The sequence below is a fragment of the Stenella coeruleoalba genome, assembly GCF_951394435.1.
Source record: "Stenella coeruleoalba genome assembly, chromosome: 19".
Classification (NCBI taxonomy): domain Eukaryota; kingdom Metazoa; phylum Chordata; class Mammalia; order Artiodactyla; family Delphinidae; genus Stenella; species Stenella coeruleoalba.
Window position 1 is genome coordinate 34,442,877 of NC_137165.1, and position 143,714 is coordinate 34,586,590.

The window sequence follows — 143,714 nt, forward strand, 5'->3', positions numbered from 1 at the left end:
TGAGAGCCCAAGGGGGTCCCCTAATGCCTCCATATCTGCATGAGACGCCCTGGCTCTCTCTCATCACCCTGTATGTTTCCTTCATGGAACTTATCACAACGTGACATTTTCTTGAAGATTTGTTCACGTACTCATTTTCTTGTTTATTACCTATCTCTCCGCATTAGAGTACAAGTGCCCTGTGTGTGGGTGAGTGGCAAAGATGTGCCTGTACATATCTGCTTTCCTGGGGCCTGCACAGAGCCGGAATGAGCAAACGTTAATGACTAAATGTGTCGAACCTGATCTTCAGTTTCCTTTCATTTTTTTGGCTGTACCGTGCAGCTTGCGGATCTTAGTTCCCCGACCAGGGATCAAACCCGTACCCTCGGCAGTGAAAGCACGGAGTCCTAACCACTGGACCGCCAGGGAATTCCCATGATCTTCAGGTTCCTGATCTCTAAAACGGGGGTACAAGTATCTCCTCTACAGAGTGCTGAAGTGCCTGGTACACAGCAGGAGATCCACGAATGTCGTGCCCTCACTCCACCCTCCATCCCCTTCGGGTAAGCACTGCAGTGCCCAGGGCAGTTCTGCTACTTAAAAAAACCCTTTGATAACGCCTCTTTTTTATAGTGCAAAGAATTTTTCTGTAAAGCAAATGAGACCTCCTAGATTTACCTACTTTGGAAACTGGGTGTTTTTGTTTGTATTGGGCTTTCTTAAAGTGGGCTGAGTGTGTGGAACTGTAGAAATGTATACATTAGTGCCTTGTTACAAGAGTTCATGATTATGCAGCTTCTGAGAATGTAGGTTCAAATTATGCCTTCTTGAAGCATAACCACGACTGCAGAGATATAAAAGCCAGAGGCAGGGCTGCTGCTCTTAGCAGGGCTGGCAGAGAGCTTGCCCCGGTGACCGAGCTGGGTTTGCATTGAGGACCCTCCATTCGCTAGTTGCATGACCAGTGGGCAAGTTATTGAATCTCTCCAAGACTGAGTTTTCTCTTCTATAAAATGGGAGTGGGTGGGTAATATTTATATCTATCTTATAGCGTAACAACCCTGTTAACTGAGACCATGAGCTCAATCATTCATTCAATGAAAGCTTTTAGAACACCTGTGTGCCATGCAATGTTCTGAGCTCTAGGGATGTAGCAGTGAGTGAGACATTCCATGCCCCATGGGGCTTACATTCTAGTGGGAGATAGTGCACGTGAAGCACTAAGAACAGTGCTCAGCAAGCGCTGGCCCGGAGGGCGACCATGCACAGAGAGGCTCTACAGTGACATGGCTTATGGACCTAGGTTTGCACCTCCGTAGCTTCTTCTCTGGAAGAAGGTGCACACACGGCTGGACACGACTCCATGACATCAATCTCCGGTAGGAGTTGGACCGGCTCCTCTCTTTCATGATGCTGGGATGCTTTGTGTGTGTGTTTTGGGAATCCATGGGCGTGGGGGAGCATGTGGCATTCAGTGGATGGGTCTCAATCTCATCGTTCCTTGCCCCTCTTCATGCACAGCTATTGCCTCTCTCATATGCACACTTCACCTTCACGCTCTGCTTTGGTTCACCCCATTCCCTGCTCCTGGACTGCTTTCTTGCTGTCCTTGCAAACTCCATCCACCCTCCAAGGTCTTCCTTCATAAAGCTGTCCCTGCACGTTCAGCTGGGAGTAACCCCTCCCTTGACTCTCCATCCTCCTTCTCTCTCAAAGCCTGTGTCCCTCCCCTCCCCAGGGAGGAGACTGTTTCAGTTCCCCTGTTGGACCGTGAGCTCCTTCAGGACTAGACCCTGTGCTGCTCACCTCTGTGTCCTCTGTACCACATTGCTGTACCTGAAAGATTCTCAACAAACATTTCGTAGGCAATTAAACAAATGTGTGGCCCAGCAGATTTATTTGGAATCATTAGATGTTACTTTTTCTGGGGTGGGAGATCCGAGGCAGGGGCCTTGTGTGGAGTGATAATGGCCTTTTCGGCATGGGTTGCCCTGTTTGTGTGCAGAAGCTCCCGCGTGTATGCTGCAACCCCCTCTCTATGTACTTTCACATGCATCCACGGGCCCGGGCAGTTGTCTTGGGTGTGTACGTGGTGGTGGGGTATGGTGGCAGCCCAGTGCCCAGTGATGGATGAGGGGGGTGGAGGTGACTTTCCCAGGGGAAGATTAGCGCCTGGCAGCTATGATTTGTCTCGTGCCCTCCTGTCCTTTTGCTGGGCCCCACTGCAGAGTCATTCATTACAAAGGCTGCTGTCACAGGCCTGGGGGCAGGGGCTGAGCAATGTGTGTGTGTGTGTGTGTGTGTGTGTGTGTGTGTGTGTGTGTGTGTGTGTGGCAGGCTGGACCCCTCCCCCAGAGAGACTCTCATGCCAGAGACCAGAGCCCTCTGGAGTTGTGAAGAAGAGGACCAAGTTGTAATTCACCTTCTGAGACATAACACTGCACCCAGGGGTAACACTATGTGATGGGGGGGGATTCATGCATTCATTCAGCAAACAATTTCACTAAGTGCCCACCAGACCTGTTCTATCCTTTCATGGAACTCACCATTGCTGGAGGTGAGTAAAAATGTAAACAGACAGTGCAAGGAGGGTAACAGGCTGGTGAGACAGGTGCCCTCTAGCCTGGGGGACCTGAGGGCAAGTGAGAAGACACAGGAGTTGGTGGAAAGGGCAATGAACTTGGAGGCTGAAAATTTAGGCTTGAGTCTTGGCTTTATTACTTTCTAGTGTTATGGCCTTGAACAAGGCACTTCAAACCTGCTTAAGCCTTAGTGTCCACATCTATAAAATGGGGCCAATGATATGTCCTCCATCCCTAAGGCTGTTTTAAAAGTGAAAAAGCTGGGCTTCCCTGGTGGCGCAGTGGTTGAGAGTCCGCCTGCCGATGCAGGGGATACGGGTTCGTGCCCTGGTCCGGGAAGATCCCACATGCCGCGGAGCGGCTGGGCCCGTGAGCCATGACCGCTGAGCCTGTGCGTCTGGAGCCTGTGCTCGGCAACGGGAGAGGCCACAACAGTGAGAGGCCCGCGTACCACCAAAAAAAAAAAAAGTGAAAAAGGTGTTAAAGTGCTTTTAAAATTGGAAGGTGCTATACAGGTGTGTGGGATCATTGCTTCCTCCACCCAGCTGCAGAGGTGGAAGCAGGGTAGCTAGATGATACTCCAAGAAAAAAACCCACAACCCCCGCTTGTATTTATACAGCCCTCTACAGTTTACAACACAGTTTTATACTCTTTATATTTCTTGATCCTTACAACAACCTTGCAAGCCAGGTCAAGGCAGACGTTATTAACTCCTGTTTTGCAGGGTAGGAAGAAGCCCAAAGAGGATAAATGGCTTGCCCAAGGTCACTCAGTAGGTGGATGAGCTAGGACTGGAATTTGGTTTTTTCTGATATTCAAGGCTTTGTGCTTTTTTCCTGTTTCTACACACCAGAGTTCCTCCCCTTTGTTAAGACTCTCCCTTCATTTCTTCTCTAGTCTGGGTGACCTTACCCCACCCCCTGAGACCCCCCCCCAATCTCATGAATGGACACAGCACCTTCCCCATTCCCCACACCTTCATTGCCAACTCATGACCACTATTGGACATAATGATGTCTGGGATGAGTGGCGGGTGAGCAGAGAGGGATCTGTAGGTTTGAGATTGTTAGATGGAGAGAAGAGGGCAAGCTGAGATTTTCCAAGAGTGCTTACCCAGATCTGGCATTGCCACTGCTGAATTAGTATGGTAAGGGGAGAAAGAAAAAAACAAGGAGGGAGGGAGGAAGGAAGGAGAAGAAAAGGCAAAAAAGAAAGAGAGAATGGAAGTTGGGGTGGAGAGCTTGAAAAGGAAATACAGGGAGGGGGAAAATATAAGAAAATGGGAGTGAGGCAGGAAGGAATCTGGGAGAGGTGAGGAAGAAAGGTGAGAAAGGGGGAAGGAGGGAGGCCTAAGCAGCTGGGGAGGGCGTTGGGGGAGGGCCAGCTATGCTCCGGCAAAGGGCTGGGAGATTGAAGACTGAATCACAGCAGGCTGTGGAGGAGAGGAATAAGTCATAAACGCTGCAGGAGCAAAGGTCAAATATAGACTGATGGCTCCATTGTTTCCCAGCCTGTGAGGAGGACCCTGTTGGGGGTTGCTGAGATGCTTAACCCTTCCCTGCCCAGCTTTTTGATGGTGAGATGCAGAGTGAGAAAAGCACCTGTGTGTCAGGGATGAGGATTGGAGAGTTGGAATTAGGGTTGGGCAGGGGCCCCACAGGGTTGGGACTGGGTCTCGGGAGAAGGGACTCAAGGGTCCTCTCCACTTCAACTCATAGGAGGGGAGTAAATAAAAACATAACCACCTCTCTTTTCCACTGGTGGGAGCCCTCTTTTGCATCCCTGTGGGGAGAGATTTCCTAGGGCAGAAGGAAGTTCCTGGGAAATGGTTCTTGAGTAACACCTATCCACAAGGACAATAATAAATAGTAGTAACAGTATAAAATAAATATTTACTAGATGATAAAAACAAAATTAATATCAATATTTATCATGAACACATTAATATATACTATTATATATGCGATGTTCGTGGTTTGCAAATAACTATAACAAATACAAATCGTCTAAATCTAACAGTCCTGTGTGATCAGCACTATCACTGTTTACCGCTGAAGAAACTGATACTTAGACTTGTCTAAATGTGCAGGTTAGCCTGTTTTCGACTCCTAATCCACAGATCTTTCTGTCACTCCACAACTTTCCCTGGGCAGTATCATACCCACTATAGAGGACAAAAATAGGGATTTGGGGCATATATTTGGCTATAAGATGACTTGCCAGTTGAGAAAGCCAAATGTAGTTGGTTGGAGAAGGGGAGAGAGGATAACGTCTGTCAGTAGAACAGGACAGGACTTCAGCACCACAGACAGTCCCCAGACTCCTGTGCTCTTGCACCTTTTGCCAGTCAGACCTGCATTACCTGCCTTCTCTCAAGGAGGGGGTCCATCACCAGACCCCTTGGGCCCTCCCAAGGGGAGAGCTGGGGGCCAGAGCGACTCCTCAAGCGCTGTTACCACCTCCCACCCACCCCCCGCCCCCCACACCAATGATGTATAGACTGACAAAGGACTTAATGCTGTGAATACATAAAGCGCGAGGCCTGGGCGGTGGAGGGTGACAGCTGCCCTTTAATGCTTGGCTTTTTAAAGATCATGGTAGAGTTCAGAAAGTATAGTCATGAGGTTTAATGATTTAATGGGGACGACTGGGGAGCAAAAATAGTTACTGCCCCCTGGGGAAAAGTGACTCCTCATACATATTACTTTAGCTTAATGGCCTATAACGCCCTCCCCCCGCGCCCACGGGGGGAGTCACGCTACATAGCCACTGTAATACTGAATGGCCTGATTAAATGCATATTAAACAATACTAAATTGGGGGGAAAAAAAGGCAGAGGCCGTGTTAAATGTATTTATTCAGTATGGTGGGGGGAAGATGTGGCTTCTCCTCTGGGGTTGGGTGGAGGAGGTCCTCCTCCCTCCTGCTTCCCCAAAAGATGTGGTGCCCCAGTGGGATCTGGAGGAAGGTGGGCACTCCAGTTATCTGGAAGGAACTTAAGGAGGGAGACAACTCAAAAGGGTGGGGGGAGATGTTAGCCATTAAGGGTCTGGAATGCCAGGAGAAAGAAGGATGGACCAGACCCAGTGTCCTGAGATCTTATGTGGTTCCCAGTTTGGAGACTTGCCCACAGAAACATGGTGTGTTTCTAATCAGTCATTTCTGAGAGGCTCCTTTTCTGTAGGTTCTGAAGCTACTCTGGGACTCTTGGGTCCACTGTGATGGTCTTTTTACCTGTTAAGCCCCACGACCTTCCAACTATGGCCCTGGTCACCAGTTTCTAAGATCTCTGACTAGGCTTGAATGAGAGTGCAGCCTTAGTTCTTCAATTTACCTGGGTTCTTTTTTTTTTTGGCCACATAATGCAGCATGTGGGATCTTTAGTTCCCCAACCAGGGACTGAACCTGTGCCCCCTGCAGTGGAAACGTGAAGTCTTAACAACTGGACCACCAGGGAAGTTCCAATGCACCTGGGGTCTATAAACCTTGAATGCACATTAAAACCACCAAGGGAGGTTTATAAAATGCCAGTGTCTTGGGGTTATATCTCAAGAGATTCCGATTCAGTTAGCCCGAGGTGTGACCCAAGTGCCGGTGTTCTTTAAAAAGCTACCTGGTGATTCCAACGTGCATCCAAAGTTGAGAATCACTTTAGAAGCATGCTAGAGCTGGGAGATGAACACCTGGTTAAGTTCTTCATTTCGCACATGAGGAGTTGAGTCTCAGAGTGGCCACGGCTTCTCCAAGATCCACAGGGGTAGACCAGGCTCTTGACTCCCCACCCAATGCTCTTCACATTACACTCCTCCCTTTTTCGTGGTAGCATGAACAGGGCCAGTACCAGAAGCAGAGACTAAGAAGAGTTAGCATCCTGGCCCTGTAACTCTGTGCTCCAGACAGGCCAAGGCCAAACATGGGCCAGGAAGGCTTAAGGCAGCATCTCCTCCCCTGGACTTGGGGAAGAGGGATTCTGTGTATGGTTACACAGCCATGTCTGAGATGCTAACACATGTGGGTTTTCTGATCCCAAGAACCTTCTGGACTACCTCCCTGGACCTGGATCCCCTAGGCCCTGGCTGGCATTAAGAACACGGGCTCTGGAACCAAGCTGCTTGGATGTAAATCCTGGACCTGCCACTTTCTACTGTTGTAACTTTGGGCAAGTTAACCCCTATGTGCTTCAGTTTTCTCATCTACAAAATGAGGGTAACAGTACTGACCTCATAAGGTTGATGTAAAGATTAAATGAGTTAATATATGTAAAAGTACTTAGAACCGTGTCTGACATATACTGATTGCTATGTAAGTGATAGCTATTGTGGATTTAACATTTTAAATGTGCACTGCAATGCATTAATTTGTTTGTGTATTTATAGCTGTTCTTCAAGTTCCTTAAGGATAGATTCTAGGGTCTCTACCTCAGGGATTTTGTTCCTTAGGTCCTGAATGGCCTCAGGTCCTAGTCAGGATCCAGGTCAGTTCATATATTGCCTTGCTCAAAGGGGAGGAGCAAAAAGCCTTCTGCAACTTGGATGAAGATGGGGTAAGGAGGACAGGAACTAGTTATGTAGAAATCCAGTCAGGAGTTATGTAGAAACCCAGTCAGGCATGAGGCCAGAGCGAAGGCTCTGCCTGTCCTCTTGGGATGTTTGAAACACTTGCGAGTACTTAGGTAGTGATGGGTGCTGGACTAAAAAAAACCCACTGGTAAATGAATATTAAATAGAAAAAAGTCCTGCTTCTGCCTTCCTCGTGGGAATAGTAGGGTCGTATGAGTGGACATTTATCTTTTTACTTGCCTACAGCCTAGCTTTTCTGAGGAGCCATCTTATTTCCAACCAGGCTGGTTTGCTTAGCCACTGACTGGGATGCAGCAGTCTGGGCCCAGAAACCATTCAAGGCATGAGCTGCAGTCCACAGTGCTGTTCCCCTGCTCCCACCAAGCACCTGCCCTTGTGTCTTGGGGAGAATGAGGCAGGAGTACAGACTTCAGAAAAGACACCATCTTCTCAGACTAACATCTGTACTTTCAGCTGCCTGACATATAGGATTCTCTGCGAGTGGCCTTCCCAGTGTCATCACTAATGAGGACCCTTTCCAAGCGTCCTGTCCTGGACAATGGCCCACTGTCCCTCATTCACACTGCTCCCTCAGATACCTTCAGTCTTGGTTCATCCCACTCCCTTCATCTGAATTGGCTTTCTCCGTTATTTTATGTCCAAATTCTGCTCACCCTTCAAAGTCCAGGTTACATGGCATCACCCCTAGCAAGCACCCTCTAGTGGAATGGGCTCTTTCTACCTTGAGCACTCTACAGCCTTTACATTTCCTTCCCTCATTGCCCTTATCACAAACTACATTGTACCACAGTTACCTGGGCTCCTCCTGGCTCAGTCAACCACTGGACTCTAAGCTTCTAGGGTACGGTGCCTTGCCTAACCAATTTGTGTGTGACCCACTCTCTAAAGTATAAAACAGGATTTGGACTTCCCTGGTGGTGCAGTGGTTAAGAATCCGCCTGCCAATGCAGGGGACACGGGTTTGAGCCCTGGTCCAGGAAGATCCCACGTGCCGCGGAGCAACTAAGCCCGTGCGCCACAACTACTGAGCCCGTGCACCACAACTACTGAGCCTGCACGCCTAGAGCCCATGCTCTGCAACAAGAGAAGCCACCGCAATGAGAAGCCTGCGCACCGCAACAAAGAGTAGCCCCCACTCGCCACAACTAGAGAAAGCCCGCGTGTAGCAACGAAGACCCAATGCAGCCAAAAATAGATATAAATAAACAAATACATAAATTTAAATAAATAAATAAACAAAATAGGATTTGCCACAGAATTGGCATGTATTGTTGTACAAATGGATGGAGAGTTGAGTGTTCTTACTCAACCTTTCTTATCAAACCTCACGTAAGTAAGAATGCATGAGTTAGCCATCCCTAAACCTGGTCAGAAAGCCTTGAAGGGGTGAAAAACCTCCCACTTAGGGAGTAAGTGGAAGAAAGCCCTCAGCTCCAATCCTAAACCCTTCCCTTGGGGGAGGAGAGGGGGAAGGAAAACTGTGATTGATTCCTCCTTCCTATTCCACAAGACACTCCACACACTCACACACTGTCACACACACAGACCTCGCTACCTGCCCCCCTACCTTCCTCCTCCCTCACCTGCATTTAAAATAAATGCCTATTAAAAAAAAATCCTCCTCTTTCTGTCACTACATGGGCCAGACCCTCCCACCCCCAGGTCCCCAACGCTCTTAGATTTTCCTGCTGCCACGTTCCACCCTGAGCCATGTCTTCTAGTATTTTGCTTTCAAATTGTGTCTCCTGCCATTTGTGCCACATTTAAAATGCTAACAGTACAGAATGTCATTTACAGAACCGGGGCGTTTGCTCCGGAAAATTAATTTGACTTATTCCTTCTGCCTGTTCCTATCTCCAGGCCAATATTATGCTACTCATTCTACAAGAGTAATACTTAATGAATAGGACTATTAATAATGTCAAGGTCCGCGGGGGCCTGGCGGCTAACGGATAGGCGTAGACGGAAGGAACCCATCACCTGACTCCTGGTTTAATGTCCCATGAAAATATCAGGCACTGCAGTGTAATTATGGAGCAGGGAGAGGCGAGTGGATGACGACCCAGAGTTTCTTAAATATTTTTCAAATTAGTTGATGCTTTTCCTTTTGGGGAAGAGGATGCTTATCCCCCACCCCCCTCTATTTTTAATTCTGGTCTAGAAGAGGAGGTGGATCTGTTTTTACTGCATACACACACACACACACACACACACACACACACACACACACACACACAAAATATATAATACAGAGACGCTAATAGCTGCTCTCACTCCAGCATGTTGAGACACTATGTTGGAAATGAGAAGGAGGAGGGCTTAGGTTTTCATTTAGCAAAAAAAAAGGAAAGGTGGAATCATAAAATCTGATTTACAAAGAGTACCCCTGTGGCCCTCCTTTCCTCCATTCATCTCCCCCTCTCCCAGTGCACACAGAATCACAGAGCTAACAGGGGCTTCTAGAGAGAATGTGAGTCCCCTGGTTACCTCCAGGCCCAGCCCCCCTGTTGCCCACAGTCCTGAATATTCACGAAGATGGAAGAATGTACCTTGGTGTACAATTTCTTCTTTGCTTGAAGACTGATTTCTCTCAAGCCCTGAGATTTTGGTCCTGAGTTTGCCCACATGGCTGCTTTTACAGGAATGGCCAGCAGGCTTGGGCAGGAGCATGGGGGAGGTGAGGGACAGAGAGAGGCCAGGACTGGGGGTGAGGGAGTTGGAGCAGGACCCCTGGGTGTCAGTCTCATCTCATAGGTGGAAAGGGGATAACAGTATCTTCCATGCAAGATGGTGGAGAGGGTGTGAAAGGCCTGGGGCCATGGCTGGCACATGGAGGGGACTGATAATGTTAATCTCTTTTGTCCAGTTCACAGATGGTGTGGTCAGACTCAACTACAGCAGGAATCAAGCACCTCTCCTTGGTGCGGGGTTGAACAAAGGATGCACACCTCTTGCCCTAGGGAAGCCTGATGTGTGTGAGCTTCTAGTGTAGTGGGGAACCTCTGTTCTCGAGGAGCCCTCAGACTCCTACGAAGAAGTCATAATCCCTACTCTGGGGGCCCCTGGTCTTACGAGAGAGACTCAGCCTCTGATCTGAGAGGCTTCTGGTTTGTTGGTGGAACCCCTGTCCTTGGGGGCTCTGAGTCTTAGGGAGGAATCACAGTGCCTACAGTGGGGGCCCCAGTCTTATGAGATGGTTCCAGCCCCCAGTCTGGGAGACATTCTAATCCAATGGGAGAAAGCTTCTGATCTGGTTGGCGAAACTGAGCCCCTACCTACCCTTGAGGAAACTCTAGTCGGATAGAGGAGACACACAGCCTCTGTTGTAGGGGTGGGTGGGAGGCTCCCAGTCTGTTGGTAGAGACAATTCTTGCTTCAGGGGAGCTCTAAATCTGGTGAGAGATATATAACCCTGGCATAGTAAAATCCCAATCGGATAGGGAGACAAAGTATGTCTCAGAGAGATTTCAGTCTGATGAGAGTAATAGCCTAAAGAAGGACTCTCTGATGGGAGATAACAGAGCTCCTAGGCTGCTAAGGGAGATAGACCCCCTTGGCCTCAGGGAGTGCCAATATGATGGGGGGTGTGGCTTTTCTGCAGTGACATTCCCCAGTCTTATTGAAGAGACATAGTGCCCACTCCCAGGCAGCTTGGACCCTGACAGGGACAGCAGGGGGAATAAAGGCAGGCAAACTGCAGAAACCCCAAGAAAGGGAGGCACACACCGTTCAGTTTAGCTGGGAAGAAATCAGCCCAAGCCCACCAAAGTGGCAGATACTCAGGGAGGATGAGCGTGCCAACCTGGACCTGTAAGGTCAAACGGGAATCCTGCGGGAAAACTCAGTGCCTGAAAGAAAAAACAAAAAAAACAAAAAACTCCTTTTTCAGCACCACGGCCAGCGACCACATAGCCTTGCGTACCGCAGTCCCGTCGGGCCCTTCTTCACTCCTCTCCAACTACAGGGACCCCGGACTTAAGGGGATGTGTGTCAGGCAGTGGGGCGCCTCCCTCGCGCGTCTCTCCGCGAGTATCTGTCTCCCCCATGCGACCGCAGCTCCTCACAGAGGCATCGGGAATGCGCATCTGCGTCTCTCTCCTGCACAGCTGCTGGGCCAGAGCCTGACCCCGCAAAGAGGGGAAACACTTCCCGGACCTGCTCTCCCACTCCAGGGTTAGGAAGAGGGTCAAGGGTTCCTCTTGGGGCCAGCGAGATTGGGAGTGTGACAGGTCTCTCTGAAGGCCTCGGGGTGTGTTTGCATGTGTGTGTTTGGGGGTGTTGCTGTAAAGGGGTCATCTTGCTATCCACGTCTTCTTGGGACAGTGCAGGGCTGACTATGACAGGAACAGCCTCCTTCTGGGCTCTGACTGCTGTGCTCACAGGGTGGGGTTCAGGCCTGTGTCTGTATCTGATCTCAAATGCTCCCTGCCGCCACTCTGGAACTGTCTGCAAGAGAGTCCTGTGCAGGAACACCTGGCTTCTGCAAGGAACCCTGAGGGGCTTATCCTGGGTCAGTTTAAGGTCAGAAGACCAGGGACACTACGGGTTCCTCTGAGCCAGCCCTTCCTCTTCCTTCTCTATCACCTGGTTTGGGGCCCTTACCATCTCCCGCAAAAGAATTGTTCACGGCCTCCTGCTCCTTTCTGCACCTGAACCTTAACATACCCAGGTGGTCCAGCCAGACCCCAATCATTTCTCTCCTCATACCCTAACCTCTTAGAAGAAAGATGAATGGGTTGAAGGACCTGGACACAGAGAGATACCCCATCTCCACCACCATCTCCATCCTCACAAAAAGGCAAATATCGAATCAGCAAAAAGAAAAAAACAGGGCCAAATAAAAAGTAATAAAGTCATCCAATTAATAATTGTTCTGATGGACTCATCACAGTTCACAGCCAGGCCAAGAAAAGGGTGGAAAAGGGGGATCAGAGAGGACAAACGTGGGGGGCACCTTCTTGTCCCTCGCCCTCAGGTAAGAGTAAAGAACCTCCTGCCAAGTTCTCGTTTTCTCGCTTGCTCCCTTTTTTTTTTTTTTTTTTTTTTTTATGGGGCATCCTGAGTGTAAAAAATATGACTTCCCTTTATGGTGCTCCAACAGGAATGAAGCTATAAAATTATGAACAGTTTTTATGATGGCTATTTGGGGGATGTTTTTATATCGATGGTATACAGCCTGAATCTGTATCTTTTTTGCATCTCACCCCCCCTTCCCTGGGTGGGGAGGGGAAGTCTGTGTAACTATTTTTCATGCATTTAATATATTAATTATCTGGTAAATGCTCCCCAGGCTGTGCTCGGGACATTGGAGAGTGACAGGTTCTCAGCGAGCCTCCAAAGGCAGCGCATCAGCCTGCAGTGTATTATGTCGGTGAGGTCAGGGTGGGGTTAATGTAACTTTTTATTTGCTGATTTTTCATAGGCGGGAGCAAAGCTGGGATAGAGAAGGGAGGGAGGGAGGAGGGGAGGGAGGAGAAGGTGGCACAAGAGCAGAGATAATGGTGAGGCAGATCTCTCCACCCCCAATTCCCCTCTGTCAATGCCAGGAGGTTTGATTAGGTAGGAAAGGAGCAGTGGCCTCTCCAGGCTGGTTCTGTCACCCAACAACACATAACACTGCTGAGCTCTCCCTGGCTGCGTCTTGCACACTGGAATGCAGGCATGGTTTTACCATTTGATTCCTTCTTACTCTCTGAAACCGAAACCCAGGATCTCGGGACTGGAAAAAACCTGTCAGGTTACATGGGACCGTCTGGCGACCTTCCCTTTGCAACTCTCAGATGGGCGCTTGTACATACACACTTGCACACTGCCATGTGGACTTGTGCAACACACGGCTGGCTTTGTCACTCGGTTCCACATTTTCCCTCCTGCTCTCATGCGTCAGATTCTCACCTCGACTTCTTGCTCATTCACAAAGCACAACTCCTGGGGATTAAATAAGAGGATGTAGGAATGGGTCCCACTGGCTACGGTTTCTCGTCTCTATCATGACGCCAACTGCCCTCATGTCTAGAGCTGAGGCCTTGTCCACCCCGCAAGAAAGAAAAACTGTCAGACAACCAGACAGCCCGTCAGTGCGGGGGGTGCAGATGCTCCCTGGGCCTGTGTGTGTTCCAGGTCTTGGGAGGGTGAAGGTTGTTGCTTAGACCAAACTGGGACCTCTCTGTTCCTGGCCTCCTGCCCCTGCCCCGCCATCTGCCGGCCCCAAGAGGGCAGCACAGCTGGGTCTTCTCTGCTTTTTACTAGTCTGTGATCCTGAACACCTGCCTCCTGGCTCCCCAACCTTCTGGAACCTTTATTTTTGTTTTTGTACGTATATTTTTACTGTAAATATGTTCACTCATTCAGAAAAGTATAAACTTTAAAAAGAAATTGGTGAAGACACTTTTGTGTGTCAAGGTAGGACAAGGGCTGCTCCTGTTGAAACTGGGAGCCCAGACGCTGGGGCTCAGAGTCTCGGTTCTGCCTGGATGGGCTGTGTGATGCCCCTTTTCCTCCACCAGAGAAGACAAAGCGAGGGTATTTCTGAGGCCCTGCAGACGTATCCATCCTTGCCCAGGGGTGGCACTGAAGCATAGGGGTGTGTGTGTGTGTGTGTGTGTGTGTGCCTTATCTCCCTCAAAGGGGACAAGTTCAGAGTCTGAATCTTAGAAACAGAGAGGCCGGGGTTCAGGCTCTTGCTCTGCTGCTTCCTGCTCTCTGATCTTGGGAGAGTTTCTTCACTGCTTTCAGACTCATTTCTCCATCTGTAAGATGGGGTTTATTATATTGGGAATGAAACCTTATAGGAATGTTGTAAAGAGCAAAGAAGCTAATAGATGTGAGGTGCTAGCTCAGTGCCTGGCACAGACACTATTGTTTGTTTTTTTTGTTTTTGTTTGTGTGGAACACGGGCCTCTCACTGTTGTGGCTTCTCCCGTTGCGGAGCACAGGCTCCGGACGCGCAGGCTCAGCGGCCATGGCTCACGGGCCCAGCCGCTCCGCGCCATGTGGGATCTTCCCAGACTGGGGCACGAACCCGTGTCCCCTGCATCAGCAGACAGACTCGCAACCACTGCGCCACCAGGGAAGCCTGACACTATTGCTATTGTTGTCATTATTATTATTTAGATTCCACCCGCTCCCATCCACCCATGTTTTCTACAACCCAACCTCTATGAAGTTACTACCCCTCCACAACTTTGCAGATTCTGCATTTTAAGTGGCCATTTCCTGTTAGTCACTTGGTCTGAGTTGTGACACACTGTGAATAGATGAGTGGTGCTACCTAGTTATGATCCAAACATCCAAGCAGGCTTAGTATACACACTTGCCTTTCTCATCCCTGTGGAGCCAGCAGAGAATAGCATTAAGAAGCCAGCATTATTGGGCATCTACTGAGGGCTGGGGAGGGGGTCACATGCATAACCTCCTTTATTTTTCTCAATGGCTTTACGAGGTATATGATATTATTAAGCCATCTCACTGGTGAAGAGCCCGAGAATCAGGGAGCCTCAGTCAATGACATGCCAGCCTGAGGTCACCCAGGTGCTCTAAGACCCAGGACTGGGATTCAAGGCCACCCTACTCCGAAGCTTGTGTTCTTCCCGTTCCCTCAGGCTGCCTCTTGCTCTGTTTTTGAAACGACACATCAAACTAAAGCAGTGATAGCAATCTTGCAAATAAATATATAACTGCCTACTATCTGTCAGGCACTGGCGAGGCGCTCACAAGAATGAGATGTTGTTGCTGCCCTGGAGGAGTCTGGAGGCCACTTGGGGGAGATAAGACATTTAGCAAGAGCAGTGGTGTGGTACAGTCTACTATTACTGTGCTGCTAACAATACTGTCAGCAGCAACAACGACAATAGTTAACGCTTACTCTGTGTCAGGCACTTTTCCAAGAACCTTAGCCTATGTAAACTCATTTTATCCTCATAACCTCATAAGATTGGTACTGTTGTTACCCACTGGTCTGTAGATGAGGAAACTGAGATGCTGAGAAATTAAGGTGCAGAGAAGTTGCACAACCAGCATGCAGAAGATTCTGGAAGATTCCGAAACTGACTCCGGAGGTGGCGCTGTTAAGCTTGTAACCTGCTCTGTGCCAGGTACCTACCTTTTCATGGCTCCCTCCCCAGTTTGGGATCCTCACTCTTATTTAGGTATATATAAATTTGTTGGCCCTTTTAACATTTCTATCTTTGCGCAGGTATTCAGAGAAAGTATTTTAAGTGCCATGTGTCTGATCATAATGGTTCTAAGGATGGTGGTTAACAGTGAAGGGGCTACTAGGTGCCAGGCTCCGTGTTAAGGGCTTTATCTACATTGCCCCATTTCATTTCCTCCACACCTTCATGAGGTGGGTTCTGTATTATCCCTATTTTGTAGATGAGGAAACTGAGTAATCAACTTGCCCAAAGTCATACAATAAGTGGTGGAGCCAGGATTTCAGCCCAGGCAGTCCATCCCCAGAGCGTGAGTTATTGACACAAAGCTCTTAATGAGAGAAGCTTATGGAATCAAAGGGAGAAGCCCCCTGTTGCCTCCCTGTACCCCAATCACACTCTACCTCCCCATCTCCCTCCCCTTCAAAGGGCTATCAGGTAGAGTTTTCATAAATATTTCATGTAAAAATATATACAAATGGATTTTTCCCATGAATGTGATCATTCTGTTGTATCGTTCTGTAGTTTGCTTTTCTTTTTTCTCATTTGATCTTGGTATATGTAGGTCTATTTCATTCTTTTAACTTCTACCTAATATTCCACGGAACGGGTTCACCATAATTCTCCCACTGACGGACAGGTGGGCTGTTTCCAAGTTTTTGATATTGCATGCAACGAGCAATGCTTCCCTGAACATTCTAATACAGGCCTTTTGCGCACATGTGCTCAATCTTAGAAGTAGAATTGCGTAATGGGACAGAGTGTGCCTTTAACATTTTGATAGCTGTTGCCAAACTGTCTTCCAAAAAGGCTGTATGCTTCTCCCCAAAGTATATGAGAGGACCCTCATCACCTTGTATCCTTGCCATCAATACTATGATATATCTTTTTCCCATTTTTGCTAAGTTGATGTATGAGAAGAACCCTTTGTTGTTTTAATTTCACATTACTACTGAGATTGGGGAACTTTATATTTATTCGCTATTTCTTCTATCTTCTTTGCCCTTTTTACATCTCATGTAGGTATATGCTTTGCCCATTTTTTGATTGAGTTGAGGACTTAAGGTGTTTATAATATTAATTTTCTGAGTATAAAAGTAATACATTCTAAATGAAGAACATTAGAAAACACAGACAATTAACAGAGAAAGAAAATAGATTCCACACATAGTCCCTTCACCCTGAGATAACACTTGGCAGCATATCTGTGCATTTTTGCACTTTTTTTCTGTGCAAATATATGTGCTTCCTACCTCCACTCTTAGAACACCATGGTATATACAATCTTGTACCTCTTTTCCCACGTGGTGCTATAAAGGACACATTTTCCTGTGCTAATAAATATCTTTCTTCTTTTAAATTAAATTAAATTAAATTAATTAATTAATTTTTGTCTGCCTTGGATCTTCGTTGCTGTGCGCGGGCTTTCTCTAGTTGCCGCGAGCCGGGGCTACTCTTCCTTGCGGTGCGCAGGCTTCTCATTGCGGTGGCTTCTCTTGTTGCAGAGCACAGGTTCTAGAGCACAGGCTCAGTAGCTGTGGAGCACGGGCTTAGCTGTTCTGTGGCATGTGGGATCCTCCCGGACCAGGGCTCAAACCCGTGTCCCCTGCATTGGCAGGTGGATTCTTAACCACTGTGCCACCAGGGAAGTCCCTTATTAAATATCTTGAACACAATTTTTAATATTTGCTCAATATTGATCAAATTGATATATCAACATTTATCTAACCATTATTCTAATTGCTGGATGTATAGGTTACTTCCAGCTTTTTCACTGTTATAAATTACACTATAGTGCATATCTTTGTACATAAATCTTTGTCTACATCTCTGATTATTTCCTTAGGATAGATTCCTTGACACGGAATTACAGAGTCAAAGTGTATAAATTTTTAAAGATTTTTTATCCGTATCGCCAAATTGTTTTCCCAAAGGGTTATATCAATTTACATCCCCACTAACCATGTAGGAGACATACATTTAAGTGCACACTTTATAATTTTTTTAAAAAACTTTTCACTTGGGAGGTAAATATATCTCATTACTGTCTTAATCTTCATTGTCTCTTGCAGTGAGGTTAAACATATTTTCTACACCTCTCAGCCATTTGTTTTCTATGAATTGTTCGTCCATATTCTTTGCCCACTTTCTATTGGAGTAGTTATCCCCATTTTTTGGACAAAGAAACTGAGGCTCAGAGTAGTTAAGTAACCCACCCACAAGTACACAGCTGGCAACAGGCAGAGCCAGAATCCAAACCTATCTTATTCCCAATCCTGAGCTCTTGCACTGTGTTGCTTCTTTTTGCTCTAGAGTAAGAATCAGCAAATTACTGCTCAGTCTGCTGACTTGTTTTGTGAATATAATTATTGGAGCCCAGCCACTCCCACTTACTGACTATCATCTCTGGCTGCTTTTGCACTACAATGGCAGAGTAGTTGCGACAGAGACCATATGGCCCACAAACTGTAAAGTATTTACTGTCTGGTTTTACTGCAATGTTTTACAGAAAATGTCGCATGACCCCTATCCAGAGCAGCACCGTATGTTTAAGTCTGAATTTCCTAGTAGCCACATTTTAAAAGTAAAAGAAACAGGCAAAATTAATTTAGAGTATATTTTATTTAATTCAATATAACCAAAATATTATCATTTCAACATGTAACCAACATAAAAATTATTAATGAGATACTTTACATTTTTTGGTCCTATCTTTGGAATCTGTTGCGTATTTTGCACTGAGAGCACATCTCAATTCAGACAAGCCAAATTTCAAGTGTTTAGTAGCTACAGATGGTTAGTGGCTAACCCTAGGGGACAACACATCTCTAGAGCCCCAATTATTTTCATCTGTGAAATATAGACAATGCTAATACCATGCACTTCACAGGGTTGTTGGAAGAAGCAATATGTGAAGAAATATGTGCATGCAGTTTGTAAGATACTACATACGTGCAATGGACTGGGATCTCCAGGGATGACTTGCCTTACACATTGAAAGATGGGTAGGAATTTAACAGGCAGAGGGGAGTTTTTGCCAAGTGTAGGTAGCTTAGAGGATCAAACACACACACACGCGCGCACACACCCACACTCATACCACATTTTTGTTTCTTCCCTTCACTGGCTCAGTGTCTCCTGAATAGTATTTACTCTCCGAGGGGGGCAAAAGTCATGCTAACTCAGTCCAGAAGAGACTGTTCCATTAATTCTTATTAACTCCTTAAATGCCCCATCATTTCCTGTGGGCTGTGCCCATGGCCACGAGAGGTGTCTGTCTTTGAATCACCCTGCTTGGCTGCCAAGCAGACTTAAAATTTGACTTTAAAATTTACTCCTTTATTCATTCATCAAACACTTACTGCACACCTATTGTCCACTAGCCTCTGAGGTGGGAGTTCTTATTTCGCAAAAGATTTTCTCAAAAAATACATTTGCACCAATGTTATCAAAATTAAAATGGAAAAGCAATGAAGAGGTAAAAGTGTCTAGGCATAGAGCTGATGCAACATGAAATTAGGCTCTGAGCTTCTTGGCAACCAGGGCAAAAAGGGAAATATATTGGATTACAACATTTTCACTACCTAGGAGGAAAAAAAATGCTACTCTTTTTCAAGAGAAACAAACCGTTCCCTGGTACTACCTTCAAATAGGCAGTCATCACCTGAGGTGTTGCTCAGGGACTCGGGTAGTGTATGGACAAAGGGCTTCTATTGCAGATTTATAGCCTGTGCAGCCCTGACCTTCATGTGGCTGTTTCTGGTATCTGCCCTCAATAAAAGCTGAGGGCACAGTGTGAAAGCTCAGACGCAGTGAAGGCGATCCTGCAGGAGGCTAGCCCAATGTGGTCCAGCTCTGTGTCTTTCTAGGGCCTTAGCTGGAAGCAAGGAAAGGGTTTAGAATGCCCCTTGGAGCTTGTGCCCCAGGTGCCCATCCAAATACAGTCCCTCCTCTTCTTTCCCACTACCACCACTTTAGGGTGGGTCCTCATCATTTCCTACCTCTTCCCTAGTCTACCTCCTGACTCTCCTCCACCCAGCAGCCTGTGATCTTTCTGATACACAGACCCCATCATCACCCCCACGCTCCACGGCCTGAAAAGCCATCAATGACCCAAGTGGTGGGATTTGAGGTGAATTTGTTTGCTCTCAGCTTGGAATTTTTAGTCATTGTTTGAATTTTTATAACAGGTATGGGTAATGCTTGCAAAAACAATAGGCTGATTTTCTTTAGGAAAAAAAAAATCTGGATTAACATGCCCAGATGTGCTAAGATTCTCACAGTGTTAATTCTGGGTGTTGGGAATATGGTTGATTGTTCTTTTTTTTCCTCTATACTTAAGTATATTTTTAAGTAAAAAGAGACAATCATTAAATGCTCCCTTGTTGCTTTCCTGTCAGCTGGCACCCACCTACTTCTCCACTGAGCTCTCACAGCTTCCTTTGCATAATGACCACATTTATTAGGCACCTACTCTGTGCCAAGCACTGTGCTAGGCAGTTTAAAAATATATAAATATTGCTGCATTTAAACCACATGTTGAGTCCATTTTATGGATGAGGAAAGTGAAGGTAGAGAGGTTACAGAACTTGCACGAAGTCACAGGGCTGGCATGACAGAGCCATGATTACAAAGAACCCAGGCAGTGTGAAGCCAGAGCGTGGATTTGCTTTTATACCACAGTCTTCTACTTAGCACGTAGGGTCTTTTATTTTTTTTTTAACCCCAGCATAGTGCTTGGCATGTTCTTGGTGTGCAATAAATGTTTATTGTTGAATAAAGGTACTCACAAATATCACTTCTGTGGTGGGACATTTTTGAAACACTTATTGCTTTTTTCTCCCCCCTCATAAATTCCCCTCCCTCCACCCCTCAGTACCATTGCCTCAAGGGAGGTAGGGGCAGGTGAAAAGTGGAAATCGTGAAGGCTTTCGGGCTTAGGTGCTCGAAACCTCAGGCCCTTGGGGGAAAGGACACTGTTTCCAGGTTGAGAATTTAGGCTTTGCTGGACCTCAGAGGATGGGGCCCCAAGATCTCCCAGGGCATGGCTGAGAGGTGGGTCTAGGCAGCCGGCATCTGTGGCTTCACGGGGAATCCCATTCCCAGGATAAGAGCAGCAGAATCACTAATATGCCTTCCATCATGGCCCAAACCGTACAGAACTGAAGGTGTAAGTTGGGCAAGAAAGAAGGTCCTCTGGGAGGGTGAACAGATAACATGGTGGATCGTATGATACCCCCTTGGTCTCCGTACTCTATAAGCCCCTGTAACTTGCAAGTAAGTCTAGAGAAAGGGAAAGAGCTGGAGAAAATCCAGAAATGCCTGAGACTGAATTTTTTTTCCCACTGCCAGTGGAATGAAGACTCCAAATGGAAATTAAATTGCATTAAAGAAAAATAAAAGTTTTATCTTCCATTTTGAGTCTTTGGACTGAGGCTTTTATTCATCATCCTAAGCTGGGCATTTTCTCTGGGCTGGAGAAATACATTCCAAGGCTGACCTATCCCCTGAGCATGCAGAAGGAAGCCTAGAATTTTGAATCACCCGCTGAGGGCGGGGAGATCCTCAGGCTTTGGAACCCAGAGGAGTAGACAACATCCTAAGACTAAAGGAGATTGATAAGTGTTCTTTCCACCTGGAAGGTCTCCCCACTGTGTGTGCAGGTGGACTGGAGGGTCCTCTTGTAGGCAAACCCAGGGTTTCCCCTCAAGATGGGTCTTTTGGTACCCATCATGCTCACAGACAGGAACTTGATTTAGATCCACAATTCCACACCATCGACCGTGACAAGAATGATCTTGGCCTGAAAAACTTTCAGAGCAAATATGACTGGTTGCTATGTCCACATCATTAGTGCCCTGGTGGACTCTCTCCTTCTGAGTAGCACTGCTCCCTGGGGAACCTTCAAGATGAGTGAGCCATGAAATGGCCCCTCCAGGGATCTAAAAGAAGGGGGTCTACTGAATGAGGTTACTTACCAGTGACCCTCTACATTTGAGTCTATGCCTGTCAAAGACAGTGAATCTGGCTTTGCCATGGTCGATGCTTTCAGGACTTGGGCTGTGGGGAAGGAGGGAAACACTAGTGGACCACCGGGGCAGTGGACCAGAGCTAGAAGATCTGGACCACATTTCAGCTCTGCTCCTGCCACCTTGGGCTGGGCAAACCCCTTCCCCTTTTTGAGCTTTAATGTCCTCATCTTTTGGAAATGGCTACCGCACACGGCTGTGGGGAGGGCACTTGGGAAGCTCTCTGTGGCTTCCCCTAAGGAGCCCTCATCCTATTTCACTAGCAGCAGCCTCATCTGGTCTTAGCTGCAACCCCATGTCACCCGTGGAAATCCCGTTATCGCATGAAAATGGTGTGATTCAATGCAATTAGGATAAGGAGGGACCTGGGGGCAGCCGCTAGTGGTTACACTGCAGCTAGAAAGCAAGTGGCCTCTTTACTACCAGGAAGCCCTGCATGTCTCCCAGCCTAGTCGGTTCCAGGCTGGTGCTGTCTTCTGGTGGAACCTATACTTTCTGTAAAGCCAGAAATCCCATATTTCAGGCAAACACTTTCATTATGCTCTTCCTCTGGGGTGTGGGGAGGTGGGTGTTCTGGGACCATTCAGAACAAATTAGTCCTGAGCCTGGAATTCTTTTAGTTTTAGTTGGAATTTTCACAGCAAGAAAGCCACCGGTGACAAGATTTCCTGTACATGATCTCATTCAAGCCTCAGGATGCTCTGGCAAGGCAAGCTAGGTAGGTATTATTTTACCTTTTAAATATCTCTCTATTCTGTCCCCATCTCTTTATCGCCTCTGCCACCTTCTTAGTCCAAGCCATTGTCAATTCTTTTCGTTAAGCTTTTTTCGAGGTGCAACATTTAGTAAATTGTGTAAACCCGAAATACACAGTTTGATGAGTTTTTATACCACCACAACCACCAATCAGACGGAGATATAGAACGTTCCCAGCTTTACAGCAGGTCATGGTCATTACCCTCCCAAAGACAGCAATTATTCTGACCGCTGTCATACATTCCTTTTGCCTGTTTTTGAACTTCATATAAATAGAAACATGCAGTATATCTTCTCTTCTGTTGTGGGATTCACCCATGTGGTGTGTCTTAGTAAACTTCTTTTTCATTGCTGTATAATGTTCCACTGTGTGGATATACCATGGTTTATTTGCCCATTCTTCAGTTCTTGGACATTTGGGTTGTTTCCAGCTTTTTGCTATTACAAATAAAGCTCATGTCTTTTGGTGGGCCTTATTCTGGGTCATAGTGTATACTTATATTTAACTTTAATAGATATTACCAAATATTTTTTTCAGAGTGATTTTGCTAATTTACACTCTCACCAGCAGTGGATGAGAGTTCCAGTTGCTTCATATCCTCACTAACCCTTGGTTGTGTCTGTCTTTTTTTTCCTTTTTTAACATCTTTATTGGAGTATAATTGCTTTACAATGGTGTGTTAGTTTCTCCTGTATAACAAAGTGAATCAGCTATATGCATACATATATCCCCATATTCCCTCCCTCTTGCATCTCTCTCCCACCCTCCCTATCCCACCCCTCTAGGTGGTCACAAAGCACCGAGCTGATCCCCCTGTGCCATACAGCTGCTTCCCACTAGCTATCTATTTTACATTTGGTAGTGTATATATGTCCATGCCACTCTCTCACTTCGTCCCAACTTAACCCTCCCCCTCCCTGTGTCCTCAAGTCCATTCTCTACGTCTGAGTCTTTATTCCTGTCCTGACCCTAGGTTCATCAGAACCTTCTTTATTTTTTAGGTTCCATATATATGTGTTAGCATATGGTATTTGTTTTTCTCTTTCTGACTTACTTCACTCTGTATGACAGACTCTAGGTTCACCCACTTCACTACAAATAACTCAATTTCGTTTCTTTTTATGGCTGAGTAATATTCCATTGTATATATGTGCCACATCTTTATTGGTTCGTCTGTCGATGGACACTTAGGTTGCTTCCATGTCCTGGCTATTGTAAATAGAGCTGCAGTGAACATTGTGATACATGACTCTTTTGGAATTATGGTTTTCTCAGGGTATATATATGCCCAGTAGTGGGATTACTGGGTCGTATGGTAGTTCTATTTTTAGTTCTTTAAGGAACCTCCACACTGTTCTCCAAATTGGCTGTATCAATTTACATTCCCACCAACAGTGCAAGAGGTTTCCCTTTTCTCCACACCCTCTCCAGCATTTATTGCTTGTAGATTTTTTTTTTTTTTTTTTTTTTTTTTGCAGTACGCGGGCCTCTCACTGTTGTGGCCTCTCCCGTTGCGGAGCACAGGCTCCGGATGCGCAGGCTCAGAGGCCATGGCTCACGGGCCTAGCTGCTCCACGGCATGTGGGATCTACCCGGACTGGGGCACGAACCCGTGTCCCCTGCATCGGCAGGCGGACTCTCAACCACTGCGCCACCAAGGAAGACCTGTTTATAGATTTTTTGATGATGGCCATTCTGACTGGTGTGAGGTGATACCTCGTTGTAGTTTTGATTTGTATTTCTCTAATGATTAGTGATGTTGAGCATCCTTTCATGTGTTTGTTGGCAATCTGTATATCTTCTTTGCAAAAATGTCTATTTAGGTCTTCTGCCCATTTTTGGATTGGGTTTTTTTTTTTTTTTTTTGATATTGAGCTGCATGAGCTGCTTGTAAATTTTGGAGATTAATCCTTTGTCACTTGCTTCATTTGCAAATATTTTCTACCATTCTGAAGGTTGCCTTTTCGTCTTGTTTATGGTTTCCTTTGCTGTGCAAAAACTTTTAAGTTTCATTAGGTCCCATTTTTTAATTTTTGTTTTTACTTCCATTTCTCTAGGAGGTGGGTCAAAAAGGAACCTGCTGTGATTTATGTCATAGAGAGTTCTGCCTATGTTTTCCTCTAAGAGTTCTATAGTGTCTGGCCTTACATTTAGGTCTTTAATCCATTTTGAGTTTATTTTTGTGTATGGTGTTAGGGAGTGTTCTAATTTCATTCTTTTACATGAGCCGTCCAATTTTCCCAGAACCACTTATTAAAGAGGCTGTCTTTTCTCCACTGTATATTCTTGCATCCTTTATCAAAAATAAGGTGACCATATGTGTGTGGGTTTATCTCTGGGCTTTCTATCCTGTGACATTGATCTATATTTCTGTTTTTGTGCCAGTGCCATACTGTCTTGATTACTCTAGCTTTGTAGTATAGTCTGATGTCTGGGAGCCTGATTCCTCCAGCTCCGTTTTTCTTTCTCAAGATTGCTTTGGCTATTCGGGGTCTTTTGTGTTTCCATACAAATTGTGAAATTTTTGGTTCTAGTTCTGTGAAAAATGCCAGTGGTAGTTTGATAGGGATTGCATTGAATCTGTAGATTGCTTTGGGTAGTATAGTCATCTTCACAATGTTGATTCTTCCAATCCAAGAACATGGTATATCTCTCCATCTGTTGGTATCATCTTTAATTTCTTTCATCAGTGTCTTATAGTTTTCTGCATGCAGGTCTTTTGTCTCCTTAGGTAGGTTTATTCCTAGGTATTTTATCCTTTTTGTTGCAATGATAAATGGGAGTGTTTCCTTAATTTCTCTTTCAGATCTTTTATCATTAGTGTATAGGAATGCAAGAGATTTCTGTGCATTAATTTTGTATCCTGCTACTTTACCAAATTCATTCATTCGCTCTAGTAGTTTTCTGGTGGCATCTTTAGGATTCTCTATGTATAGTATCATGTCATCTGCAAACAGTGACAGCTTTACTTCTTCTTTTCTGATTTGGATTCCTTTTATTTCTTTTTCTTCTCTGATTGTTGTGGCTAATATTTCCAAAACTATGTTGAATAATAGTGGTGAGAGTGGACAACCTTGTCTTGTTCCTGATCTTAGTGGAAATGGTTTCAGTTTTTCACCATTGAGGATGATTTTGGCTGTGGGTTTGTCATATATGGCCTTTATTGTGTTGAGGTAAGTTCCCTCTATGCCTACTTTCTGGAGGGTTTTTATCACAAATCGGTGTTGAATTTTGTCAAAAGCTTTTTCTGCATCTATTGAGATGATCATATGGTTTTTCTCCTTCAGTTTGTTAATATGGTGTATCACGTTGATTGATTTGCATATATTGAACAATCCCTGCATTCCTGGGATAAACCCCACTTGATCATGGTGTATGATCCTTTTAATGTGCTGTTGGATTCTGTTTACTAGTAGTTTGTTGAGGATTTTTGCATCTACGTTCATCAGTGATATTGTCCTGTAGTTTTCTTTCTTTGTGACATCTTTGTCTGGTTTTGGTATCAGGGTGATAGTGGCCTCGTAGAATGAGTTTGGGAGTGTTCCTCCCTCTGCTATATTTTGGAATAGTTTGAGAAGGATAGATGTTAGCTCTTGTCTAAATGTTTGATAAAATTCACCTGTGAAGCCATCTGGTCCTGGACTTCTGTTTGTTGGAAGATCTTTAATCACAGTCTCAATTTCAGTGCTTGTGATTGGTCTGTTTTTATTTTCTGTTTGTTCCTGGTTCAGTCTTGGAAGATTGTGGTTTTCTAAGAATTTGTCCATTTCTTCCAGGTTGTCCATTTTATTGGCATATAGTTGCTTGTAGTAACCTCTCATGATCCTGTGTATTTCTGCAGTGTCAGTTGTTACTTCTCCTTTTTCATTTCTAATTCTATTGATTTGAGTCTTCTCCCTTTTTTTCTTGATGAGTCTGGCTAATGGTTTATCAATTTTGTTTATCTTCTCAGAGAACAAGCTTTTAGTTTTATTGATCTTTGCTATTGTTTCCTTTATTTTTTTTCATTTATTTCTGATCTGATCTTTATGATTTCTTTCCTTCTGCTAACTTTGGGGTTTTTTTGTTCTTCTTTCTCTAATTGCTTTAGGTGTAAGGTTAGGTTGTTTATTTGAGATGTTGCTTGTTTCTTGAGGTAGGATTGTATTGCTATAAACTTCCCTCTTAGAACTGCTTTTGCTGCATCCCATAGGTTTGGGGTCGTCGTGTTTTCATTGTCATTTGTTTCTAGGTATTTTTTGATTTCCTCTTTGATTTCTTCAGTGGTCTCTTGGTTATTTAGTAGCGTATTGTTTAGCATCCATGTGTTTGTATATTTTACATATTTTTTCCTGTAATTGATATCTAGTCTCATAGAGTTGTGGTTGCAAAAGATACTTGATATGATTTCAATTTTCTTAAATTTACCAAGGCTTGATTTGTGACCCAAGATATGATCTATCCTGGAGAATATTCCATAAGCACTTGAGAAGAAAGTGTATCCTTGTTTTTGGATGGAATGTCCTATAAATATCAATTAAGTTCATCTTGTTTAATGTGTCATTTGAAGCTTGTGTTTCCTTATTTATTTTCATTTTGGATGATCTGTCCATTGGTGAAAGTGGGGTGTTAAAGTCCCTTACTATGATTGTGTTACTATCTATTTCCCTTTTATGGCTGTTAGCATTTGCCTTATGTATTGAGGTACTCCCATGTTGGGTGCATAAATATTTACAATTGTTATATCTTCTTCTTGGACTGATCATTATGTAGTGTCCTTCTTTGTCTCTTGTAATAGTCTTTATTTTAAAGTCTATTTTGTCTGATATGAGAATTGCTACTCCAGCTTTCTTTTGATTTCCATTTGCATGGAATATCTTTTTCCATCCCCTCACTTTCAGTCTGTATGTGTCCCTAGGTCTGAAGTGGGTCTCTTGTAGACAGCATATATACGGGTCTTGTTTTTGTATCCATTCAGCCAGTCTACGTCTTTTGGTTGGTGCATTTAATCCATTTACATTTAAGGTAATTATCAATAGGTATGTTCCTATTACCATTTTTAAAATTGTTTTGGGTTTGTTATTGTAGGTCTTTCCCTTCTTTTGTGTGTCCTGCCAGGAGAAGTTCCTTTAGCATTTGTTGTAAAGCTGGTTTGGTGGTGCTGAATTCTCTTAGCTTTTGCTTGTCTGTAAAGGTTTTAACTTCTCCGTTGAATCTGAATGAGATCCTTGTTGGGCAGAGTAATCTTGTTTGTAGGTTTTTCCCTTTCATCAGTTTAAATATGTCCTGCCACTCCCTTCTGGCTTGCAGAGTTTCTGCTGAAAGATCAGCTGTTACCTTATGGGGATTCCCTTGTATGTTGTTTTTCCCTTGCTGCTTTTAATATTTTTTCTTTGTATTTAATTTTTGATAGCTTGATTAATATGTGTCTTGGCGTGTTTCTCCTTGGATTTATCCTGTATGGGACTCTCTGCACTTCCTGGACTTGACCGACTATTTCCTTTCCCATATTAGGGAAGTGTTCAACTATAATCTCTTCAAATATTTTCTCAGTCCCTTTCTTTTTCTCTTCTTCTTCTAGGACCCCTATAATTTGAATGTTGGTGCATTTAATGTTGTCCCAGAACTCTCTCAGAACCTGTCCTCAATTCTTTTCTTTCTTTTTTCTTTATTCTGCTCTGCAGTAGTTATTTCCACTATTTTCTCTTCCAGGTCATTTATCCGTTCTTCTGCCTCAGTTATTCTGCTATTGATTCCTTCTAGAGAATTTTTAATTTCATTTATTGTGTTGTTCATCATTGTTTGCTCTTTAGTTCTTCTAGGTCCTTGTTAAACATTTCTTGTATTTTCTCCATTCTATTTCCAAGTTTTTGGATCATCTTTACTATCATTAACCTGAATTGTGTTTCAGGTAGGCTGCCTATTTCCTCTTCATTTGTTTGGTCTGGTGGGTTTTTACCTTGCTCCTTCATCTGCTGCATATTTCTCTGTCTTCTCATTTTGCTTAACTCACTGTGTTTGGGGCCCCCTTTTCACAGGCTGCAGGTTCATAGTTCCCGTTGTTTTTGGTGTCTGCCCCCAGTGGGTAAGGTGGGGTCTGTGGGTTTTGTAGACTTCCTGGTCGAGGGGACTAGTGCCTTGTTCTGGTGGATGAGGCTGGATCTTGTCTTTCTGGTGGGAAGGTCCACGTCTGGTGGTGTGTTTTGGGGTGTCTGTGGCCTTACTATGATTTTAGGCAGCCTCTCTGCTAATGGGTGGGGTTGTGTTCCTGTCTTGCTAGCTGTTTGGCATAGGGTGTCCAGCACTGGAGCTTGCTGGTCTTTGAGTGGAGCTGGGTCTTAGCGTTGAGACGAGATCTCTGGGAGAGCTTTCGCTGTTTGATATTACATGGAGCCGGGAGGTCTCTGGTGGACCAATGTCCTGAACTCGGCTCTCCCACCTCAGAGGCACAGGCCTGACACCCGGCCGGAGCACCAAGACCCTGTCGGCCACACGGCGTTCAGAGGTCTGAACAGTGGGAGCTGCAGCCCTGACTCCAGCAGAGGCCTGAGGCCCAGTCGGTCCTCAGCAGCTAGAGCAGGATGGGCACTGGGAGCTCCTGAGTACCTTCAGCACCGTCTGCAGCCTCAGTTGAGGAGCAGTAACCTCAGGAACTAGAGCAGTCCATTCACTGTGAAATTCCTCCTCATGTGTGGCCTTTTCTGCAGCCCCTGCCCTTCCTCTCCAATCTCTTCAAGATCTGTGGAGATCAGGAACGACCTCCCTCGTGTCTGTCTTTTAAATGTTCACCTTTCTGATGGGGATATAGTAGAATCTCATGGTGGTGGTACTGCGTGTTTCTCTGATGATTAATGATATTGAGTATCCTTTCATTTGTTTATTGCAAGCCACTGTTAATGTTATCACAGACCACTGGGAAGGACTCCTAGCCTGTCTTCCTGTTCCTGCTTTGGGCCTCTTCAATCCCATCTGCCCAGTACATCTGTAGCAAGTGGTATTCTTAATATGTAAATTGGATCATGTTACTCTCCTGCTTAAAACCCATCTGTGGCTTTCTCTTGCCCTTTGGATCAAAGACCCATCTTTGATGTGTCCCCCCCTGCCCAGGATCCCTGCCCACCTCTTCAGCTTCATCTAGACAGCTCTACCCCTTGTACTCCAGCCACTCTGGCCTCCTGTGGGCATTTGGGTTGTTTCCAGTTTGTGGCTAGTAGAGATAAACTCATGCCTTTCTCCTTTCCGGCATTCATCACAATTCTGTAATTACATACTGATGTGACGATTTGATTGACGTCTGTCTCTGCTACTAGAATGTAAGCTTCATAGGAGCAAGCCTTACACCTGCCTTGCTCATTATTGTATTTCCAGTGCCCTCCTGGAGGGCAGTGATGGTGTCTGTTTTGTTCCCCAATGGATCCCAAACACTCATTACAGTGCCTGGAATATCAGAGACCATTAACATTGGTTGGGTTGATAGTTAACTCTTGGTTGAATTGAAGCATTGTTAGCACAGACCATTATAAAGAAGAATATCACCTTCCTGCTAAAAGCAGATGCTATGGGACTGTCCACATGTTTTCATTTTGCTGGGATTTTATGGGACTGATTATTGCTCAAATTAGGAAGGTTGGTGACAGGTACCTGGAGATCTGTCCCAGGCTAAATGGTGTTCACTCAAACCTTTATAATCTAAAACTTCTTCTGGTTGCACCTAGGCAAGTTGACTTTCATTGGCCCTCTTGGGATAAAAAGTTAGCCTGAACCATGAAGGATGGAAACAAGAGGACACTCCAAAGGCCATAAGGCACCTACCATAGAGAATTAGGACTTTGTTCATTGTTGGCAAGCAAATTGATGCTGCTCATTGCAAATGGGTCTTATTTGCTCACTATCAAGTCTTATCCGCTCATCCGAGCAGGTCTTGCTGCCGTGCTACTTGGCAGCAAGTGGGTCCCAGGGATGGCAGCTCCGTGGAAGTAATAAAGTGGTGTTTCGTTTTCAATTGCCTCTCATTGAGACCTCTCAGTAATTCCGATTGATTGTCCTGTAGCCCAACGCAGGGACTGACTGAGTGAGGTTTATCTGGGCTAGGATTTTTATCACTGTCTCAGGAACTGAATGATACACACAGCAAGCTTGGTCCACAGCTGCCCAGGGACGCTGTCCTTTCCAGCCGGGGGCCAAGATCTGTGTGTGGGTGAGGGGAGAGGAGGCACTCTCAGGCCTGGAACTTGGCTTCTGGTGTCCTGGTACATCCCCAGGAACAGGCCTGTGATGGTCTCCATTCCCATGGTGCCTTAGAATTCCCTGCAGCTTCAGGCTTTGTCTGCAATGGGAATGGCTCGTCGATCCTCTAAGACTCATCCATGCTGGGGTTCCAAGATGTTCCTAGGGGTGCAGCCTCTCCACTCCTCCTGTGGCCTGGCCTAAGCTCCGGGTGCCTGCGTCCGCCCAGGCAGAGAAGGTGGGTGGGGGGTAGGGAGAAACAATAGCTCCTTAGTCCTGAGCTGTTTATTGGTTTTACTTTTAGGAGCAGGGAGAGGCGGGGGTTCTGGGGTGCTGAGGGTGAAGCTGGGGTCTGGCAGGGCTCTGCACACCCCTTCACACAAATAGCTAAGCCACTAGTCAGAGTCTCTGCTCAGCTCAGAAGCCCCTGGCAAGTCCTGTGTTTAAAGGGCCAGGCCCCCGCTCCTGGGAACCAGGTCAGCCTCGTACCCCCCATCCCCTTTCCTTTCCATTTCTGTGAATTTTTAGTTCTCCTCCTGGCCCTGTCTCCTCTCTCCCGGCCTTCCGACAGCCCCATCCCCTCAGACCCCTCTACCCCAGCCAATTGCCAATTGCAAAGGCCTGAAAATAATGTGAAATAATATAGTTTATCACCCAGAGGCTGCTGACAGGCAGCGCAGCCACCTCTGAAAACAGGCAGGGAGGGCAAGAAAATTACAGGCTGCACAAAGGAGAAAAAGTTAAAGGGAGAGCTCCATAAAAGAAAGTGGAACTATTATGCTGCCAAGTACCAACTCATTACAAGGCGGCCAAATAAGAGAGAAATACAGCGCTGCCTGTAATAGCAGTTTACAAGGGAACATTGTACAGCAACAGAAGAGACGCTGCTATAATTTGCTCCGACAACTGCAATTATCCCTTTTATTGATTTGGCAACACATTTAATAGGAGTAGCCACACCTCTTCTGTTACAAATCATTAAAGGTGTTGAACGGTGTAATTTTAAAATTGTCCTCCTCCGGTTGTCAGTATGACAGCATAATTCCCCCTGATTTCGGCTACGTAAACACCGAGGCACGGTCATTTCCCCCTTACAAGGCCAGAGATGTTGTCAGCCTGGGGTTTTTGTGCAGAAACATCTATTTAATACCTATCTTTTCTTCCCCAGCCGGCTCTCCTAATGGCAGTGAGGTTTGGTTTAGTTTCCCCCCCACCCCTTTCTCTCTCACTCTTTCCCTCTTTTCTTCCAACGAGGAGGTGTGTGTAATGGGGATACTGGAGGGAGGGAAATAAAACAGGCTGTTTGCCCTTCTCTTGCTTCTCCGCAGCCTTAATTGCTACTTAAGTCTGGGCCCTGCACTTAGCATGCGGGGGGCGGGGGCAGGCCCAGGGCCGGGCAGAGCCCCTGGAGGCGCAGCGCACGTCCCCAGGAGCGCGGGCGCGCAGGAGGCAGCTGGGTCGAGCGGCCCGCGGGGTGGAGGGAGGACGGGCAGTGTCAGGCGGTGCAGGCGCGGGGTCAGGGTCAGGGTCAGGGTCAGGGTCCTGGTCAGGTGGGAGAGGCCCTCGAGGCCGGCGCGGAATCAGAGGCAGTAAGGGCTGGGCACACGGGGTCGGGGGATGCCCAAGCCGGGCAGCGTCGGGTAGGAGAGGCCAGCGTCAACAGGTCGAGGGACCGGTGGGGTGGAGAGGCCCAGGGCGGGGGGTTGGGAGGTGGCACTGGGACGGCGAGCCCCTGCACCGGGGGCGTCCGCTCTGATTCAACCTTCTGTGCGGTTATTGGCCCTACGGTGTCGGGCCTCCCTCGCCGCTTCCTTCCCGTTCATCAGCCCCTTAAAGGGAGTTTTGTCGTTTTCGTCACCTCGGCATCCCAGTGCTTAGCCCAGTGAGGAGACTCTCAACAACAGACATTTGTTGAATGGACGGATATATGGCGTGAGAAAGGATGCTGAGGAAAGCAGGTGACCAGGGGCTCAGGTGGTGGGAGGGCGCTTGCGGAGGTGGCATGACTTGCTGGGTATGTGACCCTGTGCTGTTAGAAGCCTGTAGGGCTTGGGTGGGTGTGAGGGTTGCCTGGGTCAGGCTCATGTCCTCCAAGACCACACCCAAACCCTCTCCAGTCCCCTGTGTGTGGACTGTGTCCTCTTGGGTTCAAGTCTGCCAGGGGCCCACGGCTTCTACTAGGAACCAGTGGCCAGCTGCTGTGGGGTAAAGGGCTGTGCTTTGAGGACTCAGGCCCCCTTTCCAGATCCACCGCTGTGAAATCTTGGGCAAGTTCCCCCTCACCCCCTCCCTGACTCTTTTCCTCTGTATGATGGAGTAGGTCCAGAGCCTTTCTGAGGGAGTGCTATCTTAGGTGACTTCCAGTGGGCCAGGTTCCTGAGCAGGTGATCAGAATGAAGTGGGCATCCTGGGAACACGTGCTCTGTGGCCTTGAGCTCCTGCCCTCTACCACTGGAACTGGACCTAAGCTGCAGTTGGAGGGATTTAAGTTAGACTGAAAGAATGTTAGCTTTCAGGACTGCATGGTTCCAGTTCGGTGACTGGGGGCTTCCTTAAGTTCCGGAGAGCCCCTTACTCTGCACTGGGTCAGCTGAAGTGCTCTTGGTTTGCGGCAGAGGGATGCTGACCCAAACATAGTCATCATCGAGAATCTGCAGGGGCTGGACCCCTGGCCTTGGCTCTCTGCACAGTTGGGGGATGGGAAGCAGCCCCAGCACCTACCATCTCCCTGTCATCTGCCCGCACATCTGCAGACCTTGTTTCCCTTCATCAGGGCCTGGCTCTTCCCCCACCTGAGGCTGCTGTGCCCCTGCAGGAGAACGCTTAGCTATCCCTAAGCCCCACCCCCACATCCCCACAGGAGGAAGCGTTGGGTCTGCTGGGAGGGACCTCTTCTGTACTCGTGCACAGCAGAGGTGCTGGTGTAGGCATGCGTGCCTGCGGCACGTCTGTGATGCCTCTCTCTCGCTCTCTCTCTAAGCGCTTCTGTGTGTCTTCACTTCCGCCTTCCTCTTTCCCAGCACCTCCGGGTTTCTCTTTGTGCCTTTTTCTCTCTGGCTCTCTTTTTGTGCTTCTCTGGGATGCTTTTCGTCTTTGTGTTTCTTGCTCACTGCACTGTAATTGCTGCTTCCATGCTGCTCTCTTCCACCAGACCGTGAGCTCTGTGAGGACAAAGAGCTCCTCGCGCCTGCACGTAGTAGGTGCCTCCTACATTCCAGTGGAATAAATCAGTGGATACCTGAATCTGCCCAAGAATCCCTCTGTGTCTGCCCGCGCCTTTCTGGATCTCTGTGACTCTCTCAGAAGCTAGTACACCAGGCTTATTCTCACGTATATGGGTATTTCTTGTGGTACTGTTCTCCTTGTCTGTGACTGTCTTCAGCTCTGCTGGTCTGCCTCAATGTCTCTACATGTAGCCCCCACATCTCTCCCCATGCCTGCCGGTCTTCAACATATCGAGGAAAGGGTGCTGTGGACATTCATGTTGGGGGCACTGGGCATCCAAGGTCCGCCACGTGCGTGAGCTTCTCTCAGCCTCTTCATCACGAGAGGCTGTGAGCACCTGAAACCGATCACCTCCTTCTCAGCCTTGGATAGGGGGTGAGCTGTGGTCCTCTCCATCTCTTCTTCTCTCCGTGACCCCAATCACAGCACCTGCCCTTCTCTAATTGGCCGATGGCAGTGGAAGGGGGGAGGGAAGCTTGGTCCAAGGAGGAAATCCCATGAGGGGAGCCGGAGCCAAGTTATTAGCGGTTAAGATGTAATTGGAGTTAGTGAATAATCTCGTTCGATTCATCATGTATTTATGGCACACCCAGCTGTGTGACCTTGGGTGAGGTGCTTCACCTCTCTGATGAAATAAGACCTCAAGGTTTGCCAAGCACCTCTGGATTTCTGACATTCTGAGTCCCAGAAGCTGGAAGGAATTTCCCTCCACTGATTCTGATAACTTGCTACTGTCCCTCTCTTGGAAGGCACTCATACTTCGCCTCTGAATTATTTGCTCAATTGCCCAAGTTCACCTTCTAAACCTGTACTCTTTGAGGACAGGGTCTTATTTATCCCCCACAGTTAAGTGCCTTGCACACAGTGGGTGGTTTATCAGTGTTTTGAATGAATGACCGATTAAGTGCTATGCACTGTGATTAATAATAAAGAAATAGAATTCCAATATCCTGCACTTAAGCAGCACGCAGGTTCGGGGGAGAGGTACGACCCTGCCCTTTGTTCTCTTTGTGAACTTCTGTGAGTTCTTCAGCCTCTTTGTGCCTCTATTTCCTCATTAATAACATGAGGTAATAATAACTACCACACAAGTTATGGATTAAATGCGATCATAGGTATAGCTAAATACTGAATGAAGTGCTTGGCACTTAACTAGGTCCTTACTTAACATTCCTGCTCTGTTCTTAAGTAGAGAAGAGGCAGTAAGCCCTACGGATATCAGAAGGGGAGAAATCAGTATTGGGTGTTTTTCTTTTCTTTTTTTTTAAGATGTTGGGGGTAGGAGTTTATTAATTAATTAATTTATTTTTGGCTGTGTTTTGTCTTCGTTTCTGTGCGAGGGCTTTCTCTAGTTGCGGCAAGCGGGGGCCACTCTTCATCGCGGTGCACAGGCCTCTTACTATCGCGGCCTCTCTTGTTGCGGAGCACAGGCTCCAGACGCGCAGGCTCAGTAGTTGTGGCTCACGGGCCCAGTTGCTCCGCGGCATGTGGGATCTTCCTGGACCAGGGCTTGAACCCGCGTCCCCTGCATTAGCAGGCAGATTCTCAACCAGTGCGCCACCAGGGAAGCCCTGGGTGGGTTTTTTGATTGAGGCCGGGGAGTGGGGAATCTACATGGGTGGTTAGACACTGCTTTTTTGTGCCCTGTGGGCTTTCTGGCTTCTTTAGGTCCTGCCCCCTGCCCCCAACACACACAAGGATAGATAGCAGGGGTTCCGAAAGTAGTTGTTGAATTAATGAATAAAATGAAGGCTATTTCTTTGCTGCTAAAGACAGCAGGTCCCAAATTAGGCTTCTCAACGGAATCACCTGGGATCTTTGAAAAAAATCTACTTTCTCACCCCCCAAATCCAAAATTCACCCTCATACATATACATATTGATTCAGAATCTCTAAGCTTGGGCTCAGAATCTAGTATTTTTGTAAAGCTACCCAAGTGATCCTGACGTGTGGACAATTTGGGATACCCTGGTTTAGGACATGACCAAGATTATATATATTTAATATATGTTTGAAAATAACTGTTGTCTGGTTTTAAAATAAAAACACTAAACATTATTATTTGAACATTGTTTATATAAACCTATGTTCGTACCCTACGTTCCACTCCCATGTCTCCTCAGCTAGACTGGGGGGTTATTTTCAGGGTAACATTGGGGTCAGGGTGAGGAAGGACGAATAACATTTCAGTGGGGCTTGAAGTTGGGACCAGAGGGAGAGCTTAGCCCAGGTCACAGATGTGAAGGGATCGAAAGGGAAGGCCAGCAGGCTGGAGCTTATTGGCAAAGCTGTAGACCCTGGAGCAAGTGACCAGCCCCACCCACCTCCTGGAGTCTCCTGAGAGCTCCTCCTGAACTGTCCCCTCCCCAGCCCTGGGAGGGACACAGGAACTGGGAAAGCAGCTTTACTCCCCACATCGTGGCTTAGCCCAGTTTCTCAAGGAGTAGAGGGCAGAGGTAGGATGAATGACATAAATACACACAGATGTGGAGGAACCGCAGATACAGGGGGCCAGCTCTAAGTTAGACGTGGATTAACCCCCAGGTTGTTCAAGGGTCAGCTGTAAGTGGAAGCTTCTCTGTGGGGCTTTGAGATGTGTCTATGTTTTCAGCATATTTGGTTTATTGTGTCTGCTATGCTTGTCATTACAAGGCATTCTTTCTTCTACTTCGACATGACCAAGGTCTGCTGGGTCCCTACTATGTGCTAACCCAACTCCGTAAGGTAGAAGTCATTATTATTTCCATTTTACAGATAGGGGACGGAGGCTCAGAGAGATTGACCAACTGGAGTTCACACAGCCAACAAGAGGTAGAGCTGGGAGGTGACCCCAGTTCCCCTGACCCCAAGGCCCACGATTTCCCCCCATGCCTTCCTGGGAGGGGCCTCAAGCCAAGGGGTTGGGGATTTCACTCTGAATGTGGCTGAGCCCCGGCCGGGCTGCACCTGGCTGACTCCTGGTCACTGCTTTGGTTCCCTCCATTTGATGAAGGGCTCTGGCTGGTGGAGCCTGGGGAGAAAGGACCAGCTGCCTGGACCACACCCCTGTTCTTCTTCTTCTGGGCCCTCATCCTCCCATCCTTTGCCTGTGTAGCCCCTCCTCAAGTGTGTGTCTGGTGCCTGAAGAAGCTCCCCGCTCTCTCCCGGTTTTCCTTGACGTCACTCCTCTCTTCATCCGTCAGATCACTCAGCAAGCGTTCACCCAGCTTGGCCGGGCACTGTGCTGGGCTTGGGCATCCAGGGGTGGGGAGGAAATTCCTGGCCCTTTAGGAGCTTCCAAGTAAGAGAGGGCAGTAAATTCAATGCCAATATGCTGGGATTAGTACTCTGCGGGAGAGGCAAGAGCAGAGAAGGAAGAACCAGCCTCCCACTTGGCCCTATGAAAACTGGGCTTTCCACATTGTGTGGGACAAGGGCCCACCTGGAATGGCTCCAAGTGGCCACAGCATGGGGTTACGGTGAGCACTCGGGGACACCGGCTGTTTGGATTACCTTGAGGATGCCCAGCTGGTCAGTCACATGAGCTGCTGCCCCCCCTGGGTTGGAGGGGCCCCGCCTCCTCTAACCTTATCTCTAGGAGACTTGAGAAGGCTTCTTTTTTTCTGGCTTATTTTCAGGTCCCTCAAAATGATCTCTCCTTTCACAAGGGCTTCTGCTCTTTCTAGGCTGTGTTCTTTCCTGGGTTCTGTTCTCCCACTGCGTGCGTGTGAAAGAGCAGGAGAAAAGGGAGAAGGAATGTGTCCTTCCATCCCGTCTTGGCCTTGCTCCATCACTGGTCTCAGGCAGTAGGCGGAGAGCTTGGAGCCCCCCTTTGAGGCAGAGAGCCCCATTCCTGCCCTGTGCAGGGAGCACAATGGCGCAGTGGCTACCGTAGCCCCTACCCTCAGGGAGCTTGCCGCCTGGCAAGCAAGTCATTTTGCAAGACTTGGGAGCTCTCACCAGAGCCTAGAAGGAGCCAGGGGAGGAGAGGCAGGAAGTGGAGGAGGAATAAGGAAAGGCCTTGACTGTGGGAAGACCAAGGGAAAAAGCAAGGGATGAATGGCCACAGCTGTCACCTCCCTGGAAGACAGGGACCAGGGACCCTTCAAAGGAGCAAGACTGCCTCCCCCTCCCCGCCGCCGCATCCCCCTCTCCCCCCCAGCCCCATCCCCCTCTTCACCCCCGCCCTATCCCCCTCCTCCAGTGGCTAGACCAAACCAAGTCTAGGCTGTGTCCCCAGTGGGGACAGCACGGGTCGGGGGGGGGGGGGGCAGTTCTTGAGGTCTCAAGGCCAAGGGGTTAAGCCGGCAGCAGAAAAGTTTGTGGCGTCAGCCCTTTCCTATCTGCCTCGCCCTCATCCTGTGCCCCCCACCGGCCAACCCTCCTCCTCCTGTCCTGCACCTCCTCCCTTTTCCATTTGGAAGAAGGAGCCTTGCTGCCTTTGTATTTTAACTGTAGCAAAAAGATTAAATTGTTTACGAGCCGGGAGCCTCGGCTGGCTGGATGAGCCCGGAAGAGACAAAGATAGACATTCTAATTCTCCCCTGTTCTCCGGGCCTCCGTCCCCCTGGCTGCTGCTAATTCTTTTATCTGCCCCCAACACTCCAGGCATTATGTGCATTCATAAAAAAGGGGGGGTGGGAGCGGAGAGAGCCCTCGCCGAAGCCAGCAAAATTACTGTTCTCTGCGCGGATTCTCTGATAGCAATCTCCTGAATGCTGATTACTTTTTTTTCCCTCTCCCGTGCCCCCTCCCCCCTTCCCCAGCACCCAACATAAGTTGGTCTTTAACCCTTTATCTTTAGCAAGCAGAAAGACACGGAAAACATCTCACTCAGTGGGTGGAAAAAAAAAAAAAGCAAGGAGGGGGGAGAGAGAGGGAAAAAAAAAAAAAAAAAAGCCAGCACGGAGAAGAATTACTGTTATCTCCCCACCAGAAGAGGAACAGCAGAGATAAGGGAGGCCTGAAGAATTAAAAGAAACGTAGCGTTGGGGGCTCTAAATTCATGCCGGAGCTGGTTGTATTTGTCTGTCACGGGGGTTCATAATTTTCCGAGGTTGTTTTGATAGACTTATTGTGCGGACTGCATAGAAAACTCATCAGCATTTGTTGCCTCTGAGCATTATTGTCAGAGGTAACTGCGTGTCTATAGACTGGGGGAGATAATGGCTGAAGTAGAAAGCAGATAAAGCCTGGGCCCTTCTCATTAAGGACTATCTCTGCCTCCACAGACCGGCTGGGATTGAGTGACTGGGGCGGCGGCGGTGCGGGGCACATGTTATGCCAGCGGAAGGTGGCATCCTGACCGCGGGCAGCCGGGCGGACCCCGTGGCCGCGGTGAATGGTCCAGGGGGGCTCAGTGCATTGCATCAGCAGGGGCGTGGGCAGGGGTGCCCCGGGGGGCTTGCTGAGCTGCAGGGGGCTGGGGGGAGGGATTGCAGCAAAGCAGAGTGGGGGGTGGAGGCGGTCCTGTGGTTCAAGGCCACATCTGGCACGGATGAGGACCCGGGAAGGGAAGGGGTGTGCCCGAGGCCTCTGGTGAGGGATGGGCAGAGAAGGTGCTTCTGCTTCCGGCGACTTGCACCTCGGTCCATGTCTCCCGTGTGGAGCGGTTGAGAGAGGTCTACTGTCCAGGTGGAGATGTGGAGGGCTGACGTTCCCTGAACATCGAGGACCTATGGGTCTCTCCCTTCCCCCTCCCTTTCTCCAGCACGAGTGCCCACAAGGAGCCAGGCGCTGTGGGGCACTGCGAGCGCGTTTTGCGCGTAAACCCACTGGCAGTCCTCCTCGCTCCATCTACCATGGACCACCCTCCTTCAAAGCCAGCAGAGGGGAGTGGGCACATCTGGGCAGAGAATCTCACAAACGGCCCCAAGCCAAGCCCTGAAGCCAGGTGGGGTCCAAGCCGTCAGCCATATGTATGGAGGCTGAGGTCAGCAGAACCGGGCTCTGTGCAGCCTGGGGTGAGGGCCCTTCTTTGGCCCTCTTCCCACTGGTGAAATGGGGATAATAATGTAGGCCGCCCCATAGGGTGGTTCTAAGGACTGATGAGATCATTTATTTAAGAAGGTCTGTTAGCACAATGCCTGGACACGCTAAGCGCTTCCTCCTTCATCCGGGCCAGCGTGGTGGGATCTCGGGAGAAGTGTCTGAGCTGTAAGGGAATGCCTTATCCTCAGGTCCTACTCCCATAAAGCTGAGGCCTTGGCGTTTCCTGAGTCCATCCCTCTCAGTTGGCTGATGGGAAACTGAGGCCCAGAGAAGGAAGGGACCGGCCCGGGGCACACGTCAGGTCCTAGGCAGAGCTGGACAAAGGCCCCAGTCTCACAGCTCTTGGGAAGTCGCTTTCCTTTGCAGCATCCTGCCTTCTGGGCTGGCCGGGCAGGAGAGAGCACTGGTGCCTGCAGCCATAGGGGCAGAGGGGACCCAAGGCCCTGCCGGCGGCTGCAGGGACCCTGAGGCCGTATCTGATGCTGTTCAGGTCCGCAGCTTGCTCAGAATGACCCGGGCCAGGCGCTTCTAGCAGTGGATTGACCTCCTGCACTCGGTTTGGCTCAAGCCAGTTGAGAATGGGCAGCATCCGAGCAGGGGTTTAGCGATGGGATGGGGGATGCAGTCAGGGCAGGAGGAGGGGCCCCAGACAGAGATGGGGAGCACAGAAGGTCTCTGGTCACAGTGTCTGCAGTGTAGAGAATGGGGAGCCACCAGACACAGCCTCTCCTGGTGTATGACTGAACCCCAGCATTGTGCACTCACCCTTCTGGGCACTTGGCAAGAGCCCAGCACTGGGCAGGGGGTAGGTTAAGGGACTCAGCATCTGTTGAGCACTTCTTACGTGTCATGAGTTTTATATTTATCTTCTGTTATCCTCACAACCACCTAAGAGGAAGACATTACCATCCCCAGTTTACAGGGGAGATAGCTGAGACCCAGAGAGATGAAGTAACAGGCTTCAGATCACACAGCTAGGACATCGGTGAAACTCAAGACTCAGGAGTCTCTGACTCCAAAGTCTAGGGTTTATTCACCCTGCATCTGCCTCATATTTTCCTTCTAGGGCCAACTGGTTCCCAGTTCCTTCCTTTCCTCTCCTTTCCTCCCCTCCCCTCCCCTCCCTCCCTCCCTCCCTCCCTCCAATGCAGTACTTATCATGCCCCTACCATGCCCTAGGCATGTGTTGGGAGGTGATACATGCCTCTGACCCTCTAGGACTAGTTCGGGAGACGGACACGATATAAATTCCTACAAACAAGCAGGGTAATAGGTGTGAGTGCGAGAATTACAGGAGCACAGAGGAGGGAGAAGCCACGCTGGCCAGGGTGGGGAAAGGAGGGTCATGGGAACAACGGAATCAAGCCTTGAAGGTCAGAAGGTGGACAAAGCGGGGAAGGGCATTCCAAGCAGAGGCAACAGCCTGTACAAAGACCTGGAGGCAAGGAGGAGCATGGAATGAAGGCTGAGGAACAGCCAGGAGTTGGGAGTGTGTACGGGGTGGGGTGCAGGTTGGAAAGGGCTTTCGGTGACAGGGAAGAAGACAGGGCTTTATCCAGTGCATCACTGGAGCCCCTGAGTCTTCCAAATGGTTTGAAACTCTCCCCTTCTGGAAAGTTGGGCTCTGCCGATAACCACTTCTCTTATCAACCCCACCCTCCTCAGATGTCAGCAGTTCCATGAGGGACTGATTCCCAATAGCCCAGTTTGGCAGGAGTGGCAGAATGTGGAGTGGCAAGAACACCGCCTCTGGAATGCCTGAATCTTGTGGACCATGATTCAGATCTCCACTTTAAGTTGTGTGGCCTTGAGGGCCAGGCAGGTCATCTCCCTGGACTCAGTTTTCTAATCTGTGAAGTGGGACAACATCTATCTCAGAGAGTTACTGCAAGAATGAGCCCAGGATGGGGTAAAGTGGCTGGAGTGTTGCAGCCTTGAGCCAAGTGCCTGTTCTCCCGTCCTCGCCTCCCTCCCTGTGCGCTGCCAGCATTGCAGCTGGGACAGGGCAGCCTGGAACCTCTGTCCTTGCCCTCCTCGGGCAGAGCTCACGTGCAGGGCTTGCCTTCCTCGGGGCTCCAGGTAGCTCCGTGGGTTTAGTCACACATCGTCTCCCAGTGACCAAGCACTCCTCCCACACTTTCTTGCTTTTGCTGATGATGACATCCTGGCATCCGTGCCAACCTGCCCTCCTTGCAGAACCCCTGACATTTGCACTCCAGCTCGATTCTCTACCAGTAATACCTGTCAGTCCAGCCCTACCATGTCCAATATCCCTGGACTTGGCCTTCACCTGCCTAGCTCCACAGACTGTTCCCTAGAGCCTCCTGCTTCCCCTGACAGCCAGGCCTGTCCCTCGTTCACACTTCGGTCTTGCTCCCTGTAACACAACTAGCTACTGGGAGGTCCTGGCCCCTGGAAGGTCCTACTGTCGCCCTGCAGCTTAGATTGGATGGAGGAGTAGATTTAGGCCACCCTGGTGGCCAGTGGGCTCTGAATGAAGACGACGGCTGGGGCAGCTCGACCTAGTGGAGAGCATTCTGGCTGAGAATCGGGAGAGTTGGCTGAGCCCTGGCTAACTGGCTGTGTGTCTATGTCAAGTCACTGGCTCTCTCTGAGCCTCAGATTATTAACCTGTAATCGGAGATGATCCATCTGTAAAGCCTGTTCCGGCTTCAACGGTCTGGGATTTTAGCGGAGAAGGGCCAGGGGTCCGCAGCGAAGCTCTGTGACCCTCTTCCCCCGTGGTGGTGGAGGGCAGCAGGGGAGCCAGTTGGCTCTCGGCGCAGCCCCGCCCCCGCTGGCTCCGAGACCCGCTCCCTCCGCGGGATTTACAATGGGCTGAATTCATTTGCATGACAAAATTGGCTCGGGTATCCAAGTGTTGCGGGGAGACAAGTGGAACATTACGCCGAACAAGCAGCCGGGAGGAAGGTTACTGCCGACAACGAGGGAACAAGCCGCCCTCCCACCCTCTCTGCCTCTGCCAACCTTTCTTCCGCAGGTGTGGGGGGCTGCCCCGGGGCGGTATCAGGGGCGGGGGAGGAGAGAGCCGCAGGTTTGCGAGATGGCCACCTGCCCAAGGATCTGGAGTTGGGGGTGGGGAGGTCTCCTGTTCCCAGGGTCTTTCCGTGATTAAGGGGAGGAGGTTTCCTTTGCTATTGCTAAATGCCTCCACCCTTTAAATGATTGCAAGGTTACTTCTTCACTCTCAGGGCTTGACAGCATAGGCACTTTATGAACCACCATCGAAGCCCTCAACCATCTATTCACTCACTCATTCATCCATTCATTGACTCATCCACACATCCACCGTCTATCCATCTACCCACTCACCCATCCAGCCATACATACATCCATGCATCCGTCCAACCATCCACCCTCCCACTCATCCAGTCATCCTTCCACATGCCCACCCACCCCATCTACTCACCCATACACTCACCCACTTACTAGTTCATCTGCCCCCCATATGCACCCATCCGTCCATTCTTTCATACACTCATCCATCTACCCATATACCCATCCACCCAGCCGTCCATCCACCGATCTGCTCATTAACTCACCTATCCACCCTTCCATCTCTCTGACAAAAGCAGATATTGGACACTTTGTGTGCCAGGTACAGTTCTAGACATCTCTCTATGCCTCAGGTTCCTCATCTGTAAAATAGGGATAAAAATAGTATCTACCTCACAGGGTTGAGCCCAGCCCAGAGGAAGTGCTATAGAAGGTTTTCTACTGTCAATATTATTAGCACTGAGTACCTAAAGGGAAATAAAACACAGCTGCTGTCCCAGAAGGAATCACAGACTTCTGGGGGGAAGAGATACAAGAAAATTGGCGTTACAGTCCCATAGGCTATGCTATTGGGAAATATATGGGACTTGGCGGGGGGGGGGGGGGGGGGGCAGAGCTGGGGTATCTTATCTCATCTGGGACTCTGCTTGGGAGGTAATAGTTAGGGACAGGAAGTACTGTTATTAGTGTCCCTGTGTAACAGGATAAGGTAACTGAGTCTTAGGAAAGTTAAAGGACTGCCCACAACCACACTGCCACGCAGAGTCACCAGGACTGAATGCCGTGTCTTTTTATTTGGCAACATCCGAGCAGCCGGGGCCATGCTCTCCCTGTGGCCCCTTCAGCAGCAAGATGAGGCTCTCTTCCTCCCAAGTTGCATGAGCGGTACTGTGCTGTCCACGGTAGAAAGAGGATGGCTGAGCTCCAGGAGGCCACACCCAGAGCCCTGGGCCTGTTCTGAGCCCCTCACTTAAGGTAAAGAGGAACAATGACCAGGGGACATGGGTCAGCTCCTGGGAGATGGGGTGGGGAGAGTGTGGCCATCCATTTGGAATCAAGGCCTGAGCAAGGAGATGACATTTGATCATTTCTCACTACAACGATGAGGCTCTAATTAGCAGAACGCTCCCGGCAAAGTGGTCGTTTCCTTGTCAGTGGAAGTTCTAAAATATTCGAGGGAGCAGAGTGTGGCCTTTGGAGCGCTTCAGGTCTGGGTTCAAATCCAGATGTTGCCTATTACTATCTGTATGCCCCTAGGCAAGTCACTGAACTTCTCTGAGGCCAGTTTGGAAAATGGGAATAATAAACCTCCATCACAATATTTTCTGAGAATTAAGTCATAATCACCAATACTTAGAATGGGTTTTAGTAAATCTGCCTCACAACAAACTCATGAAATGGTCTTTTAAGTTTTTTCATAAACTTCCAAGTTTGGAATAATTTTAGATTTACAAAAAAGTTGCCAAGATAATAGAGAATTCCCATAAACTCCTCACTCAGTTTCCCCTACTGTTAGCATCTTACGTAACCACCATACATTTGTCAAAACCAACATTGGCACGTTAGGTCCTTTCATTTTTAATGATCTCATCTTTACAGATGAGCTTAGGGAGGCACAGAGAAGCTGAGTATCCAGCTCAAGATCACACAGCATTATGATACATAAAATGAAATACACGACATGGAAAAGCCTGTTGAATGCCTGGCATCAATCCCGTTCCCATCTCAGAAAACCTAGATCGGGCCTGGCCTTCACCCTCTCTCTTACTCACTGGCCCTGGCAGGCCGGATCCCAGCCTCTGCCTCTGTGTCCCGCTTCCCTGGGGACACAGGGAGACAGCCCTTGGAGAGCACTTTGTAAAGAGCAGAGATTCCTGGAGCAGTAACAGATGACTGCCATTCTGTCCAGACCGCCTGTCTGATCCGTGCTTATCCGCAGGCACACAGTAGGTACCCAATAAAGGGTTTGTTGACTAAGCAAATGAACGAGTGAACGAATGAAGTAGAGGGCGTTTCTCTTTGTGTAGGACATTGAATTCAGGCACTTCTAAGGGCTTTTCCAAATCGAAAACTTTGGAATTCTAAACTGACCAGCCCCCTCCCTGGCCAGGTCCAATGGAGAAATTGGAATCACCGATCTGTGTTCTGCACACAGTAGGTACTGAATGGACGAGGCCAAGGCTGATACCTCTATCCACATTTTTCCTTGGTCTCAATTTCATCTTCACATATTTAAGTTTTTTTTACCTATTTGTGTAGTTTTTGGCACGCTGCCTCAAATCCTTGAGGGGTCTGTGTGTGTTTGTGTTTGTGTTGCGTGGTGTGTGATACACAAAGGACCCCAGGAGTCAATCACTGATGGTAACAACGGTGGCATGTGTTGAAGGTGCAGTGAGTGGGGGGCTCCCCACCTCAAGATTCTCAGGGGCCCCCCCTTAGAGTTTCTCTTTGGAGCTAGTCCTTTGTCCATCACTCAGCCAGCAAAGGTGTTGAACCCCCCCGTGTGCCAGCCCCATCCTCCGGGTGCTGTGATGAAATGCCCAGCTTCTGCTCTCAGGAGCTCAGTGCCGGGTGGAGGGGTCAATGGAGGACAAGCCAGGGACACCAGGTGTAGCAGGAGTCGCCTGGGGAGCTCCAGGGGAGGACCCTCCCTGCACCCGCACCCACAATCACACACTTGGGCTCAGTTTGGAACTTCCTCCCCACCTGTCTCCTGTGAAGTCCTTCTCGTCCTTCAAGGCTAAGCCCAGCACCACCTCCTGACCCTCCCTCATCTCCTCCTGGTCGTCTTGGCAGGCAGCCCCAGCACTCTCTGCCCCCACAGCATTGCCAGCCTAAGTCAGGCACTCCCAGGCCCCTCTGTACAGGAGTCTGGTTCCCTCTCCCTCGACTATGAGAGCCCCTGTGACTTGGCTCCCCCTCCGGCTTCTCGCCAGCACCCAGCGCAGTCCCCAGCATGTGGGAAGCATGCAAACAATGTCCTGCTGCCTCTGGGACTGGTGCTCCAATACACGTCTGGGCTCACCCAGTTACGGGGTAGGGATGAGTGAGGAGGGCCCGCTCCAGGCTGCTGGGCCCAAGAGGACAGGCCAGGGCTGAGAGGGTTTGATCTGGGCATGCTCCTGCTCTCTCCTCTTCCATGGTGACCCAGAGAGGCCCTGTAGTGAGTTGAATTATGTTGCCCCCAAAAGATGTGTCCAAAACCTAACCCCCAGTACCTGTGAATGTGACCTTATTTGGAAATAGAATCTTTGCAGGTGTAATTAATTTAAGGATCTTGAGATGACATCATCCTGGATTTAGGGTGGGCCCTAAATCCAATGACTTGTGTCCTTTTAAGAGAAAGAAGAAGGAGATCTGAGACCCAGAGAAACACAGAGAGGGCCACGTGGAGACAGAGGCAGAGACTGGAGTGATGCAGCTACAAGCCAAGGGATGCCGGCAGCCATCAGGAGGTAAGGAGAGAGGCAGGGAGTAGATTCTCCTTCAGAGCCTCCAGGAGGAACTAACCCTGCCAACACCTTGCGTTCAGACTTCTGACCTGTAGAACTGTGAGAGAATACATTTCTGTTGTTTTAAACCACCAAGCTTGAGGTAATTTCTTGTGGCAGCCCTAGGAGACGAATACAGCCCCCTTCTCAAGATCTTGGTTCACCCGCCTCCAGTGTGATGTTTTGGCAGCCTCGAGAACAGCAACAGGGCATCCCCCATCCGTGCCCCTCAACCCAGGGACTGTGCAGGGAAATCTCACAAGCAGCACCACCACCCAGATGCTGGTGACTACCAGCATGCCCTTCTCTGGTCCTCAGTTTCCCCATCCGTTTGGGGAGTTGGACAAGTTGATTTCTAAGACACTGTCTAGCTTCGAGTAGTCTATGTATCCAAAAGTCAATTTTTTTTTTTTTTTTAAAGAAGATGTTGGGGTAGGAGTTTTTTATTAATTAATTAATTAATTTTGGCTGTGTTGGGTCTTCGTTTCTGTGCGAGGGCTTTCTCTAGTTGTGGCAAGCGGGGGCCACTCTTCATCGCGGTGCGCGGGCCTCTCACTGTCGCGGCCTCTCTTGTTGCGGAGCACAGGCTCCAGACGCACAGGCTCAGTAGTTGTGGCTCACGGGCCCAGTTGCTCTGCGGCATGTGGAATCTTCCCAGACCAGGGTTCGAACCCGTGTCCTCTGCATTAGCAGGCAGATTCTCAACCACTGCGCCACCAGGGAAGCCCCAAAAGTCAATTTTTTTTTTTTTTTTTTTTTTGCGGTATGCGGGCCTCTCACTGCTGTGGCCTCTCCTGTTGCGGAGCACAGGCTCCGGATGCGCAGGCTCAGCGGCCATGGCTCACGGGCCCAGCCGCTCTGCAGCATGAGGGATCTTCCCGGACCGGGGCACGAACCCGTGTCCCCTGCATCGGCAGGCGGACTCTCAACCACTGCGCCACCAGGGAAGCCCCCAAAAGTCAATTTTTTAAAGCCTTTGCTGTTTCCAGAACTTGGTGGTGGTGGAGGCACCAGACCCTTTCCTTATGGTGGCTCTGTGCTCCACCTCCTCTCCACAGTGGATTATGACCTGGGGTCCTACGAGGTCCTGTGGTCCGTTCCAAACCCACGGGCAACCCCATCTTGTACACCCCAGGCATGGGGATCCCAGGAGATTCTAATGTGCATCCCACGATGAGGACCACCAGAGCCGGCTATCTCCATGTCACTCTGTGTGCAGGTGATCTGCCTCGCTTGCTTGGACGCTTGCTTCCCTCTCCTGCCACATGCAGGGTCCTCTGAGGGCAAGGCCTTATAGAACATTGGAGCCAGACCTGGCACAGGGCCCAAGCCCCAAATGGCTCTCAGCACCGTATCATTGGAGGAGAGAAGAAACGCATGAGCCTGGGACCCGGGGGTCCAAGCCTGAGGGCAGGGGGTGGGAGAGGAGCACAGGATCTGCCAGAGACCCCGGCTGCTGCTGAGAACTGGCAAGAAGAGTAGTAAAGCATTTCCTGAGCGCTCATCACACGTTGGGACTTGGCTATGAGCTTTGCCAAGTTCTCTCAAGTATTCCTTACAACAGCCCCGTGAATGAGGGTGTAATACCAATCTAACAGACAGAAAACCAAGCAGGTGCAGGGTTGCCCAAGGTCAAGGATTCTCTGGAAGCCAAGAAGCCCTGTCATGTGCTGTCCAGCTTGGTGGACGGGGCAGGGTAGGGCAGTCTTGGCGACAGTGAGCGATTGCTCACAAGGAACTGAAACTCAGTCAGACTTGTGCAAGGGAAAAGGAAGGAAGGAGGGAAGGATAAGAGAATGAGGGTGTGGGGAGATTTATGGCAAGATTCAGTGGTCTGTGCCAATGAGAGCCCGACTCCGGCTCTCCGGTCCCCAAGTACCCCCTCAGCCAGCTGCAGCTGCCCCGATTCTCCACAGCCCCCCAGGTCAGAGTGGGGCCCCCTCTAGGGGACATGAGATTGGGGATGTGGTGTCAGGCACGTGATGGGATGGGGTGACCTCTCTCGGGAGCTCACTTCTCTCTTCTGTCAAGTGAGGGGGTCCAGCCCTCAGGCAGAGCAGATCTGTGACCCATGACCTCTCTCTAAAAATGACAGTGGCACCTCCTGGCACTGCAGTGGGGCCCAGCAGTTCAAGCAGAGTCAGGTTCCCTGGGCTCTAATCCCCATGCCACCACTTTCTACCTCTGTGGCCTGAATGAGTTTCTTAATGTTTCTATACCTCAGTTTTCCCATCTGTGAAACGGGGATGATGGCTTTATCTCCCTCTTAGACTTTATGGGGACTAGCTGGGCTCATGCATCGATGGAGAGCTGGGGACACAGTAAGCTGTCTGTTCAGGCAGTGTTTGCTGTCATCCGCATGATGGTTTTGTTGTTGTTGTAATATTATTACTAATCATTATTAATAGTATTATTAGTATATTATTAATAGTAATATTATTACTACAACAACATCAGCGAAATACCAAGCCTTGTTCTAAGTGCTGTGTTAACTCATTTAATCCTCACAGATACCCAGAAAGGAGGAGACTGGGGCTCTGAGAGATTACGTGACTGTTTAGATCAGGCCCCTAGTCGGTGGAAGAGCCCACGGTCACCCACCAGGCCGCTTGACTCCCAGACCCTACCTACTCAGAACCCAGCAGTCTTCCAGAGACAGAGCCTGCCCCGGATCCAGTGGGAAGAAGGAGGAAGCATTTACTGAGCACCTACTGTGTTCTCATGATCAGATTTAATCTTTACGACTGGCATAGGTGGTTGGTCTAATTATTCCCAACGTAGAGATGGGGAAACAGAGGCTCAAAGAGCAACTTACCTATTGCCATGTGGTGGAGCAGGACTTGCCACGCTGGTATGATTATACCTGAGAGCAGAGCCACAACCTTCCCAGCCTGGAGCGCACGCACGCGTGTGTGTGTGTGTGTGTCTGAGTGTGGGCAAATGTTTGCCTCCTTCTTTCCACGGAATGTGGGGCAGGCTCTGTGCGTTGTGGGCGTGAGTGGGGTCAGGGTGGGAGAGGTATGTGCATGAGAGAGAAGGCTGTGAGAGAGCCAGAAGCAGGTGTGTGTATATCTGTGTGTGCGAGGTGTGTCTGGCCAGGGATAGGGAGCCTTTGTCTCCTGGGCTCTGTACACCAGGGTGATGGCTGTAGGGGGTGGGGTCATGGAGGGGTCACTGTAGAAGGCCTGAGAGCTGGGAGGGGGGAGGAGGGGAGGGTAGCCCATTAATACTGCCCTCCTGGGGGGCAGATGAGTGGCCCCAGGGGACCGTGCTGAGGACCCTCTAACTAGCTTGTTGCCATGGGGATGCTGGCTGTGAATACAGGCCTGGAAGTCCAGCTTGAGGCTTCCAACCCCTCCCCTTCCTGGCAGGTGGAGATCCCCAGCCGGGGTGTGTTTGTCTGGGAAGGGGACTGAAGGGCCATCCCATCTACCCTCTCTGTTCTATAAAGTGAAGGCCTCCATTCCTTCCACTGCCCCTCAGGAGGGCTCTCCTGGGTCAAGGGAGAAAATCTCCACGGTGGGTCTCAGCATCCGGGGGCTGGCCTCCTGCCTCCTCAGGGCTTTGCTGGCAGGTGGCCAGGGCAGGAAGAGAAACACACGTGGTCCACAGCCACACGTCTGTTCCAGAGAGCACAGCCAAGTCGACCAGGAGACCAGACCCCTGCTGACCCTGGGGGACACTGAGGGGTCTGGGACTCATCCCCAAGTAGTGGCCGGTTTATCTGAGAACCACCAACTCTCCTAGATGCGGTCTATCTGGAGTCAGGGTTTTTGTTAATATTTCATTATGAAAATGTTCAAACATTAAACTAGAGAGAGTAGTTTGAGTTCCAAGTACCCATCACTCAGTTACAACAATTATCAGCTTTGCCCATCTTGTTTCATCTACTTCTCCTTTTTTTTTTTTTTTTTTGGCTGGAGTAGTTAAAAGCAAATCAGCAGATAGCAGGCCAGTTCATCTGGAAATACTTCAGTGTGTATCTCCCACTGATAACTGACCACGCTGCGATCTCAGCTAACAAAATGAACAGTAATCTCAGTGATGAATATAATCTGATTCTCAGTCTAGCTTCAAATCTGCCATTAAGTATGTAGACTAGAGCTCCGAGGGTGAATGGAGGCCGCATAGCAGACTCTCTGGGCTGTAGCTTTGGAGCCACCAGAGAGGGATGGGTGAGTACCTGTGGCTTTGGGGAAGTTATTTTGCTTTATGGGGCCCAAGTTTCCTCCTATGCCAAAGGTATTTACCTCTTCCAAGGCTGTGGGGAGGATTGAGTGAGATTCTACATGTACCATAACAGGCGCATCGTGGGGACTCAGGAAATGATGGCAATGATCATGATGCTTTCAGAGGAAACTGAACTTCAGAGCATGAGTTGCCCAAGGTCACACAGCTCAGAGTAGTGCAGCTGCGCTGGGAGCGCAGGTCTTCTAAGTGCGCTGGGAGGTCCGTTCAACACAGCTCCTTCATCCTATGTCCTGCCCCCGATCACCGCCACCGTCCTGCACTACAGTGGAAATGACACAGAGGGTGACTTCAACAGGTCCCTCTTTTTTTTTTGACAACCAGTGTGTCAGTCATGGTGCTGTGGTCTGAGCAGATGATGGGGACAGCAGCAGGCCTGGCGCCAAGAGACCTAGAACAAGATCCTCCCCTTCCCTGAGCCTCAGTTTCCCCATGGGTACCAGGAGCACACTGACCTCTACTACATGGTCTCCAAGACTCCTCCAGTTCTGCTTTGCTCCCACCAGGGTTACTAACCCTGGGAATGTGGGCGGTATTTGACGTTGATGGGGGTTTCAAGCAGTCCAAGGCCCCAGGCTACAGGACAGTGTGGAGGTGAGGGAGAACTTCCTATACCGGGGAGCAGGGATGAGATGGCCCAGCTCAGTAGAACTGAAGCTCCCCCTTCTCCCTGGATTGTGGGCCCTCGAAACTGGGATTGTGACTCGCACATTACCACATAGGTGAGCAACAAGAACCCCATTGATGTAATGGATAGAAAAACTAGACAGAGGATCGTCAAGAGACAGAAGACTTAAAAAGCATTATAAACCAACTAGGCCTAACAGACACTGTTTTCTTTCTTTCTTTCTTTCTTTGGTTGCACTGGGTCTTAGTTGCAGCAGGTGGGCTCCTTAGTTGTGGCATGTGAACTCTTAGTTGTGGCATGCGTGTGGGTGGGATCTAGTTCCCTGGCCAAGGCTTGAACCTGGGCCCCCTGCATTGGGAGTGCAGAGTCTTAACCACTGTACCACCAGGGAAGTCCCCAGACACTGTTTTCTAACCTGATAGAATATTCCACCCAACAACCGCAGAATTCACATTCTCAAGTGCTCATGGAACGGTCTCTAGGAGAGACCATATCTTGGGCTACAAAACAAGTCTCCGTAAGTTTAAAAAGACTGAACTCATACGTAGCGTGTTTTCTGATGACAGCGGAATGAAATTAAAAAATCAAGAACAGAAGGAAATTTGGAAAAATCACATATATGTGGAGATCAAACAACACACTTCTACATAACCAGTGGGTCAAAGAAGAAATCACAAGGGAAATTAGAAAATACCTTGAGATGAATGAAAACAAAGACACTACACACCAAAATTTATGAGATTCAGCAAAAGCAATGCTCAGAGGGAAATTTATAGCTGTAAATACCTACATTAAACTAGAAGAAAGATTTCTAATCAATAACCTCCCACCTCACTAGAAAAAGAAGACTAAACTTAACCCAAAGCCAGCAGCAAGAGGACATAATAAAGATTAGAGTGGAGATAAATGAAATAGGGAGTTAAAAAAAAAAAACAATGGAGAAAATCAACAAAACCAAAAGTTAGTTCTCTGAAAAGATCAACAAAATTGACAAACTTTCAGCTAGACTGACCAAGAGAAAAAAAAAGAGAGAGAAGACTCAAATTATTAAAACCAGGAATGGAAGTGGAGTCATTACTACTGACTTTACAGAAATGAAAAGGATTATAAAATTTCATTAACGGAGAGGCTCCAGAGAAGTTCCACAACATTTCCAGAGACGTGAAGAGAACAGCCCAAATGGTCACCAGTCACTGCCTTCAGGGAGTGGGGGGGGGGGGGGGGGGCGGGCGTTTGCTTTTAATTATAAGCACTTACAGGCTGTTTTTGTAAATGTTTTCATTGTGAAATACAACACATGTACAGAAAAGTGAATGAAAAGAGAAGTACTCAGCTCAGAAGTTTATCACCAATACCCATGGAACCACCACCCAGTCAAGAATTAGACTATTGCCAGCTGCCGAGGTGCCCCCCTCGTACCCTCACCCAACCTCTCTTCCCCAAAGATAACAACCATCCTGACTTTTGTGGAAAGTACTACCTTGCTCTCCTTGATAGTTTTGACATCTCTAAACACTATAGTTTGGTTCAGTTCGTGCTTTGGACTTTATATAAATCAAACCGTACTACAGCAGGTCCTCTTCTGGGTCTGGCTTCTTGCATTTAAACATTATGTGTGTGAGATTCACCCATGCTGTTGAATACAGTAGCTTTCCCTTTTCTTTGCTGTGTTGTATTCCATTTTATGAGTATATCACAATTTATGTGTCCATTCAACTATTGATGGAATGGGCTTTTTAAAAAAGCCATGTACGTGAAGATAAATTGATAAAAATATTTACATTAAAATACAAATTAAAGATGGAACTCAGAGAATGTTAGTTCAATTTTCATTTCTAAGACCTCCACCACTTTCTTTTTCTGTTCCAGTCAGCCACGAAGCCGGTCTGGCTCTCAGAGAAAATAGGCCACTTAGGTAGGAGCCCAGAGGGACCAGATCTGAGAGATGCCACACCCCAGGGTTGGGGGCTGTCTTATCAGCCCTCCTGGCCAAATTTTCAGCCTCAGATGAGGGAGGTCGCATAGGTGGAGCAAAGATAACGCCACAACTTCCACCCAAGGTCTGCAGGTTCCCCAGCACACCTACGAGTGCTCATACGGGCAGCCGGGCATGCGTGTGGGCACATCCTAGAGGGGGCAGTGCCTGCAGACACCTGACCAGCAGGCCAGGTCTGTACACAGAGAAGTTGGTAGAAGAAGAGGAGGAGGTGGGGGGAGAAAAATCCCCTCATTTCTGAAGAAATGTCCCAGATTAGATTTGTAAATCAAAAACCAATATATAACATGCAAGAATTGATCTGTTTTATATTCCTCAGTTACATTTTTGTGAAGCACATTTAGAAGATTTAGAACGTATTTGCGCCTGCTGGTTGGGCCATTATATGCTTGAGTTCATACATCTATTTGTGAGGCTATAAAACAGGCATCGACTACCATGTAAATTGTGTTCTCCACAATAAATTATATGCATACTTGCAAACATACATAACTGCCGTGGCTGGGCCAATGCGGCCGGAATACTAATGAGGGCGAAAGTTGCTTTGTCCCTCTCCTCCGGCCTAATTTAGCCTCTACATCAAAAATTATGTAGGAAAAATCACTTTATCCTCTCACTGAGAAATAAAATAGCACTCACGGGCACCCTCATCTCTTCCTACCCGCCCCCCTTCCTTTTAACTGAACACTACCATTTTCATACTAATTTTAGCTGCTCCAGGTTTCCCCGCAAGAAACCTGGCTCAACGAGAGCCAGGAGTCACTGGGCTTTCTGCGTGCCTGTGAGGGCTGTTGGAGTTGGCACATGCGTGAGCATACACATATTCACACATGTGAATGCATGTTCCCTCCTTGTGGTTTGAATTCACTTGTGCCAGGGCAGGTTCACAACATGCAGACGGACCCACATGCAAACTTGGAGCCTTGCCAGACATGTGTGCACAGACGTTCCCCGAGCTTCATCCATGTGGCACCTTTTCCCTCCCTCTCCCCGGTACAGACTCCTGTGGGTAGTCTCACCTGGAAAATTCAGTTCAGTTCAGTTGAATTCAATTCAATCCAGTTCAGTCCAGCAAATGTTTCTTGAGCACCTACTATATGCCATGGATTGTACTTGGCAATGGGGATATTGAAATTTTTTTAAAAAACGATGAGACCTCAGGTCACAGTTCAGGGGAGGAGGGCAGCCTTGAGAACAAAGGCGGCAAGTCAGGGTGCCGAGGGCTGTAGCAGATGTACACACACACACACACACACGCGTGCGCGCGTGAACGGGCACCTGTAAGCATCAGCGTAGCTACCTTCCCGCTCTCACTGCTGCAGGCTGATGCCTGCCTGGCCTCTGTCTTCTCCGCATGCCTGAGTTACCCTCATGCCCTGTCTGGCTTGCCCAGCTCTTTGGGCTCATTGGTGGCAGAGCCACTTCCAACACTAGGCTGGCTTGCGTTGCCCCTGCTTCTCCTAGCGGCCTTGCCCGAGGTCCCGTCCTGGCGGGATTTCCAGAGGGCTATGGAGCGGGGAGAAGTAGACACAAAGCCCATCTTGCTTCCGTGAGCTCAGGCCAGCCCCTCATCCCGTCACGCCTCACACCACGTTTATCCATTTTTAAAGTGTGGCAATTGGATCGTCTCTGGGGCCATCAGGCTCCAGATGTCCACAGTTTGTTGCTGAAGAAAGTTGGGCCTCTGTCTAGGTCAGAGAGTATGAGACAACAGCAGAGATGGCCCCAGACTGGAGAAGACTCAGCCCAGCCCTGAGCTCCCAGCCTAAGAGGAGCACGAGCCTGGGGGCAAGACCAGAGGTGGCAGCCTCGCCGGAGCACGTCCTTGAGAAAAGGAGTAGCAATATATGGTGAAGGAGAGAAGTGGGACCAGGATCCAATCGGATCCAGCTCAGGTGGTTATAGGCGCCAGACATGGCTCTTGTGGAATTTCATTCTATCTTCAAATACGGGAAGGGCTGCCATGGGCAGAGGGAAGGGCCTTCTGTGTGATCCACTTGATAGAACTAGCACAGTGGGAAAGTGGGCGGAACCTCCAAGGACACAGACAGACTTCGGTTCAATGTAATGATTGGTGTGATTTCTCCGTGTGTGTGTGTGTGTGTGTGTGTGTGTGTGAATTCTGCTCTTGCATTTTTAGTTTCCTTGTAGTCCTTTATCTCATCTACTCCCTTATCTCTCCTCCTATTTCTTTTTCATACCATACTGTTTTCTCTTCATCTCAGCCTGTTCTTTGGGTAGAAGATATTCTCTTTTTAAAAAGTAAATTGTATTTTTATTAACAAAAAGTATGACATACACATGATGAAAAGTTCAAACTGGTCAAAAGTTTTACAGTGAAAAGGAGGTCTCTCTCCCTTCCCAGACTCCCCAGTTTCCTAGTCATCCAGTTTCCCTCTCCAGAAACAATCACCATAACCAATACTTATGTTTTCTTTCAGAAATTGTGCATCAAACATCTGTATCTATCTATTGATCGATCAATCGATCTTTCTATCTATTTATCTTTCCAGCCTCTAGATCCTTTATTTTAACACAGAACAGAGCACATATGACCTAACCCTTGCCCCCTCCCTCCGGCCCCCAACCTAACTATGTACCTTGGAAACTGTTTCTAAGAAAAAGTTTTCCATAGGGGAGTGTCCAACAGTGGAATGAGTTAATGAGTTCCCAACACGGGAGATGTGGAAGCACAGGCTAGATGACCACGTGGAGAAAGGAAATGGGATAGCTGAACCCTTGATTGAGGGAGGGAGGTTAGGCTCCTGCCTTGTAAGGCTCCATCCATCACCCAGTTTCTTTCTTTCTTTCTTCTTTTTTTAACATTTTTTTATTTGGCGCCGAGTTCTAACCACTGAACTGCCAGGGAATTCCCATCACCCAGTTTCTTAAATACAAAGAGTGTGGCTCCTTATCTCACTCTACCCTTTCTCCCCATCCCTCCCAGCCACCTCCCACCAAAGCCAGCCAGGGTCACCAGCTCAAAGCTGCCCAACCATGGCTTCCAGCCCTACTGTAATTGACAAGAACCCCCCAGAGACAGCCGCCTCTCTCTCCACCAGCCACATGCCACTAAACTTCAGATTAAGAGGCCCAGCTGAGATTTCTCTTATTCCACCCATACCCCTGGGGCCAATCCTCTCTCATTTCAGGAAGGGAATGGAACTAGAAGTTTGGATTTGGGAAGGGGGGTAGAGGGGGCTCACCACCAAAGCTGGTGCCTCTATGCTCTGGAGAGATGTGCGTGTCCTACCATGCAGCTTAAGACTTCTCCAAAACACCGTCCCCCCAAATCCAATAAAATTGCAAATTTCACTGTATTTCACAATATCCTAAATAAACATGAACAGCATGCGTTTCTCTTCCTTGCATCAAATATTAATCTGCCCATGGCCAGCGCCCGCTCCCCCGCGTGTGTGCACATGCTGGGTAAACACCAGGGAGATTGTGATGCCAGACCTTCCCTTCTCTTCCCCAAGTCGAGAGCATGACAAATTTTTCTCCTAATTACACCTGCCATTGTTTGCCTTCTAATACTGTAAATCCTCCATCACATAGTTCTTCAGATTCGGGATTAGGTTCTTTTCCTGTCGTACAAATGATTGGAGGGGGCGGGGATGGGGGAGTGGGTGGGGGTAGGTGTGGGCTGCGTGGCATTGCTTTTCACGATTTCTCTGTGGGGTTCCCTGAGTTGAGCACGAGCAGGGTTCCTAGGCCCCTGACCCTCCTGCAGGGTGGGAAGGAGGTTTCTAGGGGGAGGCGAGAGGAGAGATTGGAGAAAAGACACCTGCTCAGGTGTGCAGAACCTGCTCACCTCAGCTTTATTAGATCCCTAGCTGCCCCCAAATCCTGCGCATAAAAAAAAAAAAATCCCAAGACGAAGGGAGAGGATGATGAAGAGTGTCCGGTACAATGTCCAGCACACAGTAGGTGAGCAATAAACAATAGTTCCCTTCCCCTGTGCTCTATCTCCTGGATGAAGCCAACATCATCTCTCTCCTGGACCATGAGACCTGCCTCCTCACTGGTTTCCCATCTTGCCTCACCCCTCTCCAATGAACCCATTGTCTCCCAGCTGCTAGAGTGTTCTTTCTAAAGCCCAGAGCTCAGACTTCCCTGGTGGTCCAGTGGTTAAGACTCCGAGCTTCCACTGCAGGGGGCGCAGGTTTGATCCCTGGTCAGAGAACTAAGATCCCACATGCCACATGCCATGGCCGGAAAAAAAAAAAAGGGCCCAGAGCTCTCCAGTCATGGCAGCTCTGCCTTAAAGCCCCGAGTGACCTCCTACCATGTTTGAATCATGTCCAGTTCCAGCACATAAGCCATCTGCTGCCAGGCCCACCTTGATGCTCTGGCCACGTTTCCAGCCCTCCTCGTGCCCCTGTCCATCCACTCCACACTGTGGCCCCCCTGCTTACCATCTCACCCTTCCCCAAATGCACCATGCAAGTTGCCACTTCCATCCATTCCTTTGCCTGTTGAGATTTTGGTTTTCTTTCAGGTGTTCACCCTGATGACAGCACCTCCTTGAGTCTTTCCAGATGCCCCCATCATTCTGAATCGTGGTCTCCTTTGTGTTCCCGTGGGGCTTTGCATCTACCATGTTTTGGCTCAGAACTTTGCCTTGTCTGTCAATGGTGTAAGAGGGTCTCTGGGGGCCTTCGAGGTAGGGAGCATCTCTTGTCAGCTCAGTGTCTCTCTAGCTTCCAAGTCTTCATGCTGCAGAGGGTGATATTCGGTGTGTGGTTGCGAGCAAGGGGCTTCCTGCTGCCCTTAATCTCATGACCAAGTCAACTGCCCACCTGCTCCATCTGTGGGTTAAGAATGTGCCTCCGTAGGGCTTCCCTGGTGGCGCAGTGGTTGAGAGTCCGCCTGCCGATGCAGGGGACGCGGGTTCGTGCCCTGGTCCGGGAAGATCCCACGTGCCGCGGAGCGGCTGGGCCCGTGAGCCATGTCCACTGAGCCTGCGCATCTGGAGCCTGTGCTCCGCAACGGGAGAGGCCACAACAGTGAGAGGCCCGCATACCGCAAAAAAAACAAAACAAAGAATGTGCCCCCAGGGCTGGCCGCCCAGCCTGGCAGGTAGCCTGGAGTCCCCACCAGCACAAGAGAACCAACCCCTCAAGGCCACAGTGGCAGATGGGGGGGGCTATGACCCTCCTGTCCCCCCACTCCTGTGACCAGCTCACCCCCTGCCCCAATTTCCTTCCCTGAGCCTGGGCTGATGGAGTCACCTGCCAGTCATCTGTGTGGATGGAGCACCCAAGTCATTCCCGAGGGGCTTTGGCACGTGCAATATCATTGGCTACTTTTATCTCGTGAGGAGGTGCAGGTAACAGCTCTGCCTTTCTTATTCTGCTTGGTTCCTAGAGGCCCATCTGCCTCTAGGGATGCCCCATCCCATTGGCAAAGGAGGGAGACCCCATCCTCGGGGGCTGGAGGCCTAGAGCTGGGCTGAGGAGGGAGGTCTTGGGCATGCCCAGACCTACCCTGGTAAAGCCCCCTTTTACTAGGGGTGGGGGTAAAACCCGCCTCCAGCCTGCCAAAGCCCCCCACCCCAGCTGTTCCTGAAGACTTCTCCCAGAGTCAGCTTGTTCACGAAGCTTGAATAATAACTGGCCCTGGCCCTGGCCCCTCCCCACACATTTCACCTTCAAAGGGCTGGGAGAAATTTCCCTAATTAATTAACTCCTCTGCAGCCTGCCCTCCACATCGTTGAATGATTAATTGTCACTGTGCCTTTAAATCCAGAGGCGGAGGGAAGGTGCTGTTGAGTTGGCAGTGTTGGATGCCGGAAGCAGGCACGATGGGGTGAGGGCAGCCTGAGGGCCTTTCCTGGGGTTGGAAGACCCCCGCCTCCACCCCCATTCCTGTCCTTGCCCAGGGCCTAAGAGGCCCCAGAGCCAGACCACAAATGCATCCGTCAATAATCAATCGATGAGCCTAAATATGGCACTGAGGGAACTGGGGCATTCTGGGAGGGGCAGGGTGGCTGGTGCCTATGCTAAAGGCTGCAAAACAGGGCATGGGCTTTGGAGTCAGGAAGAACTGAGTTCTAATCCTGACTCTGCCTCTTTCCGGCCATGTGATCACGGGCAGGTCACTTTGCCTTCCTGAGCCTCAGTGTTCTCACCTATAGATTGGGGGCTAGTAATAGGACCAACCTCCCGGGATTGCTGGGAGGATGAAATGAGATGAATGTGTGTGAAGCTGTTAGCGAGGTACAGGGTGCACAGCGCGTGCTCAATAATGGTGGCAGCGATTATCCTGCAACTGATGCCTTCTGAAGGGGCTGTAAGGCCACACTCCTCGTCCCCATGCCCATCTAGGACCTTCGCTCCCCCGACTCTGTTCTCCTTAGCAGGTCCTCCCCGGCCCCCTCCTCTGGGGGGGGGGAGGGTCACTCTCCAGATCCCAGCTGCAGCCCTCACCTGCTGAAGCCTGTGGTTTTCAGGTGTGTTCACCTCATTGACTCCCCCACCCTGCCCCGCCCCCAGGAACGCAGATGTGCACAGGTGCCCTGTGCCTACAGGGCGGGTCCTCCAGTGGGAGTGGGGAGCCTGGGGGGCAATTGTCCAGTCTCCGAGCAGGTGCAGAGGGACCTAGACGTCTTCTAGTGCAGCTCCTGCACTTACCAATGAGAAAGTAAGTGCTGGGGAGACGGGGGGCAGGACCTTGCCTAAGGTCACATGGGTTCTTGGTACTAGAAGCCAGAACTCTGGGCCAGGGTCTTTCAGAACAGGATTCCCAGTAGGAAGAGTGTCGGCTGCGGGGAGCGGGATTGTTGCCTGTCGTGGGGAGCAGGGCGGGGGGACCTGGCGGAAACAGCATTTGGCGGAACAAGCAGGGGGGCAACTGCATCCGGGAGGTCAGGATGCCAACCTTTTTGAGACAGCACAGGGTAAAGTAAACAGGTTTCGGAGCAGAGACACCACACTCCCCTGACACCCTTTACTTCACCCCTCTGACCATCCATCTCCCGAGTGTGAAGTGTTCAGTTCACAGAAAGGCTAAGACAAATGCCAGTTTTCTTCTGTTTCCCTTCTCCTTGCCCCTTCCCTGGGAGCGTCACCCTCGTTGTAGTTCCTGGTCGATTCATTCTTTTGACTCACGAGGTGCAGGTACGGTTCTAAGCACTGGGGACAAGCAATGAACAGAGAGACAGAAATGACTGCCCTCCAGGAGGTTACATTCTAGTGGAGGGAGACAGATGGGAAACGGCTTCAGGTGGTGAGTGAAAGAGAAAAGGGGGCATGGAGGCGGTTGTGGAAGTGGGGTCAGTTTTAAATAAGGTAGTCAAGGAGGGCTTCACTGAGAAGGTGACGGCTAAGCAGAGACCTGATCTCAGTGAGCCATGCAGAATTCTGGGGGAAGAGACTTCTGGGCAGATGGAACAGCTAGTGCAAAAGCCCTGAGGCAGGACGGGGCCTGGCACACTGGAGGAAAGGCAAGGAGGTGAGTGAAGCGAGAGGCATGGAAGGGCGTTCCGAGAGGGGGGGGCACAGGAGACAGATAGGGTGGTCCTGGGGGGTCACCAGAGGACTCTGGCTCTGCGGGAAGCAGGGAGCCACAGCACAGTAGGGTTTGAGCAGGGAAGGGACATGATCTGACTCAGGCTTAATGGGTTGACGGTAGACTGTAGGGGAAGGAGAGCGTGAGCCAGAGGCCCACGTGGAGGGTGATGAGACCAGAGGGGGTGGGACACGTTGAACACGAACTGGTGGTTTTCTGCTTAGAATGTGTTCTGGTCGCTGTCCCCAACTGGAGCTTCCCCTCTCCAATCGCCTTCTCTTTTCTGCCCGCTGAGGTCCATGGCAGGCATTTTTTCTGGAGTGTGAGCCTTGCAGGGGACCTGCCACGGGAGGCACGTGTACACACACACACACACACACACACACACACACACACACACACACACACACACACACACACACACACACACACGGCAGGCTGCCTCCTGCAGCTTTGAGATACTGTTTTCTGGGGTTGGACTCAAGCCTCCCTCCTCCTGCTGCTGCAGCAGAATCAGGAAACCTCAGGTCAAGGAGCTGGAGCCTCTCTGTGTGTCTGAGCCTTGGTGTACTCATATGAGAAGTGGGGCAAAGGTTGTGGGAGAGCCCCGGGCCGGGCTGAGGGCCGTGTAGGTGGGAGCTGGACCGTCCATCTGAGTGTAGTTGCAGTGAGGCCAGGAGGGGGCGTTCGGGAGGGTGTCCAGGTACCGGAGGTGGGATACAGAGGGGGCAGAGTTTAGAGGAGTGAGGAGGGTCTGCGGACAGGCGTGAGAGGTGGGTCAGGTGTGTAAGGGCAGGTCCAGAGGGGAGAGGTGCCTGGGAGGTTCTGGAGTGCAGCAGGTCTTCTCGGATGCGTGCTGGCTGTGTGATGAGCGCTCCAGGTGTGCACGGCCCTATCCCATCCACCAGGCACCTCTCCCACCTCCTCTCCCAGCCCTCTCTCCTCTGCTCACTCCACTGCCCTCATGGGTCCCAGACCCACTCCCACCTCAGGGCCTTTGTCTCTCTTCCCCTAGGCGTCCACATGCTCCCTCATCCCCTTCATGTCCTCACCGAAAGGTCCCCTCTCAGCGAGGTCTTCCTGACCACCCTCTTTAATACCGTAGCCCTACCCCCAGCACTCCCTCTTCCCTTCTCCTACCTAATTTCTCTCCATAGCACTTGTCACCATCTTTCATATATCGTTACTTATTTTGTTTATTGCTCTCTCCTTCCATTAGAATCTAAGCTCCATGAAGATAAAGACTTCTGCTTTGTTTGTGGTTTTACTGTAGACTATAAATAACGTAATATTTATCATTTAAATCATTTGTCAGTGTACAATTCAGTGACATCCGATGCATTTGCAATGTTTTATAACCATCACCGCTATCTATGTCCTATACTTTTTCACCATCCCCAACATACACTCCATACCCCTTAAACAATAACGCTCCGTTCCCTCCTCCCAGCAAATCCTGGTAACCCCTATTCTACTTTCTGTCTCTGAATTTGCCTATACCTCATATAAGTGGAATCGTTCAATATTTGTCCTTCTGTGTCTGGCTTTTTTGACTTAGCACAATGTTTTCAAGGTCCACATATGTTGTAGCATGTGTTGGGATCTCATTCCTTTTTATGGCCAGACACTACTCCATTGTACGTATATACCGCATGTTGGTTATAGCTGAAGGCTCAGTGCCTGGCATAGTGCCTGACTCAGAGTTAGCGCCTGATCAATATTTTTTGAATGAATGAGTGAGTGGGTGAATGATGAATGACTGGCAGGAGTGATGGACCGTTATGGCTTTGCCTTTGTTTTAGAAACATTGCATTTGAGAGCCTGGAGGAGCATTCACATAGAGATGCCAGCGAGTGTCCTGCGTGCTGAGGATGAAGGGGGCTGTGCAGTAAATGGGCCACTGGGGAGACAAGCAGGGGTATAAGGAGGGACCCAGCTGCTCTCCCAACTCAAGGGGCTCCTTCCAGCCCTGGACAGAGCAGCCCCGCCCTCCCCTCCTCACTCTAGAGGAGACTGGTGCGGGGCGGGGGGGGGATGGTCTTGGGTGGGGATGCAGGTTAGGGCTCCTTGACCCTGCCCTAATCTGGCTTCTTGTCCCTTTGGGGTGCTCAGATTTTGAGGGTTCTCTGTGCCTGTCAATGGGGGGAACCCAGGTCCGGCAGACTGGAGATGGTATCCCTGCTGGGCAACTGTCCTCCGCCGGAGTGCGCTGAGGGTCTGAACTCACCTGGGAGACGGTCCAGATGTCCGGCCTCATCCCTGCTAATTAGTGCAATTAATTAACAAGTGGCTCTGTGGCTCTGGGAGTCCGGAGCTCCCTTGGCATTCTGGATCTGGGGTCAGCACTGTAAACAGGCGTTGGGGGTCCGTGAGGGGGTGATGAAGGAGACAGACTCCAAGCTGACCCTGCCCTGGGCCGTGAGCGCCCCCTTCCCCGGGTGATTTCAGTGACCTCTCTCCCAGGAGAGCCACAGCTGGATAAAGGTGGGATCCAGCATACCTAGGTGGGTGGGGGAAGAGGGGGGAGCGTTCAGCCACGCCCCACCAGAGGAGGCCCAAGTCCCATGGACAGAGCTGCAGAAGGAACAGGAAACATGGCGCTACCTATTCCAGGTTGATGGAGGAGACATAGGTCCTGCCAGAGGCCCCTCTGGGCTGATGGTGGGCGGGAGGGACACAGCTCTGGCAGGAGGGCTCCCTGAGCTGATGCAGGAGATGGGCTCCATCCTGGAAAATTTCCCCAATCTGACGGTAGAGTCACAGCTGCTGCCCTTGGGGGAACTGCTAGTCTGATGGGGGAAACTCAGTCCCTGCCCTGAGGAAAGCCCCTGGTCTAGTGGGGAAATGGAATAGAGCCCTTTGGGTGATGCATATATAAGAGCCAAAGGAGGGTGTTCAGAGATAGGAGGGTAGATCGGGTCCTCAGGGAGGAGGCTGCCCTGCTATCCTTGAAGGAGTAGAGAGGGGTTGAGAACACGTGAGCAGGATCTCAGCTCAGATGCCCTTGGCACCTCCTGGGGACAGTGAACTGCGGCACTGAATTGGGACATGGACATGCTGGCCTAAAGCAGACGTGCTGGTTTGAGGGAGAAGATGGCCAAGGCCAGGAAGAGACCTGGCAGACCACGGCCTTGGGACGTCAAGAGGGTGAGGCCCATCTCAAGGTTGGGTGGACACCTGCCACCCAGCCCCCAGGGGTGGGGGCTGGAGGGATGGCGTGCTGGCTCGAGCGATGGAATCAGAGAAGGAGCGGAGGGTGTTTCTGATCGATGTTGTGACCAGCAGGTCATGGGCAAGAGAGAGAGGGTGCCCAGGGAGAATGACCGTCTGCAGGGAGGCGTATGGGATGAAGTGATGAGTCTTTTCAGTTGAGCTTTTGTTTAAGAACCACTGAGTTTGAGGTCCGAGAGGAGCACCCAAAGAGAGATGACACATCATGAGGAGGGGCCCCGATGCTGAGGAGAGAGGTCAGACCAGAGGTCAGACAGTCAAGGCAGCCTCAAAACCTGTGCCTGGTACGAATTCGCTGTTAACAGATAAGTCCTTGCTCCTCAGAGTGGGGGTCCCCAAGCAGCAGCAGCTTCACCCGGGAGCTTGCCGACTCTCAGGCCCCGCCTTGGACTGATAATCCGGGTCTGCATCTAAACAGGGTCCCTGTGCTTCCTGAAATCCCAGCAGCTCTGCCCCCGGTGCTGTTCTTGGCCCTCTGATTTGGGGGCTGAGGAATCTGAGGCTCAGAAGTAGAAGGGGGCGTTGGCTGGTGTGGGGAGTTCAGGGACTCAGGGCACCTGGGCTTAAGGAACTAACTCAAGGGGCGTAAAGTTCCCAGTGGGAGCAGGAACACGTGTGCTGAGGTGCTGGTGAATGTTTACCAACAGGTTCTCTGGGGAAAAATGTCCTGGCTTGTAGCCTTCACCCATTTCCGAGGGGTAAGTCCTCCCACCATAGCGGGTTTCGAGCTATCCACGTGGTGTCCCTGAACACGGACTTGGAAAGAGGTGTGTGTGATTGGCTCTTGTGAGGTAGGAGCTGACTCCAATGCGTGCACATTTCTTGGTCTGAGAAAACTTATCAGATGAAACAGAATTAACCCCTCCCCCACCAGCCTTAACGTGTGTCCTCTCCCTCCCCAGCCCTAAGTGTGGACAGGAGACCACGAAGACCGATGGCAGGTAGACAGGAGGTGCTGTGCTGGTGCCTCTGCATACGGTTGGCCTTCGGTGCTGTACGTGTATGTGTCCCCTCCTTGGGGATGGGCGATCAGTGACATGGTCGCCTCTGCCCCCTCTCCCAGCTAAGCGTCACCCTCAGCCAGCGTGCGTTTCAGTGAGCTCTCCAGGACGTGGGCACTAGGCTTGGAGCCGGGGCCTGGGGAGCTATCGATGGCCAGACGTGTCTAGTTCACTCTTTTCACCTGAAAAGCCCGATTTCTCCTAAGATTCAGGTCACCGTGTGGGAGCGGCCCAAGCAAAAATGCAGCCCGGCACCAGGACCTGCCCAGCTGTGGGCTGTTTGGTGCCCGCCTCCCGGGCCCCCGGGTCTGGGCTGGCACTACCTCTCTCCTGAAAAGTCATGGACAGCAGAGAGCGTGGGCAGAGTCCAAAGCTCTGGGTTCTGGTCTTCCCATTGTTGCTGTTTCATGAGTAACCCTGGAGGCCCATCTGTGACATTTACGCGCTTGTGTGGTGTACCTGTGCGTTCACAAAGCACTGGGATGCAACGTGTCTCTATCCTCACAACAGTCTTGCAGGACAGGTGCTCTCATACCTTTTTCTTTTCAGTTAGATGAGGAAGCACGCGGCTCTGTGGCATTAAGAGAATTTCTCAAAGTCAGCCAACGAGGCGGGCAGAGCTGCTGGCTGCAGGGCTCAGGGCCCGCTCCGCCCAGGCTTCCACTGTCTGCCGGGCCCCGTCACTCTGCTGTGCCCGGTCGACCCACCTGTGAGAAGGATGGACTCAATTCCCTTCAAAGCCCCATCCGGTGCTAACATCCTGGGCTTTGCAAAAGGCCAGGGGCGCGGGGGTGGAGGGGTGGGAAATGCCAGGGGCTCTTTTATTTTTTAAACAAACTTGCAAAGTTCTGTAGAGTGGACCAGTTAGATGTGACGGGGTGGATACAGGTGCGTGGGTGGGCGTCCGTGGGTGATCAGGGATATTGAGGGTACGTGGGTGTGGACATGTCTGCGTGTGTGAGGTGTCTATGTGAGCGTGTGCAGGCACACGGGGGTCCTGCTGGGGGTTGGCTGTCGTGAGCCTGGGGGTAGTTGTGAGTGCGTACAAGAGTGGTTGTGTCCGGGGGCTGAGTGTTTCGTGCGCAGGTGTGCTGCTGGGTGTCCTGAGCCCGTGGACATGTTGCACAAGTGTGTTGCAGAGTGAGTGCGGATGTGTGAGTAAGTGTACCCGTGAGTGTGCATTCACATTGGGCGTTTGGTAGGCGAGCGTATGTCGGTGGAGAGAAGCATAGCAGGACAGGCTGGTGTCCGTCTTTCCACCTCTCCGTGACTCCCATGCTGTGCTCCCTGCAGCTCACTCTCCAAAGGGCTCGTGGGGGGTTTTGGAGCTGAGCCAGACCCTGACTGCCCCCCCACCCTGAGGGCCAGGACCCCCTCCCGGCCCAGCATGGGGGATCAGAGCCCCTGTCCGGTGGGCTAGTGCGCACAACCGTGCTGCATTAGCGGCTGAGTGATACAATGGGCACATATGGTCCCGAGTGCCGGGTGCAGCCCAGGCCCCCTTACTCAGCGCCACTAGGATTAGACCTAATGAAGTGGAAGGAGTTAACAGGCCCAGGAGGCCTGCTCAGACCCTGCGCTGTGGCCGCCTTTCACCACAGAGGTGTAATCCGCTTTGAAATCAAAGGTGGTACAAAGTATGAATTTAAATTCGGTATTTACAGCTCCGGTGAGATGAAGTATTCTGGAAAGGTCTCTTCTTCTTTAAGGGGTCCAGGGGTGGGGAGAGAGGAGGAGAGAGAAGCCATATGCTCTCAGAGGAGGCCCAGGTTGGCCTAGTCCTGGCCAACGTGCCCCCAGGCCTTGGGCCAGAGGAAGGGGCAGCGGGGGGCCTTGGGGGCAGCTGGAAAGGAGAAGGAGGGGCAGTACAATCGGTCTCCCACCCTCAATTCAGAGGGTCTGCCCAGTGCAGGGCTCCCCTGATCCCAGAGAGTCCTCAGAAGAGCTAGAGCAGAATTCTCGCCAAAGAAGGTCTTGGCCCCATTTGTTTTCCTGTTGCATTAAAAACCTTCTTTCAATTATGGTAAAATATATACAACATAAAATTTGCCATTTTAACCATTTTCTAAGTGCACAGTTCAGTGGCATCAGTTATATTCACAATGTTGTGCAACCATCACCACTATTTCCAAAACTTTTTCATTGTCCCAAACAGGAACTCTGTACCCACGAAGCAGTGACCTCCTGTCTCCCACTCCCTGCAGCCCCTGGTAACCTCTAATCTACTTTCTCCCTCTATGACTTTGCCCATTCTAGAGAGTTCATATAAGTGGAATCATACAATACAATACGTACATACAATAGTTATCCTTTTGTGTCTGGTTTCTTTCACTTAGCATAACATCTTCAAGGTTCATCCATGTCGTAGGATGTAGCATAATTTCATTCCTTTTTGTGGCTGAATAATAGTCCATCGTATGTCCACAACAAATTTTATTTATCCACTTATCTCTTTTCTTAAAATTAATTTATTTTTTGGCTCCGTTGGGTCTTCGTATCTGCGTGCAGGCTTTCTCTAGCTGTGGCGAGCAGGGGCTAATCTTCGTTGCGGTGCGCGGGCTTCTTGTTACGGTGGCTTCTCTTTGCTGTGGAGCACGGGCTTCAGTAGTTGTGGCCCGCAGGCTCTAGAGCGCAGGCTCAGTAGTTGTGGCGCATGGGCTTAGTTGCTCTGCGGCACGTGGGATCCTCCCAGATCAAGGATCAAACCCGTGTCCCCTGCATTGGCAGGCGGATTCTTAACCACTATGCCACCGGGGAAGTCCTGTCCATTTATCTGTTGATGGACACGAGTTATTTCCACCTTTTTGGCTGTTGTGAATAGTGCTGCTATGAACACTAGCATATTAGTATCTGTTTGCGGCCCTGTTTTCAGTTCTTTTTTGGATATACACCAAGGCGTGGAATTGCTGGGTCATATGGTAATATTATATTTAATGTTTGGGGACCCTCCAAACGGTTTTCCGTAGCAGCTACACCATTTCACACTCCCGCCAGCAATGCACGAGTGTTCTAACTTCTCCACATCTTACCACCATTTATTTTCTGTTTGTTTTTTCATTTGTTTGTTTTGTTACAGCCATCTTAGAAGAGTGAAATTGTATCTCCATTTCCCTAATGACTAATGATGTTGAGCATCTTTTCATGTGCTTATTTTCCATTTGCCTATCTTCTTTGGAATCTGGTCCCATTTTATAGAGAAGGAAGCTGAGGCTCTAATGTGTGGTGTGGCATTCTGGGCCCATTTTTGTTTGGCCCCAGGCTCTCCACCCTCATATCCCCAGCAGCCACAAGGTACTCCCATGTTCCCCAGACACCTCTGGGACTCTGCTGAACTCTGGGCCGGGTAGAGGGGAAAGAAGAGGCATCCACTGTGTGCCAGCTCTGGGCTGGACTCCTTCCCTCTGGCCTGAGTCCCCTTCCCTCATGTCCATCCATGATAACTTCCTGCTTGTTCTTCCAACACAGACAGCACCTCCTCCAGGGAGGACTTGGCATCCTCCTCTGGGCTCCCAGAAAGCTCTGTCCTTGTCACAATACTGAGCTCCTCATGGCAGAAGCTTAAGTTATGGTTTAGGTCCATGTTCAGGGGTTTTCTCTAAGAGCGGAAGCCATGCCTCTCCCATGGGTGCTCAGCTTGGAGCCCTGGAGCCAACGGGGGCTCCATGTGCTTTATTTTCTCCTCCTGCACCTCATCTCAACAAGCACTTGTTTGGGAGAGGGGTAGGGAATGGGAGAACATCCACACGTTCCAAAATTTATTGAGCACTTACTATATGCCAGGCCATGCTGAGCCCTTACATCATTTGTCTCAGCTTTAGGACAACCTCACGAGGTGTAGGTGTTCTTATTACCTCCTTCAGAAAAATTCACCCCCTCACAGGTGGGCACAAGGGGGCCTGCTTCCTGTTGTCCTTGCCTCTTTGATGGCCACCCTTCAGCCCTCCCAAGACTTCCCCTCTCCGGCACAGTCCTTCTGTCTCTTGTATCATTTCATCCCATATCTGTCATGTCCCAGATTTGAATCAACAGGCCTGGTGATGAGAAAATGATGTCTGACCCCTTCCCCAAGTGTAGGCCTTAGTGCATCCTAAAGTCATCCATAAGGATTAGTGAGCCCTCTATCTGCTACGTAGGGTGGGGGTTATTCTCCCTCTGTTACAGATGAGGAAACTGAGGCTCAGAGAAATTAAGCAACTTGTCTGATATCACAAGACAGTGGAGATGGAGGCCAACCTCAGTTTCAGATCTTTTGCTGAAATCCAGAGCTCTTTTCTCTAATCAGTTTGCCTCTTTAGATCCAAAAGCTTGTCTCATCAACCTCTAACAGATATTTTATTTTATTATTATTTTTTTAAATTATTTTTTATTTTATTTATTTATTTTTGGCTGTGTTGGGTCTTTGTTGCTGCCTGCGGGCTTTCTCTAGTTGCGGCGAGCAGGGGCTACTCTTCGTTGCGGTGCGCAGGCCTCTCATTGCGGTGGCTTCTCTTGTTGCAGAGCACAGGCTGTAGGTGCGCGGGCTTCAGTTGTTGTGGCACACAGGCTCAGTAGTTGTGGCACATGGGCTTAGTTGTTGCTCTGCGGTATGTGGGATCTTCCCGGACCAGGGCTTGAACCCGTGTCCCCTTCATTGGCAGGCGGATTCTTAACCACTGCGCCACCAGGGAAGCCCTAGCAGACATTTTAAAACACAACCCCAGCCTTAGGTTGACTTGCCTCCAGCCCTTAATGTTCTCATCCCCAAAATAGGACTCATAAAACCTCCCTCTCACAGCTGCTGGCGGAGGTTATAATGAATGAAGAGCAGCCAGCACAGTGCCTGGCACATAGTAGGTTCCCCATCGTTTCTTCCCCTGCACTCTTTGGGCACCTACCGCCCCCCCTGTTTCCTTGAGGGTCTGCTGCAGTGGGAAATGAGAATTTCTGGGCTGGGGGGTAGTCGACCGCGTTTGAAGTGACAGTGACAGATGGGTGCGGTGGCTCTCCCAGGCACCCCGCCAGCCCTGCGGTGCGTGTCCGCCAGTCCCCGGACATTTTCTTCCTCCTCCTGGCCACGATGAGGTGTCATTTGCCGCCTGTCCCTTCTCGTCATCGATTTCCAAGTCGTTAATTAACGGGGCTTGTCAGCTGGGAAGATGAATTCTGTCCTCAGCTCTCGGGGCCTTTTGTTTTGGGATTGTAAATGTTATAGATCTCCCATGATGGAAGGCCATGGGGTCAGGGGGCGCCGGGCAGCCCAGTGGAGGTGGCAGGCAGGGAGAGGAGCCTGTGGGCCAGGCTGGGCCCCGCTGGCCTGGGACAGGCCCCCAGGGGCTCCTCACAGCGGCCTTTCTGGCTTGGCTACCTGGGATTGGGGTGGGAGGGATAGGGGAGTTTTTCTGTCACCCAGAATTTCATTCTGGGAGAAACTGCCTTGTGCCAGATTGTGTAGATTCAGTCGTGCCCAGGATGGGGACTGGCTGGAGTGGGGTAGAGACCCTACTCAGTCTGATGGGGGAGACGCAGTTCCTAGCCGGGGAGAAAACCCAGTCGGCTGGGGGAGAGATAGCTCTGCCTTGGGGCCCCCAGTCTTACGGAGAAACACAGGTCCTACACTGGGGGAGTTAAGGCCTTGAAACAATTGTTTTCCTGGCAAAAAAACGACTCAGAGCTTCGTTCAGCTGGGTTTGGATCCTGTTTCCGGGTATCTGAGCAAACCACTCCCTGGGCGGGCAGGGCCATGGGAGGTCTCAGGGCGGATCAATGGTTTCACCAACAGCTGAGCTGAATTCCAGGCGGGCAAAACTGATGCCTAAGCACTCGGGCTGATATAAAAATAAAAATGACGCCCTTGGTTTTGATGATCTGAGCCATGGGATGTGTGTTTGTGAACTGGTAACCAACAGCATGGAGCGGCCCCATACGTGTGGGAGACCCGGCTTCTCTTCCGCTGAGGACGGGGTGGGACGGGGAAGGGAAGGCGCTTCATTTCCTGGGTAGTGGGGACTGCTCTGCCCTGAGCCTCGCCAGGACCGGCTGAATGCAGACGAGAGCTCAGGGTAGGCCCTCGGGAGGCCAGTTTGAGCAACAAGATCGCTTCTGTCCTGCTGTGTGATTTGGGGGGATTTTCTTCCTGTCTCTGGACCTCTGTTTCCCACGAGAGGAGGAGAGCAGAGGTGCCCCCCACTCTGATGCTCAGGGTGGTGGGTGCAGCTCAGGCTTCCTAGCCAGACCCTGGGGGTGTGAACCTGGCCGTGATCTCTTATCTCGGCCTTTGAGCTTCATTTCCTACCTGTAAGTTGGGGATAATTGTAGCATATGCTTCTTAGGGTTGTTGTGATAATTAAAATAGCTGTTATGGGGCTTCCCTGGTGGCGCAGTGGTTGAGAATCTGCCTGCCAATGCAGGGGACACAGGTTTGAGCCCTGGTCTGGGAAGATCCCACATGCCGCAGCGCAACTAGGCCCGTGAGGCACAACTACTGAGCCTGCGCGTCTGGAGCCTGTGGTCCACAACGAGAGAGGCCGCGATAGTGAGAGGCCCGCGCACCGCGATGAAGAGTGGCCCCCACTTGCCGCAACTAGAGAAAGCCCTCGCGCAGAAACGAAGACCCAACACAGCCAGAAAAAAAATAGCTGTTATGGGTAAAGTGTTCAGGACAGTACTCGGCTCAGTAAATGTGACTTTATCATTGTCATCTGTGAGGTTGTACCACAAATGGGGGCTGAGCGCTGCCCACGGCCCAGCAGCCAGATTGGCTGCTTTCAGCCCATTAAGCATTTATGGAAACCGCCGTGGCTGTCCCCCACCTCGGTCATTTCTTCACCCACTCTTCTTTCTGCTCCCTGGGGCCCTGATGCAGGGGGACTGCTCCAGTGTCTGCCTTCTGCTGGGCGTGCCCAGAGGAGATACACAAACCCGGTCCTTTCAGAAGCCCCCCGGCTCCCGGGGTCCTGCTAGAGCTGCAGGAAACGCAGCCTGGTCCGGGCAGCCCTGCCTGGGCTGGGGGGAGGGGCTGCCGTAAGAAGCCCCAGAAGGTGGCTTCAGTGTCTGGGTGACTTTGAGAGTAATGGGCCTCCAAGAGCCTGTGCCCTCAGGCTGAGGTGAGACAGGGCCCTTGGCCTCGGTGGCAGTCCCGGGGTGAGGGGACACCTAAGAAGCAGCTGGCCACCCTCGGCCCTCCTCCAGAATCAGGGAGTTGGGGGCACAGCATAACACGACTTGTGGGCATGGGGGTCTCTGGGGAAGCCAGCTCAGGGAGTGCTATCCCAGGATATAGACTCCAGGGTGGGAGGCAGTGAGGGTGCTCCTCAGGCTCCCCACCCCACCTGTCCCAGGCCCCCATTACATAGATGGAGGAACTGATGCCCAGAAAGGGTCGCTTACCCAAGGGAACATCGGCACTATTTGCAGGGCAGGGACTAGAATCCAGACATCTGGTCGCCATCCAGTGCTCTTTCCCCATCACCACCTGGTGGGATGAGGCCCAGGGCAGAAAAGGAGCCCGAGAGCCCCTACCCCATTCCCTCCAGACACCCCAAAACTTCCTTTCTGTGCAGTCTGGGCCCTGGCTTTGAGTGAATAAGTGAATAAACGAAAAATAATGAATGCTGTGGTTTTCTCCTCAACTCTAGTGGGGCCCTGGCTACAGCCCTCCCCATTTCAGATTGACCCTCCAATAGTCCCATTGGACAGATGGAAAACTAGAGGTGAGGGAGAGTGGCTGTGAAATGAACCTCTTTGGGAGCTGATGCTTCCTGGCTTCCCAAGGAGCCTGGGGTGGGGTGGAATGCCAGCTGGGAGACAGAAGAGCCATGCCTAGGGGGAGGTGTTGGTGGATGCCTGGGGTCCCTGCTCCAGGCCTGGGGTGAGGACATCCCCTCTGCCAGGGCTGCAGGTACCCACTTCCAGCCTGCAGAGGCAGCTTCTGCTTCTCTCCATCTGTAAATCACAGGCTAAGGGGCTGGAATCTGGGAGGAGGAGCTGGGCAGGGTGCTGTTGGGGAAATTTACAGCGGTGCTTTTCTCCTCCACGTTGGAAGCTGAGGGGGCTGCAGTAACTCTGCTGTGGCTCCTTATAAATATCACCCACGCCTCTAGCCTGACGCTCCATTTACCGCACAGGGGCAGGGGCAAGGCTACTGCAGGGAGGCTGGAGGGTAGACTTCAGGCAGAACTTCCCAGGCACCAGGAGGGTCGCAATGGGTGAGTGATGGAGGCAGCAGTGCACAGAGGCTGGGGGATGGGTGGGATGGCCTACGGGGTACCACTCGTCCACTCGACAAATATTTAATGGGTGCCAGTTTGAGCCAGGCTCTGTCTGTGCCAGGTGCTGTTAAGCATGACGGATGTGAGCTGAACCCACTGGAGCTCAGGGGTGAGATGGGCTTTAGTGGGATAAGCCCACAAACACATCCCCGTGGGATGGTGAGCCTGCTTGCGATTCCTTATGGCCTGAGGGAGTCTGAACGCATCACTGTCCTCCAGTGTCTGGGCTGGGTCTGAGGCCTGGGAGTTGCCTTCTCTGCCCACACTGACCTCCAATCAAGGTCTTAGTTACAGCTGCCTGCCCTGTGCTGGCCTGGTGGTGACATCTTCATGCAGCCCCGGGACCATCAAGTTTGCTGGTCTTTCCTCCCGGTCTCTCCCAAACTAGTCCCAGGGACCCCAGCTTTCTGTGGAGTTGGGCCTGGGCTGGGCCGGGCTGGGCTGTGGGGATAGCCCCGCCCACCTCCCTCCCATCCCCACATCTCAAAATGCCCCGAGTTCCAGGACAAGGACTCAGTTAAGAAACTGACACTTCTTGAGCAGTGGAGGTGAGAGTGGAAGGGAAGAGGACCAGGGTCATGTCCAAGGCCCTCAGAGAATAATTTAAGATGCTTAACAAAGATCCCAGAGCCAGAGGCAGCCTCGCGAGGAGGAAAGAGCACCGTAGGGATCAGAAAGCCTGATTCTTGGCACGGTGACCTTTCTGAATGTAACCTTGGGCAACTCACTGAGCCTCCATTGCTCATCTGTAAAATGGGGTTGAACACACCCAACACTGTCATGAGAATTAAATAGGCAAATACTTTGTAAATTGAAAGGGGTACATGTGCAGATTAATAATAACAAACATTATCAAGCACCTATGCTAAGCCAGGCATTAACTTACTCAATCCTCACAGTAACCCGGGGGGGCAGACATTATTATAACATTTTATAGGCAGAGCTTCGTTCAGAGAAGTTAAACCATTTGCCAGTCTCACAACGAGAGCTGGCAGAGCGGGTATTCGGGCTCAGACCTTTGCTTCCAAAGCCTTAAATTTCCACCCAGAGTCTGAGCTGGGTGGAGCACAGCTGGCCCCGACCTCACTCCGAGCTGTGCCAGCCACGGAATATAAGAACTAGAACAGTTTTTTCAAAAGTAATCTACCTGGGCTTCCCTGGTGGCGCAGTGATTGAGAGTCTGCCTGCCGATGCAGGGGATGCGGGTTGGTGCCCCGGTCTGGGAAGATCCCACATACCGCGGAGCGGCTGGGCCCATGAGCCGTGGCCGCTGGGCCTGCGCGTCCGGAGCCTGTGCTCCGCATCGGGAGAGGCACAACAGTGAGAGGCCCGCGTACCGCAAAAAAAAAAAAAAAAGTAATCTGCCTACTTTTACTAGGTAATGCACGCCCAGAGTACCAAATTCAAAAGGACAAATGGGTGAGAATAGGGAGTAAATCTTCCACCTACCCCTGCACCCGGCCTCCCAGGTCCCCTCCTCGGAGGCAACGATTATTGCTTGTTTTATTGTGCAGCCTTCCAGAGAGAGCTGTAGCTATGCATATTAGGCATATGTATATTTATGTACATATTTGTATATATTTACATAGATAATTTAAATTTTTTATAAAAAGAGTCACCCACTGGATGCACCTTATTTCTAGGAAGCACTTTCTGGGGTCAGAAGTGAGCTCCCCATTACAGGAGATGTTCAGGCAGAAGCTGGGTGATTGATGGGATGTTGCAGACGGAAGCCCACCGTTGGGTAGGGCTGGTCTGTGCTTCTATCGGAATCTTCTCTGTCCCCACATTCTGCAGAGGTGGAAGGGACGTGATCCGTCGTACAGCGAGCCTGTAGAAAAGCTAGAGAAGACCAGGTGGGTGAAAATGACACAGAGGCTGAGCCCATGGGAAGATGCCCAATAGTGCTTGGGTCCAAGATGGGGGCAGGCGGGGGAGGCCCAGGAGATCCCAGGAGAGGGTCCACCGCGTGTGGGTTGATGTACAGCGTGTGTACTCCCTCAGCCCTTGCGTTTGTTTGTAAAGGCTCAGGCAGGAATCTGCCCTCGTGATCCTGAGGCCTCAGGTTTCAGGGCTCAGAGCTGGCCCAGGGGACAGAGTGGGGGCAACTGGCGTCTGACCCCCTAAACCCGGTGTCTCCACTGATCACCAGGCCAGATAAGGGGCAGGTCACCCGCTGACCTTAGGCCTTGGAGCCCTTGGTGGGGGGGGGGGGTAGTGCTACAGTTAGAGGGTCCTGCTCTCAGGAAACCCCCAAAGAACTTCTTGGCCACTGTTTCCCAGACGTCACTCATCTGCATTCTGCTTTCACACTGCTGGCCACATCCGAGTTCCCTGGTGTCTTGAAGCTGAAAGTGCACATATTTAAGCACTGGGCTTGATCGATTTTTGCATGTGTTTCCCCCCATCACAATGTGGAGCATCTCCAGCTCCCAGAAGGCTCCCTCCCTCTTGCCCTCTCCCAGTTGGTACTCTGCTCTCCAAAAGTAACCATAGAGTGGTTTTGTCTGTTTTTGAACCTCATGTAAGTGGGCTCATCTACCAGGCCCTTTTCTTTGCCTTGCTTGCTTCACTCAGCATCTTTTCTGGGAGCTCCATTTGCCATGTTGGGTGAGGCCATAGGTTGCCCTTTTCACACACTGTATAGTATTTTATTCTATTTATACACCGGAGTTTACTTATCCAATATCCTGTTGGTAGACATTTGAGTTTTTTTCTGGGACTATTAAAAACATACTGCTGTGCACGGTCTTAACATGTCATTTGGTGGATACATGAACACGTTTCTGTTGTGTGTACCTCTGGCTGGGGTGGTGGGGGAAGATACTGGGTCATGGGGTTTCACCCTCTAGTTCTGTTTATATACAGTATTGTTAATGGACCCACATTTGTATAAAATTTGACAGTGTACATACAGAAAAGTACACAACGTATATGGGAATTTCTAGATGAATTTTTCATGAAGGAAGAACACATACACCTGTGTAACCAGCACCCAGAATGAGAAAACATAACCAGAACGCCAGAGATTCCCACAGACCCCCTTGCAGTCTCAACACCCCTGCTCTCCTAACACCAAGGATCAGTTTTGATTTTTAAAACTTTATAAAAATGGAATCACAGGGGATAGACCCTTCGGTATTTGGCTTCTTGCGCTCAACATTATGTCTGTGAGATTCGTTCACATTGCGGGTAACAGTAGTTCGCTCTTTTTCATTGCTGTATAGTATTCCATTGTATGAATATCCCACGATTACTTTATCCACTCTTCTATTGGTGGACATTCAGATATTACCAACAGTCCTGCTCTGAAGAGTCTTGGACAGACTGGGGTATACACTTCTCTGTTTCTAGAAGTAGAATTGCCTAATGGACAAACCTCTTAAATACATGCACTGATTTTTAAATTAACAGACTTTATATTTGAGAGAACTTTTAAGTTTTCAGAAAAATTGAGCAGAAAGTAGAGATTTCCCATATAACCCCACTCCCTCTGCCCACAGTTTCCCCTATTATTAACATCTTGCATTGCGGTGGTACATGTTACAATTAATAAACAAATACTGGTATGCTATTATTAACAGAAGTCCACCGTTTATATTAGGGTTCACTCTTTGTGTTGTACAGTTCTATGGGTTCTGACAAATGCATAATTTCATGTGTTTGCCTTTTAAATATCACACAGAATAGTTTCACAGCCTTGAAAATTCTCTGTGATCCACCTATTTATCCCTCCCTCCCCTCAACCATGGATCTTTTTACTGTCTCTGTAGTTTTGCCTTTTCCAAAATTTCATAGAGGGACTTCCCTGGCAGTCCAGTGGTTAAGACGTTGCCTTCCAATGTAAGGGGTGAGGATTTGATCCCTGGTCGGGGAGCTAAGATCCCACATGCCTCGCAGCCAAAAAACCAAAACATAAAAAAACAGAAGCAACATTGTAACAAATTCAATAAAGACTTTAAAAAATGGTCCACATCAAAAAACTTTTTTAAAAAAAGTGTCATAGAGTTGGAATCATGCAGTATGTAGCCCTTTAGATTGGCTTCTTTCACTTAGTAATATGCATTTAAGTTTGCTCCATGTCTTTTCATGGCTTGATAGTTCATTTCTTTTTAATACTGAATAATATTCTATTGTATGGACGTACCACAGTTTGTTTACCCAGTCACCTTTTGAAAAGCATCTGCTTCCAAGTTTGGGCAATTTTATCAGTAAAGATGCTATAAACATTCATGCACAGTTTTTTGTGTGGACCTAAGTTTCCAGCTCATTTGGGTTAACACCAAGGAGTATGACTGCTAGGTCGTATGGTAAGAATATGTTTAGTTTTGTGAGAAACTTCCAACTGTATTCCAAAGTGAATATACCATTTTTCATTCTCACTAGCAATGAATGAGACTTCCTGTTGCTCCACATTTAGTGTTATTGGTATCTTGGATGTCAGCCTTTCTAATAGGTAGTTAATGGCATTTCATTGTTATTTTAACTTGCAATCCCCTAATAACATATGATGTGGAACATCTTTCACATGCTTATTTGCCATCTGTATATCTTCTCTGGTGAGACGACCGTTCACCTCTCTGGCCCACTTTTGGAGTTGTTTGTTTTCTTGCTGTTGAGTTTTAGACATCTGTGTATATCTTGGTTACAAGTCTTTTATCAAATATGTGTTTTGCAAATATTTTCTCCCAGTTTGTGGCTTGTCTTTTCATTTTCTTAAAATACATTCATTTAAAAAATGAAACTTCATATCACAGCAATAATGGGGAAAGCAGAATCGTTTGCCATGAAAGAAGGTAACCATAAAAAAATAAAAGAGAAAATCCCATGTTATTCCATTCTAGCGAGTCCTGTCACCTGCTCCAGAGCTCTGAACCTGAGGCTTAATCTCTCCTGTTAAAAAGGGAACAAACACGTGGTAGAGAAGTGCAAGCTGTACTAGCACCAAACCAAGACCTTCTTCTGGTCAAAGTCAGAAAGTTTGAAAAATAATTGAAGGAGTAACCTTTTTCTCTGTGTACCAGATGTTATTTGATGCTGGCCAAGGTATCTCCTAAATAATCTTTGGGAATCACTGATACAGTCTATCTCTTGGCCCCTGCCTCTGAAGTCCTTTGATCTTTCGCCCTGTGTGTGCACACTTCCAGTGAACAGGAAATCCCTCCCTTCCAAGACAACCCATCTCTCCAGAGGCAGCTGTAGTAGGAGGCTCTTTATTGTATCGAGCTAAGATCTCCCTGTAACTTCCCCCATTGGTCTTCTCTCTCCACCTCGGGGACCCCAGGATCAAAGCCATTAATTTCTCAGAGCCTCAGTTTCTTCATATAAAAATTGGGGGGCATAATACTCACTTACCAGGGAGTTTTAATGATGAAATGAGATACTACATATAAAGTGCTCAGCCCCAGGCCTGGTGCCCAGGGATGTGGGAAGAAATGAGCCTTTCTGTTGATTCTACTGTGAATTCCTCCATAGGAGGAGGTGGGGAGGGGTTGGTACAGTTTTATCTGAGGAGGCAGGCAGTCGGGGGTGTTTCTTAGTGCTGGAAGTGGACTTGGAGTCCTGAGCCTTAGATATGAACTATGCAGTTTTGTGGATAACTTGCTGTGTAACCTTGGGCAAATGACTTTCCATCTCTGGGCCTCAGTTTCCTTACTTATAAAATGAGGTATTGACCTAAATGAACTTCGAGGTTCCTTCTGGCTCTAAAATTCTTATCCAAGATACAGTGCATTTCAGGTGAGGAAAACGGTACAAGAAAAGATTGGGGAGCTAACTGAATCGGACATTTGGGGAGATGAGAGCCCAGAGCCTTTTAAGTGTACAGGAAAGCACTTAGCATGGCGTCTAACTCAATAAATTCTTTTCCCTTTCTCTGAGCAAAACTTTCCATTTCCACATCTCTACTTTCTCCATTAAATAGAGGATAATGTTATTGAACCAAAATCCATTCTCCTCTTCTTCCAAAGCAGTGAAGGTGTGGCTTGGCACATGGCTGACCAGCTAGGGACCAAATTCCCCCACCCCCCTGTAGCTTGGTGTGATCAAGTGACAACTTCCCCACTAATGGAAGGGGAGCTGAAGCGATGTGTTGCTACTTCTAGGCCTGGCCCTTAAAACACTACTCATGCGCTCTCTCCATGTCTCTCCTTCCTGGAGACATTACATGGACATGCCTGTGACCCAGCATGGCCATGCAGACAAGGGCAGCACCAAGGGCTGTTGGAGAGAAACTTGAGGAAGCAGCAGGTTCTTGTCTGTGTGGAGCAGCGCAGCCCTCCTACCTACCCTGTTACATGAGAGCGGTGGACACTTTGTTACAGCAGCTCAGCCTTTTGCCAGGACCAACACGATGTCTCTGGGTGACTGAGGGCAAAGAGGACATCAGGTGGCTCCTCAGTGCTGAGTTCTGAGGGCTTCTGTGGGCCAGCTCACTGCTCTGTCCTGGGGAGCTCAGTCCTTTGGCCCCTCTCCCAGGGTGATGGCTATAAGTCCGTTAAAATGAATGGAAGATTCCTATTAAAAAAAAGGAAAGAGAAAGAAAAAGAGGTAGTTCTCTTGTTGCCTAATGGTTAGGATTCTGGGCTTTCACTGCCACGGTCCGGGTTCAATCCCTGGTCGTGAACTGAGACCCTGCAAGCCTTGGTGTGGCCAAAAAAGAAAGAAAGAAGAGGGGGGGGAGAGGGAGAGAGGGAGGGAGGGAGGGAGGGAGGAAGGAAAAGAAGGAAGGGAAAGAAGAAAGAAAGAAAGAGAGAAAGAAAGAAAGGAAGGAAGGAAGGAGGGAAGGAAGGAAGGAAGGAAGGAAAGAAGGAAGGAAGGAAGGAAGGAAGGAAGGAAGAAAGAAAGAAAGAAAGGGAGAAAGGGATAGAGAGAGAGAGGAAGAGGGAAGGGAGGGGGAGAGAGTAGGAGAAGGGAAGTCAACCATGAAGCCAAAGAAAGAATCCTAGGGTCACAGAGGTGTAAGAGGTCTTAGAGATGGTCTTCTCCACCTGCAGCCCTCTCAGCCACCACGGCTTCCCCCTTTTACAGAGTCTCCCTTTTGACTATCTGGGAGGTATAGCCTTAGCTAAACCAAAATATTTGAGAGTTGGTGGGCAGCGGGACCAAGCGGGCGAGGGCACGCGTGTTGCTGTCCGTGGTTCTGAAATGCCTCATACTCGTACAAGTCTCGATTATTTCTTCCATTCTGGGATATCGATGATTCCGGTTCATTCTCTTCTAGGAATTCTGAACCAAGGAAGAGAAGAGGGAGATCATGGGGCAGAAATGAGGTCACTGAAATAGAAGGGCTTAGGAAGAGAAGCTACAGCGAGGCACAGCTGTGACAGATTGTCAGGGAGAAGCAGAGAGACTTTTGTTTTGACATTTTTTTTCAAACAACTGCAGTTACTTGGAAAGAAACCAACCACTACCAACAACAGCCTAAATATAAAATGACTGAAGAAGAATAAGAAATGTATGTTTCAACTGATGCAAAGCTGTGCACGTGTCAACATGAATAAACTAATTCAGATGGGCATGCAGAACACAAATAGGAGGGGTGATGGAGTTGACTGTACTTAGTCTTTGTGTTTCTGTTCTTGCCTGATGAAAAATTTGCAATTTTTACACTGTCACAGAGCAATCAAAACTGTGATTATGTTTCACAATTTTGACAGCTAGTTTCATGTACTTTAAGTAGTTCTATTCTGTTATAGACAATTTGCTCTTCCCTGGAAAGTTAAGGGAGGACTATACATGCCTCTACTTCCCACTAAGCCCATATGAGAGCAAGCCATAGAGCTGGAATTTCTTGATCCCTGCTCTAAGTGCATTGTGCATAAGAACTTATTTATCCTTCATAATGACTCAGAAAGGAAGGTGCCCTTAGAGCAGATGAGGAAACAGAGCGTCAGAGTGGTAGGTACCTGGTCTGAGGCGACCAGCTGGAAAATGGCAGGCTGAGATTTGAATCAGGTGGTTTGGCACCATATCTTTCCTTCACAGCCCTTCCAAACCTTGGTGTCTTACTTGGTAATAGCAGAACCATACCCAGACTTCCTGATTCCCAGAGTATACCCTTTCTTCCCCACCATCTCCATGTAGGTACAACACAGAACTGAGGTCCATTTGCTGAAGGGAGATGCAGTGATAGGGGGTCCTGTAGATCTGCTATGCAATGGAGGGACAGGGCTGATCTTGGTGGGAGACATGGGGAGGAGAAAGTAAGCTCCTGCTGAGACCTGGGTTCCAGCACCCCTTCATGCCCCAGGGAGCTCTGGCCAGGGAGGAAGATCCAATTTCCAGGCACGGTTGAAACCAGAGCTGGGCTGCCCCCTCCCACTTGCCTCCTGTGTCCCTCCCTGATGTGTGCTGATGTGGAATAGGCCGAGGACACAAGGGGAGGTATTGTTCCTGCCCCCACCTTGCATGACCCAGCTCTTAGCGGAGCGTGGAGGAGTTTGTGTAACTTTCCTGGGGGTTAAGAGCAGGTCAGCACAGGGCTGCAGCTCAGGCTACTCTCCCAGCAAAAGGAGCCTCAGGCTAAACCGGGCGGCCCCGTGGGAACAGCAGCACATACCTGCTGCCCATGCCCTGAAACGAGAGGGCAGCCTGAGCTGCTGGGTGTGAAGATGCAGACCCCAAATCCCCCAGCTGCCCTCCTCCCAGCCTGGGCCTTGGGCACAGAGGCAGATCACAGAAGCCAGGACTGACAGGGAACTGGAGACAGGCAGCCCAATGACCACATTTGACAGATGGGCATAATCAGGCCCGAAGAGGAAATAGGAGCTAACATGAACTGTACACCTTACGGAGTGCCATTCATTCATTCACTCATTCATTCATTTATTGAACAATCACTTGTGGAATGTTAAGTGTGGACACTGAGGGGTTCATTACATTTCTCATTCAGAGGAGGAAATAGAGGCTCAGAGAGGGCAGGGATCTTTCCAAAGTCACACAGCTGGTTTGCATCACATCTACTGAGTGTCAGCCCTAGACTTTCACCTGTGTACCGTACATGCAAATGTGTATTTATATATGGTTCCTAGAAAGTCAGATGAAGGGGGAGCCTTAAGAACTTATCTGACCCATTCTCCTGTCTCCTGGCAAATATGACTGAGTCTGTTCCACTCAGCAATTTATTGGTGTCTATTCTGGGCGAAGTACTTAATTGATTCTCTTCTTCTGGAAAGATTTCCAGGAACCAACCAACCTCCTGTATTGGGGAGTTAGTCCTAATAAGATCTTTCCTCCTTTACTTTAATCCCTTTTCATTTGTCCTACGTAGGATGGGAACATCAGTTGTGTTTCAAGCAAAGTTCTTCCCCACCACAGGGTGAGTGAAGGCTGGAATAAGGTTATGAATATGGAAGTGCAAAGGTGTCTTCACTCCCTGGCATCTGGTGGAGAGTCAGAGCTCAACAGAGACTGCGGGGATGAATTCAACATTTAAGCAGTGTTTCAAAAGTTTACAGATGTTCATAGACACTCTCCTCTCACAAAGCAATCCTGGAAGGCAGGCAGGCAGGCATTTTATCCCCATTTCAAAGATGAGAAAGTCGAGGCTCAGAGAGCATAAGTGGGTTGCTGAGAGCCACAGAGCTCATGAGCAGCAGAGTTGGACCTGCACCCAGGGCTCTTGACTCCCAGTCCACTGCTCTTTCTATGATGCCATGTGATTCAGGTACCTGTGCGTGGTACGAGTGGGCAGGATGGTGTCGTGACAGTGGCAGGTGTGTGTCTCTGGCATTCTTGCAGGGAGGGCAATGCTCAGTTGGGCTGGAGCCGTTTCTTCCTTTCCTGGAGTGGAGGTGGAGGAGGGGCCTCTATCCGGCCAGATGTGTTGGGAGGAAGAATGAGTTCATGGCTTGGGTTAATGATCCCTGCAGCCCACATCACTGGGTGGTGGGAACAGGTGGCCAAAGCCAGGCTGATCGTCCAGGGAATGAGGGTGACTGAGTTAGGGGGCACCAGCTGCGGTCCACTCCTCCCACCCCCAGGGAGATGGGACATGGGGTATCTCATCCCACTATTCCCACCTTGGTTCTAACCCTCATCAGCATTCATCCTGGCCATTACAACTATCTCCTAACTGGTCCCCGGTCCCCAGCCCCATCCAGTCCCAAGCTTCCTCCTTGCTGCTGGCAGAGCTGGGTTTATACAGGTCAAACCTGCTCATGTCACTTCTCTCCAGAGAATCCTTCAAGCCCCTCTCCCCCAAGTGCAGAGCCCAACTCCCAATGAGGCTCTCAGCATTTGGCCCCAACTTACCCTTCTAAACTTGGGTACAGAACTCCCTTTAGGCACCCTGTGCCCTCACAGTAGTTCCCCCCACCTTTGTCCTTGCTCTTCCCTTTACCTGGAATGACCTCCCCCTCAGGCACTGACATTGACCTTTTGCTCTTTTCAACTGGCAACTCAGTTTTTCTCTTGCGACATTTCCCACTTTTTACTTGTGTTTCTGTGCATTTTTATCTCCTGACCTGGACCGTGAGCTCCTCAAGATATAGCTCATTTAGTCCCCTCCGGCCCCGGCACAGCAGTTACTCATGGTAGGGGCTTAGTAGCCTATAGAGGGGTGGGCAGGGGGCAGGAGAGGGGAGTGAAGGCTCCAGAGCCAAGCTGTGCCTGGATTCAAATCCTGCCTCTGCCACTCATTAGCTGTATGACTTAAGCAAGCTGCTTCACACCTGTGCCTCAGTTTCCCTACTGTCAAATGGGGGTAATAGTATCTGCTTCATGGGGTTCTTTGAGGATTACATGAGGTAACAGATGTAAAACATTCAGGACAATACCTGGTACATAGTTAGTATTCAATAGATGTTAGGTATTATTAATAATTTAGTCCTATCAATGGGCTTGACAAGATTTTCTTTTTTTAAAAAAAATTATTTATTTATTTTTGGCTGCATTGGGTCTTCATTGCTGCGTGCGGGCTTTCTCTAGTTGTGGTGAGCAGGGGCTACTCTTCATTGCAGTGCATGCGGTGCAGGCTTCTCATTACGGTGGCTCCTCCTGGTGCAGAGCATGGGCTCTAGGCACGTGAGCTTCAGTAGTGCGGCATGCGGGCTCAGTCGTTGTGGCTTGCGGGCTTATTTGCTCCATAGCATGTGGGATCTTCCCGGACCAGGGCTTGACCCCGTGTCCCCTGCATTGGCAGGCAGATTCTAACCACTGTGCCACCAGGGAAGTCCCGAGATTTTATTTTCAAATGAGAATTTCAAATGGAGACTAAGAATTACAATTTATTGAGCACCCACTAGGTGCCAGTCAGGGTGCTAAGATTTCCACAGGCTTTTCTTCATTTAGTCCTGGCAAAGGATGCTGGGAGGTAGGCAGTGCTCCCATTTTTCATATGAAGGATCTGAGGTTCAGAGATTAAGTGATGGACTTGTGGACACACAGGTAGGAAATGGTGGAGCTGAACTTGAACCCAGATCTGTGTAACTCCGTGCTCTAGCCTTTCTTTCTACTGACTCAGGAATCCAGAGAGAGATCCCTGTGAAGTGGTCCCTTTAAGGAGGCACCCCCTTTGCCGCTCCACAAGGCTCAGCACCCTTCGCAGTCCCTCTCCAAGGCCTATCCCTCCAGCGAGCAGTGGAGCTGGTACTGAGGTCAAGGTGTGGTCTCAGGGACTGGGGAACTTTCCTGAATCTCTCTCTTCTTTTCTCCTTCAGCAGCTGAGCCAGGACTGCCTCTTGGGCTCAGCCTGTTGACTCCAGGCCAATTGCAGATGTCACATCAGGCCTGGATCCCTAGAGGCAGCAGAGTACAGGCAAGGTGCCTATTCCAGGGCCCATCACAAGGGCACCATTGTACCTGTTACCCAGGCCCCAGCTGAGTGATAGAAAGCAGGGGCTCTTTGGAAGCTAACCCACCTGTGCTGGAATCCTGGCTCTGGCAAGCTACTTAAGGGCAAAGGGACTCAGTTTCCCCATATGCAAAATGGGGAAAATAATCCCTATTCCCCAGATTGCTATGAGCATTAGTTAAGATGGGGCTTAGTAGGTGCTCAGTAAACACTAGTTTCCCCCCCCCACTGGAGCTCCCCTAGGACCTTCCTCTGAGGGCCTTGTCTAATGCATTTGAGAAGTAGACCTGCCTAGAAGTCCCCCCACCCCACCCCAGGCAGCAGAAATTGCCTGGGGAGCCTGTCCTGTCCACCTTCGTCCGAGGCCCTGGTCACTTTGGCCTTTCCCTCTAGGTGTGGAGTGGGGAGAGGACTCAGCCTGGTCCTGCCTAGACCACTTTCCTGTCCCTTTGGGGGGGCTTTTAAGTCCCCCCTGCGGATACATGAACCCCAGGCCCTGGGCTGGCTGGGGAAGGAGGTGCACAAGGCCCCAGTCTGCCTGCCCCTTGGCCAAATTCCTGGCATCCCAGCAGGAGCCAACCTTATCCTTGCCTCAGTCAGGTCAAGGGATCCCCCCATCAACCTCAGTGCACCTTAAGGAGGCTCATCTTGGACCCCAGTCAGTGGCTTTATCTGCTCCACTCCCTAGGGCCCCTGTAAGGATGACGTGCTTATGAGAACTTGAAGCTTGGAGAGCATATAACAGACTGCACCACTGGGAAATGCCTGGGCTGGAGCTCAAGTTTACCTAGCTCCAAAGTCCACAGTCTTTCCCCCATACTCCTTGCCTCCCGGGTCCTGGCCCTGGGAGGAAACACTCCCACCTCACCACCTAAGGAAGGAAGCTCCCTCACCACCTAAGTAATGTGGCCTTTGCTTTGAAAGGGCCTTGCTTCTCCTTGCCTAGAATGCACTCCCTTTGCTCTATCCCAGAGAGGGGGAAAGAAAGATGATGAATTCTCTGGGGGGAGGCAGAGAGAGTCTGAAGACCACAGTGGAAGGAATTGGCCACTGAAGCTGAGTGATAACAACAGAGGTGGGCTTGCCCTGGACTGGCCTCACTGTGGCCAAAATCCCCTGGTAAACATGGCAGACCCCAGGAGGGAGCAGGCTGCCTAGAATAGAAGTGAAGGAAAGTAGATTAGGGGGTACTCTTTTGGCTTTAACTGTGAGGGCTTGCTGGGTGTGCTAACCTTGCAACACACAGCATGCATGTCTGTGAAGACTCTTGGTTGCAAGTAAGGGAAAACCCTCCTCAAATAGGCATCAGAAAGTGAAGGGAATTATTTGTTTTCATAATGGAGTAGTTCAGGTATAGGTCTGGCTTCAGGTATAGTTTGATTCAGTGCCCAAATGACATCACCAGAAGTCATCTCTCAATTTGGTTGCCCATGGTTGTCTCCATTCTTCAGCTCCATAAGGTGGCAAAAATAGCTGTGCTGCACTAGGATAGATACCAACTCACTACAATGGAAAGGAAGGCACTTTCCCTTCCCAGAAGCCCCAGCTTTCATTGGCTCTGATTGGTTTATATGCACACCCTGGAATCAATCACTGTGGCTGGAGGTGAGGGTGGGGGACACAAAGATTGAATTAATCCAGAGCCCATCCCTGGAGTTATGGGTGGTACAATCCACTCAAACCCCCTGGGGATGGGGAAGGAGTAGTGTCCCAAAGGGAATTAGGGATTTGGTCCTGAGAAGGGGCAGCAACTGCTGGGCAGTCAACAACAGTGTCCCCCACACCATCTCCCCGAGCAAAGAGAACTCCAGTGCCCATTCAGACAGCCCAGCCTTGGTTCTGAATTCTCCTCTCTGCCCCTCTCCTTTCGTCTCATCTCATTTCACTCCTGAACTTGCAGCTCAGGCTCTGTCTTAGCTCAGGGTCCCTAGAAGCAGAGCCTGAGACAAGGATTTGGGTACACAAGATTTCTTGGGGGTGTGGTCTCAGGAGAAAGGGCGTGAGAGAAGCAGAATTAGGCAAGGGAAAGAGCTAAGCAAGGATGCAGTCTCAGCTTCAGCCTGACCCCGCCCCCCCCAGGGAGCTCTGGAGCATCAACTGCTCCCGAGGTTGTCCCTTCTCGAGGCAGGGAAGCCAGCCTCTTGCGCTCCCCTCCTTCCCCCATGCCGATCACTCAGTGGTTAAGGGCTACCCAGTATGCATGTCCTCTCGGGAGGCAGCTCCCATTCACCAAGGGTGATCCTCCAGAGGTGGGGGCAGCTCAGAGCCATTAGCAGCTAACACTCACAGCAGCAACGAGGGTTTGGGCAGCGTCCACTACAGGCTTTTGCTTGCCCTTCAGACTGAACACTTCGTCCTGTTTCTTCGGCAGCACTCCCTCAGAGACCTCCCTGGGCTAAGTCACCATACTTCTCTGGTTGCTTATAAATGCCTCTCCAAACTTGGTGGACTCCAAGGGCCTCCTACCTTTGACACTGCCCCCAAGGCGGTGCATGGTCCTACCTGGCCCCTGGAGCAGGAACCAACCACAGGTAGGTATCCTGCCCTGGGATGCAGCCTCCTGCAGAAGCAGCATTTATACGGGGCTGCCAGGGAGGAGGGCAGAGTCAGTGGCCTCCTGGTTTCCTCACTCCTCCCTAGTCTGACCTTCATCTGCTACTTCAGCATTGGGATTCCTGGGACATCTCCTGCCCGCCTTCTAGTGAATGCCGTTGAGCCTCTTTCTAGGATGGTCAATTCTGCTGGTCCTTCCAGTTCCCCAGCCCTGGATTCTTCTTTAAGCAGCTGATCCCCTCTGACAAAAGTGGTTCAAGTGAGCTCTCTTAACGGGTGCCAACTGCGTTTGAAGGCCTTACTTGGCCTTGTTTGGGGGCTTGGCTTATCTAGTTTAAGAGCAGCCACCCTATACAAACTTAAAGGACAAGCAACAAATGTTTGCAGAGATAGGACCAACAAGGGGTTAACGCTGTAATCTGCAAAAAGGTTTTACGAATCAATAATTATATATATGAACACTGCAATAAAAAAATTGGTCAAAGGACTTGAACGAGCAATATTATAAAAGAAGGAGTAGGAATCATCAATATTCATATGAGAAGGTGCCTGACCTCACTGGTAATCAAAGAAATTCAAATTAAAGCAGCGATGAGGAATCATTTTTTTTGCTTTTCCAATGGGCAGATATTCCAATGAGGGTGTAGAGAAATAGCCACCTTCGTGCCCTGGTGATGGGACAACAGGAATGTAAAGAGTACATTTCTGGAGGGCAATTTAGAAACCTTGGCAAGCCTGAAACCTTAGAATCTGCAGTTCGACTTCTTGGAATTTATCCTAAGGAAACATAGGAAGATGTGCCCAAGGATGTATGTGCAGTGATGTTTACCTCAGCACTATTTATAATGACGCCCCCCAAAAAAGGATGTGACATAATGACCCATCAGTAGACAACTGGTTAAATCAATTATAGTTCATTCATATAGTAGAATATTATGCAGCCATTAAAAATGATGCACATCCAAAATAAGTCAGAAAGAGAAAGACAAATACCATATGGTATCACTTATATGTGGAATCTAAACTATGGCACAAACGAACCTAGCTGCGAAACAGAAACAGACTCACAGACATAGAGATCAGACTTGTGGTTGCCATGGGGGAGGGAGAGAGGGAGAGAGGGAGGGAGAGAGAGAGGACTGGGGGCTTGGGGTTAGTAGATGCAAACTATTACATTTAGAATGGATAAACAACAAGGTCCTACTGTACAGCACAGGGAACTATATCCAATTGCCTGGGATAAACAACATGGAAAAGAATATTTAAGAAAGGATGTGTATATGAGTAAAACTGAGTCACTTTGCTGTACAGCAGAGATTGGAACAACATTGTAAACCAACTAGACTTCAGTTAAAAATACGATGCACATCTGTGTCCACTGACCTCAGAAAAGCCCCATGATCCTTTAAATTTTAAAAAGTTACAAAATACATAGAGTATGCTTCATCTATGTTGAATTTTATACCTAGGTGTGTAGATAGGCCCAGGAGGTTGTCTGGAAGGATGGTCACCTGTTTCTGGGTGGTAGGAATAGTGGGTTCTGTGGGTTGTGCCTTCTTCGGGTAACCAGTGCCACATGGCCCTCTGGGCTTGCCATTGCCCTGCCTTCTCATTCTGGTGGAACTTAACTCACCCCAGGGTCAGAATGACCGGCTGTGCCCCTTGTATAGGCCCAAGGGGATTGATCATGGGGACCCGAACCAATCTGGATTGTTCTGGAGCTCCTGAGAAAGACTGTGTTACATAACAAAGCTCGCCGACAATTATTGGTGTAAAACAACAACCATTTAGGAATTTGGAGAGCGCACAACTGAAGTGGCTTATCTCTGATCCATGAAGCCCCGGGCCTCAGCTGGGAAGGTGTAGATGACCAGAATGGCTGGAGGCTGGAATCACCTGGAGAGCTCTTCACTCACACGTCTGACACCTAGGATGACTTGAAGGCTGGGCTTAGCTGGAGCTGTTGACAGGAGCAACCTACTCATGGGCTGCACGTGGCTTGGGCTTCTGATAGCATGGCAGCTGGGTTATAAGGGGAGGGGAGAATTTGGAGAATACTTCAAGAGACGAAGGTAAAAGCTGCAAAGCTGCTTCGGTCTCAGCCTCGGAAATCACGCCGGCATCACTTCCGTCACATTCTATTGGTTACTAAAGCCAGCTCATATCCAAGGGGAGGGGAACTAGATTCCACCTCTAGTTGATGGGAAGTGCAAGGTCACATTGCAGAAGAGCAGGTGAGAGGGGAGATAGTGTGGGCTCTTGTGGAAAGGGCAGTCGGCCACAGACAGTCTTTCTTTCCTGCTGGACTCAAAGTTGAGAGATGTGAGATTTGGAATAGCCAGAGCCACCTTGGAACCACAAAAAGGAAGCCTGGGGCTTCCCTCGTGGCACAGTGGTTGAGAGTCCGCCTACCGATGCAGGGGACACGGGTTCGTGCCCCGGTCCGGGAAGATCCCACATGCCGCGGAGCGGCTGGGCCCGTGAGCCATGGCCGCTGAGCCTGCGCGTCCGGAGCCTGTGCTCCACAACGGGAGAGGCCACAACAGTGAGAGGCCCACGTACCGCAAAAAAAAAAAAAAAAAAAAAAAGGAAGCCTGTGCAGGAAGCCACCTTGGACGAGAGCCAAGGGATGTGTGAGAGCCAGAAAGAGAGAGAGACAGAGACACAGAGAGAGGGAATATGAATATGAATATGAAAGGGAGAGAGACCAGGTCCAGAGGGCATCATGTGAAGCCAGCCCCACCCCTGGCTTCTCAGTCTCAGGAGCCAATAATCCCCTTATGCTTAATCCAGTTTGAGCTGGTTTTCTATCTCTTGTAGAAGAAATGGTCCTAATCAATATAAAGGGATTTTACAAGAATAGTACTCCCTCTTCTTAATACTTTTTCATATGGTTGAATTTTCTACAATGAGTTTGTCACGTTTTCAGTGTTTAAAAAATTAAACAGCCATTTGTGAGTCACCAATGGCAGCTACCACGACTTTAATAACCTCCCATTTTGATCGATCGGAAGACTAACATCCTTTGCCTTCCATGATCTTTTGTTTGTCGGAGTGCAACACCCACACTCCCATCCCACCATCCGTCGCTAATTCCTCAGTGTTCTCTGAGCTTCAAGCACCTTCCAGCTATCCCATCCACTGTACGGTTAACTGGTGGGAGGGTTCTGCTACAGCATGGTTCCTGGCCCCCAGGATTCCTCAGTCCAGGTAGGAGACAGAGGCAGGCAGAATCATTCTAATCAAGGGCTCTGCGTGCTAGGATGGAAGTACAATGTGCTGTGGGAGGAGATGGAGAAAAAGGCGGAAATTCTTACCAAAATGGAGATGAAGGGGGCATTCCAGGCAGAGAGACCAGCTTGAGCCTGGTAGTGAGATCATACGATGTATGGTTCACATGACACAAAGCAAGTGACGGCAAAATAGGGAGCATGATATGGGGGCTTCAGGGGAGACTTAGATGACTGGTTGGAACCTAAGCTGGGAGGGCCTTGAATGCCAGGATAAGGAGTTTTAGCTTTATCCTGAAGATAATGGGAGACCCTGGAGAGATTTAAACAGACAAGTGTCATGATCAGATTTTGAGATGGGATGGTAGCTCTGATGAAGGTGTGGCTAACAGATGAGAGAGGCCTGAGACCAGGGAAGCAGCCATTGCAATAGTCTAAGTGATCAGTAGTGAGAGCCTAAGTCGCCTTGCATCCTTGTAGCTAGTCTGTCCAAGCCTCACCAAAGAGCAGGCCTTCCTTGCTGCCTATGCCCAGATCCTGGGTTGGGGGAGAGAAGGCATTCTGGTGTCCTCCAGAATCACACTGACCTTGAGACCTCATCCTGCCCAAGCTGCCTCCATACAGTTTCCCCACTCTACCCAGATCCTGGTTCTAGGTAGGGTGTGTGAGAAGCAGGGGGTGTTTGTATCTACCCTCGTTCAATCCACCTGACTGAGGAATACCCGGACTGGAGGCAAGTCTTCAAATCACAAAAGGTGAAAACAATAAAGACAAGAACAATGATCACGTACTGCAAGACGGTGTAAACACTTGACAGGGATTATCCCATTTCCCCCTCTTGGTAAGCCCCTGAGGCAGGCCCCAGCACCCTGTCCACTTCACAGATGAGAACATGGAGCCTCTGAGTCAATGCAATAGCCACTCACACTGGAGGCGCCCAGGCCAGGGCACTGCCTGAAGATTCTACCCCAGCAGCTCTGAGGTCCTTGGTCTTCACAAGTGGAATGCAGTGGCCCACTTTCTCCTGCCGCTCATCTGTCCAAGATCAACAAGGATGTCCCCTCTTCTAGGCAGCCCCCGACCACCCTGGTTCCATCCCCACCCATGCCAGTGGGGACAGGTTTCCTGCTCCCTTTCCACTGCCCCAGCATACATCTCACCACACTAATGGTTTGCTTGTCTGAACTACGGGGCCAACTTCCCGAGGATAAGCAGGCAGCTCTCACTCACCCTGTGGTCAGCACCCACCCAGAGCAGACTCACAGTAAGGGGTCAGACGTTGAAGGGAGGGGTAGGAGGTGCCCCCACTTCCCCACCAGAAGGCGATGGGGCCTTCTGGCTCTCCAGAGGGCTGGGCTGCCTCCCCTGACTCCCCTGAAACCTTCCCCACCCCTGCACGGAGGACCAAGGAGGGTCTTTCCGAAGTTATGTGTCCTCCATCATTACTACTGCTCCCCACCCCTTGCCGTTTCTTTTCCAGATAAGGGTTCAAGTTCAAGGACTGCTGATAACCTCTAAATGGAGAGAGGCTGGTCCCGGCTCAAGTCTCATATCCCGGGGTGCCCAACCCATGACCAACCCGGAAAAAAATGAGAGAGTAAGAGGGAAAGGGACGAGCTGGAGGCAGATGAAGAAGCGAGAGAGCAAAGCGTCTTCTCCTTTGGAGCCTCTTTGGAGTCAGGGATGTGGAGAAGCAGGGGAGGAATCGGCGCAGCCTTTAGCAGACAAAATTGAGCAGTTGTGGCGTGCGGCAGCCTGTGGTACTTAAACACAATAGCTGATCTAATCGCCAGCCTCATTCTCTGGGAAGCTTTTTGCTGCATTTTAGCACAGAAAAGTGTTGCCTTTCTCTCTTTTGTGGCTCGATCTGCTATTTAAGAAAGCAAAAAAAAAAAAAAAAAATCAATATGCCTTCTCTGGCTTTCAGTCTTTTTCCCCCAAAAGGTGTTTCTTTGGGGAAGGGGGAAAGGTGGGGGGGGGGGTCGAGGAGTGTTTTTGTCATTCATAAGCCATGGTGACAAATCCTTGACACCATCCGCAGTTCCTATCGATCAGCCCCATTCGCGGCACCAGAGGACAAATAGAAATCATTCGTCTGTCTTGGCTCCCAAACAGCCCAAGACAAAGGGCTCGGCTGGCAATCAGCAGCTGGAGGTATTAGCAGTGGGTCAAGTTCGGAGGTCAGAGGTCAAACAGGTTGTCATCAGTTTCTCACAGCTATCAGAGCAAGGACAGGGGAGGGGCCCAGTAAAACCCACCAACAACACAGCTGGCTCTTATTAGCCAAATCCTGCCTCCCTGTAAAGAGAGATGGGCCAGTCGGGTCCACAGCTACCCCAGGGACACCCCAGGGTGCCGGGTTTCATTGTGCAGCGGCAGGGCCAGGGGGTGGCGAGGGGCTAGGAAGAAAAGAAGTGAGATCTGAGCCCTGCCTTCCACTATTCATCCTTTCCACTCTCCCCGGGGAAACCCTGAGTTATTCTGTCCTGGGCCCTGAAAGAGACAGAGGGAAAGACCTTGGGTTTCTTTGGGAGTCTGAGCAAGCGAGTTAATCCTGTAAAATTGGAAGTGGCTTAGATGGCCTGGGAAACAGGGGATGCAGCCAGGGGATCCTTGAGTAATTTTAAGTCCCTGATTACACACCACCTGTTTTGGTTTCTCCTCCCACCCTTGGGAGGAGGAGACCCAACTCTTAGGGCAATTAATGTAGAGAAACATACGAACGATGAGCGTGACAAATCCAGCCTCAGGGGAGTGATACATTGGGTGGTGACTCAGGAGGGCAGGAGAAGCACGACAAATAGGATGGCCGCTAACAACCCTTCTCACTGAGCACTCAACACCAAGGCTCTGGGCCTACTGCAGAGGTGATCTCACTTAAGCACCATCGAGAGCCCTGTCAGGGCTTATTGGTGCAATTTTACAGATGGGGAGACTGAGACTCAGAGAGATTAGATCACCAGTCCCAGCACATACCTGAGAAGTAGATCTCCAGGAAACAAGGGTAGAGGCACCTTTGATGGGGTATATTCTCAGTGAACAGGAGTCCGCCTGATAGGAATATGGTGAGAGCTCTGGATCCCTGGTCTTGTCAGCTGCTCCTTTGGCATGACCCCAAATGCCCAAGGACTGTATTGTCTTACAAGGATGAAAGGACCCAGAACTGGAACTTGCAGCCTCAAAGAGGACCCCCACTCAGGAAGGGAAAGGTGATGTGCATGTAGAGCTGATCGTTGTGAGCCCAGGCTGGACTGCAGGACTTGACTCCACCAATCAGGTGGTGAAGCCAGCTCTCAGGAGCCTTCTAATCAGGTAACAAGAAGGATGATCCTTTCCAGTGCTACAGAGAGACAGGAATGGGCGGGTTTAGTGCCTGCCACTCAGAGGAGTCTGCTGGAACAGGGGCCATTCCCGAGTCCAGGGGTCTCCAGCAGAGACCTTGGAGTGTTTGAAAGAAACCTCAATGATCCATGGGGTAAACAGTCCTTCTGAAACAGAAGACCTTAAAAATAACTAAGGGCTTTGTCTATAAAAGGGTAGCATGAAGGGTCTACAAATCTGCACATGGGATAAAAGTGCATAGAACTAAATACACACACCCAACTGGCAAAATCTGAATAGGGTCAATGGATTGTGCCAATGTCGGTCTCCTGGTTGTGATATTGTACTATGATTATGCTAGATGCTACCATTGGGGGAAACCGGAGGAAGGTACATGAGATCTCTCTGTATTATTTCTTACAACTGTGTGTGAATCTACAATTATCTCAAAAGGAGAAAAGGTATAAAGGCAAAAAATAAGAAGCATTCTGTTCCCTTAACAGAGTTCTAGTCTCTGCTGCTTGACAAAGAGACAGGGAAAAGCCGAGGGAGGAAAGAAACAAGCCCTTGATCCATGAGCTCTCTCAATGTAGAAGACAGAGAAGAATGACCCACATTATCTTTAATCACACATTATTATCCCATTTTTTTGGAGGGGAAAACTGAGGCTCAGTGTTGTGTACTCATTTGGTCTGAGGCCACACTGGCTGAGCAGGCATCTCAGTCCCGGTCCGCTGATTCCAAATCCTGGGTGCTTTCCACCACATCACCAGGTTGGTAGTGTTCCTATTCCCAGAGTCACAGAAAGTGTGCTCTCCACAGGTAGGCTTAGCCCAAGAAGAAAAATGTGTCACTTCCATCAAGTATCCATTAAGTACATTGCCACCAAGAGTATGGAGTTTTTTAAAAGGAGAATAAAACAAGACCCCTGTCCTCAAGAATCTATGGTTGTGTACAGGAGACCAGTGCACCTAGGGATGGGCTGGACTTTCATAAGATCAACACAGGGTCAGAGAAGGGGACATCTGTGGGGAGTGGACACATAGGGAGGGCCTCTTGAAAAGGGCAACTATGTCTTTTTTTCCTAGTTTGTTTTTTTTTTTTTTTTTTTTTTTGCGTTATGCGGGCCTCTCACTGTTGTGGCCTCTCCCGTTACGGAGCACAGGCTCCGGACGCGCAGGCTCAGCGGCCATGGCTCACGGGCCCAGCCGCTCCGCGGCATGTGGGAGCTTCCCGGACCGGGGCACGAACCCGTATCCCCTGCATTGGCAGGAGGACTCTCAACCACTGCGCCACCAGGGAAGCCCCTCCTGGCTCATTTTTTTTTAATTTATTTATTTTATTTATCTATTATTTTTGGCTGCGTTGGGTCTTCGTTGCTGCATGCAGCTTTCTCTAGTTGCGGCAAGCGGGGGCTACTCTGCATTGTGGCGCGTGGGCTTCTCATTACAGTGGCTTCTCTCGCTGCGGAGCACGGGATCTAGGCGCACAGGCTTCAGTAGTTGTGGCTTGCGGGCTAGAGCGCAAGCTCAGTAGTTGTGGCACACAGGCTTAGTTTCTCCGTGGCATGTGGGATCTTCCCAGACCAGGGCTCAAACCCGTGTCCCCTGCATTGGCAGGCGGATTCTTAACCACTGTGCCACCAGGGAAGCCCCTCCTGTTTCATTTTTATTCTTTCAAAGATTCTGATCTTCTAATCTGCACTGTCCCTTTTACCTTTGTTCCCTAGTGTTTTGGAAAAGTTTTTATTCCATTACCGGTTAACTTTAAAGTTTTGTTTAACAATTCTTTAACTTGTAACCATTTAATATTTTTATTTTGAGATCCTTAAACTATAAAGAAATTAAGAAAAATATAACCAACATCTGTCTTCCCACCATCCATCATTAGTGTGCCAGTCACCAATGTATTGCTCTTACCTCCAAATCCATCACTGTTTGCCCTGCTCGGTGATACTGGAGCTGGGCCCTGTAAACACTTTTCTTTTATCAGCTGGCATGATGTTAGGCTTTATGAGTAGAGGGCCCTGGAGGTGCACTGCAAGGCATAGCAGAGGAAGGGGCTTCTCTTCCTGGTTCCTGTGTGCAATTCTTCCTCCCACGGCAGAGCTGCTAGCAGCATATGGGAGACCCAGTGGTGCTCACCCTCCAGCAGGTTACAGTGGCACCCCTGTGGGCAGCTTCCTGGTTGCCAGCTGTGGGCCAGCTCTGGCTGAAGCACCTCAGTGAACTCTGTGGGGTCCCTCTTGAGTCTGAACCTGAGTCTTGGGTTGGGGGGGCCCTCTTCCAAGTGTTTACATTATTTGGCCACTTGTGAACAATTGTGTAGTATGCATCCTGTGTATACACACACCAGAATCCTCCAGGGAACATACCTAGAAATTGAATTTTCTGAATAGGTCTTAGAGTATGTACATTTAAAAATGTTATTAGATGCTGTTTATTTGCTCTCCAAGTGGCAGTATTTACACTTCCACCAGCCCTGTATTACAGTATTATTTTCCTTACATCCTCACCAATGCTTTATAGTGTTAGACCTCTTAATGTTTCCCAATCTAATGGGTGAAAAATTGTATCTCATTTTCTTTTCACAGCTTTAGTGGCTATTTGAATATCCTCCTCTGTGAATTGTCTGTTCATATTGTTTCTCTACTTTTCTGTTAGGTTATCTTTTTCTTACAGATTATAGGAATTCTTTGTACATTCTGATAGATACATTATATATTGCAAATATCTCACAGTAAATTGCCCACCTTTTAATCTTGCTTGTGGTATATTTTGCCTTAGACAAGATATAATTTTAATAAAGTTAAATAAATCTATTTTTTATTTTATAGGTTGTTCTTAGGTTGTTCTTGTTTGAGAAATCTTTCTCCATCCTGGTTATGAAAAATATTTTCCTCTAATTGATTTTCATAGTTCACTAAAACATCTACATTTTATTTTTGTGAGTGACGTGTTACAGCTCTATTATCACATAGTCTTTCTTTTCCCTAGTGATTAGTGGTGATATCTCTAACACTGCCATTTTCCTATATATAGAAATGAATATGTTCCTGGGCTCTCTATTCTGTTTTATGGGTTTATTATCTATGCCTGTGTTAATTAGGATTAAAAAAAAACAAGCTGATATAAGAAGAGTCCCAACAATTTTGTGACTTAAAGAACAAGGTGTATATTTTATGTACATAATAGTCCAAGGTGGGCTCTGCTCCATGGAGCCATTCAGAAACTCATGCTTTTTCCATCTTGAGCCTCAATCATTCCCTGTTGATATCTGGGTCACTGCCACATATGGGTTCCAGTCTAAGGGAAGGAAGAAGAGCATGGAGAAAACCTTCCTGCTGCTTTAAAAATTGTAGCCCAGAAGGGGAACATATCACTTCTGCTCAGATTCCATTGATGACAACGTTTTCTCATAGCCTCACCTAACTATAAGAAGGACTGGGAAAAGCAGTGGCCATCTAGGCCACCATGTGTCTAACTACCACTCTATGAGCATGCAAAATGGGAAAAGTGGAATTGGGTGGACAGCTATCATCTCCATCACAAACCTTGACCGATGTTACACTGATTTAATTACTATTCTGTCCTGTTAGTAGCTCCCTTCACGCTGGCAAACGGCTATCAGGGCTCCAAGCGTCCTATCCTTACGCACTGCTGGCTAGCCATCTATTGCGTCATTATGAATTACCCTAAAAGGTAGTGGTTTAAACAGTAAACCTACAAGTGAAGATGACGGAGCAGAAAGACGGCATCACTCAGCCTTTGAATGAACTAATCCTGCCACAGAACATCTTATTACAGAGATAATAAATCCCCTTAAGGTTGAAGCTAATTTGATCAGGGTTTTCTGTAACTTAGTAGCTGAAAGTAACCTACATGATACATATTTTATATTTTTAAATACCTGCTGTATCACTCAGAATGAACTCAGTTATGCTACAATGATAACCAGCAAAATCCCAGTAGTTTAAAACAGTAAAGGCTTTTTTCTCTCTTATACTACCAGTCCATCACAGGTTGGCTAGGGGCTCTGCCTATGACACGCTCACTCTAGTCTACCAGCTATTGGAGCAGCCAATATCTGAAATGGTGGTGGTTGCCGTGGTAGAGAGAAGGAAAGCACTAGGTGGTTTTGTGCCAATAATTAAATGTTCTACCTTGGAAGTGACACAGATCACTTTAGCTCACGACTCATTGGCCCCATGTAACCAAAAGGGACCAGGAATTCTAGTCCTACCATGTGCCAAAGCACTGGGAATATCTAGTGAACAGCACTAACAACCATGACATACACTTAAGGTTATAAAATTTCCTCTAAATACTGCTTTAACTGCTCCTTACAATTTTTACATTGTACTTTCATTATCATTCTTAAATAAACGTTTGATTTTAGAGTAGTTTTAGATTTACAAAAAAATTGTGAAGATGGTACCTAGAGTGTTCCCCTATACCCCACACCCAAATTTCTCTATGTTAATATCTTACATTTAGTGAGTTACATTTGTCACTATCAATGGATCACTATTGATACGTTATTATAAACTAAACTCCACACTTCATTCAGCTTTCCTTAGTTTTTAACCTAAGGATCCCATCGAGGATACCATATTACATTAATCATCATGTCTCCTCAAGCTCCATTTGGCTGTGACAGTTTCTCAGGCTTCTCTTGTTTTTCATGACCTTGACAGTTTTTTGTTGTTTTTTTTTTTTTGTGGTACACGGGCCTCTCACTGTTGTGGCCTCTCCCGTTGTGGAGCACAGGCTCCGGACGCGCAGGCTCAGCGGCCATGGCTCACGGGCCCAGCCGCTCCGCGGCATGTGGGATCTTCCCGGACCGGGGCACGAACCCATGTCCCCTGCATCGGCAGGTGGACTCTCAACCACTGCACCACTAGGGAAGCCCCCGACCATGATAGTTTTAAGAGTATTGGTCAGGTATTTTGTAGAATGTTCCTCAACTGGGATTCGTCTGATGTTTTTTCTCATGATTAGACTGGAGTTATAGGTTTTTGAGAGGGAGACCATAGAGATAAAGTGCTATTCTCATCACGTCATACCAAGGGTACATACTATCAACATGATGTATCACTGTTGATGTTGACCTTGATCACCTGGTTGATCAGGGCCCATCCAACCTCCCCCAGAGGCACCTGGCTTGTCAGATTCTTGTAAAGTTGCTCTTTCGTCTCCTTTCCACACTGGACTGTGTGGAAGGAAGTCACTATGCATAGCCCACACTTAAGGAGAGAGGAGTTATGCTCCATCTCACTGAGGGCAGAGTATCAACATAAATTATTTAGAATTTTTCTACACAGATTTTTCTATTCTCCCTATTTATTCAACCATATATTTCTATCAGTACAGACTCATGGATGTTTGCTTACTGTGGATTATAATCCAATACCACGGGGGTTTTTTGGGTTTTGTTTTTGTTTGTTTGTTTGTTTTGTTTTTTTCTCAAATTGTTCCAGCTTTGGCCACTGGGAGCTCTCAGTTGGCTCCTATGTCTCCTGAACAAACATCCATCAATGTGAGTTGTTTCATATTTGAGCACTTTCTTACTTTCTGGCAAAACAAAATGCTCTAGGATCATCTTGTATATTTCCTGCCCTAGTCCTAGAATCAGTCATGTCTCTAAGGAACTCTGGTTCCTTTCACTGAAGAATGGTATTAGAAACCAAGATCTGAGTACTAGGTGTGATCATTGCTACCAGGGTCATTGTTTCTAGGTCCTCTCAGCTGGCAGAGCAAGGAAATATACGTGTGTATACTAACTCATGTATGCATGCATATCTATATAAGATTCTATATGTAACCATCTGTATCTTTTGTTTATTTATTTACGGCTGCATTGGGTCTTCGTTGCTGCACATGGGCTTTCTCTAGTTGCCACAAGTGGGGGTTACTCTTCGTTGCAGTGCACGGACTCAGTAGTTGTGGCTCACGGGCTCTAGAGTGCAGGCTCAGTAGTTGTGGCACACGGGCTTAGCTGCTCCACGGCATGTGGGATCTTTCCGGACCAGGGCTCAAACCCGTGTCCCCTGCATTGGTAGGTGGATTCTCAACCACTGCGCCACCAGGGAAGTCCTGTATCTATCTTAAACTAAACATAAATCCATTCTGATGTCTCCAACTCTAATCCATCACCACATGGCTCATTCTAGCCTCAATCTCTTGCTCATCCATAACTTCCCACTACAATAGTGAGAAACCCATCCATTAACTTAAATGTCTGAGTCCAGTGTACACATACAGTGGTTCAGAATTGTTCAGAATTAACCCTTTAATTATCATTTAATTTTAACTAATTAATTTTCATTGATTTAATCTTTTTTATTGGGGTATAATTGTTTTACAAAGTTGTGTTAGTTTCTACTGTACAGCGAAGTGAAGTAGAGTTCCCTGTGCTATACAGCAGGTTCTCATAAAAGGGAACAAAATTGGGTCACTTGTAGAGACATGGATGGACCTAGAGACTGTCATACAGGGTGAAGTAAGTCAGAAAGAGAAAAACAAATATCGTATATTAATGCATATATGTGGAATCATTGATTTAATCTCTAACCACAAATTATTTAGAAGTTTGGCTTTCAGTTTCAAAACACAGAAGGTCTAGACAGATCTCTTTCTATGGTTGATTTCTAATCTTCTTGCATGCGGTCTGGAAACATGTTCCGTGTAATGTTGATTCTCTGGAATGTTTTGAGACTTCCTCTAGGATCTAATATATGTTCAATTTTGGTAACAGGTGCATATGTGATTGGAAAAAATGTATAAATTTTGGTACCTCTATGCCATTAAAAACATCATTATGAAAATGTAGAAAGTATGCAAATGTTCGTGATAATATGGAATGAAAAAGAAAAGAACGCTAAACACATGCTATATTTGCAGCCATGTAAACTATTCAGGCATAAAAACAAAGACTGGAAAAGAATAAGCAAAAATGAAAATAAGTATCAACAAATAGTGGGGGGATTCTAAGTACATTTTTTTCTCTTCTAAAAAGAGTATTTAATGTTGTTTTATTGTTTCTATAATTTATAAAACTCTAAAAAAATCATCCCGGAAGACACTGGTTTGATAAATTAACAAAGGATCAAGAGTATTTTATTCTACAGACATTTTTTGAGCTCCTGCTATGTGTTGAGCACCATGCAGGATCCTAGCGATCCAGGAATGAGAAGTCAAGGTCACTTTCTTTAGAGACTCTTAGACCAAGAGGGGCACACTAGGCATAAGTAATTCGTACATGAGGCAGAGAGTGAACGGTCCCAAAGAGGTCCAGACACAGTACAGCTGGGAGACAGAAACGGGAGAAATTAATTTAGATTCGGCAGGGAAGATGAGGTATGCAATGTCCTTGGGGGACCAGTGGGAACCAGAGAGGATTTCAAAGCTCTGTGTGTGGACACTGGGATGGACCACAGGCAAAGGTGAGACCTTGAATAATAATAAAATTTGATGTTTGTATAGACTGTAACTTACAGAATCTTCCAACACACACACACACACAGACACACACACACAATCTCATTGCTAGTATCCTATCTTTATGCTCTTTATCCTGTGAGGCAGATATTGCTATTTTTATGCCCATTTTTTTACAGAGTTGGAAACTGAGGTTCAGAGAGGGGAAGCAGCTTGTCCAAGGTTACACAACTAGTAAGTGACAGAGCCAGGACTCAGATCCTAGTTTTCTAGTTCCAGGTAAAGATTCCTTCATGTAAAGCCGTCTTAGAAAATAACTCCTTTGCAGTACACTTAGAAAGAGGCATAAAAATGGCTCAGCAATGCTGTCCCCCCCAGCGAGAAAGGATATTATCAAATGTCTTCTCAAGGAGAAGCTACTGTGAAAACAGACATTGAGAGTCACACGAGGTGGGCAGCTGAGCAGAGATAAGACCTAGTTGGGTGTTTTGTGGAATTAGACTCTTGTTCTTTGTTGACCACAGAAGGGGCCCATCCAACCCCCGCAGAGGCACCAACCCATAGTGGTGAGAGCTCAGAGCCACTAGCAGCCATGGAGCCAGGCCAGGGGTTCAAGTTGGGTTACCGTTCCATATCCAGTTGAAAAATGGTGTATACATTTTGGTATATCAGTGTATTAAAAGGATCATTTGAAACATCATGAGACTTGACAGATGAAAAAGTTGCCCAGAAGAAGAGCATTCCAAGCTGAGGGAGGAGAGTGTGTGAAGGCCTTGGGCTAGAAAGGAGCTGAAGACTTTGGAGGATTGGAAGCCTAAAGCTGGCCGTGGGGCTGGAGCCAGAGAGAGGTGACTGTGGTGGGGAGAAGAAGGCACAGGCCAAGTAATAAATAAAATAGAAATGCGTATATGTGCAGAATCTAAAAAATAATACAAATGAATCTATATACAAAGCAGAAACAGACTCACAGTAAACAAACTTATGGTTACCAAAGGGGAAAGAGGGGGGGAGGGTAAATTAGGAGTATGGGATTAACAGATACAAACTACTAAAATAGATAAGCAACAAGGATTTACTGTGTAGTACAGGGGACTCTACTCAATATCTTGTAATAACCTACAATGGAAAAGAATCTGATATATATATCTAGATATATATAAAACAATCATTTTGCTGTACACCTGAAACTAACACATTTCTTAAAAAAAGAAATGCGTATAAGTGAATAAGAACCGAAATGCATTACAAGAGCCGATTGTCACCTCCAGGCTCCTACCCGCTTCCTCCCAAAAGTTCCGTGCAGCATACAGACTTCATTCTGAACCGATTTGGAGTCAGAAAGACAACTCAGAGGGCCAGCGCACCCTGCATTCCCCGAGTCCCCACTGCCATGCTGGATTCCTGGTGCCTGGCCTCAGCCCCAAGATCCTCACCTGGGGTTGATATCAAGGTCAGAGTTCAGGGGAAATAATGGCTGGAAGGCCTGCCTCATAACAGGTGTGCACATGGGACTTCCCTGGTGGCACAGTGGTTCAGACTCCATGCTCCCAGTGCAGGCGGCCAGGGTTCGATCCCTGCTCAGGGAGCTAGATCCCGCATGCCCCAACTAAGAGTTCGCATGCTGCAACTAAGGAGCCCGCCTGCCACAACTAAGACCCAGCGCAACCAAATAAATAACTATATTTTTTAAAAAAACAACAGATGTGCACAACGCCAGTGCCCTGCTTCTGTCCTCCTTCTCTACACTCTTTCAGCCCATTTGTGGCGCTCCTCAGCTGCAGTGTGCCGATGCCTGGGTGCGAATCCCATCACTCTCAGTTAGCTGTCCCTGGGCTGTGACTCCGGGTGCACCAGTGTCTGCACCTGTGAAAATGAGGACAATCGCTCCATCCACCTCGAGCTGCGGGGGAGGGGAGGGGGTAAGTAAGATAATAAGGTACTTTACATACCTGGCATTGAGTTGAGCCTGGCACATAATAAGCACTCAATAAACGTGGTGTTATTTCTACCCCACTACCGTGGCTGGGTGAATGATAACCAGGACGGACAGGGACAGGACGGTTGCGGGCCTTTGCGGGTGCGTCCCTCCCGCCCCGCCCCACCCCGCCGCCCCATCCCTCCGACCTGGCCAAGGGCAGCACCAAGGGCGGACGCCCAGGCAGCAGCTGCCCGGGGCGGAGCTCCACCCCCAACCTCTGTCGTCTCACGGATCCTCCCGAGCATCCAACTTCATTTCCACTTCAATTTTATCAGCGGCCGGGGAGCCGAGCGGGAGATAGGAGACTGGCCCTGACACGAATTAGCCCGGAGATTGCCGGATACGCTGGCCCGGGCTCTGGCGCGCGCTCGCCTCCCTCGCCTCTCCTTTGTGTCGCCTTGCGGCTCCCGCCCAACGCCCTCACTCCGGCTGCGCCGGCCCCGGGGCCAGCGAGCTTGTTTGCATTTGGCCATGTTTACCAGACCGAGGCGGGCGGCGGCGCGGGCCTCCCACCCCCGCAGGGCCAGGCAAGGGCACCCTGGGGCCGTCAGGGCGCGCAGGGGCCTCGCTGCTCCTCCCCAAGCCCCTCACCTTCCCAGGGGCGGGGAGCGCCTGGGAGCCCAGGGGAGTGCGTCCGGTGGGGACGTCCTACCGGGGGACCTGTCTCTGTGTAGGGACTCGTAAACACCATCCTATTGAGTCTGCCCAAGAACCCTGAGAAATAAAGAGATAAAGGGAAACTGAGGCTCAGAGAAGCAACGGTACTCGCCCAAGGTCACACTGTGCTTAAGGGGTCCGGCCAAGATTTGGACTCAAATTTGTTCCTTCCAGGAGCCTTGGTGAGGGGGGGTCTGTCATATTTACACAATCGGTATTCCGCCTTTTCCTACTGCACAAGTCACAGGAATTAATTATTCCCCCAATTTACTGCAAGAGAGTTAGGCCCTATAAGATGGAGACAAAAGAGGCTCTGGGGTTTCCAAAAGGGGATAGGGTAATGACTTCCTTCTGCTTCTTCTGCCCTCAGGTGCCCCCACCGCGATACACCCCCTCCCAAGATCCCTCCCCACTTTACCCTACAATCCCCACCCTCACTCCCAGCTCGACCCAGAGAAACCACTTTGCTCTGTTCCAGCCAGGAACTGGCCTCTGGGACCCAGGGGGTCTCTCCCCAGACCATCCCCAGGCCCTGGGGGAGGGGAGGCGAGCCCTAACGGGCTCCCCACCTCTGTTTCCGGGGTGCTGCTGGGGAAAATTTATGACCCTCTCAGGTTTGGGAACTGTTCCCACACTAAAAAGAAAGAAGAAAGAGAGAAAGAAATGATTTTAATTTTTTTTAGGTCCAGAAATGAAGCAGAAGTGAGTAAATTTTAATGAAACGGTGCAAAAATGACATCATTTACTCAGAAATCATTAATTTGTCAGCATTAATATTTCAGCTACAACATTGCCTGTCATTTTGTGCCTGCAATGACTGATAAATCTATAAGAGCGCGCTGCTAATTTACTGAATATTTATGTGCAGTGTCATTTGCAGAGGAAAGATGGAATTTATTTCATGCCGAGTTCTGCAGGAGAACATTCCCCACAAACCTTCACCCTGGTGGGTGGGGGAGGGCAAGGGGAGATTCCAAACTTCCTGGAAAACTGATGACAAGATGGGGACAAAGAGGGCCCCAGGGCTCAGCCCCCCTCTCCGCCCCCACCCCCTCCCCAGCTCCAGCACACCCGGGAGGGCCCATCTTGCTTTCGCTCTGATGGTTTAAAGGCACTTTGGGGACACCCTTCCCTCCCCAATCCTGGCAAGTCCAAATTTTACTGTCAAATGTTCCTGCTCCCAGGAAGCCACCCTGGATTGTGCCGCCCCTGCACTACCGTGAGGTGGGACCACTGTTCAGTGGGTGTGGGACTGGCCCTTAGTAGAGAGGATGGCAGGGCAGGTGGGCTTGAGGTCCTGGGTGAGTTATCAGAAGAGGGCATCAGAGAAGAGGTCAGCTGCTGGGTGTGGGATTCAGGCAGGCTGAATTCCGACTCCGGCTCTATGAATGGTCTCAGAAATCTGGGTCTCAGCGTGCTCATGTGGAACGTGGGGACACTACCAGTACTTGTTCCTGGAGAGTCTGGGGATTGACAGACCTAGTGCAAGGAAAGCTTCTTAGCAGAGGACTTCGGGAAACATTAGCTGCTGCCTTTGTTGAAGGAATCACCACCACGGTCCCTGCTCCTGAAGTGTCCCTTTCCCGGGTCTGTTTCTCCAGATGGGAAGTAGGGGGCCCTGAGACCCCATCCCCAAGGGTCCTGAGAGGGACATGACCTTGCTCCTTGTTCCTGAATGTGGGTCTGGCTCCGTCGACCTCAAAGGAGAGCCCATCCCCTCTCCCCACTCCCTCCTCATTTCCACATGCTTGAGTGACCAAGAATTCCGGAGGATCTATCCAGAAGCAGCTTCATGGAAGCATCCAGCTCGTGTTCCCCCCGGCCCTGGGAGCTGTTTGGGGAAAGGATGGCTGTCCTTCGAAATGCCTCCATTTTACAGAGACCAAAATCAAGGCTCTGAGAGGGGCAGCCGAGCCCGATGACCCCTCACCCCCACTTCCCCATCCCCCATCCCAACAGGAGCACAAATCACCAGCCTTCAAGGCTGGCACAATTTTGCTCAATTTCCTGCCTGAATGGCACAGGGTCTGACCCTCTGCAGGTGCTCAGGAAATGTTCGTGGAATCGATAAAGAGCAGCTAAATCTCCCATCTCCTGAGAGCGTTGTCTCCTCCTCCCTCGTGCTCCCCACACTCCAGCAGGGGTGGGCTCCCATGGTGGTGGCGGTGTCCTCCTCTGTAAGGCCTCTCCAGTCGTTCCTTTTTCTTCTTTGCTGCTGCCGCTGCTCCAGTAGCATCCCCCATTAAGTCTTCCCCGGACCACTGCGATAGTCTGCACCCGGCCCTGCCTGCCTCCCTTTTCCTACTGCCACGAGGTCAGCACGGGGCTTGGTAAAGAGCAGCCCTGAGACTGCCAGTCAAAGGGCTCCAGTGGCTCCCGCTGCCTGGGGATGGCATTCAGCGCGCCCTCCCAGGTCCTTCAGGCCTGCTCCTCTCCGCTCTCACAGACCCACCCACTGCTTAATATACACACCCTGTGTTTTCCGGTCTCCAAGGCTTTGTTGACCCTTCTGCCGGATATCCCTCCATTCCTCGCAGCCAAATCCCACTGTCCTTGCAAGCCCCATCACTACCAGGAAAGCTCTAGAAAGTTTCCCGATCCCCTCAGAAGAATTCCTCCTTATTCCAGCAGGGCCGAGGGGCAGGGAGCCACGTTTCCTTCCAAGAGGGTCCTGGTGTGGGAGAACCTCTCAGCTAGAGGAGGAGAGGGGCGCCCACTGTCTGAATCCAGGGGAGAACGCTGGATTGGTGGCCAGGGGACGTGGGCTCTCGTACATACAGATGAACACTGTGTGGCCTTGACCTTCCCATACTCTATGAAATGGGCTGGTCCAGCTCTCTCCCGTCCATATGAATCGGTCATGTCCACAGCTGCATCCTGGCACCAAGCATCGTGCCAGGCAGACAGCAACTACTCAGGAGATACCGGCTGAATGCCCTCCGTGCCGAAGTTCTGAGGTCCTGTGACTCCGTATAGGCCAGGCAGTCCTGGGGGTTCACCCAGGACAGGCAGAGGGGGATGCTTATGATACTATCATTGAAGAACAACACACTTTCCCATAAATGATGTTATTTAGCCCTCACAGCTTCCCTGTGAGCTGGACTTTCCTGTCCCCATTTCACAGATGAGGAAGGTGAAGGTAGAAGGTAAAGTGACCTGCTTGGGCCTCACATCCAGGCCCTTGACTCCAAATCCAGTGCCCTTCCTGCTGCTGCGTCCAAAGGCTTTCCTTTGCTCTTAGAACAAACCCTAGTCCTCTGTGGCCTATGAGGCCCGGCATGATGGGGCCCCTGAGACCCTCTCCAAGCTCGCTGTCCCCCTGCGTCAGAACCACGCTGCCCTTCTGGCAGCTCCTTCAACACTCGAAGCTCATTCTCACCCCTGGGCCTTTGCACTTGCTGTTCCCTCTGCCTGGAGAAAGCTCATCCTCACCACCCAGCTCTCAGCTCGAATGTCACCTTCTCAAGAGGCCTTCTGTGCTCACCCAAACTGAAATGTGCGTTTACTTCCTTTCCCTCCACCACCTGACATGGTCTTATGCACCTGTGTCCTCCATGAGGGTAGGGACGTAGCTGCCTTACTCACCCCCGTAGGCCTAGCACGTGGGGCAGCGCCTGGCTGAGGGCGGCTGGTGGTTAGATAGATCCGTGCTTTGGGTGTGCGAGAGTAAACCTGTGAGCTCCTGTCTTCCAGGAGAACACGTGGGGGCTCTGGGGCTGGTGGGGTGGTAAGGGGGTCGGGGGGCAGGGATGTGGTCGGTCGGGGACGCCAGGAATAGAAGGTGCATCCTGCTCCCAGAAGCTGGATCCGAGAGAGGATGAAGCTGGGAGGCGCCTCCCCACCCTCATCCTCACCATCGCCCACCCGCCCCCACCCCCCACCGCCTCACACTCATTTCCTTCCCGGAGTCAGTCTCATTTGCTTTCCCTAAAAGCCGCTGGAGGAGCCAATATGTACGTGATGAATATTTCATCTCCTGAGCGTGGGTTTGCGGGAGAGCTGCGATCACCCGGGGAGGGAACGCTGCCCAGCCGTGCCTGGGAAGGAGGGGGCCTGAGAGGGGTGCTGGCAATAGCATCTCAAAGATGCAGGTTCTCCAGGGCCCGCCGTCCTGCTCCTGTGGACACCCTTGGCCTTGGGAGGCTCAGAGCAACTAGGGCAGCCATGAATCTGGGGCACAGATACTCCGTGCTCCCTGGGGCTCCCACTCCTTCCTTGGGGTTTGCCTCTGACTAGGGGCAGACTTGACCATAAGCTCAGAGGCTCACGTTGCCCAGGCTGGAGGTTTGGTTGGCATGGGCGTGGCCAAAGGTGTTGGGTCTGTTCTGGTCGTCGTGTAGAGCGGCTTCTCAACTAGGATCGTGCGCATCCTCTCACCCCAGGGACCGAGGCTGGGGAACTGCAGACTGAGGAAGGAAGGAGGGACAGATAGAGATAAAGCACTGTGCAGTGGGGCAAGGCGGGGGCTGTGAGCGGCCACTCACTCCTGGGCCATATCCACCCTCAAACCCTCCATCACGCTTCCCCGCACCCATGACTGCATCGTCCCCAGAGGGATGGTCAAACTGAGCTTCTCCAGCTCTGGAGTCTGGCGGTCCTGGCTGTCCGTCATCTGCTCCTTCACCGGTTAAGTGACCACTGAACCTCTCTGAGCCTCAGTTTCCTCATCTGAAAGATGGTGTTGGTCACGCCACCTGGCAGGGTGATTCTGAGGGGCTAGCAGAGTGCCTGGCACATAGAAAGTACTCAAAGGATTCAAGGCCTGCACTCCACACACACACACACACACACACACACACACACACACACAGCACCACCATTCCAGTTCCGTTAGCATCCACCTCAGGTTAGAAAACAAAGGACCATCCATCCCCTCCTCCTTCACCCAGGTTATTCTCTCTTCCCTCCCTCTACCCTGTCCGCCCTTGCTGCCCACCTCACTCCACAACCTTGAGCCTCTGCTCCCTAATGAATTGAGGGGGGAAGGAAGGCACCTTGCTTCCTGGGCCTCAGCCAGCCCTGGGTCCAGATGACCCCTTGCCGGGGAATCCTCGGCCCCAGCTCCAACCCTCTGCAGCCAGCCCCTGTCCCTCCGCCCCTGGCCAGGAGCAATCCCATCCTTCTCGTCCCTACCCACCACATTACCCTCTGAATACTCTCATTATACCATTACTAATTAGGGCCGCTCGGCAAATTGGCGGCTGCATTAGAGGAAGACAGTGCATGGGAGCATATGGCATAATATCGTATTAATGAACACTCTAAATTCAAACCCGGGTCAGCTGCTCGCTTCTCGCCGGTGTCACCCACGCTAAAGGCAGGGAGGGGGGAAAATGCAGTCAACCTTTCCCTCGCTTTCCTCGGCTGTCTCCAAACACACATTCCCCAGCGTGGGCTGGGCTGCTGGAGGTTTTTATGATATCTGGAGAGCAAAGAGTCTGGGCCTTCTCGGGGGCTGCAGAAGGACGCCCCCACCCCGTCCCAATCATGTATAAGCGTATGCTTAGCATGATCGGGAAAAATAATAATTAATAATAATACACCAGGCTGTGGGCCAGGCTTTTGAGCCAGAATATGTCTGGCTCCCAATAGCCCTTGGAGGGGGTTTAGCACAGACGGCAAACCAAGGGCTACGGAGGTCGTGGAGCTTTCTTAAGGTCGCGTGGCAGCTGAGCTGGAAAGTCCAGGGGGAAGGGACGAGTCTCAGGAGACTCAAGAAGATCCCAGCACAAGACCCTTTCCCCCCTTTCCTCTCCAGGAGTCCAGTAGCACCGGAGCCCCAAGGTCAACCAGTGAAGTCAGGGGCGGACCTCAGACCCAGGTCCTTGTGTTTAAGCCGCTGTGTGATGCTGGGGGCCAGTTCCCTGTCCCTCCCCCAACAGGCTGAGAATGTGGCTTGTGGAGCTCAAATCAGCAAGCCAGGGGTGGACGAGGTCCTTCCTCTTCTCCTTCTCTCTCCCTCCCCTCTTTCCCACGATCCTCAGAGGAGTGCGGAATTCACCTCACCGGCTGGTCTGTGAGTCTTGGAGTTGCCCTCCCGCCTCCCCGAATCCTGGCAGGAGGAGGTGAGGGGGGAGACACCTGTGAGTGGGGGCCAGGTTGGCGTCAGTCTGAGGAGGCCTCGAAGAAGAGGTGAGCTCTGCCCGAGGCTCCCGAGTGGAAGGGGAGGACCTGCACTAAAGCTGCCTCTCCCCCTCCCCCCAGCCCAGGGGGCAGCAGCCACCGATGCCCGGCCTGGGCCCGTCCAAGGCACCCTGACTCTGGCACTTCTGAGCCAGGCCTGAGCTGAAGGGGCCTCCCCGCGCCATCCATCTCGCTGTCTGATGGGGTGATGTCAGTGATCCTCTAACAGAAACTGGCTTCCTGAGCTCATAACTCCTCATTTCACCTCAAGATGAAGGGCTGTTCCGTTCCTGCCGCCTGCTGAGCTCAGAGCCCGGGAGGAGTACGGGGCTGGTCCCCTCAGGCACAGGTCTCCCAGCCCCGCCCGGGCTCAGCCTCGCCCTGCTCACAGCATCCCTCAATACTGTCTCCTCTGGGAAGCCTTCCATGGCCGAGACCACAGAGCCTTGGCATCTGAAAGCAGAGCCTTGGCATCTGAAAGCGTCTTAGAAACTCATTTGATGTGACGGCCTCAACCGAGGACCAAGTGTCTCTGAGAGCCTGGCTAGACTCCAGACCAAACCAAACCAAACCAGCCTCCTCCCTCCGCCCATCACACCCCGATGCTGGGGGCCCGGTTCCCTAGGAGGAGGCGTTATTTGTCTCAGGTGTGTGTATGGGCTAGAAGGCAAGATGGATTTCAGCTCCAGATGAGTCACAGTGCAAACCTATTCTAGCACCTACCCTGGCTTCGGTCTTTATGAATTCTCTTTCCTCACACCCTCCCTGTCTCCACCCACCTGCGAGGATGGGGACAGGAGGAGTTGTGACGATCAGTGGATCTTCTTGGTCCGTGAAAGGGTGTATTAGGGCACAGTGGACAGAGCACTGGAGCCCCCATGAGGAGGCCCTCCTCTCCCGAGTTCCCGTCCACCTCTGGGTTTCTGTTATGTATATGTGGAGCAGGGATTAGGGGTGGTAGGGCGCTGACCTCCTTCCAGGGCCCCAGTCTGGAATCAGGGAGCAGTCCCCTGGCCTTTAACGTTTAATGTGGCTGCAGGACTTCGGGGAGTGAGTGCCTTCTCTGTTTACTTTTCCATTTGTGAAATGGGTGTATTGACATTAGCTTAGCCGAGATTGGGGGATGTGTCTGTGAAAGACCCACCGTCAGAGGCAGGAGGCTCTGGCCGAGGTGAGTACCGCCAGGCTCCTCCCCAGTCAGCTCCATCAAAATGAAGCGCCTGGACGAGCAACTGTCCATCCCCGGGCCGTCCCAGAAGGATGGCAGCTGGGGGTAGCTCTGCAGCGCTGCTCCCTCACGCAGACTAGCAGGCTGCAAGGCTTGAGGGGCGCCAACAGGGGATGCGAGAGGGCCCCTTCCCAGCAGACCAGCAGCCCCTAGGAGCGGCATCCCCCGACGGCAGGACGGGGTCGGGGTGGGGGACCCAGGTTACCGTATGGGGCCCTCCCCTTCCTCCGGCAGCCTGGACCATGGGGACGCCCCGGCCTTGGACTGTCTGCGCGTGCGCACCGTGTACACCCTGCACCCCGCCAGCCGCCGCCCCGCCGCCACCCTGGCCCCAGCCGCGTCGCCCTCTCGCGTTCCTGCGCCCTGCCACTCACGCCCCCGTCATAGGATCACTTTCCTTTGTCTCCAGAACCCGTAGATCCTCTCCGTAGCTCTCCCTGCAGGGGAGCCCAGGAGAAGTAAATAATTGTCGCCCCTCCCGGCCCTGAGCAGCCAGGCGGAACGCGGGGGTGTCATCAAGCAGTGGATGCCAATTACTTTATCCGCCCCCACCAGCCATAACCACGGCACCCTCTGCAGCTCCCCAGCCTCTAGTAGGGGAGGCAAGCCTGGGAAAGGTGCTGGCTGGTCTCTGGATTTCCGAAGCAGCTTGTCTGGACTTGCCTGGGTGTGGGGACACCCCCGCTTCATCTCTCCAGAGGCAGTGGGTGTGTGTGTGTGTGTGTGTGTGTGTGTGTGTGTGTGTGTGTGTGTGCCTGTGTGTGTGTGTCTGTGTGTGTGTGTCTGTGTGTGTGTGTGTGTCCCTGCAGTAGGTGCCAAGATTCCAAGGTTTGGCCTCTTCCCCAGGAAAGAGTGGCTGAGCTAGAAAGGAGCTAAGAGGTCATCTCCTTGGAAGCCTGAGCTTGGGACCCAGAGAGGTGAGGTGACTTGCCCAGGTGACAAAGACAGCAGGACAGAGCTCCAGGTCCGGATAAAGTGCACTTTCCACAAGTGACCCTCCTCTCTAGAGCTCTGTGCAGAGACCCCCTAAACAACAGAACCCCAGACTCACACTTTGCACACAGCCTTGTCCCACTGGCCCTGTGTCAAGGGCGAGAACAGGACCGACTACAGCATTTGGGGTGCCTAATGCACAATGAAACTTCAGGGCTCCTTGTTCCCAGTTAGTAAGCCTTCCAAGACAGTAGCAGAACATTAAACCATTAAACCTTCTAACTGCGGGGCGCCGTGCACACATCACCAGCCCATGAACCCTGCCCTGGGCTAGGGCCAGGTCAGTCTACTTCCTCTGCAGCTGTGAAGGCCTTAAGTAAAATCCCCACGCACATTCTAGAAGCTTCTCTGCCTGGAGTCAGGGTTCTACAGCCACCGTGACCCCACTGCAGCCCCTGCTAGGTGCAGTCAGCCCAGCAACTCCAGCCCAGGGAGGGGGAAGTGGGTCAGCATCTTGGCCTGGGCTGATCCCTAGAATCAGGGGGAGCTGACCTGGGGATGAGACTGGACCTGGCTCTTGCAGATGCAGTAGGCATAGGCTCTGGCATCTAAGGGAGAAGCTTCCAGGCCCTGTGGATTTTAGAAGAGGGCAGGGGCCAGGGGTTCTTGAGGGCCGTGCTTCCGCGGTGCTTGCATGTGTCTTGTTCTGATTATGGGCCGTGCAGAATCGTTCATTTCTGTGCCTCCCCGGGTGGCCCTTCTGTGCACAGGCTGCACTCAGAGCTTGAGAGCAAGGTGGACAGGCTTTACCCTACCCCCAGCCCCCAGCCCCGACCCGAGCTGCCCCCATGGGCGCCCTGGCCCCTGTTATGGTGGGTATGTTCCTATCCTCGGGCGTTCTGCATTGGAATTCAGGCCCTTGCCAGCCTGTTCCCTGCTTGCTAACTATAAACTATCTGATTTATATTCATTAACCAGTACTAGACAGTGGCAGGCGCAGCAAACTTCGGTGGGAGACATGCCTCCATCGACAGGCGGACTGCATTTCAGTTAATTAAGGGGCTGTAATTGTTGTCCAGGACAAGGGTCCCCAGGGCACAGGCTTTGTAAATAACTACCCTCCGCTGCCCCCACCTCTCACCCTGCCCCTCCCTCCCTCCTCCCCAGACCTCAGAAGCCAGGTAAAGGGAGCTAGGGCCGGAAAGAAGGCTGTGAGAGGTGGAGGTGAGACCTGGAAGCGGGGGGTGCCCTGCCGACATCCCAACCCCAGAAAGGCCACAATCCTAGGACCTGGGGTGGGCTGGGGGGAGTCCTGGGCAGAGCACGGTGCGGCTGGGTCATAGGAACCTGGGTTTTACTGCCCAAACTGGCTTAGTCCAGGAAGGCAGGACCTGCCTGCACACACATACACACACACACACAGTGCACGCGTGCTCACACGCACGTACACCCCACAAAGCCCAGTAGTTTGTGCTGTTTCCGCCTCTTCTGCCTACATACCCACCCTGTGAGCTCAACCCTGGAACCTGGGCATGGGGCAGGCTTTCTGGCATCTGTCAGGCACTGGGAGACTTCAGTGGGCCCAGCAGCGAGCTAAACAAACAGGGGGGTGCTATCTCACCAGCCCCAACAAATGGAGAGGGAATCTCTTACAAGGATCGAATGAGGAATAAAAAATTAAAAAAAAAGAAGCGAATGAGGAAGGCTTGTCCCCTCTGGAACTCTCAGACCAATGGGGGGACCTGCAGTCTGATGGGGGCATGGGAGTGTGATCAGAAGATCCCACTCTGATAGGGGAAAGGGTCCCTCCTCTCAAGAAGTTCCTGGTCTGGTAGAGAGCGAGGAGTAGGGGGCAGCCTGGGAACACAAAAGTGGTGAGAGAGGCGCATGTTGAAGACACCCAGAGCAGCCAGTGTAAATAGACATCATGCAGGCGAGTGGGCCATCCCTGTGGATGACAGAGCAGGAGAGGCGTCCTGGGAGAGGGGTCTGAGCAGGGCTTTGAAGGAAGGGTGATCGAGCTTCGAGGCGGGCTTCATCCAGCTCTTCTCTGCGCAGGTGTTTCCAGGTGCCCACAAGGTGCTGGGGACAAAATGGCAAATAAGACCAGCAGGTTCCCTACCCTCCCAGAGAACAAAAGGACGGAGATGTGTGTGCACGCATGTGTATGCAGGCCTGTGTGCCTGCAGGGCCTGTGTGTGCGTATGCATGTGCTATTTGGGCATATTTTCTAAATATCTATTGAGTGCTTGCTGCATTTTATTTTATTTTATTTTTAATTTATTTATTTCATTTATTTATTTTTGGCTGTGTTGGGTCTTTGCTACTGCACGCGGCTTTCTCTAGTTGTGGCGAGCAGGGGCTACTTTCGTTGCGGTGCGCAGGCTTCTCATTGCGGTGGCTTCTCTTGTTGCAGAGCACGGGCTCTAGGCACACGGGCTTCAGTAGTTGTGACTCGCGGGCTCTGGAGCGCAGGCTCAGTAGCTGTGGCCCACAGGCTTAGTTGCTCCGTGGCATGTCGGATCCTCCCTGACCAGAGATCAAACCCATGTCCCCTGCATTGGCAGGCAGATTCTTAACCACTGCGCCACCGGGGAAGTCCCCTTGCTGCATTTTAAACCTATGAGACATGGGAGAAAACAGCCAGCATGACGGTGTTTCTGCCCCCGTGGAACTTGCACTGGCCCACGCAGATGTGTGTACACACAGGTGTGCAGTGAGCGCTCATGCTCTGTGTTCTCTGGGTTCTGTGTCCGTGTGTGCAGGTCCCAGAAAGGACTCACTCAGAACTTGATCCAGGATTCACATTGCTCTGCGACTGTACTACTTTGTGACCTTCCCCAACCTACCCTTAGAACTATCACCTTCTGACATTTTGAACCTGTGACCACTTCTGCTCACACCTCACCACCCCCGTCCCTTGCCCAGAGAACCCACCTGCGTTTTGCTTTCAGCCTAAAAAGGTATCAGCTGCTCTTGAATCACTGAATAATCACCTGAAGGCAAATCAGAATTGATTTTTTTTTTTTTTTTTTGCAGTATGCGGGCCTCTCACTGTTGTGGCCTCTCCTGTTGCGGAGCACAGGCTCCGGACGCACAGGCTCAGCGGCCATGGCTCACGGGCCCAGCCGCTCCGCGGCATGTGGGATCCTCCCAGACCGGGGCACAAACCCGTGTCCCCTGCATCGGCAGGCGGACTCTCAACCACTGCGCCACCAGGGAAGCCCAACCACAACCTTTAATGTGACTTTTGACAAGATGCTCCTGGGAGTAGGTATTTAACTTGGATCTATCGAGACAGAGTCGAGCAAAGAAGAGAAGTTTCTCTGTCCTCCCCCCACCACCTCTCCACCCCCATTTCCACCTATCAGCCCTTATCTGAAAGAAAAATTAGAGAGTTATTAGGAGTTTCATTAGGGGTGAGCAGGTTGGTAATGAAATTACATTCCAGCTCCTTCTCAGCCCCTGTAAGTATTAAGTGGTTTGATCAATGGTGTTCACACAATTAATTCTGCCTGATCGCGGAGAGTGGCTGTATTGACAGTTGGGTTTCACACCTCGAACTTTGTCTCTTAGCCAAAACGTGCCTTCAGGAAGGAAGCTTGGAGGGTGAGGGTGGGGACCGCTGTCGATAAAGGCCTTTGCTGAATGCCACATTCAAGCTCATAGATTATTTTTTTCTTTAAGCTTGTAAGGAAATTTCGGTATCACAGCACAATTACTGAACTCTAGACCAGGAGAGGTGATATGACCTGCCCTCGATCCTCCAGTGTATGAAGTGGACCGGCACCGCAGGAATCCCCACGCCAGTTCTCAGGCCTCCTTCCTGGGATGGGGAAGTACAGCCTCCTTCCCCCGGCCTCTCCTGCCTGTTACCCCAGGCTATCAGGAGAGCCTGCTTGGAGCCCCCTCCAATTTCTGCTGCTTTAATTTAATCCACTGACCCTTGTTGGGTCTTCCAGGGATACGGAAGGCAACTTTTATTTGGTCCTTTGTGAAACGACACCACCAACAATAAAGGTCGTGTTCTTGAAGATGGGGAACCTCCAATTTCTGGGACCCTGCCCATCAGGACGTATGTCCTTCCCATCACCCCCAGTCCACGTCCCTGCGGCCTCTGGACATGCTGCTCCGGTGAGGATGAGGGAGGCCCTCACACTAGGGTTTTGGGTTTGCTGTGGCTCTTTACACAATCCCAGAGTAAGTCCTGCTTCTCAGTAATGTCCCCCATGGGAGACCCCGAGTTTACTGGAGGGGAAGGCTGTAAAAATGTTGGTGACAAGGATGTGCTGGGAAAGGGGTGGAGGGGCAGAGAGAGGGGATGGACAGACTAAGACTGGGACCAACAGTGACATTCTCTGAACGCTCACATGTGCTGTTTTACAGACATGGTTTTGTGAAATCCTCCCAACTGCCCCAGGAAGTACAGTCTCTTTTATTCCCCTTTAGCAGATGAGCAAACTGAGGCCCAGAGGAGTCAAATCTTTCCCACACTCCACCACTTGTAAGTGGTTGAACTTACAAGTTCCTGAGAGGATGGGAAAGAATCATGTCTTCCCTGCTCAGCTAGGCTCACCCAGTTGTGCCAGAGACCACCTCCACCTCCAAGAAGTCCTCCAGCAGAAGCAGAACGTGAGGGGGTTGCACATACGCCCATCACTCATCCCTGCCTGCACTTTTTTTCTCAGCATCAAGAAGGCTTCTGTTTGGGACTTCCCTGATGGTCCAGTGGTTAAGAATCCGTCTTGCAGCACAAGAGACGCCGGTTCGATCCCTGGTCGGGGAACTAGGATCCCACATGCCGCGGGGCAACTAAGCCCAAGTGCCACAACTACTGAGCCTGCGCACCTCAACTAGAGAGAAGTCCATGCACCACAATGAAAGATCCCGTGTGCCGCAACTAAGACCCAACACAGCCAATAAATAAATAAGTAAGTAAGTAAGTAAGTAAGTAAGTAAGGTTTCTGCTTCCTGCTGGCTTGTCTGCCTGTGTATCCTGAATATTTCTGTCGGGTCACTTGTCCAATTCTGGCAGCAACGGGCAAATCATAACATCTGGCCCCCAGTACTGCAGCATCAGGGCTTAACAAAGGACACCCTAGGGGGAAAAGGATTCTGTGCTCCCTGACTAGAAGGAGGTGCTAAGAATGAGGAGGCCAGCTGATCAGAGCCTTGAGTGAGGGGCTCCTAGTCCAAGGAGTGGTCTTTCATCCACGTGGCTGAAAAGGAAAGGGTATGATTATTGGGCCCTTCTGGTCTTTATCGTAAAACTTCACTCCAGATCCCACCTCAACAACAACAATGACCAACCATAAAGGATTTAGGCCACCATTTTCCATACATTCATCTGATGGAATATTATGGGACCATTGACAGTACATAATAACACAGGGACATCAAGGGTGCGGGTGGGAAGCAGAATGGAAACAGTATAAGCCCGGTTTGGGGTGTGTGCATGTGACTCTATGTCAGGCCCTAGTGCTGGGCAGCATCCACACCTCTTCACCCTAATCCCGTGGGGCAATAATATTATCCTTTTCTTGTAAATGCGGAAACTGGGACTCAGAGCAGTTAGATAAATTACCCAAGGCTGCACAGCTAATAAGTGGTGAAGTCGGGATTCCATTCCAGACGCTCTGACTCCAGCACCTGTGCTACTAACCGCCACCCTATGATGACCCCGTATCATTGGCCAATCCTTTTCACTCGACGAAGTGCTTTAATGTTTATGATCTTTATAAAAATATTCACAACAGCTCTATGAGGTGCCTATTAAAAAGCCCATTTTATGGGCTTCCCTGGTGGCACAGTGGTTGAGAGTCCGCCTGCCGATGCAGGGGACATGGGTTCGTGCCCCGGTCCGGGAAGATCCCACATGCCCCGGAGCGGCTGGGCCCGTGAGCCATGGCCGCTGAGCCTGTGCGTCCGGAGACTGCGCTCCGCAACGGGAGAGGCCACAACAGTGAGAGGCCCGCGTACCGCAAAAAAAAAAAAAAAAAAAAAAAAAAAAAAGCCCATTTCAGGGCTTCCCTGGTGGCGCAGTGGCTGAGAATCTGCCTGCAATGCAGGGGACGCGGGTTCGAGCCCTGGTCTGGGAGGATCCCACATGCCGCGGAGCAACTGGGCCCGTGAGCCACAATTAATGAGCCTGCGCGTCTGGAGCCTGTGCTCCGCAACAAGAGAGGCCGCGATAGTGAGAGGCCCGTGCACAGCGATGAAGAGTGGCCCCTGCTCGCCACAACTGGAGAGAGCCCTCGCGCAGAAACGAAGACCCAGCACAGCCATAAATAAATAAATTAATTATTATTTTTTTAAAAGCCCATTTTACAGATGAAGAAACAGAGAAGTTAAGAGACTTGCCCAAAGTCAGTATCATTCCACGCTGGCAAAAGAAGGTCTCAAACTCAGGTTGTACTTGACAAAGCCCTGCACTAGCTCAAGAACAGAAATAGACAAGAGAAGGCAACACACACAGATGTCAAAACAGACACAGCAGAGACCAGGAAAAGGGAAGGAAGAGCATTCTCCTCCCTTTGCCCGTCTCCACTCAAATGTAGAGGGGAAAAAAATCATTTTAAGCAGGTGACTTACAGCCTTGAATTTAAGAAAAATCCGTGGAATTAAGTTCCTAAAAAGCCGGGAAAGCTGAACCAAACCATCATTGGGGCTTGAAATGAGATTTTATGTTTTCCCATTCTGGGCACTGAGCCGTCAGTGGTGCCACGTGCCAGGCTGGTGAGGACCACTTGTTCGTTAGAGGCACCAAGGGTTGGTAGCCGCCTCCCAGCCTGGCCCTGCCCTGGTGAGTGCCAGCTGCTTGCAGGCCTATTGGAGGGCTGGGCTCAGAGAACAGACATAGGGGTGTTCTAGCCCCTTGCTTTTCCGAGTGTGGTCCACAGACTGGCGGCATCACCTGAGAGTTTGTTAGGAATGCAGAGCCCTCTCTACCGAATCAGAATTTGTATTTTAACAAGACCTGGAGGTGGTGTGTCTGCCCATCACAATTGCAGAAGCCCTGCTTTAGCTAAAATCTGAATAGAGGAAGGACAGGTCCAGGTCTCAAAACCCCCTTCTCCCCCTGCCCTGGGTCCCCAAGTTCTGAGCAGCTCACACAGACCCTGGGATCCCTGAAGCCTGACAGCATGTGGCCATGGGCACAGGGGAAGGAGGGAGAGAGGAGGCCCTCCCCAGCCTGAACCGCTGGAGGTGCCTGCCAGCCACAGCCAGAGAGGGTGGGGGTGGGGAAGTTTTTCTTTGTCAGCACATCTTTCTGGAAGGAGAGTCAAGGTGCCCCTAGTTTCCCCCTCCCACGTGGGGACCGAGTGTAAGGACGCCGTGTGCAGAGACGGCAGGGCAGGTGGCCAAGGGCGCTGGGTTCACCTTCCCCAGAGGCACCAGGGCTCGCATGGTCTGTCCCTGTCCCTCCCAGGCCGGTACTCCCAGAGCTGGTCTCAGAGGGTCAGACCAAGGAGCTGCTTCTCTCCAGAAAAGGGGGGACCTCTGTCCCCTGCCTGCCTTTGGAAGGTTGCTTCCCCAGCTCCCGAAGAGGCACCTGCTCTGCCCCAGCCTGCTCCCCAGCCACCTGGCCAACCGGGCTGGGCCCTCTGCTGGCTCCTTAAAGAGACAGCTGAGCCATGTTTCTTCCCAGCGTATCCACCCTGAGCACAGAGACGCAGAAGCTGCAGTCTGCAAGCCTGGGGAAGGGGCTGGGCTGTACCCTTAGCCCCGAGAACCACTCATCGTCTCGTCCAAGGGATTCTCAGCCCTGGCGCACACCTAAATCACCTAAGGAGCTTTAAGGAATACTAATGCCTTTGGCCCAGCCCAGGCCAATTAAATCAGAATTTCTTGGGCTAGTGGGGGAAGGGGGAGGGTCATTTTTAATATGTATTTAAATATTTAACTAATATATTTTTTAAATACCGACTAATGTGCAGCGAGGGTAGAGGAAGCACTGAGCCAGTCCATCGACCTCACTTTCCTGATGAGGATGTGTGGCCCAGATAATCCAATAGTGTAGCTGCATCTCAAGAGAAGGGCTCACTCCAGGTCCCACAGCAGCCCAGCCAAGACCAGAACATACCAGGCAACACGCTGGGCTCTAGGCACTAACAAGTCTACCAACCTCAGGGCCGTATGACCTTGGGTGAGTCTCCTAACCCGCCTGACTCTCAATTTCCTCACCTATAAAATGGGGATAATCATGCCTAAATGATAGACTCATAGCAAGGGTACCTGACACATGTAGGTGCTCAATAAAATGTTGCCACATGAGTGAAGGAAGGAAGGAAGGAAGGAAGGAAGGATGGATGGATGGGTGGTGAATGAATTAACACTTAGACTGTTCCCTGGGATTGGCATGGGGTTCTCTGCTTAGAAATCTAAAATCTGCAAACCAATCCCAAGAGAATCCTGCTTGTCCAAGGTTCTAGAACTTTTGAAACTTCTACTGGGAGGGGTCATGGCAGAGAACCAGGCAGTGGGAGGCTTTCCTTCAAGAGGCCCCGGGATTTCAGGCCAAGGTGTGGGTAACTTGACAGAAGAATAAGTGCTTCATTCATTCTCCAGCCGCCTCCTGCCCAGCGCGGTTCCACTGGAGTGGCTCTGGCCCCATTGTGGGAGGGCCTGGATGCTCACCTTCCCCTTACCCCTCTCCCTCGCTGGAGCCCAGCCAGGGCACCTGTGGGGTCACAGAGATGCTGGCACGGCCGGCCCCTGGGGTGGGGAAGCCAGGCAGGGCCTCCCTTCCCGTGCTGGCCAGGGTGAGGTCTAGCCAGCAGAGGAAGACGGGGGTGGGGGGGGGCCCTCTCAGGTCTGGTGACAGGTAAGTGGCCTCCTTAGAGGGCTGGAGGAGGGTGGAGGAGGGGAGGGGGTGATGGGACATCCCTCTCAGCCTCCCCTCCCCTCCGCTACAGGCCCCAGCAAGCACCTTTCTACCACCACTCCCAGCCAATTTCCTGGTTCTCAAACCTCTCCCGCCTGCTCTGCTTCACTGCCGCTGTTCCCCTCCCATTGGAGCCACAGGTCCTGGCCTTCCTTCCCTCAACTTCCCCACCCCCACCACTTGTCACCATAACCCCCAGGGCAGCCTGGCGCCCAGGTGAACCAGGACAGGGCCCACCCTAATCTGCTCCTTCATCACTGCTCTGATGAGACAGAAATCCTGCGGATGGAGAGATCAAACTAAATGTAGTGGGACATGAATGAGGGCAGGGAGTATCTCCTGGATCTGAGCTGCCATCCTGGGCAGGAGGGGGCACTGGCTTGTTTTCCTTCCTTGAGCAGGTACAAAAGAAGCCACATTAATACAGCCCTGCCTTTGAAGCTCACCTTTGAAACCCGGGTTCCTGGGTCTGAGCCAAGCAGGCTCAGCCGCTAGTGCCCTCTCCCCAGCCACGCCAGCCACCCCTCCAGAGATGCTTCGAACTGTGAGATCAAAGGGTCCTGGGCCCCTCCCCACCGTGCAGTTAGAGCCCTGGGTTAGGAGGGACTGTGGTGGGGCTTGGGTGGGGGGGGACGTGCTGTGCACAGGGTCCCCTGCAGGAGTGCAGGCCCGGATTTCAGGGCTCCAAGACACATATGCTCCCTAATAGGTATTGGGCGTCTACACACGTGGTTGGCCTCATTTCTTCCTCGCAGTTGTTATTGTGTCCTCTGTCCCATTTTACAGATGGGGAAACTGAGGCTTTGAGAGGTTAAATAACTTATCCAAGGAGTTAGGATTGGAGATCTGATCGCAAATCTAGGGCTACCTCTCCATTGGAAAGTCCTACTCCCACCTGAAAGGTAATTTTCAATTCTTGGTCACCAGCCCAGTTATATGCTTCAGTCACCAAAGCCAACAGCTCGCAAAGGGCTGCCATTTTCCTATTTCAAAGTGGCTAATGTCAGGGGTCCCTCTCCTCCCTCCCCAACCTGCACAGGTAGGACAAACAGGCATCCAGGGCTCCACCACAGACCCCAGTTTTCCTTCTTCTGGAGGCACATCAGCGCTCACGTTGGCTTTGTGTTTGCTGCATGGCCGTGAGAACTGGAGAGCTGGCAGTGGGGTTAGCAGGGAATCCAGCCTCAGCGCTGAACTCTCCTTAAAATAAAGGAGGGGGCTTCCCTGGTGGTGCAGTGGTTAAGAGTCCGCCTGCCAGTTCAGGGGACACAGGTTCGAGCCCTGGTCCGAGAGGATCCCACATGCCGCGGAGCAACTAAGCTCGTGCGCCACAACTGCTGAGCCTGCGCTCTAGAGCCCGCGAGCCACAACTGTGGGGCCCATGTGCCGCAACTACTGAAGCCCGCGCGCCTAGAGCCCGTGCTCCGCAACAAGAGAAGCCACCGCAATGAGAAGCTGGCGCACCGCAATGAAGAGTAGCCCCCGCTCGCCACAACTAGAGAAAGCCTGTGCGCAGCAACAAAGACCCAACGTGGCCATAAATAAATAAATAAATTTGTTTTTAAAAAAAGAATAAAGGAGGGATGGGAGGGGCTGGCCCCTGGGCAGGGACTCAGCTCTTTCTCAGGTAGAGAGAGCCCGGGGTGGAAGGCTCACCCCCACTCTTGCCAGCTCGGCAGCTGAGTCTCTCACCTGACCACTCACCTGACCCTCTGCTTCCTCTCCTTCCCACCACCCCTCACCTCACTCCAGACTACCTGATCAAAGGCAAGAATTGGGAGCCATTAATGATCTCCTCTTCCTCCTCCTCCCTCCAGCTCCCCTCTCCACCCCTCCCTCTGCTCTTCCTGCCTGGACACAAATAACTGTTTCCCAAGGTGGAACCAGACTGAGTCAGAGGCGGAAGGGCCTTCTACATCGGGCTTCTTCATTTTACAGCCGAGCAAGCTGAGGCCCAGAGAGGGTGACGCTCTTAAAGTCACAGAGCTCATTCGTGGCTTGGGACCAGGGCAATATTTAGGTCTTTGGAAACCTAAATAATGAACTGATTTTGTTTCTCCCCCAGCAAAGGTGTTTCAAAATAGAAACAACATTAAACTGTGAAACATAGGACTAATAAAAATCAGATAGAACTTTCTGCAGTGGTGGAAATGGCCCTGTGGTGGCCAGTAGCCACTTATGGCTCTTGAACACTTGAAGTGAGGCTAGTGTGACCGAGGAGGCGGACTTTTAATTTAATTTAATTTAAATGAATCTGAATTTACCTGGACATAGCCGCGTGTGACTACTGGTTGTTGAATTGGACATCCCTTCTTTCTAGATTTTCTGCTTGCAGAATTCTGGTTCAGTTTATTAAAGTGAGAAGTTGGGGGGTTGGGCTTTGTTTTAGGGGTACCCCAAACCACTAAGTCTGTCTGTTGAGTAATCTAGTCCTGTCTGGAACTCAAATTTGGGTCTGTAAAGGGTGATAAACAGTAAAATCAGATTCTAGGGAGGGACTTCCCTGGTGGCGCAGTGGTTAAGAATCCGCCTGCCAAGGCAGGGGACACAGGTTCAAGCCCTGGTCCGCGAAGATCCCACATGCCGCGGAGCAACTAAGCCTGTAACCCACAACTACTGAAGCCCGCACGCCTAAAGCCCGTGCTCCGCAGCAAGAGAAGCCACCGCAATGAGAAGCCCACGCACCGCAACCAAGCAGTAGCCCCACTCACTGCAACTAGAGAAAGCCCGCGCGCAGCAACAAAGACCCAACACAGCCATAAATTAATTGATTAATTAATTTTTTAAAAAAAGATTCTAGGGAGTATCAGAAGAGGAAGGGATTGCATCCAGTATGGGGGTAGGAGGGCCAGTTGAGGGAGAGTTTCATGGAGGAGACATTGAGATAGACCCTGGAGGCAGTGGGAACAGCATAAGGAAAGACACAGAGGCAGGCAGTTCAGGGTCTGCTCAGGGCCAATGTCCAGTGCCCAGGAGACACAGAGGCTCAGCAGGACACACAGATTCCCCAGGCCCCTGAGCTGCAGTCCCCTTCACCTTGTCATGATCTGACTGTTGCCCAGTTTTCCCAGGGAGACTGTGGTGGCCTTGCGTGCCGGAGGGGCGGAGGCCCGTCTGAAGCGATGGGAAGGAAAGCAGGGAGCCAGATGGCCACGGGCTGTGTGAGAACTGAACAGTGATGGGGAGCCCGGGGCCTCCCCATCTGCATCCTAACTCTGGCAGAGACACCAGGAGGGCAGGACAGATGCCGAGGCCATTTAGAGTCACACCCCAAGGAACTGTAGCATCCCAAACTCGTCACCTAAGTTTCTGGTCCAGCGTCCTCAGTAATGGCCTTCTAATCCAGGGGCTTGTGGGTAAGGACGTGGAGTCTGACCTCCACGGTCAGTCTAAACATTTAAAAATTGGGGATCCAGAATGTACAAACAACTGAAAATTAATATGACAAAAAAAAGAACTTGACAGAAAAAAAAAGGTGGGGGGGTGCAAAGGATAGGAACAGGGAATTTACAGAAGAGGAAATGCAGATTAATGGTCAATTATCAGGAAAGAATAATCCACCTTGACACATTGTACACTTAAATTTACACCATGTTGTATGTCAATTATATCTCAATAAAGCTGTGGCGGGGGAAGAATAATCAACCCCACCAGTAATCAGGACAGTGCAACTGAAAAATCCTGTGACACCATTTCACATCCATTCGATTGGCAAAATTAAAAGTCTGGCAATACCTTTGTATTGGTGTGGACACCCAGACACCATTGGCAGGAGACTATACAAGGGTTGGGAGATTATAAACTGATACTTCCTCTTTGGAGAGCCATTTGGCAATATCTCATAACGTTGATGATGCTGTCCTCTATTGTAGTAGGCTGTCATATTGGTGGTCCCCAAGGAACTACACCTTGCTGGATCCACGCCCTCCCTCATTGAACTCTAGGCCTGTCCATGTGACTTGCTTTGGCCAACGGGTTATTAGCAAGAGTGAGACAAGCAGAGGCTTAATAAGCACTTGCGCAATGTGGCTTGGAATCCTGGACCACCATGCTGTGAGGAAGCCCAAGCTAGCCACAGGAAGAGGCCACGTGGAAGAAAACTGAGGAACACATCTGACAGCTAGAACCAAGGTCCCACACATATGGCCCCAGTTGAACTGTCCCAGGTGTTCAAGGGAACCTCAGACATTGTGGAAGAGATCGCTCACCACTCTGCCCTGCTTGAATTACTAACCCACAGAACTGTGAGCAAATAAAAGGGATGTTGTTTGAAGTCACCAAGTTTTGGGGTGGTTTATGATGTAGAAATAGAAAACTGATAAACCTGTCATCCAGCAATTCCATTCCTAGCTATATGCCCAAAGAAGACTTTGCATGTGTGCACAAGGAGATTTGTACAAGGGTACGTATCACAGCCTATTAATAAACGAAGAATAAACTGAGGCATATAACTTCATTCAATGAACATGGCACAGAGCCACATGGAACAACAAGGATAAAATGAAAAAATGCTGAAGGAAACACCCAAGGTGCTGAAGTTTACATACGGGATGTAACATATAAAGTTTATATAAAGTTTATATAAATTTGAGAAGCATGCACACCCATACAGTACAGTGCTTATGTATTGATAATCTAAAGTTAAAACCTGCTTGTAAAGAATAAACCCTAGGGCTTCCCCAGTGGTGCAGTGGTTGAGAGTCCGCCTGCCGATGCAGGGAACACGGGTTCGTGCCCTGGTCCGGGAAGACCCCACATGCCGCGGAGCGGCTGGGCCCGTGAGCCATGGCCGCTGAGCCTGCGCGTCTGGAGCCTGTGCTCCGCAACGGGAGAGGCCACAACAGTGAGAGGCCCGTGTACCGCAAAAAAATAAAGAAAGAAAGAAAATAACCCCTAAATTCAGAAAGGTGGTTCCCTCGCAGGAGGAGGAGAGGAGAATGAGCCTTGGGAGGAAGAGACAGGGAGTTTCCATGGTATCTATAATGTTTTGTTTATTTAGAAAATATAAATCTGAAGCAAAAATGGCAAAACATTAAGATTTAACAAAGCTGGGTAGAAGAGACTTGGGTGTTCATTATATTATTGTTTATAGTTTTCTCTGTGTGAGAAATATTTTATAATAAAGATAATTTAAAAAATAAGAATAGAGGTGGGAGGCTCTGAGTAGTGAAGGATAATTTAAGAGGAGATAGAGGTCTTCCCTGGTGGCGCAGTGGTTAAGAATCTGCCCGCCAATGCAGGGCACACAGGTTCGAGCCCTGGTCTGGGAAGATCTCACATGCCACGGAGAAACTAGTCCCGTGCGCCACAACTACTGAGCCTGCGCTCTAGAGCCCACGAGCCACAACTAATGAGCCTGCGTGCCACAACTACTGAAGCCTGCACGCCTAGAGCCCGTGCTCGGCAATAAGAGAAGCCACCGCAGTGAGAAGCCCGCACACTGCAATGAGGAGTAGCCGCCCCCCCCCCCCCCCCCCCCCCCCCGCTCGCCACAACTAGAGAAAGCCCACGTGCAGCAACAAAGAACCAATACAGCCAAAAATAAATAAGTAAGTTAACATTTTTTAAAAAAAAAAAGAGGAGATAGATTTGGAGAGAGGGTTCTGATGCCTCCTAGGCATGGTCCCAGCTTCCCCTTTCCCAGGGCAGCTGCATTCCTGCCCATGGGTTCAAGTCCTCCCCACACCCTTATCACAGAGACCCTGTTTCTATGAAAATAAACAAACAAAAAAACTTCAAATAGTTAAGTTGCTTCAGCCTGCGGGGGGGGGGGGGGGGGGGGGCGGGCATGCAGGGAGGGGTGTGCAGGGAAACAGACCAGTAATAGACACCTGACCAAGACTCAGGAGATTTGAGCTGGGGTCCCAGCTCTTTCACAACCCCCTGCATGACCTTGCACAAGGTCTCTCTCTGAGCCTCAGTTTCCTTATCAGCAGTGTGAGATTAGCGGATCAGATCAGGGACAATCAACCAGACAGAGCTATCAGAATCAACATCCCCCCTCCACACCCAGCCAAGGTGACCAGAGTCTCTCTCCATAAGGCAAGGGAAGCAGGCATTTGAAAAAGCCCCTGGGGATTGTGGTACCCACACCTGGGCAAGATGACCTCTCAGAACCCTCCAGGCCCAGCACTGTGGGAGTCTAGGATGTGGTAGTCTCTATCTAAATTACGTTAGGATTGTCAGCAAGGTTAATAGGGCACATCTGAGGTGTCCACTGTACACACTTCCCCTCAGGCTAGTCTATCCATCCATGCATCTGTCCACCCATCCACCTATCCATTCCCAAAACATTTGTTGAGTGCTTATTATGTGCCAGGCCCTGTGCAAGATTCTGGAAACTCAACAGGGAATGAAGTAGACATGATAAAAATTAACACATAAATATCAGCCACTCCAGAACACTTTACATTTATTATTCATCCTCATAAGAGCTCTGTGAAGTAGACACGATTATCCCATATTACAGGTGGGGAAACTGAGGCACGGAGTGGTTAAGTATCTCACCTACGACCAGCAGAGTATAAGTGGTGGAGCCAGGATGCAGCTAAACACTCTGCACCATCACCCTCTGCATCCTTCCTGCCCTCCCACTCGGGTCCCTCTTCCTGGGCTTTCCTCCCACACTTGTCTACACAGAAGAGCACATTTCTCTCAACCCCGACCCCTCACCTCCCACTGGGCAGGGAGGAGAGACTCTGAGTGACACAGGGCCAAGCGGGCCTGCCATGTGTTGGAGGCAAGTCTCATCCCTTGTGTTTGTGAAGTCAGAGAGGGCCAGGAGCTCCTGCACAGAGGGAGGGAAGGCAAGAGCCTGGATTTCCAATTGGCAGAGCCCAGGGGGTGGGAAGAACTGGCTTCACAGGAGGTGGGTGGGACAGGGCAACAGGGGACCCAGAAGCCATCAGCACAGTAACTACCATTTACTGTGTGTCTGGCAGTGATTCAAGGAAATGCTTGACAAACATCTCATTTCACAAACTCCCTTAGGTGATAATCACTACTCCCATTGTATGAATGAGACAACTGAGTGCAGAGGGGCCCGAGTGACAATCCCAGTTGCTCAACTGGAATCTGAACCCAGGCTCTCTAACAACAAATACTTCTTTGTAGGAGCCAGGCACTGTTCCAGGCTCTGAGGACAGCAGCGAGCAGGGTGGGCAAGCTTCCTGCCCTACTGGAGCTCACATCCTAGTTGGAGCAGGCAGGCGGTAAGTGAGCAAACAGATGATGATTGTTATTTCAAGGAATGACAAGTGTTATGAAGACAAAGTGCCCGAGAGGCTTCAAAGTGCACAATGAGAGTGCCCGAGGGACTTCCATTCCTTACAATACAATGAACTGGACACCCTGCCCCAAACTCCTAATGCAAAACACCTAGAAACCCAGAGTACAATATACAAATATCCCATTACAGGGAGAGCCGAGGTGGCAAAAATTAAGGGAAATATCGGGGGTCAAAACCAAAGAAGAACCTGGAAATCTGAAGCTTCCACTGCTGGTTTTGGCAATTTTGAGGTTAATAGTCTTGGGAGGGACAGGAGACAAGGTGGGGAGATGGGAATGAGACACTCATCTCCTACACACATCACTGAAGCCTAGACCCTTGAAAAGCTACACCCTCAGTAAAGAGGAGAACTTGGGGATTGGGAGTGGGGATCTACCTACTCAAAGGAAATCAGCAGAGAAACGTGACCGTTCCTATCTTCACCTGGACCCTGACTGAAAAGGAAAAAGCCTCTGGTGAGAATTCCATAAGCACAGGCCTGCCTTCAAATGGGTAGGGGTCTACTCTCCACCACTCGTGTGCAGCAGGAAAACCCAAGGCAAGAAGTGAACTAAAATGGACCTAAGCTGGCATTCGCCTTAGGGTTGAGGAAAGACTGATTGTCTCTGGAGAGACCTACCTCCAACCCAAGCCTCTCAGAAATCTCATAAACAAGCTCTTCAAGCAGAAGCCCACGTTCCAAACACATAGGACACATCCTACAAGGAAGTCAGCAACCATGAGTGAGAGCCTGCCAACACAACGAGCAGCAGGTTTAGTCCCTGTGAATTTCGTCTCATGGGGTTCTCAGAGAACCCCAAATGTATATATTTAATCCGTCAAAAGAGGTATACGAGGGAATTAAGTATGACTAAAGAGGCAACATTGGACTGGTGGTCAGGGAAGAGCTTGTGAGGAAAAGACATATGAGATAAGACTTGAATGAGGAGCTGACCTCCTGACAGGAGAGGAGCCTTCCAGGCAGAGGAGACAGCAAGTGCAAAGGCCCCGAGGCAGGACTGCCCTACGCCTGTTGAGGAGCAGAAAGAGGCAGTGTGCTGGCTGAAGGGATGACCTTCGTGGGATCACACTGATGGGCTCTGCAGGTCCCGAGGAAAAGTCTGTTTTTATTGTAAACGCAATGGGAAGGCACAGGGCTTAAAGCAGGAGCATGCCGTGATCTGATTTGCATTTTTAAAAGATCCCTTTGGAAATCCCGTGGCAGTCCAGTGCTTAGGACAAGCCACGCGGCGCAGCCAAAAAGAACAAAAACAAAAGAATGAAAGATCACTTTGGTTTGCCACGTGAAGAAAGTAGGTGACGGGGTCCATGTTAGAGCCTAAGACTCCAACTCTAATCATCTCTAGAAGAAGACTCTCCTCGCCCAGAGAGGGGTCCCAGAGGAGTATATGGGGAGTAAGTGTGTGAGATGGGGGTGGGGGTGGGGTTTGGGGGAGAACCTGTTGGTCTGTAAACTCAACCACAGAGACAGAGATAAAGAGCTGAGACTGGGCAGCCCACTCTGACCAAGCCCCAGTGCCCAAATTAGTGACTTAATCCACTGAGTCACTTATTCAGTAAAATGCTGCTGGGTGTATCCTCTGTGCCAGGAGTAACCATAGTCATCCTACCTGCTGGGGATGGAGAGCTGTGAGGCCCAGTCTCTGCCCTCCAGGAGTTTGCATTTAACAAAGAATGGCAACCCCTGGGGAAGGTTCTGGGCTAGGGAAAGCCTCTGGGAGCACAGAGGGAGGGTAAGAGTCTGTTCTCAGGGAGAGACAGTGTCAAGAATAATTTCTTAGAGGGGCCAACAGGAGCTGCTCCTCCCCTGCATCTCCCAGGACCCACCACATCTCCAGCTAAACATTTCTGCACCTGTCTAAAAGAATGGGGTGGTTGAACCTCTCCTACCAAGAGCCCTCAGCTGAAGGAGAACTTCCCTGTCGTCCACTGTGGAAGGAAGAGAGGAGACAGCAGCTAATGATAATAACCACAAGCCTTAGATCTGGGCCTCTTTCACTTCCATTCCCTTACTTGATGATGTCAGCCGGGCCGGGATCATTACCCCATTTCACAGATGAAGAAACTGAGGCTCAGTGAAGCTAAGTGCCTTATGTGAGGCCTCACAGGGAAGGTGTGGCTGGGCCCACACCAGAAGTTAGTCTTCTGTTCCAATGCTCTTGAGAGGAAATGTCCCTCTGGCCTTCCTCTATGTCCACTGCCCTCACTCCCGGTCCCACCCAACTGCCCTCTGCTCCCCATCAGGGCCCCAGCAGCAGAGGCAGTGACAGCCAAGCTGCAGCCAGGAGCAAAGAAACTCGGGGCAGCCACACCAACTTCCGGGCCTGGGCATCCCAACTTCCGGGCCTGGGCATCCCAACTTCTTTGCAAGTTCCCCAGGAAGAGTTCCCTGGAATGGGGTGCAGGGAACAAACTTTATAAAATTCTCCACAACCAGCCAAGCGGAACCTATTTTCCCTCACAATGCAATTAACAGCACCAACATTTACAAAATATGATTTCAAGCGCTTTGGTTAAGTAGAGGAAAGTATATTAGATAGCAGCGAGGGGTTGATCTTAATGTGCATTTTTTTGAGAGACTTGCATTTTCTTTGTGCAAATAAAGAGGCCCTAAATTCTCCATAGGCACTAAAATCAATGCAGTGGAACCATGATAACAAACACAGGCTCCACTTTTTGCTACATCCCCCAATTAATTAAGCCTTTCACGGGCATGTAATTAGGAACATTAGCAAGTCATAAAATTGCCGTGAGTCTTTAAATTATGTGCTGGCCCTCAGCAATTTGTTTTTAATTCCTTCTGAAGACAATGGCACTGCGGGGCCCAATAGATCTTCCGAGCGGCCTACTGTGCTCTCCTTTATTGAGGGAGAGCCGGCAGGCAGCCAGGGTGCCCCGACTCCGCTCCCAGGGCCCAGGAGTGCTGCGAGGCTCTTTCTTTCCCCCTTCCTTTCTCTTCTTTGTTTTTACTACCCCTTTAATTCTCCTTCCTCCCTCCCTCCTCACTTTTCCTTCTTTTTCTCTCTTCCTTTTTTTGTTTTTTTTGTTTTTTTTTTTTTTGCGGTACGTGGGCCTCTCACTGTTGTGGTCTCTCCCGTTGCGGAGCACAGGCCCCGGACGCGCAGGCTCAGCGGCCATGGCTCACGGGCCCAGCCGCTCCGCGGCATGTGGGATCTTCCCGGACCGGGGCACGAACCCGTGTCCCCTGCATCGGCAGGCGGACTCTCAACCACTGCGCCACCAGGGAAGCCCTCTCTCTTCCTTTTGACCTATTTACCTCCTCTGCCTCCTCTTTCCTTCTCTCCTTCCTCCTCCTCCACCTCCATTGCTTTCTTCTCTCTCTTCCTCCTCCGTCTTTTCTTCCCTGCTCCCCCTCCCAGCCCCCACCCCAGCACCAGGCTCCTCCTTGCCCTTCCCATGATCCCTCAGGAGCGCTGGGCACACAGGACTGCTTCCCCTCCCCTCCCCTCCCCTCCCCTCCCGCAGGACCCTGCCCCTGGCCCCTGATTCCCATCCACGTTGTAAAGGACCATCAGAGGCCATCTAGCCTAACCTGCCACCTCTGATTTATAGCATCGGTTACACTCCTTGGGAGCCAGACACTAAAGCAATCTGGAGGTGCTGGAGGGTTGAGGGGCAGGGGTTATGACCCCACTCCCACCACCCTTCCTCCTCTGAGGGAAGGGAAAGTGGGAGGCAAAGCTGAGGGCTGTGGTGTCCGCCTTGCTGGCACAACGCCCCTGAGAGGGTCTCCATTGGCCTTGCACTCATCGACTGGGGCCCCCGGGACCCAAGGGAGTTGGAGAACCCTGCTCCTCATCCCTGCACCACCCCAAATCCCCTGCCCCCCAGACTGTTACCCTTCCAAGTTTACAGCCACCAGCTCCAGGACTTAGGGGAATTAGGTCTTTGCATTTAGGGCTTCTAAACCAAGCCCTGCCCTTACATCCTCCACCCAAGGCTTCCTTTTCTGTCAACCAGAGGTTTCTGAGTTACGAATCAAGATCTACTAGAAGATGATGTGGAGCCTGGAATGGCAACTCCCCAGGCCTAGTGGCACAGTCCAAGCCTTCTCCAAGGTTTGCTGAAACTCTGGCTGGGCCCCCCTCCCTTCCTCTGCACTATCGGCATCCCCTCCCCACTCCTGGAGATCACAAGGCTTCTGGGATATCTTGGAATCCGCACAGTTTAGAGCGGGGAGGAACATTACAAAGGAGCAAGTGAGGAGCACACCAAGCAAGAGGTCAGGAACAAAAGACCTGCTTGCTCAGCGGCCAACCACTGTGACCATCTCTTGTTCACAGCTGCCATGGGGTCGGTGGCTCCTCTGCTTCTCAATCTCTTGTCAGCTTCTCTTCTCACTGAGAACCAGCTCTTTCTCTCCGCATTTCCCAAGTACGATAGACATTGCTAGTGTTCAGTGGTATTCTCGGTTCTGCTTTGCCTTCTGGGCAAGATTGTATTCCTGGCCCCACTGAGGTTAGACGAGGCTATGAAACTTACATGGGCCAGTGAAAGGTGAGCAGAAGGGGTATGTGTCGCTTCCCGGTAGAAGTCTTTAAGAGCCCATCTTCAATTCTGTGTGTCTTTTTACCCGGCCCCTATGGAAGCACTTGCTGGTATGGAGGTGCTATGGTGGAAGTGGCCCGAAATGCTCAAACCACACGTGGTGGCAACTGCTCCGGAGAGCTGCCCAGACCCAGCAAAGAATTCACATGAGCAAAAAGTAGATCTTTGTCGTGTTAAACCACTGAGATTTGGGTGATGTTTGTTACCACAGTGTAACTTAGCCTGTCCTGACTAATCCACCAAAAAAGAGCCTCTGGCTGGTCCAGCTAAGACCTTACCTGAGCCAATGTGGGGGGTTAGTTGCCTTTGGATCAAATGCATAGCTTGCCTCAATCTGGCAAAACAGTTCTTCAATTCATGTTTCCTATTCTCAGCAGAATAAACATTTAACTTATTTGCAAGGCTCTCGGTGGGCTGACCCCTGCCTACCCTCCAACCACATTTCCTGCGACTCCCAGCCCTCTTCCACATCTAAGGCCCAGACACACCAAGCTCCTCCTATCCCCTCAGCATATCAAGCCATCTCTTTATACTTGCTTGTTCCCTTTGCCTAAAATCCTTTTCCAGTCACACCTCCTCCTGTGGAGATTCTACTAAGTATTTTAAGGTCCCAGGTCAAGTCTTATCTATTCTTTGAAGGCTTCCCTGGTCCATCCTGACGTGTACCCCTCATGGCACATACGTCTATCGTAGACTTCTCACGTGAACTTTTACTTATTTGCTTATCTGTCCGTGTGCTCAGTCCTCCCTAGACGGTAAGGTCCTCGCAGCGTGACTAGCTCCTCAGTCATCACTGGGCCTGCCCCTCCCTCCCACACATTGCCGCCAACGACCAGCACAACGAGGCCAGCGTCTACTGATTGCCTACCACTGCCCCACCTCCGCTACACATCGTACCTAGCTGACCTCCTTGAATGAGTATTATCATCATCTTCACTTCACATCCTCCAGAACCTCTCCATCCTACGGCCTCCCCTTATGGTCCTGCAATTTCTCAATAATACTCTGTTGAATGAATGAATGGTTGCCTGCATGAAATTAATGAATGAATAAGTGAATTCTGACTTACACACACAGAGGCCAGGTCTTCGTGGGACATACCTGGGAAAGCCCGCCTCCTCCCCGAGTCACATAGGCCTGCTTTACAAACTGCCCGGGCTGCTGTTCACTTGTCTGGGTTTTTTTGTTTGTTTTGTTCTTTTGCCTGGGATTTTCTTTCGTTGAATTTCTAAAATTCACCCAACAAAGTTTAACCATTTCAAAGTGAACAATTCAGTGGGTTTTGGTACATTCACCTTGTTGTGTAACTAGCACCTCTATCCAGTCCCCAAACATTTCCATAACCCCAGGAGGAAACCCTGTACCCTTTGAAGCAGTCATTCCTCATTCGACCCTCCCCCCATCCCCCCTCCCACCCCCACTCCACCCCCTCCCCAGGCACTTTTAAACCAGGGAGTCTGTGGATGGGCAGGGATGTCCCCAGGGGGAAGGACATGCATTCCCGGGCCCCCCAGGAGGCACACGCAGGCATTCCTGACCTGAGCCAGCAGCCCTTGAGATTCCTGCTAGCTCAGCACCAAGGTAGGCCGGGGGCCCCAGGACCCCAGCCCAGGGCTCTGCTGGGCGCATTTTGAGGCAGCCACATTCCCCAGGAGAGGCAGCTGTGATGGGGAGCCTGGCGAGCAGAGTCTAACCTTGAGTAAGTGTTTTCTTGTTGTCATCCGCAGATCTAACTCGAAGTCTGCCGAGAATACTCGGCGGGGACATATATTACACCCAGAGCTTTTTATCTCGCACACGTGACCCTGCCCATCCTGAGCTGTGCGTTTTATTCTCGCTGGTAGGACAAAAACCACCTCCCACTGCAGCATATATCAAGGCGAAGAGTGTTGAACTTTCTTTGCATTAATATAAATAGCTGTTTAGGCCTCGTTCCCCACCCCAGGACCCTCTGTGCACCTGTCCTTCATCTACTCTGTTTGGCATCTGGTTCAAGTTCGGTTTATTTAGAGCCCAAGTTGGCAGGCTTTTACATATTAAAGGTGCATTTTAGAAGAGCGTTTTCTATTCTAATTTGGGGGAGCCAAACTCTTTAGGGCTTTCAGGAGCCGTGTCCACCTGATTTACATTTTCCGCACTGGAGCCGAGCCATCGAAGCACACTAGAGTGTAAATAATAGTGATGGAGACGTGTATCTTTAGAGATCCATTTTCTCTCCATGTTTTCTCTCTTTGCGGGGAGGGGACAGGCCAGGGAGGAATGGAAGTACCCAGGCTGTGGGGGCAGAGGAAAGAAAGAGGAAGGAGGGAGGACGCAGTGGGTTCCTTGGGAAGGCTGGCTCCGAGGGAGGAAAGGTTGCAGTTCAGGGGGTTGGGATGGGGCCAGGGTTTCTGCAAGATGGCAGTCAGCAAACTTGGCAGGGCCAGTCCCTTCTCAGTCTTGGGAGAGGCTACTGTGCTGCAATTAAGCCAGTATTCAAATATTGGTTCCTGTGTGACTCTGGAAAATTCACTTTGCCTCTCTGTGCCAGAGGACACCTATCAGGCTATGGGCATCATCATAATCACCCCATCCAGGGCTGGCATGAGGTATCCATGAGATGACACCTATGAAACACAGGCATAGTCCCAGGCACACAGTAGTTGAGCAACTTAATACATGTTAGCTCTTGTTTATTATTATTTTCTTTGTACATTTTGTCTTCTATGCCAAGCCCCAGTGCCCTGCACATGGTAGACACTTGATTGGCGTGTATTAGCTGGACTCCCCATTCATTCGATGTCAAAAAATTTACCTGGGGTATTCCCTGGTGGTCCAGTGGTTACAACTCTGCGCTTTCCCAGCTGAGGGCCCGGGTTCAATCCCTGGTTAGGGAACTAAGATCCCACAAGCTGCGCGGCGAGGCCAAAAAAAAAAAAAAAGTGGGAAATTCACCTGGCTCCTACTCTGGACTATGGACATGGCCCAAGGCCCTGGAGAAAGATGATGACTGAGGCCTGGTCCCTCTTCTCTACCCACCTGCCACTCCCACAGAGACTCCCATCTGACCTACCTCTTCAGGTCCCCATCTGAGCCATGCTCTCTCTTACTTTCAATACCTTCAGTCCAGGACCTCCTCTCCTCTGCTCTTCACCTGAATAAATCTCATTCACCTCTTCCAGGAAGACTTCCCAACTCTCCAAGCTAGGTGAGGTGCGCTCTTCCCTTCACTCCACCACACTGCTTACCACCCTGTAGGATAACCCTTTTGCGGGTCCATATGCCATATAGAGTGTAAGCCCCAGGGGGAGAGAGGAAGAGTGTCTGTTCTGGTCATCATTCTGTTCCCAGCCTGACACACAGTAGGCGTTCAACAAATGTTTGCTAAGTGAAATGATGAAGTTGATGCTTTCAAGGCAATCACAATCTCGGCAGGGATGGACCCACATACAAGTTGTTGGCCACATACAAAATGAGTTTGGAAGGGGCAGCTGGGTGAGTCAGGAGGGCTTCCCAGAGGAGGTGACAGTTGAGAAGTGTCTTGAAGAATAAGTAGGCGCTGTTCCAGAGAAAGAGGGAGAGAATTTGAAAGGAGTGAAAATTTGACAAAAGAGAGACCCTGAATGAGTACAAAAAGAGGTAGAATTCATTTCTGGGTTTTGGACCACCTCTTAGAGGTGGGATGGGACCCATCTGGGGGGTGTTTCCCAAATGTGGGCACTAGGCAGATCTAATTGCAAATGGCAAGGAAAGGGTGGAGGGAGCAGGGAGAGGATGCCCACCTGCCCTACCCCCCAAGCCAGCTTAGGCCCGGGGCCAAGACAGTGACCACTGAGGAGGAGGAGGTGAGAAGAGGAGTCCCTCCTGGCCTTAGTTTCCCCATCCCGGAAGCTCTGGCTGATGTGCAGGGGAGAAAGCCTGGGGCCCTCGCTCATGAGCTATCTTGCGGGTGGAAGGCCGGTGGAGACAGGGAAAGAAACAGGAGAGGGGAGGGAACGAAAAGAGAATCCAGTCAGGTGCTGGAAGTGCTCTTCATCCAGAGAAACAGGAAACTATGGGGAGGGAGTGGGAAATGGGAGATGGGACAGCAGGGGCGAGGGGCCGGGCAGAGAGGGGTGGGGGTCGGGGAAGAGCCTCCTGGGGAGGTTTGACTGTAGCAAGTGCTGGAACAGAAGGAGCAGGGAGGGAGGGAGGACAGGAGGCAGAGAAGGAGATGAAGATGTCCTTTCATCTTCTTCCTGGAGAGAAGGGGCCAGGTTGTGATAGGGAGAATGACGGAAAGTCTCATTGGAGCTGTTGGTTTGAAAGAATTTGTCTTCGGAACAAGCTTTTTATCAGTAAGCCTTAAAGATCAGGATTCCTCAGAGGCTGCTGCCTCTTCCCCTCCCTCGTTTCTCTCTGTCTTACCCTCCTTTCCCGTTCCCTCTGGCTCCCTTCACAGCTCACGTCCCCGTTTTCGGCCGGTGTCTATCTCTGTCTGTGCTTCTTTTCCAGGTCCTGGGAACCCTGGCCATCTTTCTCTGCCCGGCCTCGCTGCTGGCTGACAGCAGGCCAGGCCCTCCTCAGAATCTCAAGGGGGCCGTGGGGCGGAGAGGGCAGCGGGCAGGGCCTAGGCTGGCAGAGACTCCTTCCAGGTTGTATGTCTCCTTTGGCCAAACCATGGAAGCTCTCTGGACCTCTGTTTCCTCCTCTATAAATGGACAGGGTCAGACGCTGTGACCCTTAAGACTGAGGTGGTGGGTACGCAGGTATGACAGTCCTCAAGGCGGGGAGAGCCTTGTGGCTGTCCAGGAGAGGGGATGCCTTAGAGCAGGTGCGCCTTTAACTTCCTTTACCAAATGAGATCCTGGGGCGGGGGGCTGCCCAGGGTCTTACAGTCCTGTGCTGGCTAACCTCCAGACCTCACCCGGGGAGGGGGAAGGGAGAGGTCTGGGCCTGTGATGGGGGGCAGGGGGCATCAGGGCTACCTTAAGACCTTTAGGTGCCCCTCTCCAAATGTAATTGAAAAACCCACCAACTCAGCGATAAATAGGTATAAGGAAGGCCAACAAATATGATTCCCCCATGTTACTTTTATGCTTTCTTAGGAATATTAAATTCTTCCCCAAACCATATTTTGGTGGTCCTACCTTGCTGGTGCTCTCGGCCTGCCCGCTGTGTAATCCAGCACAGCCCACCAGGACACAGCAAACCTAGAGATCATGGGCGAGCCAAGGTCACAGCTACAAAACCCCCTTTCGAGCTGTACTTCAGACAGTGAGGTTGGGGCAGAGAGGGACCGGCCTCTCCTGAGGAAGATGTGCTCTAGGCCAAGCTAGGAGGTCCTGAGTCCCAGGGAAGAAAGGGGTGGGGACAGCCTCCCTGCCACCACTACCACTCCAGCCAAAGCTAGCTTTCCCACCATGGCCCACTATCCAGGTGTGACTCTCACCTTTGCCCTGTGTCCACGGCAAAGGCAGGTTTGAGGAGCGAAAGGAGAAGCTATCCTCCGCCCCCTGGACTCGCCAGCAGGCCTCAGAGGGGGTGGATGGCAGGAGCTGGCTTGGAGGGAGTTAGTTAAAGAAAAAATACTCCGAACACTTGGTAAAGCTGGTTAGGCAGTCTTGAATCAGGGCCATCACAGTAAGCATAGGGACCACTGCAATGGGGTCTTGCAAGGATTTGGGGCTCAGCTCCAGATACAGCATCGGCAAGTGGGACTTTGTAGCCAAGGAGCCAGGTGGGGGTCAGTGGATGGAAAATTACTAAGAGGAAACATCAGGGGTAAAGGGGGTTACCGACCCACCAGAATTCTTGCTGAAAACAGGCCAGGGCGATCAGACATCCCCTGGGGGTATCAGATACGGGGTGAGGGAGCTTTTGCCAAACTGACTTAATAGGGTTCTTGCTAAAACTGGATTTCACAAAGAAGTGCACAGATGGGCCTAGGAGAAGGTTCGGGAGGCTGACTAAAGTTTGGTCAAGCAGAGAGTCTCTGTCCAAGAGAGGGGAGGAACCAGCCTGGGTGGAGTGTTGACAGTGTGCCAGGTGCTCTCCCCACAGGAGTGGAGGAGTCTCAGCCCCATTTTCCCCAGGGGACATTGAGATGTTTGCCCAGTGTCACATGGCAAATGGCAAGCGAGTGGAACCCATGCGGAGTCCATGGCAGGAAGGGCGCTACCTCGAAGGCCAGAAGGAAGCCAAGTCAGGGAAGGTGGAGGCCTGGGCCCCTGCTTTATTCCACTTGCCTCTCCTGGAGCGTTAACATTTTAGGTTCCCTACCACCCTCGTCCAAGATAACCTGGCTTTATCTGCGCCCTGTCTGGTAGCCTGGAGGACTCTCATCTCCTGCCCCTGGGTGTTAATGCTAAAATGTTAATGATTTGTTTTTCTTGGAAGGGATAGGGTGTGGGGTCAGGGGTTTCCTGGGAGCTACCAGGGGTTTCCTTCTTCCAACTCGGACTCTGCGCCTGAGGCTTCCCAGCCCAGAGGGGTGCGTGACCCGGGGAGGAAGAAGGAGGATGAGCAAAGGGTGGCCTGGGTGTCAGGCCCGAGAGGCAGCTCCAGTAGCCCCACCTCTGGGTCAGCGACTCTAAGCCACCTCTTTGGTGCCCACCCTCCAGGGTTTGGAGGTGACCCTCTGGGGCACCCAGGTCCCCTCCCCTTGCCTGGCCCTGCTTTTCCCAGGCGCCTGGGATGGGAGGGGCCCGGGCTCGGGGAAGAGCAGGGAGCGGCCAGGCCGTGTGTACAGAGAGGCCTCAATTTCACAGGGCTTGCTCCTGAGTGAGTTTCGCATAAAAGGATTAAGGCGAGAGGAAGTGCAGAGGAAATGGGGTGTTGGACACCTTGTTAAACGGGCTGTCAGGGCTCCCAGAGCGTGGGTGCTAACTCTATTCCCTGCCTGCGTCGTTGCAGGCCCAGCCATCACCTGAGCGATCAAAGATAGGGCCGCGGAGCCCAGCCTGGAGGACCGAGAGGCTGGACCGGCCAGAGGAGGGAGGCCCGGACCAGCACCCCGACCCCCAACACGCCCCCTCCTTCAGGCCTCATTCCTGAGGGAATTCCACGGGGCCTGGCCGGGGAGAAGGGGAAATGAAGGCTCAAAAACTCTTCTCACCTGGGCCTGGAGAGATCTCCGCCCCAGGATTAAATCACAGCATGTTTGGGGCGTGAGGGAACGGGGGGCCCGGGGGCGCTGGACCTAATGATGTGTGGAGTATCATTTCCTCCCTTATCTAACACCAAGGGACATTCTTTTTACTGAGCCCAGGGAATTGGCTCCGTTTGTGAATGAGTCTGATTGGATCAGCACTTTTCCTGAAGAGATAAGGGGGTTATCGGGATGGGGGCGGTACTTCCTTGAGGGAGAAGGGCTGCCTGAGGACCTGAGATGTGTGGGGGGACTTGCTGCGGGGAGAGACCCCGAGGCCTGCGGGCAGAGGCAGCCACCCTTGTGGCTGCCATCCCTACCTTTGTCCGTGTCTGTCCCCTGCCCTGTCTGGACCATCTTCTGCCCACTTCACCCAGCCAATTCCTACTCATCCTGGTTCAGGGTTCACAGCCCTGGTTGAACCTTCAGATCACCGGGGAGACTTTAGCCGTGCCCAGGACCCACTTGAGACAGAAGGAACCAGAAGCTCTGGGGGGCTCAGGTATGGCACGGTTTCCGAAGCCCTCTGGTGAGTCTGAGGAGCTGCCGGTGTTAAGAGATGCTTGTCCAGGAAGCTTTCGCTCAGGCCAGGCTGGGTTCGGCTCCCACCCCCTCTGTCTCCTCCACTCCCTGGGGCACATCTTCACAAGTCACACCCACCACATGCTGGTTTTCTGTTTACTTGTCCGTCTAGACCTTCCACCCCAGACTGTGAACACCTGAGTGTCGGGGCAAGGGGCACTCACCATTGTCCCCGGGGCTTCTTCCTGCAGTGGTGGACCGTCGATACACACAGCCCTGAAGACCCAAGCACGGAAGCAGGACTTGGTCATCTTTCTATCGCTCTCTGTCGCAGGGGTTGATTAGAGTTAGTGCCCGACAAAGGGACACCTGTGCGTTGGCTGCATGAGGATCAGTTTCCGCCTCTGAGATGGGGGCACGTGGAAGAGTTAGCAGACACGCCCTCATCTTGCCTACGGTTGGAGGGGGAGGGGGCTTCATGATGATGCCTCCTCTGTTCCCACCATTGCCACCACCACCGATCGTCTTTTATTTATTTTTTAACAATTTTTAAAATTAAAAAAAATTATTTATTTATTTATTCGGCTGCATTTGGTCTTAGTTGTGGCACGCAGGACCTTCTCTGAGGCGTGCGGGATCTTCTGTTGCGGCGCATGGGCTCTCTAGTTGTGGTTCGCAGGCTCCAGAGTGTGCAGGCTCAGTAGTTGTGGTTCGCGGGCTCTAGAGCACAGGCTCGGTAGTTGTGGCATGCGGGCTTAGTTGCTCCACGGCGTGTGGGATCTTAGTTCCTTGATCAGGGATCAAACCCATGTCCCCTGCATTGGAAGGCAGATTCTTAACCACTGGACCACCAGGGAAGTCCCCTGATTGACTCTTAAATGCTTTCACCTGGGGGAAATGAGAGTTTAGGTCTGTAAAGGGCCAAAGAGCAAATATTTTGAACTATGTGGGCCATTCTGTCCCTGTCACAACTACTTCACTGTGATACACAGAGGCAGCCACGAACGATACATAAACGAGCGGGCATGGCTGTGTTCCATTTATACCTTATTTAAGGATGCTGAAATTCGAATTTCATATCTTTTTCACATGTCACAGAATTTCTTCTTTTCATTTTTTCAACATTTTAAAAATCATTCTTAGCTTGTGGCCCCAAAAAAACCAGGGTGGAGCCAACTGGATTTAGCCAACAGGCTGTCATTTGCAGATGACAAATGACATCTATGCCATCTGATTTCTATGACAGTATTGGTGGTGATTTCCCAAGTCCAAGCTTAGAGCTGAACACTGCTGTCTACCCACGCACCTCTGAGGTTCCCAGGGACCTGGGCCATGCTAACTGCCCCTCAGTAAGATAGAGGTGTAGGGCTTCCCTGGTGGCGCAGTGGTTAACGCCTGCCAGTGCGGGGGACACGGGTTCAATCCCTGGTCCGGGAAGATCCCACAGGCCGAGGAGCAACTAAGCCCGTGCGCTACAACTACTGAGCCTGCGCTCCAGAGCCCGCGAGCCACAACTACTGAAGCCCACGCACCTAGAGCCTGTGCTCCACAACAACAGAAGCCACTGCAATGAGAAGCCCGCGCACCACAACGAAGAGTAGCCCCGACTCGCTGCAACTAGAGAAAGCCCGTGCACAGCAACAAAGACCCAACGCAGCCAAAAAAACAAAAAGAGATAGAGGTGTGTGTGAGGGGACCCAAGCATAAGCCCTGATCCCTTCAGGGTTGGGGGAGGGAGCGTGAAGGCGATGAATCCCAGAGACACTCTGATAAGTAATGTGGTTTCACTTCAGGTCATTTCCTGAAAGTCAGATCCACTTTGCACGTGAGGACGAGAGCAGGGAGCTTCAGAATTCACTCTTGGGGCCTCCAAATTAAAAGCCAAATAGGATGTAGCTTTTGCCTGGGCTGCATCTTCATCTGTCGAGAGCAGTTATCGTCATCGTCCACCACTGGGGCCTGCGGCTGTCATTCACCCCTGCCCAGCACCCGCTTTGTTGTCTCCTCCACATGGAGCACCCCAGTGGGGAGAGGGGTCCACTCATGCGCCCAAGATCCCACTGGTTATTCAAACCAGGAGGGAGGTGAGATTGGGGGCCCCAAAGGGAGGACTCACCCAGCTGGGTCTTTAGAGAAATCTGCCACTTCTAGCCCAAACTCCTAGCCAGAGCCTTGCCACTTGGAGCCTGGGCCAGACTCCTGGAGTTTCTCTCTGGGGAGAAGGTTGGGAATTCTCATAAAGGCCCAGCTATCGTAGAGGAGAGTGGCAGAGTCTGATGCCCAGAAACTTCCAGCTCCAGGCCCTGGCATCTCTCCATATGAGAAGGGGGGTGGGAAGGTAGATGGGGACACAGAGAGGACCCAGAGAGCAAGGGTCTCCGAGTCACACAGTTTTAGCCCCAGCTCAGACCTTTACCTGCTGTATGACCTTGGGCCAATCGCTTCACCTCTCTGAGTTTCAGCTTCTTCAGGTGGGACAGTCTTACCAGCCATGCGCCTCTCAGGACTGTACAGTTTAAGGTTCACAAGAAGCCCAAGAGAGCATCATGGAGGCCCCGAAGCGCCGTTCCCGTTCAGGGCTATGAGTCAGTGTGTCCTGGAGGACAGCCTGGGAGCAGTGGGCTCTGCAGTAGGACCACTGAAGTGATGGGGGCCCTTGTTTTCTCCCTGCTCTCCTCCCACAGCTGTTTTTGGAAGGGGGCTTGGAAGCTGCCTTGGGGTGTTCCTTTGTCTCCCTCGTGAACCAGAACTATCAGACAAATTGGCATCATAAAAAAAAGACCTTCTGTAATCAGAAGACTTGGGTTGAGAGTCATCTCATCGCTAGTGTGATCTCTGGTAAATTAGCCTCAGGATTCCCATCTGTGAAATGGAAATAACATCTCACTGGGCTAGGGGTGACAAGTGCTTAGGAAAGTACTCTGTTAACCTAGTGGGCTGCACACGTGATCATACA